At 36.1% G+C, this 102,569-nt stretch overlaps 1 protein-coding gene across 1 annotated transcript; it reads right to left on the bottom strand.

The window, feature by feature from the left end:
* Positions 1-41,481: 41,481 nt before the first annotated feature.
* Positions 41,482-101,277, bottom strand: LOC121411197 (heat shock cognate 71 kDa protein-like). Its single transcript, XM_041603770.1, has 9 exons — positions 101,090-101,277; positions 100,270-100,486; positions 88,574-88,779; positions 86,690-86,848; positions 82,337-82,614; positions 73,615-73,889; positions 60,002-60,249; positions 55,522-55,684; positions 41,482-42,668 (listed from the first exon to the last, which is right to left on the bottom strand). The coding sequence occupies exons 2-9, from the start codon at positions 100,472-100,474 to the stop codon at positions 42,607-42,609; spliced, it is 1,596 nt and encodes a 531-aa protein (XP_041459704.1). The 5' UTR covers positions 100,475-100,486; positions 101,090-101,277; the 3' UTR covers positions 41,482-42,606.
* Between the last annotated feature and the right edge of the window lie 1,292 nt (positions 101,278-102,569).

Genomic DNA, 102,569 nt, shown 5'->3' with positions numbered 1-102,569 from the left:
TATGTGATCATTGGTGTTACAGATGGGGGAACCTGGGGGCCATGGGCCACCAAGAGCTTCACAAACAAAAAGAAAAATAGAGAAAGAAAATTCTATCAAATATTAGATTTGTGGATTAAAAGGTTTTAAAAAAATGCCCCGCCCGCCATGTCTGGCCGTAATCCTTTTTCCCCGTCTCATGCCACTGAATGTGATCGTGTAAAAATCCTTATGTCCTCAGATATTTTTCCCTTTCTATAACATACCCTATACTACACAGCGCTTCTATTTTCTAACCCCTGGGGGCACCGCGCATGCAACGGGATAGAAACTGAGTGATATACATCGGGAGTGAATATGAACGATGATATATACCGTGGGCAACAATGTTCTTACTAGCAGTCTGATATTATGTGCAGTACTGTGTCGAGAATTCACAGCCCGGGGTCCATAGAGGAAACGAGGGACTATGATTTCTACTCTTCAACATATACTCGATGCATGCTTTTCTGTAAGATGAATTAGCATGTACGCGGTGCTTGTATTAATGTAGAACACATTCTATGCACGGTTTTACTGTGTGATACATGAGCGAATACCCATGCCATAGGTGACGAACCCCACCCAATTATGTCTGTCTTCATCTCAATATTGCTATCACGCGTTTTCAGGGTTTGGTAAAATCTATACGTTTGAAAGAACGAAATGCGATGCTTTGAGTCGATTTAACATCGCAGTCAAGCCAGCGAAGCCGACTCCAGACGACAAAATGCAATGTGTTGTCTTGAATGGCATATCATTCGTGGTATTACTGCGACATCACGGTGCTGTCAATAAGATGCGAAATACATTAGTATCCGGGATTCCTATATGAACGTCCGTGTTTAAGTAAGGAGGATACTGTCATTCCGACATAGCTACTAATTTAATACCTCCATCGCATTCACAATAATTATTCAATCCCTTCTAAATCCGATCGACGATTTCAAGTAAATCTGATGGTACCATTGCTCGATAGTGCAGTAATCTTACATTATCCAAAATAGAGACAATCACTGAGCACTTTAACGGTTGTGATCTTGTTTAACCCTATAATATGAAAGGAGATGTAAATACAAGTAGAGAATGTTTGATTAGGAGTCGTGTTTTTCATGATGACATCTTGAAACTGAAAATCCACCACATTCCATGTTTATAATATTATTCAAATGGATATATAAACATATCTATTATGCTTTATGAATCGAGGGAAGTACAAAGGATAAAAAGAGTGAATAAAGGTCGAATTAAAGTCAAAACTGACATACCCTCAACTGATTAGACCATATTGGATACGGAAGCCATCAACGGAAAGATAATTGTATCTTGTTATAAGAAGATTAACAATCCAGAATGACAGATGTGTAAAAGTGTATGGGAAGGAGTGATACACACTGGGAATTAAAGAAATACGGATTTGCAAATGGAAAAGGAATCCTATGAACACAGAATATTTACTAATAAACATGAAAACCATTGCTTTGTATTTTAAATGACTTTTCCCTTAAAAACACCGAACAGTTCGTAAGTACCTATTATAGGACCGGTTTAATCTTAAATAAACTTACTTGCTATATATTTTTCAACATACAGATACCAATATTTGATCTTGGCCGGCTAATTTTGTCTTTATTTTCAGATATCATATATATCTGACAGTTGTTCTTGTTTGGTATCGAACCATGCACCTATTTTTTCATTCTCATCTTTAACACTCATTCTGCAATTAAAATTTGATACCAACTTACATACGGAACATAAAGATCTCACAGGTAATTGTTAATTTTACCAATTTCTTTCAAATCAAATAAGGGATCAAATAGAAAAACTATTATTGGTGTAATTGTAAATGATTAAATCCACTATGTAAAACAGGTGTATACTTTAATTAAGTTATGTGTAAAAAGTTACCACATATCTGAGGAAATGACAACAATATTGTCTCTATAAGGCAAGACATGTATTTTACGGAGAAACTCGAACGCAGAAAATCATATTGAATTATGATGTCATGTTTACCCTGTACAACAAATAGTTGGTAAACTGTTGTCTAAAGAAAGAAAACTTTCCAATTTAAGGCGTACCTGACTTTAATGGAAGTAACTTTGAATTCCCCCCTCTAATACCTCAAAGATAACTTCGTAATCCAAGCAAATCTGGTAAAATCATCTACTTTGGATTTCTCGAAGTCTGATTATACGGAGCGAGCCAGTTTTAACGTGGACACAGTGTGCATGGCTATGATCAAAAGCAATGGTAGATTTGATGAACTTTGAACTATCAATGTTGGGAAGGGCATTGGTATTGATTTGTGTTCCATGGCGCCTTTGCCTCTTGAAGGATCCCCGAGACAAGCACCTTAATAACATCACAAGACGTATCGGGGATGTGGGATGAGGCAATGGTCTAGTAAGCCTACAGAATGTCAACATCATTTTATTCTATCAGTCTCTTCGTTACACTGTCAAGAAAATTAATCAGTGCAGAGGTGGAATCAAGACGGAGGTATTGTCTATATGAAATCATTTTCTTTGTTTAGTACGCATATCGCCCCAAAAGAAGATACATTAGGCGAAAACTGAAAAAGTTAGTTACACATTAACAATTCACAAATCTTTCTGCATGCACAAGAACACGAATGAGATGGATCACATGCTACATAAGCCATTCCATCAGGGTCAAAATTACCATATGTTAACCCAACAAGCCATTTTATAGACGATAGTTTACCAAATATTAGATAAATATGGAACATAAACGTTTTAGGGTAAAATTAAACAAAATTTCAAATAGTTTACAATGATGTGTTCATTATTTCCCGTAGAACGAAGTATACCTGATAACATTTACTCCCAGTCCCTTTCAACAACAACTGAGTAAAGTTTAGTGTAGCTCGTAAAGGGTATAGATACACTGCAAAAGCTCCGGTGTTGATTTAACACCAGCCCGGAATCTATATAATGTCCACACCAGATAAGTATTGAAACAACACCTCTTTTGAATCAAACCGATGCTGTTTTGATAATTGGTGTTGTATAAACACCTACTTGGTGTTAGACCAAAACGAAACTGATGTTGTTTAACATTTCTCTTTTGTGGACATATATAGATTCCGGGCTGGTGTCAAATCAACACCAGAATTTTAGCAGTGTATATTCCTCAGCGTATATGCAGGAACAAAAATAGTGGTATAGATAAAATCATAATTAACTGGGTAGGTGTTGCAGTATTTTTGTTTGACTTTTTATTTCTAGAAATTCCCGCTGAAAGAAAGCATTAGAATTTTGGGCCAACGAAAATACTGCCTACAATTGAGCAACTAGTCAATCCGATAATAACTATCCAGCATTAAACATCACATATTAAGAGCGCTTAGGCCAGTTAAATATAAGTTACCAATATAGTGACTTTGCTATCCAATGGTGACCACTATAGTAGCAACTCTCAACAGCCAATCAGAATCAAGGATTTCATGGAAGTCACCATTAGATGGCAAAGTTACCGTAATAGTAACTTCATAATGCAACAGGTCCCTGATCTTCCTCCCGAGTTCAAACGAAACCCCAAGGTGCACAGCACTGTTAGAACATTTATCCTTAAAATAAAAGTTCCTGCAGCAGAGTCTCGAGAACACCTGTAATCTTACCGAATTGCGTAATCTTACAGGAAATTGGTATTTGGTGTATGGAATCTAACAAATTTCCCTGAATAAAACACCCTTTCCCCTTTCTAAACAGACCTGTTCTATTAAATTGCTAAAAAAAATCCTGTTTCATGAATTCACAGAATGATTCTATGATTGCTTCTGCAAAATATTCTGTTTCTTTTCTGTAAAATCACGATTTTTTTTAACAGTGTGACACCAATTTTTTCTTCGATTTCAAAACAAATATATACTTCTGTTAGTGATTAAAAAATATTATTGAGAGCAAGCATTACATCAAATTTTATGTGAGTATACATTCCTTTAATACATAATTTCGTCTACTATTTACTGACTTGCAATGTAATCTAATGAAATTAACAACCAATTCAGTTGTATTCGTATAATTACAACAACCTCATCACAATATTTTACCCAAATTTTAGTACTTGCCCATACTTTTGACCAGGACCCAAAACAAACTTTATCATGACCGTGTCAAGATATCAAAGTACACTTATCTAACATGACTAATGTGAATATATAATTTTGCATCAATAATGATATCATACCCAACTTTAAAATCTGTGTATGATATTTCAAAATATGTTACAGCTGGCTTTAAAGCGTTTGTATGTGTGTTGCAAGTATAGTATTATTGAATCTTTGATATACATGTACATGATATACGCTCATCTCTGATGAGACATATCGTAATATTATTATATGGGTAAACTGACACAATCAGACATCATATCGAGTAGTTATATGTGTAGCCTATAAAATACTAGTTTGCATAGTGATGCTGGCATAATGCCATTGATATATGATTATACTTTTCTACAGCAAATTAACAGACAATATACCACAGGAGTATTAGTAATGTATTCTAGAATAATAATTGATTATTATAACGTATATGAAATGAAATAATGAACATAACTAAAAAATATTAATGCTAAAAGCAACCGACTTCCACAAATAAAAAAATTATCAAAACTATATTAAGAGTGAAGAATTCATGCCAGGCACTTGTGTGCATTTTCTCTTTTTACTCATTTTTAACGTTTTTCCTGCTAACTACGAGTTTGTAAAATGATGGAGCGAGGTTGCTTTCATTTTGTTTGTAATCAAATATAATTTAAAGGAGGGGTTGTTCTTTTGCCAGATGTGTGAATGTTTTGTGAAATGCAATGCTCTAGCTGTTTGAAGGCGAAAGTATCCTTTCATGATGAATAAAGTCCAATTTTCTTCCGATCATCCCAGTGTAATATACGATTTTCTTTCAGGACAAAAGAAAAATTCTACTTTTTTCATTCAAAGTATTCCTTCATTTATGTATATTCAAATGATTTCTAGAAAACCGGACTTTTAAGTACATTCAAGAAAGCTGTTTCATTTGATCTTCTACCAGACTTTTTCATAGTATATATTTTTGTATAACATTGTTTGAACAAAATGTTATGAGCATCTATTCAATTTAGTTGAATTTTGGTTCAGTCTCTAGCCTTTATATTTTTTTTCCAAATTCTTTCGCCATTTCCTATTAATACGTAGTCACATTCTTACTTCACGGCAATAGATAGATTGGTTGTTAATGGTTCAGAGCTCCGCAAAAAAACGAAAGACACTTGCAGTGAGGAAAAGATCATGGTATAAACATTCTATAAGCAAGACTTTTCAACGCTACAAAACTTGGATTAAACGATGTTTGGTATTGTTCTGTACATGATTATTATGTGCTTATACGTCATTGTTGTGCTCTCAAGGTTAATATTGAATCATAACTTCGTATATACTTCTAATGATAGTTATATTAGTATAAATACTTTACTAGCAGTCATATTCAGAGCTTCATCACATCGTAGAATAATGACGCGACCATTTTGTATTCATTGGCTAAAATTGTCTTCCCGAAATTCTCATCATTGTTCTGCTTTTGTTCAGTGGATAGTATCCGAACAAATCATGATACAAATGGGGCCTAAATTTGTTTCTTCGGCCACTCCCCATTCAACATTGCTATAAAGTTAGTACATATAAAGGACGTTGAAAACTGAGATATACTTCGTGCGAACGCGTTTACCAATTTAAGTATTGAGATGGATCAACCACAAGAATACCAGCAACTTATAGTTGAATTGCTCACATTTGCCATTCCATTTCAGTATCTTGTTCGTGCATGTAGAATACAGAAATCCCTTAAGACGGATTGCTATTCTATCGAATATGGAAGTAACATTGTGAACGGAAGTTATACTGTTTCGTCAATAGAAGTAACATGTTATCTAATGTACACGAAGTCTACTCCTATTGCATACACAAACTTGTTCATTTTGGAAGTCAGTGATAACACATTGGTGTAAAAAAATCGGATAATTTCATCAGTTGAAAGGATAAGGTACTAACGAATAGAACTCACGACACATTGGTGATAAACAATTGTAATTTAAGTTGAAGTGCTACGATACGTCTTCTTGCTCTCGTGCACTTTTACGATTTCGACTTCCACATCGTTCACGATGTCCGTTAGTCCAGTGGTAAGACTGGCAGTCTTGACTGCAATACATCATTAATCGGCAGCGCGCACACATCTTCAGTTTTTGACCTGTGGATTCTTCGGAGAGAGCACAGTTTGGCGAAGAACACCATAGCACCATCTTTATTTGCGAGCATCGATAAAGAAATGTCGCTTTCTCCGGTTTTGAATGAGACCCGTGTTGGCTCGGAGCTGCAGCAGCAAACCCACTAGATCCAGCGTAACCTTTGCTTCCATGCCGAAGATACTCACTGAGACGAGCGATGAGTTCAGCGATTTGGAAGCCCGATTTTGTGACAAGGTCGTGTCTAAGCATGAAGTGCCAAAGGTTGGCAGCCTCGCGCATGACCTGGTGATCACGAAGTAGTGTCCGTGCCATAGTGCCACCGTGCTCACAGGCGAGGTCAAGGATCCGAAGACAAGCTTCACCAACCATGACCTGACGCGTCCGCCTGAGAAGTGAAACGATGATGCCGAAGATTCCCATTTGGCAACAATATTCCATCACGTCTCGATTGTGGACCATCATCAAGCTGTTGTATAAAACACTAAGAGTGCATATGGCCACACCCATCACGCTGTCCTTACTTACAAGGGCATCACCATCGCTATTTAAATCACGACTGTACGTTCCTGAAGTAGTCGTCGAGGAGTCACTACATGTACTCAGAGAACGGCGAAGGGATCGGCAACATGCTAACAGGATTCCATGATAAGGTATAAGCAACTCGCGGAAGTAACCCGCAAGATGATGAAGAGCGGGTGCATACAGACATGACACCCACAGCAATCGTATAACGTTATAAAGTTTAACATCCAGGTGCACACGTCCGACACCCGTAATTGTGCTGCATAGATAATCAATGCATTCGAATAGCAATTCTTCAGCTAATCTCTGTACCAATTGACAGTAGATAGGTTTTTCGCGTGAGCTGAGAACGTCTAAGGCGTCCAAGAGCAAGCAAAGTTGTGATTGGTCCTCTGCCCCACGAGATCCACTAAGGTGCCGTGCGAAATTTTTGGCATGCGCGTCCAAGTCCCCATTTAAGAGCGCTGTAACAACTTTTTCCGTCGGTGCTCTCTTATGTGGTGGTTGATACGAAAACGAATTTCTGGCTCGCGCCCCATGTCGGCTTCGGGCACCTGAAGATGGGCTGCTACTGCTGCTACTTCCAGCGGCTTGGGCCGCCGTCGTCGATCGGCTCGAGTCCATATTGGTATGAGGTCTGGCATATCGGAACCAGGGGCGTTGTACTAGGGAGAGAGTAGTTGCATCTTCACCCTGTAGGTAGAGATGCATTGCGAGGTTAGCCCATTATAAACTTAAACGACGTATGAAAGAGATGAGCCCTTCGGATCTTGTCACAGTGAGATATCAAGTGTGTGTACCGCTAAAAAAGTGAAAGGAGAAATGTTGTTTACTTTTGATAAACCGACATTGCAGCTTTCGTAATTATACGAATCAGATGTCAAAAATGTTAGTTGTTGGAAATATTATTGCATGCTTAGATGAGAATTATTGGTAGGTTTAATTTGGATAACTCCTTCATATGCCATATTGCTCAAAAGGTGAACGGAGTGAACGAGCCTACGCAGTAAAGTGCCAGACGGTGAAGCAATTTCTACTCCATATTTACATTCCATGCGGCGAGACTATTTAGCTGTCACATGCTATCTGATCACCATTAACATAGCCGACTATTTTTTCTCCACACTATGGTATTCCACCAGTAACAAGCCAACAAGGCTGCATCACCCGTCCACGAATGCTATATGCACCCTTCCTAATCAATTTGTTGTCGCTATTACTCCAACAGATACGGACACACGATTGAGATGTTGATTGGAGTTTGGAACACTCTTGATCGGTTGCATTCTAATGAAGCCAATAACCTTCTACACTTTCCATTTGTAATTAGCATAGCAGGCAAGGATGGATTATTCCAAATTTTAGCGAGAGCATGAATTTCCAGAACATAGACACCTTTTCCCCTCACAGTCTCCTTCCTCGATGAAAAATCAACACTGAATTCAAATCAGCGATGTTGCACAATCCTCAGCCCTTCAATTATTTCACCAAGAACAATCACAGAACCTGCAAGAACAATTAATATGATGTCGAGTCTGACGACTGTCGGTGAACTTTTTACCGTTGGAGCAGTTTTAACTTTCTCCCGATGGCTGGTGTCGAATGGAATGAACGTATGTCACATGAGTAATGAAGTCCTGCATGTGAAAAAAATCAAAATAAAGAGTGATCACTTTATCACGCATGGGTTATTATTTGGCAAGAAATTGATATGACAGTTATGAGACTACCCGATGTCAAGAACCCATGACCGTTTACTCTTGTTATGGCATCCGATGGACTACCATTCCAATTTGATTACATCTATACAATTCTATCATCCCTCTGTCACCATATTGTAATAGACGATATTTTTATACTATGGTGAAACAGGCTAAGGGTGAACCTTACAATATAATAAGCATAATCATAAATAATTTTGGGTATTTTTTTAATCTCGGTAATGTGCTACAAATATGATTTTTAAGGCTGATTTTATTAAAAAGTATAGTGGTAATAAACATTAAAATACGATGGATTGCTGGCTTTACTGGCATTGTCATGCTTGTCTTCGGAGGGGTTCAACACTAAGGAAAACATGAACACTAATACATTATACTGAACTGCTCAGCATTGTGATTTGGTTGGTTATTTCTAACTATCCCAACAATGCAAATTAAAAAAGAAAATCTAATCGGAGTACAGATCAGAACAACTAAAAGAAGTATTAGACTATTGACATTCATCAGCCAATAAATTAAAATCATGTCACTAATAACATTTTAAAGTGGAACAGCAGAGAAACGAGAACGAGCTCACATTTTTTCAATAAATATTATGAATATGAAAAAAAAACATTCAAAATACATTCTCGTGATATATACTCGACTGTCAGTTATGTGAAGACATTATTATATATACTTATGAACATCATAATGTTTTGTATTAAAGTATATTGTGCATTGGTATCGACATTCTGTGGCATTTCTTAAATGGTTGTATACAGTTTATAGAACCAAACAAAGGCTGTTTTAAGTCTATCTACAAAGGCTACATAGGCCTACATACCTCTTGTCTTTTGAGGCATCTCTTTAAATGCACATCACACATGTCTGTGGAAAAAAAGGCAGGGACTTAGCACTCAAATGCATTCCCTCCCCCTAAGCACTTACAGCCGATGTACGTCATTTTGAGCAAGCAAATTGTGCATTTGGGATATCTCGGAAAATCCCTTATCGGGGGTCAATTTCTGACTACATCGTTTTATTTGATGCGGAGAGACTGATGACATCCTGGAGATACAATATTTCCCCAACAGTGAGCCCGGAGCTCATCGTTATGTCGATTCCAATATATCGTAGTTTGGCGCCATACATTGGGATGTTAACTCGCGGGGAAATGACGCCATGAATGGTTTGGTGTACAGCAGTCAGAGAGGGAGAGAGAGAGAGGGGGGGGGGGCGATAAGGCGATGAGGAATGGAAGAGGGGCAATATTGACATCTTAAAATAGAAATGCAGGGTATAAATGCAATACTGGTCGTTTATAATTTATGTTTTAGGGAAATCTGAGGGCAATGACAAAAGAAAGAGATCGGACAAAAATAAGTTAATGCTACCAACATGATGTAGATTAAACTGGCAATGCGAACCTGAATACCAGAGAAAGTGATTGAGACACATGAGTATACTTTTGAGAAAGGTTTAAACACAATAGTTTGATTTTTTGATACAGTTACACAGCTACGATAATTAATATACGCCAATATCACATGGTCGAGTATAGCTTGACTAGGAACCAATTCATCAGGATTTATCGATGTATAATGTGTTTTTTTAATCAAGGGTGACATTTCTTGGTCCTCGAAATACGGATATATTTTTGAGCCGTATTTCGACTGCTAAACAGACATTGCGGTTGTAAACCATTTACATCGACATAAAAAAAATCACGTTCAGATAAAATTTCATTAGAAGATAATGAAAAGTATCTGTTTAAATCAAAATTGTCTACATGTTCCAGGGTACTTTTTGTTTCAATGATTGAAAATGGATATTGATGATGAATAATTAAGAATTGTTTGTTTGCCCATTTACCATTTAAGGGACACTTTAATGATCATACAAACCTACCTATGGCAAGTTTAGAATTAAAATATATTCAGTTCTTCGATTTTCCTAATCAATGTAATATACTAGTAATATAATTCAAGGCATCAATTTAGAGTTAACAGCCCACCAGGAAGACACATGTAATAGAGTTTGCGGGTCAATACCGTATCAATGCATATCAAATTCAGGGGATAGAAAATAGTAGATAGATAGATAGAAATATGTAGGATCACATTGATAACGATCAAAAGCACTGCTAAATTTGTTAACTTCATGATATTCGTAACTTTGCTGTATCCCCTCACAAATTCCGATGCAATATTATTCTAAAGTACTTGTAAATCACCAGATTTAGTACTACTACTGTTGTTTTTCAGGAAGATAGTGTGGTAAAGGAGGGAGAGATGCAACTAAGAACGATTCATAATTACACATTACCAAGCTTTCAAAAATGGGAAATATGGCATATAAACATTGATTTGTAACTCGTTCGAGTGGGAATCTCTCCAAACCTGCCCATCCTATATTGCCATGCTTTACGCATGCGCTCTCATGTAGGAATACGGTCGTAATGGGGTTATGCGTGCATTGCTAATGTACCCAACTGAGCGTGAATATCACATGGGGTAGTCTCGTGCGATTGAGAACATATTGGCTGTCATGTATTAGAAATATCTTCGGCTGGGGTACATGCCATGTTGCCAATGACATCATGTAGATGTAAGTGTATCCATGGCATTGTAAACGGACGGTGCAACTTCCAGAGGGCGAACCTTTTTGGCCCCTTCGTGCATCGTGCTCAGAGGCAATGTCAGACGATTACGACACGAGACGTGTTTTCCGAAAGAGTATTCGGTCTCAGAATGAAGCAGTCTGCAGAATTATGACTTAGTGAATTCAGTAGGCCTAGCCTATACATACATTGCTAAAGTTCTATAGGCATGTACTGATTTTCAATGATGCAACAATCATACACTTTCGCCGGCATTGTGGCACCTGGAGTTATATGCTTCAAAGACAAAAAGGAACATAACTGCTAAAGAGAAATGCATATGCTAAGTAAGATCATAAAGTTAGGGAATTTATGGTGAAATTGATCCAACGAATTCTCTGCTAAAACCAAAAAAATCAGTCACCTTGTTCTACATGACATGCTTTCAAAGAATATTAGAAATGACACCAATTGGAACAAATTATAGGCCTATTATCAGGGGTGGTGGAAATAATCAAAAGCCTGCCGGCATGGATGTGTAGTCTATATACACCCATGCATAGGATGTTGGATCGCAGCCCCCACAGTACACGATGATACATTCATATCTTCTATAGATTTCAATGATACAAACATCCGAACAATTAAAGATGTCCGTAATCTTTGTTCGCTTATAATCAATTTTTGCATCTTTCTGCCTCTATGATTTAAATATAATACCATTGATTAGGACAGTTTTTTTATTGAACGTAAAGTGTCACTCTTTTGATTAGCCTTTGCAATACAGAATATTTTCTCTCGGATAAAGCTCATCAATAGCATAAATACATTAGCTCTAGAAACTTTTGACAGTATGCAGATCCCGCAACTGCGTTGGCAATTACGCTCAAACAATAAACATTTAGGAACACACATAGTTTAACGATCATCTGAACAACCAATAATTAGTGACTAAGTGAGCAGTGGTTTAGAAGCTGAGGCATAATTACTGTTTTAATTACCCATGCAAAGCCTCTTGCTCTCAAAATATATCACGTTTTGCAGAGTATTCAGCTAAAAATGATTTGAAAATCTCGTTATAAACACGACATCACGTATAGCTGAGCACCACATTGCTGTACAAAAAAGATTGACATAAATTTGTGACGTATTTTTCGACCTACTTTTCAATCCTGACACATGAAAGTATTATATCTTTGCAAGCTTTATATAGAGACACAGGAGAATGTATCAGGTTGGTTAAACACTACTTCCAGATGTTTATAAAATAATACATGTGTCGAAGAAAACAACTAAATCATAATCTTGGAACCATCTGTCTGCTTCAACCCACGGCCGTTAATTTGGTGGTGTGGCGTTCGCCTGCATGTTATCCATGCTATGTGAGAAGGTTATAAATTGATGCAGAGTTTCGAGGTTCAAGCCCTAGTCACATCTTTTGGATGGCGACGTTAAAGGTAGGTTCCAGACGTACATAATCATATCTGATTGATACACGTCTGACAAAAATCAATCACTCACAACACACACACACACAATGATGCTGAGCCTCGGAACAATAATTGAAATTAAAACCATCTTCGTTGATGGCACTGATACTCAAAGGCGAATTCATGAAACCAAGGTGAAAACCTTTTTTCAAGAAAGAGCAAAACAGAAGAGCGAGTGAGCAAAATCTTTGATATTTTAACATGAAACACCAATTTTGTGATAGATTTTAATAAAATATTTTCTTTTCTTTTATTTCATTTGCTCTTCTTTTTTTTTTTGGGGGGGGGGGGTCGTAGAACATTGGAAGGAGGGACATGGGCTCAAGCCCTCCGTATGTACCTTATAGTACATAAGACCCCTCGACACCCTGGATCAGTAAATACCAAATCGGGGAATGAGTCTATCGTTTTAGATTTTATAAAGTTTTATTTTCGTTTACTTTTTTATTCTTATTTTTTGGCTTTTCAAGCTTTCAAAATTATGTCTACCTATTATACCGCCATGGTGGAATTTTATGCCAAAGAGAACAATTTGTTAAACACAGTGGCTCCACTCCCTAGCTTGTATGGGCTTGATTGGTCTAGGAGGTTTAGGAAAATTACTCCATGAAATGAAACGTTATATGATATTCAATAGCTTTGCTCATAAAAATAGTTGTATATTGAAGAAAGGTAAATACGAACAACTGGATTGATGCCTAGTCCTTCTTTGAGTACTGGACAGTTAGGCAACATATTCATTTTCAACGAAGATGGCATACTCCAAAATAATATTACAAAGATCTGTTTATGGTATATAATGTCAAGTCCTTGTAAATTGCGAATCTTTAAACAACCCCCTATGCCCTGCCTGTCCTGTTGATTAGCCTCTTACACTGATCCTTACTGCCAAGTCATCTGACACCTAATGCATATTGCATAACCTATCATGGTGCTTCACCTTGAGTGAAGAGGTTTGTGATCATCGATGACATCAATAATGCAAGGTGTTAGCTGGTGGCTAGTGGCATCCATTAAGGGGATAGTAAAGCAATGGACATAAGTGGCATCACAAGTACATGCGACTTTATTCAACTAATGAACAGACCAGTGGGGGCCTAGTACCAAGGTTGTCACTTCTTCATGCTGAAGAAATTATTGCGGTTCACCGTCTCCCTGGAAATAATGGAATGTGGACAGTAATGTTTGATGTAAGGATCCATTTCTTATTGAATGACTCATACGATAATGAGTTCACCATTCAAAGCTGAAGACATTTTCAATTTACCGTGACGTATTTTGAAAGATAACCATGTCAGAGGTGACTGTGCTACGTTGTTGGTATAAAAGAACTTTGAACATCTATGCAGTTTACAGTACATCGCCATCTTTAAAAGTGAATGTAATAAATAAGATAAAGGAAGAGGGATTAAAATATAAGAAAGGAAGGAGAGCACAGAAACGAGATGTACATGCATAGATCGTGGAATTATAATGCCCCTAATTTCACCAAGATAGAAATGACCAGGTAAATTGCTATATACCCCGATCAAAATACTAGTACCTTAGTGCTTCCCTTGCATCTTGTATATTATTATAACATTAATTTTGATTGAGTTCATTCATGCACCTATCGATCGTACATGTCATGTATCAAGAGTGTTACCTGTCATGTAGGCTGTATCAACATATCGTAAAAGTCGCATGTTCACAAAGCAGTTTGACTTGCCGTTCCATTGCACATTGTGATTACGGAGTTTAATTGACTGTCGACTATCAGTCTTGGTGGGAATATATGACGTCATCAAGGAGATGATCCCTTTAGTAAGAGTCGTATAACTTTAACACAAGATATCTTCCTTCTAACATTGGTTTCCATATTAGCACATAACCTTCAACATGTTCGATGTATTGGTGGGTAGAGGGAGAAAAATTTAACTGTTATGTTACTTCACGATTCATTATCTAAACGAAAACAATTCTTACACCTGTACATAAAAAACGTGTTCCATTTTGTATTTGTGAAAATATAAATCTTATAAAAGAGTCATATTGTACTCGTTTGTTGTTGATTATCTCTGAGAATTCTTGGACTATACACTGCAAAAACTCCGGTGTTGATTTAACACCAGCCCGGAATCTATATATGTCCACACCAGAGAAGTATTGAAACAAAACCAGTTTGGAATCAAACCGTGCTGTTTTAATCCTAATTGGTGTAGTATAAACACCTATTTGGTGTTAGACCAAAACGAAACTGGTGTTGTTTAACACTCCTCTGGTGTGGACATGAATAGATTTCGGGCTGGTGTTGAATCAACACCAGAGTTTTTGTAGTGTATTATCTACCACTATGATAAAAAAGGGGTCTTTTACGGGTGACTCATCATGCAGGGCCCCGTCTTACAAAAGAGTTACAATCGATCCGATCAATCACAACTATGGACGGCCAGTACCGTCAACATCTAAAAATGCAAACTTGTTCAAAATATTTTCTACATTCATACATTTATCGTTCTCTTGAAGATTCAGTGTTATTCTCTTTGTTTTAAGGAGATTCTGCGAATTCCCCGTAGAAAAAATTACGACACTGATGGATTTTCATAGAGTTACGATTGATCGGATTAATCACAACTCTTTGTAAGACGGGCCACCAGGTATAACACATCCCCTTCTCTCATGATGATTGGGTAAAAGATAACCAATCATGAAATAGCATCCTACGTCATTATTTAGATCAATGTAAAAGCTTGAAATAAAACGGAGAGCAAAAAAAAAACACCAATGAAAAATCAACATAATAAGCCTAATTTAACATGGTAAAGATTTTGTTCCTCCGCATACTATAAGAGTAGCAGTGGAAGGGGGTGGGGTGGATGCACTTTCCAGGAAAGTGAGTAAACGTTCACGAAAATGTCCATAAAATTATGTCATTGTTTTTAAGCATGTCCAGCTATCACTTTCACCCCTTCTTTAAAAATCGTTACGCTATTCCTGTATAATGTTAATAAATAGAATGGGTGATAATTTAAAAAAAAAAACAACCGTAATTCTACAGCAGACCCCCCCCCCCTCGCCAATTTTAGTGTCAATACTGCAGAAACTGAAAATGATGTCTGTGAAATGCTAGCGATTCAATAGTTGGATATTCAGGCAATATAATGCATCGGCACTGTCGGTATATAGCAATGGAGGGTTAAAAGTGTATATCTCTGTACCGTCCAATTCCCTCCGCAAATTGGCAATTTCGTTATATTACCTCCTAAATGGATGCAATCCAGTCACGTACGATACGACCTCTTTCTAAAACCACACTCGATATCTTTTACAAATATCAAAGCAAGCACTCTCTCTAAACCTGGTCTGATTTTGTTTAGCGTAATGCTTTTTCTGATCGAAACGTCTAAACTTTCGTGAATTTCCACGTTTGACTTTATTAAAATTGAAGACGATTATTATGATGTACACATGGGGAAGGATTTGCTATCGCACAATTATATTGAGAATGTTTTTAACAGAATCATATATTCGCAGGTTTAAAATCAACCCCCCCCCCCCTCTTTACACTCGTAATGGAAAGATGTGTGTATACGATTTCTGTAGGGGATGGGACTAATATGAAATACGAAAATCTAAAAAATAACTTCCAGTTTTCTGAAAATTATTGATATATTCTTTTATCTACATCCACTCCTCTCCCCGTGTCGAAAGAAAAGGCCAATTTCGCGCTCATTTTACTCTAAACAAAACCAACTCTCCGCACATACATAATCTTCCAAGCGTGTCACCTTAATGTTCACAATTTAGCAATCTGTCGACAATCTGAACGCTCAATCGATTGAAATGAGGGTTCATATTTTGACTAATGTACATATTGGAAATGAACATGCAGTGTGTGGCTGGTAATTACACACAGCTCCGATGGAAAGTGCATTAGAAATGTGTTTACAGGTGCATAGACTGGTGTTTTCAATCCATTGAGTTGCTTATGAGCCGTGTCTGTTTTATTATGTGCATTAATATTGCATGGTTAGGTGTGGCGGTACAATAAACCCAGCCCGTATTCTAAATTTCGGTTAAACTAAAAACCACGGTCCGATGGTGATAACATGACAAAGCATCTAAAAATGACAAATACAAAATGCTAGCAGTATGAACATCATTTTTTATTCTTTCAACGCTTTTAACAATTTTTACCCAGACTTAGACCATGGTTTAAGTTAAAATGAAAGTAAGAATACGAGCCACAATGGTTTTAGTTTTCTGTCATATTCTTAAGGTCATTAATACGCCAAATTCTTCAAGCAAGGAAAAAAGAGAAAAGCTCGCAACACATGCATGGATCTTACTCATCTCGCTGTATGATCCAAGGGAAATTTGCGGAAATTAAGACTGCTGTTAATCAAAGTTACAAAATGTATAAGTGGCCTATTTTTTAAAACAATGTCAATAAATAACCTAAATGATTTCATTATATATTTTAATTTTGGGTGAAAACTGATTTTTAGAATGAAGGTTGATTGAATGATTTAAATAACCGTTTGCAGTTGCTGAGTCTAATAATAATAATATGATTTCATGATTTTATTGCTTTTTATGTCATATTCATCATACATAAATAAAGTTTATTATGTGAAGGATCTTCTGTCATTCAAATTATTTTCTTACAATAAAGGCAATCTTAATTGCTACTTCCTATATTCAGGTTCAGTCTGAATACTCTTCTGACCACATTACAAGCACTAGAAGCCTATTATCGTCAATATAAGTAATCATAATACATACACCACAACTCATAAAGATTTTTCATCATTTTTTTTTATTGTATTATATTTTATTATACTTTTTACATTATGTTATCTTATCCATATTTTATTATTTTGTTCTTATATCACATTTTTGAATATTTTTAACGTTACATAAATCTATTATTGATTTCTATGTCCTGTTCTATGGTAATTCACATTTTACTTTTCCGATTGTTTAATTTATGTTTTTATCTTGATGTTACTTTATATTTGGGATCCAAACTTGTACGGGTTTTTCAAACCTTTTTTTGTATCCCTTGACACGTTTTACTTTGTATGTTTTACTTGTCTAAATAAATACAAATACAAATACAAATTATTAAGCCTAATATTATCATTGGCCTACCATCACTTCCATCATTGATATTGTTATCATTATTTTCATTGTTAAAACTTTATCTTTTGGCCTAATAAAATGTGTGTTGATACGGATCGGTTCTCAAAGTTGAAAGAATAAGAATGATAATTTAAAAAATCAGGTTTATTTTGGCATGTGCAAAATGGAATATTTTTATAAAACATAATTAAATAGAAGGCATTTTTAAAATATAAATTTGCATCACAAAATCATTTTGAATTCTGTTTCATGAAATGATGTTTTCCTCAGTTAAGGACACTATTTTCTGCATGTTCTGTGTTTGAACTAATCTACAAGATAATAATGATATCATAAGAGTCTCTAGATAATCGTTTCGAAGTTAGAGAAAATGGAATATCTCTTTCCCTTCATTTTCCATTTATTCTTTGATCTTAGTGAAAAGGGTCACACTCCTAAATGCCCATGTAGATTGTACATCAGTAGGTATACATGACAATAAATGAGAACAAGATTTCGAATGTCTAACGTTACCATTTTAATGAGCATCCCCATCACCATCACTGTCAACCCCGTAACTTGCATCGCCTCTCATGCATATCGGGACCTTAAAACAATACCAGCCGATGAAATGTAAACAATTTAGTGACAAATATAGATCCACTGTCAAAGTCTGGCCGAGGGTCAGAGTAACTATGGCATGACGTCACTCTGACGTCATAATGGATTGGGGAATTGAGTATGGGGAAACTGATGGAATGAAAAACAAAAGCTACAGATTGTTGATAGAAAAGAAAACGAGCAGGTTTCATTAATATATCCTTGCATTTGCATCGTAATTTTCATTCTAGCTCCCTCCCCTTTTTACAGTAATTAATCTTAGACAAATAGAAATTGATTACTCTTTACAGTGCAAACATCAGAAATCATCTAATGATTGTTTACGTGCTTCTAAAACTGCTCTGTATCATGCACCCCCAAAACAAAAAAGAATAAATACAAAAATAAATCAAAAAATAAAAAGCAAGTCAGTGTGGTTCCATGACATTTGCCCCTGCGACAATTACTCCACTGTAAATTCCAAACGCTAATGGAATGGCCAACTTCATCCCTGCATGGATTCAATATACCCCATCCCAAACCCTAAACCTAAACATAACAGTTCGGGTTGCAATAGGATTTTATGTCATGTCATGTCATACCGAGGTTTTACCTGACTGATAAGAAAGCACGAATGCCTGTGAGCAAGCAACCAGGGGACCGACGGCTTAAGGTCCTCTCCGAGGGACCTGGTAATGAGGATAAAATTTATCCTCATTACCAGGTCCCTCGGAGAGGATCTTCCTCATTACCAGGTCCCTCGGAGAGGACCTTAAGCCGTCGGTCCCCTGGTTGCTTGCTCACAGGCATTCGTGCTTTCTTATCAGTCAGGTAAAACCTCGGTATGACATGACATGACATAAAATCCTATTGCAACCCGAACCCTATATCTTAGACGAAATAAAGCCAGGAACAATCATTGTCGCATGAGCAAATGTCGTGTCACCCTCAGGGTTAGCCTTGTTACAACCGATAATGTCGCAGCAACGCATAATGTCGCAATCTGCGACATTATGCCAAGAGCGTCCGACGCATAATGTCGCAGTCAACGTATAATGTCGTAGTTTTTCTAACGCATAATGTCACATGTCGCAACGCATAATGTCACATCGGTATTTTCTTCAGGACTCGAGCTACAGATAAGATATAAAACATGCTTTGACTTAGTATTTTGAGACACGAAAAAGAGAATGAAATTATTTTGAAATCAGGATTACTCTTTGTATGGATATTTGTCGCTTTATTACCATTTCGTCTACTGCCTTTTCCCCACTATCGCATGGTCTAATATCATTTCGTCTACCATTAGTTAGTCAACTATCAACATAGTCCAATAACCATTTCGTCTAATTACCATCTCGTCTAATAGCCAGTTGGTCTAATAGCCGTTGTGTTTATTATCATTTAGTCTAACTATATTTTTTTTCAGTTGGTCCAATATCCATTTTGTCCAATATCATTACGTCTATTACCTTTTGGTCTAATAGCCAATTGGTGTAATAACCACTTGGTGTACTCTCATTTTCGTCCAGGGGGTAATTGTCCGGGGGAAATTGATACCAATTTATGGATTGGTATCAGTCTTTAGATGATTGCGTGTTTTATGTAACATGGGTCCATGTCCAAGTCTGTCGTTGAGCTCCGAGTCATTGTAGAAAAAGTATCCATCTTGCTCGTGTCTCTACACCCCTCCCCCTTATTTTCTGTTTGGATTCTTTGTGTCGATCTTTTTTTTCCATTAACCTGCAAACAGAAATTATTCATCATAACAAAGCAAATACGGTGACGCCTACAACCATGTCTCTAAGAGTGGCGAGCTAACATCAGCACGGACCAAACGCCTGGAAGCAAAAATCATAAACATACATATCTATGGGAGCAGGGGGAATTAAACTGCTATATTGGGCGGCACTGGCAGCATAATCGCAGGCACTTCTCTCGTATGTACATACTTGCACATACATTAGCTCGATGTATATGTGGGAATATGTAGTGCAGATCGTAGTATCATCTAGGGCTTATGATACAAGGGATACACTCACGCCTGCGCGTAGATTTGAGTACAGGAAATTTTTATTGATACATGTAGGCCTGCACCGTTCGCCACTTAGCCAGATTTTGATATTACAAAGAATAATGCACTTTGCATCAAGTTTCCCCAAAATTATGTTTGTAGGGAGGTATATAGAAATGAAGCATGTGACTTTATAATTATGAATAAGCCGTCTGAACATACATACCTTGTATTGTATATATCAGCTGCGTTTGTTTCCTCTTGAACTATATTTGAAAAATACACGATGAGTTTATTGCCCGTTTATTGATGAAACACCGATGAGATAAAGCTGCAGACAATCTACGGTAGATTGTGAAGTAGTTGGATAAAGACGATTGGGCGGATAGCACTCACACAGATGGAGACGATTTCACACAAGCCCTGAATAGTGTAATCCGAAATGGTTGCCCGTGCCCGTGAAAGTGTGCCTCAGGCTCTGGGTGGAAACAAGAACGCAGTGTTAATCGTCCAACCTTGTGTTGCTCTCAAGAATTCTTTCCCGGTGGATGCAGATGGGGGAGAAATCAAGTTATTCCATTGTTCGGGGATAATTTTCCAAGAAGCTTTCCACTCGGGACGTACGATGAGCCGAAATTCTGGCGATCACCTCCGATACGATACCAACGAGGTTTCCCATCCCTTTCCCTATCACATTCCGGGCGTTTTACTCCGCTGAGCGATCGATCGTCGTGGCTGAACGCGGTAACGCTACACTGAATTGGTGGCATGAACGCTATGGAATGCTTGACATTTTACACACATGCATGGGTGAATCGAATCTGCTCGGGGGATTCGTGGTTTAAAGTGGATGGGGTTCTCGCCGAGATCAAAAGATCGAGTACAATGGAAAGGGATGGGGGAACAATATCTCTTTTCTCTGAATGTGAAACACATTGCTTATTTTTTTTATTCGGAAACTTTTCTAATATATAAAATCTCATCTTGTTTAAATATACGAATGAATCACCCTGTCTGAATATAGAATGTTACACTTGAGTGCAGGCGCGCCGGAACACTTTCAGTTTTTTTTTGGGGGGGCAAAATCCCGAAGGGGGCACAATATTTTTGACAGCGTGAGATACCGAAGCGATCGAGCGGGAGAGGCTATGGGATCCCCCCCCCCCCACGGTAAGGATTTTGTGTAAAATGGAGTATAAAAGTTGCGTTTCTAAGTGCATTCAAAAATAAATTTCTTGAGAATTAAACAGTCTTGGAGTTCTTTTTGCTCCTTCTGTTTCCTCCCTTCTGACCCAGCCTGGTGTTTCTTCATGACCAGGGTCGCAGTTCCAGCAAATTGCGAGCCTTATTGCAAACGAAATTGTTTCAAACCAGTGTAATATAGGCCTTTTAAAGACTTTAACATGTTTAAGATGACAAACATGACCGTACGCAGCCGGGGGCCGCCGATCGAGAGGGCAAAATTCACCAAAGTGTGCACGAAATCCTTCAATTTCATTCTAGAAAATGCAAAAGCTCTCCCATCACAAATCCCCTCGCTCTTACGTTTCTTCGAAAATTTAGGTCTTGCAGCCCCACCCACTCCCGGGATGTTGTTTTTTTATTTTTGCAAACGTCCATGAATAACAAAAGCTGGGATGAACCAGAGAACATAGCTGCCATCTCGATCTGATTAGTAACAGGTAATGGGAAGAAGTTTTGGAATCTAAAATACATAAGTGCTATATATGAGCTGAAATAGTATCAGACAAAACGCCTTCCAATCATGCCAATGAAAAGGAATAGAGGAAATACGGGGCTGTGAAAATATCTTAAGATTTTTTTTATAGTATAGAGCACTACTGTAACGCTTATTTTTTCTTTTATATTCTTTACATTTTTATTCATATCTCGGATAATATATTCCGGTCAAGAAGACACTTTCACAGATGATTTTATTTTTTTCATGTCTAAACATTATCTCTAAGTTGCTTTCGAGTGGGATTCACCATTTTTACAAATTATAAATTATAATCCTCTACACATGATTATTCTGAGTGTAATTTTCTGATAACATGTCTATATTGAGTTGAAATGACCTTGGTATTTTCTTTAGGGTACTGAATTGTTATCATTATTTGTTTGGTGTCACCTGTGCCTGGGAGGCGAAAAGTGAACTGAATCACTATGATCCACAGGTCTCTCTTCCCGATATAACTGATGGGGGGATGCAGGTGGACCTCGACACCGGGGTTTCCCCCTACTCTTATACGAATAGTGCAGTGGGTTCTTAACGTGCCAAGGTGGTGACTCTCCTCTACACGGGGCCTCCATTTAACGTCCTATCCGAGGGACGGAGTGTTTTCCATTGTAACATAGCCTGCATCTATGAAACATGGGAGAGACGTTTACACACAACACTCACAACGCACTGACTTCAGTCATCCGCCAAGGGTGGACTCGAACCTACGATCTTTGGTTCGACTTCGACGGGCAGACGCGTTACCGACTGAGCCAACACCGCTCTCTTGTTATCACTGTATTAACTCAATTTATATTTAGTTGAAAATGAAATAATTGAAACAAGTTTCTCGAGATGTTATGGTTTCTGGGCTTGACAGCTATGACATAGATTCCATATCTTACTCGAGTAACTAGTGTTCACGCGCGTTAGTTATATCGGGTCCGGTCTGAGCGTTTCTGGGCGACCGCGCGTTTGTTAGACGACACAGCCAGCATCATAGAATTATAAACCTAATCATTGGTGGACCACTATCAATTTGCCATTCGCTTTTAGTCTGAAATGTATTCATTAAAAGGTTAAACGTTATCACACTGTAATAAGATGGAAAAGGGGCTTATCAAAGCTATGTTTCACAGAGGAACTGTTCGTCAAAAGACGCGAGGCTTACTATGATAATGTATTTGTAATTTTTTCATTTTTGACAATGGAAATGACAATTTTCAGGCAGAAAAGTGCCTTCATTTACTTTTGTCCTAAAATAATTATCAATTTATATCTTTCAGGGGTGCACGTTGGGAGGGGGGGCAAAATCTCCTTTTGCCCCCCCAAACAAATTTTATTTGGGGGGGGCAAGTGCCCCCCCTGCCCCCCGCTTCCGGCGCCCTTGCTTGAGTGAGCACTGTCCATTTTTGTAAAGCTCGCAGAAATCTGTTTGCGCAGAAATGCTCGTTTTCACGCTGTGTCAAGGGGAAAGGGCGAAATCAAACTTACCGTGCGAAACATTTTTCAGACATTTCCCTTATACTTTTAGTCAATAGAAATAAAATGGTTACATTCAAGCATTTTGTAACAATTTTGCCACCCAAATTGAAATTTCAACACTTAGTAAGCACAACATTTACCCTTTTTGTGCCAGCTGGATCTCAGGACATAACCAAATCTGAACAAAAGTTTATATCAGACATCTCCAGCATTTTTTGACTAAGTTTTTATTATTTAAAGTGGGTTTACATTTTATTTTTCATTTAATACTTGTTTCTATGGTGGCTCTGAAGGGACATCGCATATAGACCAAATCGCGAATATTCACGACGAAATTCACGACATCGTGAATTTCGTCGTCAATTTCGTCGTCAATTTGAATATTCACGACGAAATTCACGACATCGTGAATTTCGTCGCCAATTTCGTCGCGAAATATTCACCACGAAATTCACGAAGTCGCCAATTTCAATATTGACGACGAAATTCGCGACATCGTGAATTTCGTCGCCAATTATTCACGACGTCGTGAATTTCGTCGCCAATTTCGTCGTGAATTTGTTTTGCTTGCCTGGGCGGTATGCGGGTTGAAACCAATTCGCCGGCTGCTAATTCCTCCACTCACAACAGGGTCTACATTCAATTTTGTCTAATTCAATTCTGTCCATTAACTTTTCACCTAACCATGGTCCAATAACCATTTGCTCATCACTTCGTCCTATCACCAGTTCGTCTTTGACCATTTCGTCTCATTACAAGTTGGTCTAATATCAATTTTATTTTCCTTAATTTCGCCCAGTTAACACTTAGTTAAATTAGACCAAATGGCATATGGAATAAATGGCAATTGGACCAACTTGGTTATTAGACGAAATGGCAGTTAGACCATGTGGATAGTGGACGAACTGATGGTAGACCAAATGATAGCAGACGAGTTGGCATTAGACCACGTGAAAATCATTTAAACGAAAGAACGATATCCACTGCTATCCATATGCATAGGCGGATCCAGTGGGAGGGGGCCGAGGGGCCCGCCCCCTCCCCCCCTATTTGCGGGCAAAAAAGAAAGAAAGAAAGAAACAAAGGAGGGAAAAGAGAATAGAAAAAAGGAAGAGGAGACGAGTGAATAAAATAAGATGAGGTAAGACATGGAAATAAAAAGAATCTCTCATGTCACTATATAAAATTTTCGCTCGCTTCGCGCTCACATTGCCTGTTAGGTGATTTTCATATTTTGTTCAATGTGGAGTTTGAATATTAAGTTTGGAAGTCAATATACAAAACATATTTCATGTCGAAAATCAAACTTTCATTATTTTGCATGATTTACAAATTGGTTTTTAAAAAGTGCTCTGTAAATATGACAGTTTTATGGTCTAAATATTAACATTTTCCGTTCGCGCTGCGCGCTCGCAAATTTAGATATATAAGGTACCTGTATTATTTTCGTGTATTCCATAAAGTTTTCGAAATATCCCTTTTCAGGTCTGATTGTCAAAACGTATCAGCCAGCGCTGCATGCTCGCATTTTAATTCTATGTCTCTATATTGATTATACAATCCCCTTTTCATGACAATGTATACAAAGATTTAGGCTCGCAATTTGCGCTCGCATTAATTGTTAAAAATATATTAACTGATGAACCCTATCTATAATTACAAAAGTGCTTGAAATGTCCAGTTTTCAGGCCATAATACCATCAGACTTCGCGCCCTCGTTAGGCATTAATGAATAAGATATTAATTTAATAATTGAATTGTCCCTTTTGTTTCATCTCACGCTTACCAAGAGGAATAGGAAGACATTCATCATTTTCATATGACATGTCCTACATGTCTTAGGATGTACCGGTCCTATGTCAAAACTCAAAGTAATTATAATGAAAAAAAATCAGTTCTGTGCGATTCATATCCACCTTACAATTTTCTTACAATGAAAGTGCTTGAAATATAGAGCTGAAATTGACTCTTTTTTAAGATCGGAATATTAATTGATTTAAGCTCGCGCTTCGCGCTCGCTTTGATTTTCATGATAAAAGATGTATTTAGAATAACTTTATTGCTTTATGCTTGTTTATTTGCTTGTTTGTTTATGATCAGTCATAATGTTATCTTTATATGTTGGGGACAAGCCTTTTATAGGCCCCAGGCCTTTGTTTGTCCCTCCAATTTTTAATATTCTGTTAATATTCCGTACTTTGTTTATCCTTTTGTTTTTGTACCAAGCAAGTCTATGTATTGTATTATTCATTGTTCTTTGAATCACTTTGTGCAATTTTGATGTAATTTTTATTGAATTGTGGAAATAAAATGAATTGAATTGAATTGAGAATGCCTAGATTCTAGATCTAAATATGAAACATGCGCGCGCATGTTTATTCAGATATTCAACTTGTTCTCTATTTAAATCATTATCCAGTTTCAGATCACAATACAAACAATTTTCTGCTCGCGCTTTGTACTCGCATCATTAATGTAGGAATTACTCATTCTTTTCAAAATTTACAAAACATGAATAGAGTGTCCGTATTTAGCCCGGGGGGGGGGAGGCCACTTACATTGGCGAGTGGATACCATGCGCGACCAAAAAACACGTAAAAAGGATGTCTTTTTCACGATAGGGCACGTTACGTACGTAACGTGATAAGGGTGTCAAAAACATCCAAAAAAATGAAACAAGGGTATCTATTTCGCTAGGAAAATTACGTGTTTAGGGTCGAATTTGCGGGGATGATAAAACAAAATTAAAATGTTTTATAAAGGATGTCCTTTTTGCCCCCAAACTTCGTGTTTAGAGTCCGATTTGCGCGAGGTGTAGAATGTGGGGTCGTACTAAACCAAATAAGGCAAAGCCGACGACCGAAGGACCCGTAACAATAGCATTCCTGTACTTGTTTAGGGGTTCATTTCAGGGAATATTTGCCAATTAAGAGTATAGTTTGGTTTCCAATACTTGTTCAGGGTAGGGTTTCACACGCCAATACTTGTCAAGGGGTGCATTTTCAGAATATGGAAATTACGTGTTTAGGGTGCTTTTCGAGACCCCATGGTCGCGCATGGTATCCACTCATGAATGGAAGTGGCCCCCCGGGGTATTTAGGTCTAAATCTCGATTTTTTTTTCCGCTCGCGCTTCGCGCTCGCATCAATTGTTTAGTTACATAGCTATCCTGTTTACGATTAAAAAAAATTATTAAAAATTTCAATTCTTTATGTAGAAATGTCAAAAGTTTTCAGCTCGCGCTTCGCGCTCACATCAATTGTTTATTATAAACCTATTCTGTTAAGTTACAAAAAGTCCTTAGAATTTTAATTCTTTTAGGTAAAAAATGTAAAAAAGTTCAGCTCGTGCATCGCGCTCGCATTATTTGATTTTTTAAATATATAACGTCTTCATGACTAACTGCATGCAGTGTTTAACAGGTACCTTTTCCACCAGTTCATTTCTGCTTGGGCTTCGTGTTCGTAGTAAATATTTACTTGCATACATAGGAGAACAAACATTGCCAAGAATGTTAAAATTTTAGGAAAAATACATAAGATTTCCCCCAAAAAAATAGCTCGCGCTTCGCGCTCACATTATAGAAATAAGGATTATGATATTATATATTTATGTTGATTTATAAGAATAAAGCTAAGAAGACTACCTCTTCACAGAAACCAAAAATCATCTTCGAGCGGCCGATCGGGGAAAATATGGCTGAAAAATGATTCCGCCCCCCCCCCCCCTTGGCGAAGGTTGTTTTGTGTTCAACAAGTCTATTACTATAACACTGTAGTCACAAACACTATACACACATGACTGCTCTCTCTGCTGGTCAAAGAACAAGTGCTTTATTCATACATATGAAACATGTGGTACCACGCAGGGTCCAGGGTATTATATAACTCTCGACACGGTGGTGAGCGGTAACCATGGGAACAGAATAGATAGGGTAGGGGATGGAATGTGCTGACCCAGGGAAAAGTCTGCTACTGGGAAATGATATGACATGAAATGAATGGAATGATTGTATGCCAATGCATGGAGGCCTATACAAACACAATAGGCTGGATCCGCCCCTGGAACACCTATAGGCAATGCTAGCGCGAGCGAATTAAAATTTGATAGAGTAAAATGAAAGATTCTTTTCATTTCCATGTCTTCCCCTCATCTTATTTTTTCACTCGTCTTCCCCCTCTTTTTTTCTCCTCTCTTTTCCCTTTTTTTTTCTTTATTTCTTTCTTCCCTTTTTCATGCTTTTTTGCTCCGCCAATGGGGGGGGGGGGGGGCCCTCGGCTCCCTCCCCCTGGATCCGCCTATGCATATGAATAGCAGTGGACATCGTTCTGTCGTTTCAATGGTTTATTTTCAATTGGTCTAATGCCAACTCGTATGCTATCATTTGGTCTACCATCAGTTCGTCCACTATCCACATGGTCTAACTGCCATTTCGTCTAATAACCAAGTTGGTCCAATTGCAATTTATTCCATATGCCATTTGGTCTTATTGAACTAAGTGTTAACTGGGCGAAATTAAGAAAAATAAAATTGACATTAGACCAACTAGTTATGAGACGAAATGGTCATAGACGAACTGGTGATAAGACGAAGTGATGACTGGACCAAATGGTTATTGGACCATGGTTGTTAGGCGAAAAGTTAATGGACAGAATTGCATTATACTAAATGAATGTAGACCCTGTTGTGAGTGGAGGAATTAGCAGCATGCAGGCGAATTGGTTTCAACCCGCATACCGCCCAGGCAAGCAAAACTAATTCGCGACGAAATTCACGATGTCGCGAATTTCGTCGTGAATTTCGTCGTCAATATTGAAATTGGCAACGTCGTGAATTTCGTCGCCAATTTCGTCGTGAATATTCAAATGGACGACGAAATTGGCGACGTCGTGAATATTCGCGATTTGGTCTATATGCGATGTCCCTTCAGGGCCACCATATGTTTCTCCACACTTTCCCCAAGCTTGACAATGATTAACAAAATGAAAATCAAGCCTAAGCCACTTCATATAAATCAAAGCTCAGTGTAAAGCAAATATCATCACGATGGCCTCGGTGTGTGGGGGAGTGGGGTGGGGCGCAATGCACTCTTCAAAGTGTTTTGGACAAGGAAACCATTTTAAAAAAGGTAAAAGATATCTTCAAATCAATTTTACTAGATAAATACCATGTGTTCTTCATGATTAAGGTCTACTTTTATTCGCAAAAGTATTTTAAAGCTCTGCGCAAATCATTTTTCACTAACTTTTCAAAAGTAAGTGGTGCTCACTCAAGCGGAAATATTTTTCGACGGTTATATCGTCATTTGCTTAAAGGGACCTGTGCCAATGTTAAAACGTGGTAAAATCTTCAGGATATTACAAACATAAAATTTTACAGGATTTTTTTCTAAGTGTAAACTTTTTTTTGATACGCACTGTATATATCAATTAATGTATGAGTTCTCACAGAGTTTTTTTTTAACTTGCCAAGTCTTCCGTAATTCAAATACATCTGTTAGCCGTCCTTCACAATTATAGCCTTACTTTTCAAGTTACTATGACCTATAACTACTCACATCCTAACAATATAAACCAGTGGTAAACTATGAACGAACATCTTTTATTTTTTGATGAGTGTAATACAAAGCGTCAATGTTTCTTTATGTGCAATACTCAATTTTTTATGATGATAATGTGAATAATAAAAGGATAGTTAAATATGATATTAATTGATAGTAATTATATAAATGATAATAATCAAATCTTAGATTAATTATGATAATGAATCAAATAGTAAATGGTTATAAAATGATTGTATTACAGTGATGATTGATTTGGCAATAACGTATGTATGTATTTACCTCAGGCATGTGATTTTTTTTTCACGTATTGGATTGTGTTTCTAATTCCCGCTTTGCATTTTGTTGTAATTTTTATGAATATTTTTGTATTTGTCTGAAAATCTGTAATTCGGCCTTTGGGCCGCGAATAATTTTTTTTGTTCAAATAAACCATTTCTATTCTATTCTATTGTTTATATATATATATATATATATATATATATATATATAATATATATATACATATACATATACATTTATATGACTCATGAGAAAAAGACATGTCTCACCAATATATTAATGCAAGCGTGATGCGCGAGCTGAAATTTTAACTGACCTGAAAATGGGAAAAGGGTGCCTGTTAAGGACTGTTTGTAGTAACTCATGAGGATGATACATATCTCACCACGCAGATAATGCGAGTGCCGAGAGCGAGCTGAAATTTCTTTCTAATTTGAATTGAAAGCTTGATATTCTAAGCATTTTGGGTACCAATGATTAAGATGGGTATCTACATGAATAATAGATGCAAGCGAGAAGCGCGCGAGCTGAAAATTTTGATATTTCAGTCTGAAAATATTGACAGTTTGCAGTCAGTCGACCAGCCCCCAGAAGTAGCTTCTTTTATCAAAGTGATATTCATAATATGACTAGAGGTTTTTTTTTCATTGTTAATGAGCTTGGTGCGGGCCAAAACACCTCTATTTATTAGGCCATTACTGCTCTAAATATTGACCAAATATCATGTTTTTCGTATCTTTATAAAGAAGAAAGATCATTATTTCAGGTCATGTGTTTTGATGTTTAAACAGATTTTTATAATATAGGGGGAACTGTTGATCTAAAACATGAAACATTTTTTTTCATGTAACCAAAGTTGCTGTTTTTACACTTAATTTCTGTTTGAGCCCAAATGACTTTTAGCTTATGATCAAGCTGAAGATCTAAGCTTAAATATGATGTAATTTTTATAAGAGGTGTTTCAGATGGGTCAGCAGCCAGCTTTTCATAGGCCAAGTACATTTAGCAGCTCAAAACACGAATACTGCGCTGTGATTGGTCATATAGAGACCACATACCCCAGCAAATGCCAATGTTCCCCACATTGGGCCTCTGCAAGATCACACTCGCCATATGCTTATCTCTTCAAATTACACGTGCCTGTTGTTTTCTGCCAATTAGAATTCTAGATTTTATGCTAATCAGAAATCTCGCATCTTGATGGAAAAAAAGCTGGCTGCTGTTCCATCTAAAAGATGCCACATATCAAGAGTGGCATTGTAAGAAAGTATAGAGTTTGAGCTTTCTGATGATATGAATAATGTTTATGCCCAATTAAAACACAAAATTTTGCACAATGTGCAAGAGAAACAGTAAAAAGAAAATTTCGTTTGAGGCATCTTTTTAAGGTTGAAATTTACTTATTTATCAAAATATTTTATTCTTAAGATATAACCAATATAAAAGAGTGCAAATGTTTACTCTTTCCTGTGGTACAAAAGTAATAAATTTTGCTCAAGGAGCAAATGGTTAAATTCTTTGAGAAAGAATGACACACAATTCACGAGGTTTTGCAGAGATGTGAGAGATGTGAATTCACCTACTAGAGAGGATTTGGATAATTCTTGCAAATTTGCTCATTAACATAGGGACTTGCAGACTGACTTTAATTCAATAAAGAACAAGATGTATTTCCATAAAAGATTATTGCAAATCGAAGCTGGAGTTCTTTTGAGGTTGAGAACTGAGAACGGGACATTCTATTCACCTACTTAATCATGAAAAGTATGGGTTTTTGAAAAAAAAAAATGATGCGAGCGGAAGCGCAAGATGAAAATTTTCATATTCCAATTTGAAAAGTGGACAATTTGAGCACGATGTCATATAAAAAACGGGTTGCTGGCCGATTTCTGTGTAACATTACAGTCTTATTTTATTTGTGCTCATCCGGAATTATTGGGAGGGGGAACGATATGTTTGCCCCCAATATTTTCATAGGTGGGACGATCGCCCCCCCTGTTGCACCCACAAATGTAATAACGCCCACAAATGTAATAACGCCCACAAATGTAATAACACTTTACCCACAAATGTAATAACGCCCACAAATGTAATAACACTTTACCCACAAATGTAATAATTTCACCCACAAATGTAATAATGCACTTTACCCACAAATGTAACAATTTTTGATCGCCCACAAATGTAATAATGACTTTACCCACAAATGTAATAAATTTAAAGGGATTTTTGGCAAATCCGTTCTGAACTAAAATCGTATAGTAATGCGTTCATATAGCACAAAAGTGCAAAGTCTCTTTTCCTGACCCGGTTAATTAACAAATTATGATATAAATCCAAAGTCTTTATTCCAGACCCGGTTGTTTCAAAAATAATAATATGAGCCCAAAGTCTTTATTCCAGACCCGGTTGTTTCAAAAATTATAATATAAGTACAAAGTCTTTATTCCAGACCCAGTTGTTTAAAAATAATCATATGAGCCTAAAGTCTTTATTCCAGACCCGATTGTTTAAAAAATGATAATATAAGTCCAAAGTCTTTTCTCCAGACCCGGTTGTTTAAAAAATTATAATATAAATCCAAAGTCTTTTTCCAGACCCTGTTGTTTCAAAAATTATAATATAAGTCCAAAGTCTTTATTCCAGACCCGGTTGTTTAAAAAATAATAATATAAGTCCAAAGTCTTTATTCCAGACCCGATTGTTTAAAAAATTATAATATAAATCCAAACTCTTTTTCCAGACCCGGTTGTTTCAAAAATTATAATATAAATCCAAAGTCTTTATTCCAGACCCGGTTGTTTCAAAAATAATATGAGCTCAAAGTCTTTATTCCAGACCCAGTTGTTTCAAAAATTATAATATAAGTACAAAGTCTTTATTCCAGACCCGTTTTTTAAAAAATAATCATATGAGCCTAAAGTCTTTATTCCAGACCCGATTGTTTAAAAAATGATAATATAAGTCCAAAGTCTTTTCACCAGACCCGGTTGTTTCAAAAATTATAATATAAATCCAAAGTCTTTTTCCAGACCCTGTTGTTTCAAAAATTATAATATAAATCCAAAGTCTTTATTCCAGACCCGGTTGTTTAAAAAATAATAATATAAGTCCAAAGTCTTTATTCCAGACCCGATTGTTTCAAATATTATGATATAAGTCCGAACTAAGATACGATAATGATGTTCCGGTGGAATAAAAATGAGAATCGAGCCTAGTCTTCTCTCCAGACCCAGTTAATTAAAACTGGTGGAATCAAAGTCTTTGTTGTTGTTTTAAATTATACTGAACGTATTGTGAATATACGTGCTATGAGTAAATTGAGAATCAAGCATAGTCTTTTCTCCAGACCCGGTTATTTAAAACTAAAAACTAAAACCCTATAGTAATGCCTTCATATAGCACAAAAGTCCAAAGTCTTTTTCCAGACGCAGTAGTTTCAAAAATTATAATGTAAGTCCAAAGTCTTTTTTTCCAGACCCAGTTATTTCAAAAATTATAATATAAGTCCAAACTAAGATACCATAATGATATTCCAGTGGAAAAAAAGAAAATCGAGCTTAGCCTTTTCTCCAAACCCTGTTATTCAAAAATTGTAAATAACAATACAACAACAACAAAAAAAACCGTATAAAGACCCCATAATCTTATTAATGCTGGATAACATGGACATATAGCGTAGTCTTTCAGCCAGACCCAGTCATTTGTTTTTCAAAATAAGGCTAAGTGTAAAAATATAAATAACTCCAAATCTAATACCAAGCAATCCTTGAACCTAAGAACATGTTTTTAAAAAGAGGTTTAGAATGTTGTCTTTATTCCAGACCTAATCATTACAAAAATTACGAAAAAAAAATCTTCTAACATAAGACCCTATCATATTCTCTTGGAATAACATGAGTTGTAAAACGTACTCTTTCCTCCAGACCAGGTTATCTAAGAAATGAATTTAAAAAGAAAATCAAATCTAAAACCAGTTTTCAAAAGTTACACCCAGTAAAAAATATGTCTGTACCCCACACCCAGATTCTTTTGTACAATAATACTAAGACCCCTACAAAACACTGTAATTATGCATTTGCAAAGAAAACGTCCATTTTCCAGACTTGGTTATTATTTAAAAATAAAATTGTCTAAAACAAATACCCAATAATCTAACTACTGTGGAATAACATGGAGATCGATTGTAGACTTTCCTCCAGACACAATTATTTCAAGAATAAAAAAAAACAATAAAACCCAACCCCCAACAACGAATCTAAGAACCAACAATCCTCCAAATTAAGACCAAGTATAAAAGCACATGTTTAGAGCGTTGTCTCTATTCCAGACCCAGTCATTCAGAAAATAATTCAAACAATCTTAAAAACATAAGACTTTGTCATATTCTTATTCCTGTTGAATAACATTATCATTATGCTTAGACCTTCGTCTAGACCCAGCTATTTATAAGATAAACAAATATTGAAAAAAAATCAAAGCTAAGACCAATCTTTAAAATTAAACCCAGTTAAATGCTTGGGTTTAGAGAGTTGTCTTTACCCCACATCCAGTTCTCTTGAATAAGCAAAAGATTAATCTAAAAACTTAGACACCAGCATCTCCCAAACTATAAAACCCTGTGATAAGGCATACCGTAAGTTGGTAAACAACTTGTTTGATGGAAGTGAAATAAATAAAATTGAATTGAATTGAATACCACAAAAACGTCAAATTAATAAAAGGCGTAAATATTCAGATCTGAATGGTACGCGCCTTAAAAACCCAAAATAACAACAACAACAACAACGTTATTCTACATCAATGATATTGTGGCGTCTTTGTTAATATTGTTTGTCTGTTTTTATCGTTTCTAATAATTTCCTATTTTGAAATAACTGCATGGGTCTAGAGCAAAGACTACACCATATTTAAAGACTGGGCGTTGTGGCGTGCGCCTGTAATCCAAGCTATGTGGGGAAGTTACAAATTGATGCAGAGGTTCGAGGTTCGAGCCCTGGTCACGTCTTTCGGATGGCGACGTTAAAGGTCGGTCCCAGACGTAAATAATCATATCTGATTGAGACACGTCTGACAAAACTCAAACACACACACACGTTTGCCCCCTGGAAAGATTAAACCTCAAGATGTTGATGGACCTGAATCCACCGACGGGACAGCCTAACTCCGTAACTCTGGTACGGGTGTGGGAGGGGGCTCTTCTTTCTTTGCCTGTCTCTCTTTCAGTCATTTCAATCAGTTTTTTTTCCTATCTTATCACTTCTTGATCACATAAATCCTCTCTCTCTCTCTCTCTTTACTTAACGGGTCAATATAACCCCAGAAAATATATCTTAGGCCACTGAGATTATTGGAATTGTAACTAATGAAAAAAATGCTGAATATATTACAAATGGTGCTTGGTACACTGAAAATTTAAAGTACCGAAGAACTTGTTAAAACGTTATCCCCTCTTGCTAGAATGATTTTCTTTTATATAACATCTCATAGATCGTCGATCAACAACCTTATCGTTTACGGGAAGTAATCCCCATATTGTGTGCTGATATCTTATTCCTCAGTTTTTTGTTTTATATGTATTTAAAGGTTTTGTGTTTTTTTTTCATAAAAAAAGGAATGAATATACAAGAAATAATATTAATAAACAAGTGGAATGCCTCTGACCGTCTCACCTGCATCACGCGATTCAACATAGCAGCAGTGCTGACTTTGAAAACTACTATAACTCGCACAAGATGTTAAGTGATACTTGGTTACTCTTATTTCCACGTTTTATGAACTAGACCAATACACTTACAGAGATAGGATGGTAATTCAACAAATACCCCCAATGTGGCCAAAATTCATTGACCTCACATGACCTTTGACCTTGATCATGTGACCTGAAACTTGCACAGGATATTCAGTGATACTTTATTACTCTTATGTCCAAGTTTCAAAAGTCAGATCAATAAACTTGCAAAGTTATAATGGTAATTCAACAGATACCCCCATTATGGCCAAAGTTCATTGACCTTTGACCTTGGTCATGTGACCTAAAATGCACACAGGATGTTCAGTGATACTTGATTACTCTTATGTCCAAGTTTTATGAACTAGACCAACATACATTCAAAGTTATGATGGTAATTCAACCAAAAAAAAAACCAATTCGGCCAAAGTTCATTGACCCTAAATGACCTTTGACCTTGACCATGTGACCTGAAACTTGCCCAGGATGTTTAGTGATACTTGATTACTATTATGTCCAAGTTTCATGAATCAGATCCAAAACCTTTTTAAGTTTTGATTGTAATTCATCAGATACCCCCAAATCGGCCAAAGTTCATTGACCCTAAATGACCCTTGACCTTGGTCATGTGACGTAAAACTCATGCAGGATGTTTGGTGATACTTGATTAACCTTATGTCCAAGTTTAAGGAACTAGGTCTATATATTTCCTAAGTTATGATGATATCTCAGGTTAAGATTTTGATGTTGATTCCCCCAACATGGTCTAAGTTCATTGACCCTAAATGACCTTTGACCTTGGTCATGTGACATGAAACTCTAATAGGATGTTGAGTAATACTTGATTAACCTTATGGCCAAGTTTCATGAACTAGGTTTTTATACTTTCTAAGTTATGATGTCATTTCAAAAACTTAACCTTAGGTTAAGATTTGATGTTGACGCCGCCGCCGCCGCCGTCGGACAAGCGGCGCCTATAGTCTCACTCTGCTATGCAGGTGAGACAAAAAGAAGTAATAAAAATAATACTAAATAAAATTGTTACCCTACTTCTCATACAGTGGGTGGCAAAAATAGTCAATCATGACTTATTGCCAAATAAAAACATGGAATGGAATGGTTATCCCCTCTTGTTAGAATGTTTTTCTTTTATATAATATATCATAGATCGTCAATCAACAACTTTATCGTTTTCGGGAAGTAATCCCCCTATTGTTTACTGATATCTTATTTCTCAGGGGTTTTTTTTCATATGTATTTTAATGTTTTGTTATTTAGGTTTTTTCATAGAAAAAAGGAAGGAATATACAAGAAATTATATTTTTTTAAAGGACAAGTCCACCCCAACAAAAACTTGATTTGAATAAAAAGAGAAAAATTCAACAAGCATAACACTGAAAATTTCATCAAAATCGGATGTAAAATAAGAAAGTTATGGCATTTTAATGTTTCGCTTCATTTCACAAAACAGTTATATGCACATCTCGGTCGGTATGAAATGAGGAACTGATGACATCACTCACTCACTATTTCTTTTGTATTTTCTTAAATGAAATATGAAATATTTTTATTTTCTCGTCATTGTCATGTGAAATGAAGTTTCATTCCTCCCTGCAACACGTGGAAATTTATTATTTTAACATTTTGTGCTTTAGGCAAGGAGGTCCTAATCGTCGTCAAATTCGTAAAAATTGAAATAATGTATAATTCAAACAATGAAAACCAAAAAGAAATAGTGAGTGAGGGACATCATCGACTCTCTCATTTGGATGTAGCTGGCTCATTCATATAACTATTTTGTTAAAAATAAGCAAAACTTTGAAATGTCATAACTTTCTTATTTTACATCCGATTTTGATGAAATTTTCAGCATTGTGCTTGTCTGATTTTTCTCTATTGATTCAAATCAACATTTTTCTGAAGAGGACTTGACCTTTAATGGTTGCAGGGTCTTTGTTTTGTTGTTGTTGTTGTGTTTTTAATGACTTTTATAACTAGGTCTGACAGAAAGACTACGCTACATTTCCATGTTATTCAACGTAAATAGGATCGTAGGTCTTTGTTTTTTTATAATTATTATAATTTTGAAATAAATGGGTCTGGAAAAAGACTTTGGACTTATATTATAATTTTTTTATTAACCGGGTCTGAAAAAAAAGATTTTGCATATTTGTGCTATATAAACACATTACTATAAAGTTTCAGCTTTTAGTTACCGGGTCTGGAGCAAACACTATGCTTGATTTTCAATTTACCATTAGCTGGAGAAAAGACTAAGCTCGATTCTCATTTTTATTCCACTGGAATATCATTAATGTATCTCATTTGGGACTAAAATTGTAATTTTTGAAATAACTGGGTCTGGAAAAAAGACTTTGGATTTATATCATGATTTTTTTAAACAACCGGGTCTGGAAAAAAGATTTTTGATTCATGTCATGATTTTTGAAACGACAGGGTCTGGAAAAAGACTTTGGACTTATATTATCATTTTTGAAACAATCGGGTCTGGAATAAAGACTTTGGACTTATATCATAATTTTTTAAACAACAGGGTCTGGAAAAAGACTTTGGATTTATATTATAATTTTTGAAACAACCGGGTCTGGAGAAAAGACTTTGGACTTATATTATCATTTTTGAAACAATCGGGTCTGGAATAAAGACTTTTGGATCATATGATTATTTTTTAAACAACCGGGTCTGGAATAAAGACTTTTGATTTATATTATAATTTTTGAAACAACAGGGTCTGGAAAAAGACTTTTGATTTATATTATAATTTTTTAAACAACCGGGTCTGGAGAAAAGACTTTGGACTTATATCATCATTTTTGAAACAATCGGGTCTGGAATAAAGACTTTTGGATCATATGATTATTTTTTAAACAACCGGGTCTGGAATAAAGACTTTTGATTTATATCATAATTTTTGAAACAACAGGGTCTGAAAAAAGACTTTGGATTTATATTATAATTTTTGAAACAACAGGGTCTGGAATAAAGACTTTAGGCTCATATTATTATTTTTTAAACAACCGGGTCTGGAATAAAGACTTTGGGCTCATATTATTATTTTCGAAACAACCGGGTCTGGAATAAAGACTTTGGATTTATATTATAATTTTTTTTGAAACAACCGGGTCTGGAATAAAGACTTTGGACTTATATTATTATTTTCTAAACAACCGGGTCTGGAATAAAGACTTTTGATTTATATTATAATTTTTGAAACAACAGGGTCTGGAAAAAGACTTTTGATTTATATTATAATTTTTTAAACAACCGGGTCTGGAATAAAGACTTTGGGCTCATATCATTATTTTCGAAACAACCGGGTCTGGAATAAAGACTTTGGACTTATATTATAATTTGTTAATTAACCGGGTCAGGAAATGAGACTTTGCACTTTTGTGCTAAATGAACGCATTACTATACGATTTTAGCTTAGAACGGATTTGCCAAAAATCCCTTCAAATTTATTACATTTGTGGGTAAAGTCATTATTACATTTGTGGGCGATCAAAAATTATTACATTTGTGGGTAAGGTGCATTATTACATTTGTGGGTGAAATTATTACATTTGTGGGTAAAGTGTTATTACATTTGTGGGCGTTATTACATTTGTGGGTAAAGTGTTATTACATTTGTGGGCGTTATTACATTTGTGGGCGATTATTACATTTGTGGGTGTAACACCCCCCCCCCCCAGGATCGACGCCTCTGCGTAGAATATTGGCTCAGTGACTCTGAACACTAAATTGCGCAATTTAATATAAATCCAGATGGACTATAGTAGGGACCGATCTGATTTAAGATTTGGTTGTAGTCCTAAGATTCGATTTTTAATTTCAAATAATTCAAAATTAAATCATTTGAGATTGAAAAATATTTTTAGGATTAAAAGTAAATCCCAAATGTGATTGGTCCGTCACTACTGTTCCATTTGAATATATTTTAAATCCCTGCGTATTAGAATATACATTGATCACACGTTTATGAAATACGAATGAGCAAACACACGGACACTGTATACGGCTAAAATGATTTAATAAACAATATTGAATATATTTCTATCAATATATCGATTATGCATAGACATTATCAAAAGCATAAACACAGATCCCAGACACCAACTTTGTATTAAATGGGTAACGATAGGCCCATATATATATATATATATATATATATATATATACATATATATATATATATCAACACAAGAAATACCCGGATAAGTCTCCTCTGCATGATGAAATTCAATAGGTCAATTTCCGATTGGTCTACACCAGAGAGATATATTACTACATTCGTAATTCCGAAGCTTCGTTATTCCGAAGGTTCGAATATTCCGAAGGTTCGTATTTCCGAAGGTTCGTATTTCCAAAGGTTCGTAATTCCGAAGGTTCGTTAGTCCGAAAACGAAGTGAGGTTCGTAATTCCGAAGGTTCGTTAATCCGAAAACGAAAGAGGTTCGTAATTCCGAAGATTCGTTAGTCCGAAAACGAAATGATTAACGAACCTTATTTCGTTTTCGGACTAACGAACCTTCGGAACAACGAACCTTATTTCGTTTTCAGATTAACGAACCTTCGGAACAACGTACCTTATTTCGTTTTCGGATTATCGAACCTTCGGAATAACGCCACAAATGTTCGGATTAACGAACCCTTTTACGTTTTCGGATTGTATAGGCAATTTACGTGTTTCGGAATTACGCACCTTCGGAATTACGAAGTGTAGCTATGGTCTACACCCCCTTCGTGTGTTTTTTTTTCTCATTCCACATCTAATCCAAGTTCACCGACAACAAATTCGTCTACTGACCATCTATCGTTTAATCTAATAAAAACTTTTTCTTACACCACTTTATCTACATAGGCTTATGGTTCGATGAACTTTTATGAACCATAATACATGTATATTCAATTGACAAAGTAAAATAATAATCGCAAACGAAGTGGATATACAAGTAAAACTGGGCTTTGGAGCAAATGAGAATTAGACGAAGTGGTCATAACATAAGACCAACTACAGACGAAACAGGTTGCCAATGTGGTATTATGCTATTATAATTATATGAATAGTAGATCTACTACTAGTAGACCAAGTGAATACAATCCATCAACAACAACAACAACAACAAACAAACAATTATCACTATTTATCCCAAGTGTTGAATATAATAATAATAATAATGATAATTAACAACATTTATATAGCGCTTATCACAAAGAATGTCTCTAAGCGCTTAATACATTTTAATACATTTTCTTTATTTCATCAACCCTTTTTCATAATGAAATCTATTAATCCTAGGCGATCAATGACCAAGGATGTGGATACCTCATAGGGTGCATGGTCTCATGTCCCTCTTATCCTTTTTAAATTGGCCTTGCCTTAGAAAATTTTGGTCCCCCTTTTCAATCTTCTTCTATTTGTGCTATAATAATGTACCCTATAGAGCAAAGTAGCTTTGACCTGAAAATATTGATATTTTTAGGCCTGGATTTATCACTATTTATCACTATTTATCCCAAGTGTTGAATATAATAATAATAATAATAATTAACAACATTTATATAGCGCTTGTCACAAAGAATGTCTCTAAGCGCTTAATACATTTTAATACATTTTCTTTATTTCATCAACCCTTTTTCATAATGAAATCTATTAATCCTAGGCGATCAATGACCAAGGATGTGGATACCCCATTGGGTGCATGGTCTCATGTCCCTCTCATCCTTTTTAAATTGGCCTTGCCTTAGAAAATTTTGGTCCCCCTTTTCAATCTTCTTCTATTTGTGCTATAATAATGTACCCTATAGAGCAAAGTAGCTTTGACCTGAAAATATTGATATTTTTAGGCCTGGATTTTGAAGTAAGTTTCACATTAGAATATCTACATTTACAATACTTCACACCTAGTTCCGTGGTATAAAAACTTTAAAGAAATGACTGGGGGCACGATCCCCCCCCCCAACGCTTCGCGCGATATTTCCGAAACGCGAAAGGATAGCGCCGCTATTTTTTATACTCTGTGTACCCAAATCTATGGGAGATGAAATTCATAAAAGGGTGGTTACTTTTGGTTTTAGTAAGTCTGCTTCATAGATTTAGGGTTTGATTTAGTGGTCTGTAATAATTCCCATTGAAAGATAAAAAACGTAGAGAAATATATAATAAATTCTAAAAACAAAGAAATACATATGGAAAAAATTGGCTTTCGCAAGTTTTCTTTGTGGAAACCTTTAAATTAGATTACAAAGCCGACATCTTGCAAAAAGTAGAATATTTGAAGTGAAATTGGGTATATGTCAATAATGTTTTTCACGAATAATTCTGCATATTTTAAACATCATGAATAATTATCATTTTCAGATTTTTTAATGTTTTTTAGTATGTGCGTGCGCGTTCGCAAGAACGGCGGCCGAGATCTGAAGGGGGGCATCACGCCCCCCCGTCCTCAATATATCTTAAATAGCCCAGTTCTTTTAGGGTTAAGGGATTTCCAAGGACCCCCTTGGGATTACCTAAGGAATGACATTTGACCTGTATTCAGAGACCTGAAATTTCACTCAAGTAACGGCTGATACTTTGATACTCCCGGCATACAAGCTTAATTGAAAACAGATGAGATGAATAACTTTTTTTAAATTACTGAAAAAATACTTGCAGGAATTAAACACGAATGACCTCGAATGACCTTTAACCTTGACTTGGTAATCTGTAATTCATTTTTATCACTGGGATGACCCGTGATAGCTGAATGATTCCACTGTTTAGATAAACCATAGTTTTTTCTACATCAGATAAGGGTTATTATTTATCTGATGCTACAGGATGAACGTATCCTTACAAACTCTTATATTGACGCCAAAATTTGCAGAAAATCACGAAAATTACATATAATAATCTCCAATAAACATAATGAGATATTGTTTGAAGGCAAGATAGTTAGAACACCAACACTCCACAGATATATTATGTTTATCCATCTGAATAGGCCTATATTTTGATTTTAAATAAAAACATTTTCGATAGACCCAGCCCAAGTCGATCTGAGTTTGGGGCTCAATCACTTTCAGAATACCTTTTTTAAACGTAATTACATTTTACAAGCAATGTTTACAGTACATGCGTAATTATATAATTTGGGACTGGCTGTTGGTGCTTTAAAACGTATACATCCTATCTCAAACATGATTAAATCCTATGCCGTATCTAAGGCATAGAACTTACAAAATAATTTTATTTACTATTAGTTAACATAATACCATGTTAATGAATTGAATTTTGAAAAATAATAAAACCCCAACAACACTATTATTTTCGTAGAATAAATTGGGATCGAACAAAACAAAGTGAACGTACTCAAGACTTACAAATGAAGTAAGCCTATAAATGTGTTTTCTTCCATTTTCATTGGTCAGCAACCTTGTCCTCTATTTGCTCATCCTCTGTGTAACTCTTCAGGACGTAGTTAAGCCCAGAGAGAATTTCGGGTCTAGATGCTGGACCTCTCTATCTTACAATTTGATCTTCTCCAATTCTGCAACCATCCTCTCAATGTCTTCATTTGAAAGCGCACCTAAGGAATCGACATGATAACGAAGACTTTGAGTCATAAAGCCCTTGCAAATGTTCTCATTCATAATATGGTAGAATTAATGTTTACAAATAATATAATTTATCCTCCTCCTAGCCATTTTTCCCCTTCCCTGATGCGAATTTGCCAAATCCAACCTTTTTTTGAAAATAAAAAATTAATTGACAGAATAATTTAAAAGCCGAACCCCAAACATTAAATCTGTAAAAAAAAATTAATCGTTCAAACAAAGAAATGATCTAAACAAGTGGAGAGGCTCTTTAGCAGTCCCGCCTGCAGTACACAATGCATGGTAACAGCAATGACTTTCAACTTAATGTAATATATATATATATAAAGGTTTGGAAATCTGACTTTGATCGATAATCCTTCCCCGGTTTTAGTAGATATCAATGTTTAATTAATATCAATAGAGCATTTCATTCCCTTTAAAATGACACCCTCTATGATATGATTATGGTTCATATGGAGGTGCAGTGTCTTGAAATGTGGGACAAGGTCAAAATTCAAAAGTTGCAAAATGACACAATATTGAAAGTCACTGTTCTTTTTTCCGTGGTGATGAGTATGTTTCTCAGCGGTTTCTTTTGATTTTGATCGATAATTTCACATCGGTTTTAGTAAATATCAATGTGTAATTAACATCAATGAACAGATCATTTAATTTTCTTTTAAATGATACCCTACATGATGTGATTATCTTTCACCTTGAAATGTGGGGCAAGGTCAAAATTCAAAAGTTGCAAAATAACACAATACTGAATGGCACTGTTTTTGTCTCACCTGCATAGCAGAGTGAGACTATAGGCGCCGCTTTTCCGACGGCGGCGGCGGCGGCGGCGGAGTCAACATCAAATCTTAACCTAAGGTTAAGTTTTTGAAATGACATCATAACTTAGAAAGTATATGGACCTAGTTGATGAAACTTGGCCAAACTATTACTGAATATCCTGCATGAGTTTTATGTCACATGACCAAGGTCAAAGGTCATTTAGGGTCAATGAACTTTGGCCGAATTGGGGGTAACTGTTGAATTCCCATCATAACTTTGAAAGTTATGGATCTGATTCATGAAACATGGACATAATAGTAATCAAGCATCACTGAACATTTTGTGCAAGTTTCAGGTCTCATGATTAAGGTCAAAGGTCATTTAGGGTCAATGAACTTTGGCCGAATTGGGTGTATCTGTTGAATTACCATCATAACTTTGAAAGTTTATGGATCTGATTCATGAATCTTGGGCATAAGAATAATCAAGTATCACTGAACATCCTGTGCGAGTTTCAAGTCACATGATCAAGGTCAAAGGTCATGTAAGGCCAATGAACTTTGGCCATGTTGGGTTTTTTTGTTGAACAACCATCATATCTGTGTAAGTTTATTGGTCTAGTTCATAAAAAGTGAACATAAGAGTAACCATATATCACTGAACATCTTGTGCGAGTTAGAGTAGTTTTCAAAGTCAGCACTGCTGCCGCGTGATGCAGGTGAGACGGCCAGAGGCATTCCACTTGTTTTCAGTGATTATTTTCATGCACCTTAACATTAACATTAACATGGAATCAAACACACCTCTGCACAAGCAAACACATAATTAAAAAAAAACAAGCATGGGTATTTCAAACCACGACTCCAACCATGTTATCTCACAGAAACATCGCTACAGAAGCAGGGGCTTGATTTGAATGGATTTTCATCTGTATTGACACAGACAGAAGAATCATGTTCTGTATTGACCCTTCATGACTATTTGTGCTCGTTTTGCAGCTTTTCAGTTCAGACCTCATCCAACACTTTTGAATCCTGCTCTTTTCATGATGACATGATCTTAACAAGCATGGTATAATTTTAAAGAGAATTGAACGATCTATTGAATGATATCAAATATGCATTGTGTAAAACTGAGAGTTGGGAGAAATTAATGGCCAAATTCAGATTTCCAAACTTTTTTGAGGGATTAATATCTTAAAGTTTCACGTATTGGCTTCAGTAAGGTAACAAAATAATGCTGATAATAATTCTTTGATTGCCATCAGCATATTTTATATTTTGTGAAAGAAATGGATGGAGAGAACAATGGTAGGAGTAGTTTAAAGCAAGGTTCCCCAAAACTTTCTGTTGTTTGGAAAAATTGGTATTACCGAAAAAATGTCACTGCCGAGAATCGAACCCGGGCCCCTAGTTTATAACGCGCGCCGGTGCCTTAACCACTAGACCACAAAGACGGGTTAGTGGCAAGGGCGACCAATATTCCATTGACCGTCAGATAAACATATTTTCGATACTATACACTCTAAAAAATGAAGTGCTAATTCAGCTCTTAAAGAGCGTGTATATATAGTGACTGCACTTCGGAGTGCTGATTTTTCTCGTTCAAATTTGAACTAGACAAATCAGCACTCCGAAGTGCAGTCACTATACACGCTCTTTAAGAGCTGAATTAGCACTTCATTTTTTAGAGTGTACCAATTATAATTTTCTTTGTCGGGTCATGGACCTCCATTGTCGGGTGTAAGTGGGTATCGAATAATGACAAGCCGCCATGCCTCAGCGGGATCAAAGCTATTGCTGATATGTACACTACACGTATGGAAGAAAGGAATGCATCTGCACTATCCCTTCCCAGGATGAGAACTGACAGATATCGGAATTCCCATCCCTTATTTCATTCAAACTTTAAACAGTCAGTGAATTTACTGTGTGCAATTTATTCAGTTATACTGTTACTCCTGCTAGCTTATTGGATGCATGTATGGTTAATCTAAGACTATATTTGTATGCATTAATTAATTTTTCTCTCATTTGATGTGCAATATTCCTTTGTGATGTTTTCTTTTTCCCTCCTCTCTCTCACTTTTTCCCCTCTATTTTTCCTTGTTCCCTTGATCTCTCCCCCTTTCTTTCTCTTTTCTACAACTTCTCGTTTCTGATTTCATCACACTGTTATCTGCTACATGTATATAAAACTTCAGATACATGTAGCTCTATTTACATATGTACTTGTCAGTTTGCTCATCCTGGGGATGATTTTTGTTTTTGTTTTTTTTATTTAAATGTTTGCCCAAATGTATTTAAAATGTGATTTTTTAAAACAGGTATCTCTCACATGTATTATATAAGTTTTTAAAACAGGTATCTCTCACATGTATTATATAAGTTTTATGTACCTGTTGTGCAATATTCCCTAACTGGATGTTATGTATTTTTTTCTTCTCTTGTCTCTCTCTCTCAGTGGCGTAGCTAGGATTTTTTTCCTAAGGGGGACTGGGGGTCCTTGCTTTTTCAGGAAGGGGCAGTATTTTTCTGTGTGTGTGTGTGTATGTATCACAAGGGCGGATCCGATTTTCGCCAATAGGGAATGGGGCCTGAAATTATCTTCACCTTTATTTTCCATGATCAGTCAATTCTTAGCTTCATTCTTATAAAACAACATGAATATAAAGTAATCTCATTTTCCTTATGTAAAAAGTGCGAGCGTGAAGCGCGAGCATTTTTTTTTTTACTTTTATGTATTTTGTCCTGAAAATTTAACATTCTGGGCAATGTTTGTGATCATGAACAAGATGTATGTAACTACATAATTACTGCGAACGCAAAGCGCGAGCAGAAATGTTTAATAAATGTTCTAACATGATCGAAAAGGGACCTCTTAAGAACTGTTCATAGTTACCCACGAATACGGTACATATTTCAATTTCGGGAAAGCGAAGCGCGAGCTAAAAATTCTTGACATTGCTATTATATTATACCTAAAAAATTGCCATTCTAAGTCTACTGTTTGCAATTGTAAATGGGATAGGAATGTAACTTAACAATTGATGCGAGCGCGAAGCGCAAGCGGAAGAAAAATTAGATTTTAGACCTAAAGGCGGGACTATTCATATTGTCATGAATAGGATATGGCTAATTTGGTATCATTAATAAAGCGAGCGTGAAGCACGAGCAGACAATTATTGATATTCTGGAACTGGATAATTTAAGCACATTTTAAATAAAGAACATGAAGGCTATCTCAATAAACATGCGTGCGCATGTTTTCGATTTAGACCTAGAATCTGGGCATTCTGAACACATTTTTTTAATCATGAAGATTAATAATGCAAGCGCGAGCTGAAAACATTTGATATTCCGATCTGAAAAAGGTTCATTTAAATAATACTTCAAGCACTGTGTAGGAAAATTGTGAAGTGGATATGGATCACACTTAATGAATGATGCAAGCGCGAAACGCGAGCTGATATTTTTTGTTATTATTATAAGGACGGAAACATTCTAAGGACATTTTGTCATCATATGACGATGACTATCTTCCTATTATTCCCAAGCTTGTTGATATTCCATTTTGAAAACACCCAATTTAGTTATTAGGAATTCAGGATAATGTTAATTTCTTATTTGTTTATATAATATGCGTAATGGCAGAGTGGCATTGTTATTTAAAAGGCTTGAAAACTGGAAATTTTAAACATTTTGTAATTATGAATTACAATGGTTAATACATTTTTAACAATTAATGCGAGCGCAAATCGCGAGCTGAATTTTTAACTTAAAAGATGATGAAAGGGGGAGCTTGCTTGGTAATAGAATTGATATAGAGTACTCACCAATCAAAATTCGAGCGCGCAGCGCTGACTTATAGACCTACGTTTGACAATCGTATCTGAAAGTTGATGTTTTGAGCACTTAAATTTTTAAATGAAAAAATAATGCTTAAAGCTCGATGTCCGAGCTGAAAAAAGTTTTGTATATTGACTTCAAAACTTGATTTTTTATTACCTTTTTTAATCCTTTTCCCCTTAATATTTGGCTCCGGCATTTTTTTTTTGCATATCCTTTTTTTTAAAGATTTTTTTTTGCTCCGGCATTTTTTTTCAGCGGGGGGGGGGGCACCTGGTGGGCATGTGCCCCTTTTCCTTCTTTCCTTTATTTTGCTACAACCCCTTCTCTATTCTCACCTTTTCACATGCTTACTCTTGCCATGCTTGCTCCACTTTCTTGCTCCTCACCTCCTTTTTTTCAAATATATATAAATTAAATCTGTCTCATTACATGCATCTGCTCATTCTATTTCATGTTAAACTATTATTTCATTTTAAACACAATATATATATTTTTCTTCTTTAATGGTCACTGCATGTTATGTAGTTATTTCTCTGTTACAGTATGCATTTTTATTGTAAACTAACACTGTTAGTCTTCGGACTTTTGATGAGTATTGTTCAATAAAACCGACTTGAAATTTGAATATACAAATGAGAGAAATTATACGCGTACAACAGCTTTCGCAACTCTTTTCTTTAAATATTTTGTGAAAGAAATGCGGATGAAGAGAGCAATGGTAGGCGTAGCTTAAATCAAGGTTCTCCAGAGCTATCTGCTATTAGTCCAGTCAATATAGGTTTTGACCCACCACTAATTGCAACACGAGATATTCCACTGCAATGCTTTCAAGGAAGGTCCCCTAAACAACATACTAAAAGTCCCAAGAAATCCAAGCAGTGGAAATTTATGAAATTTGCATATTATGCAAATTAGCCATAAAAAGTTAGATAAAATAAAGAAAACAGCCCAAAGATTACAAATTGACTGTCCAAAACAATTCAATTTGAGCGAAAATTCATGATAAATAACTGTATTCAATGTGTTTTGTCAAAAGGGCAAAAAAAATCAACTTCATTTGCATAATATGCAAATAAGCATCCTTATATGGAAAAATGTCAAGTTATTGTGATTTTTCCCTCATTAACTGCTTGAAATTTTTTATTAATATTGAAATTTACATGCTGCTATCACTAAGGACGTTGAATACATTTGTATTCAGCTTAGTGTCTGTAGTGTAATTTGCATATTATGCAAATAAAAGTATCTAACATGTTATGAATATTCAAGGAAACACACTGGTGATACAAAAATTGCAAGTAGATTATCTATTGAAATTGGAATATGGCAATATGGCAATACCTTACAGGAAGGTTTCCTAAACACCATATTAAAAGTCCTTAAATATACAAGCATATAGGAAAATCACAAAATTTGCATTTTGTGCAAATTTGCCATGATAAATTACAAATAAGGAAAATAATCTAAATATTGGAAATCAAGTGCAGAAAACAATGCGAATTGAACTGAAGCACATGATAAGTTTTACAAATCTATATATTTTTAAATAATAAATCGTAAATAATACCTCATTTGCATATATATGAGCATTATCGTATGCAAAAAAAATCAAGAAATTTTTATTTTTCTCACAAAAACAGTTATGAAAACATTTCATTCTAGATCAATATGATGTGATCACTAAGAATGGCAAATACATTAATTATCAGCTTAATATCTGAATTTTAATTTACATATTCTGCAAATAAGCATCCGACATGTTATAAATATTCAAGGAAACACATTCGTGATACTTTCCTCGAAAATTCCATATAGATTAACCATAATGACCTTCCCTACATTTCTTGTTTGGTTGATATTGACTTTTGTCAGTTACCCCACTCTATTGTATAATGATGAGTCCATTCTACATGGATCCCACTGCTTGAATGCTTTATTATTTCCATCCAAGTCTTGCTCTCTTCTTGACTTTGTAGAGACTTTGCGTTTCTTGCCAGTATAGTCCACGCTAGCAAGCTCCTGGATTGCCAAAGATCAGCACAAGATGTCACACCCGTACAATTAAAAACCCAATAGTTTCGAATACTGTATTTGGTCCTTGTAGCACATTATTTTATAAACTTGGGGTCCTTGTATTCAAAACTCTGAACGAAAAATCTCCACCCTACATATCAGAGCTCTTATCTCAGCATAGACCAACACGCAGTCTCAGATCCGCAGATCAAGCATTGCTGAGGGAATCTCTCAGCCACACAACCTTTGGTGACAGAGCCTTCTACATCTCTGGGCCATAGCTGCGGAATAGCCTTCCCCAATTTATCAGGAGAGTAGAGACCCAATCAACTTTTGAGTCTTACCTGAAGACTTTAAAGTTTATGGTGGTGATTATGAGTACTTGCTGGGATCACAAGATCTCTGGGCATGCTTAATAAGAGTAACAATGGGCATTTGCCTATACGAGCGACATGCATGAAAGCCATTTTAGGCATCTTTCTCAGATACAGGAGTCGTGATTAGACGTTCTTGCTGAATCCAGTTGTTGCTTCATGAAGAAGCATCCATTTTCTGTTCTTTCCTCTTTGATAAATCTCCTATGGCAACCATCTCCAAATATTAAAGCTATAGTTTCTAAGTAAGTTGTATGCAAATAACAATATTGATTTTCTGATATTTATGGCAAACATAAATTCCTCAGTGAGACAATGATGATAATGACTATTGCCTTTCCAACAAGAGAACACAACATAATAGAACACCCTTAACATAACCATCAAATACCATCCAACATTGATTAGACAGTGTGTACCACTTCCAGGATGTATTTGCCACATAGGTGTCACTCATGGGTATACTGTGAGGTTATCCAGAGGAGTAAACCTTTTAGTAACTATGGTAATATGACTAAGGATGTTCTTCTGGAGGAATGCTGACTTTAATAGTGTCATGCAGATGTACTTTGGACAATCATACAACTCTCTGTACTGAAATCCGACAAGTCGAGCATAGGAGACTGAATGCCAATCAAGAGGACTTTAACAAGAACAAACCGTCAACTATGTCTTCTTCCGACACAAGTTGCCTCAATGAGACAATGGACATAAGTTGTTTCGGAAGATGTCAAGAGTTTTAGGCTAGGAAGGCTTGCACATTTTACGTACGTAGAGCTCCAATAGCATTTGTAAGGTAAAGCTCAGAATTGCTACAATGCATTAAAGAGGACCATACGAGGGTTTGTAGATAAGCCTATAATACATAATTTGTTGACCGGATTGAAAATAAGAGTCCAGGCTACGACAATATTCATCCAAAAGTTCTTAAAAAATCAGGCTATGCAATTGTTAAACCTTTGTGCAATATTATCAATCTTGCCATTGAGAAGGGCGTCTTTCCTGACTCGTTAAAGATTGCCAAGGTGATACCTATTTTTAAAAAAGGAAACAGATTACTTTTAACTAATTATCGTCCAATATCAGTTTTATCAGTTTTTAGCAAAATATTTGAAAAAATAATTTACAATAATTTGATATCTTTTATTGATCAAAATGACATTTTATATCGTCGACAATATGGTTTTAGGCAAGGTTATAGTACTTTCCATGCACTTATTGATTTTACTGAAAAAATTGCTCAATCTTTTGAAAGGAAGAAATTTTTAACTGGTATATTTTTAGACCTTTCTAAGGCATTTGATTGTATTGATCACGGTATTTTAATAAAAAAATTGTATTTTTACGGTATAAGGGGTATTACTTTAGAATTAATTACAGATTACCTAAATAATCGAAAGCAGTTTGTAAATATTGATAATTTTAATTCTTCTTCCTTAGACATTTTACTTGGTGTTCCTCAAGGATCAGTACTAGGACCCTTATTGTTTCTTTTATATGTAAATGACTTGCCAAATGTTAGCAATATTTTATCATTCATCTTATTTGCTGACGATACAAGCCTTTTTCTTGCCAGTAATGACCCTTCAAACGTAGGTTTTTTAATCAATTCTGAACTAAGAAAAGTACATTCCTGGTTTCTTGCCAATAGATTATTGATAAATCTTGAAAAAACTAACTATATAATTTTTAAAACAAAAAACAGGAAAATTAACGAAGACTTGATTAAATTGCATATTAATAACAAAAAAATAAATAAGGTAACTTCATTAAAATTTCTTGGAGTTAAGATTGATAATAACCTTACGTGGAAAGATCATATTAATGAAATATCATATAAAATGTCATGTGCTGTTGGTGTTATGAGTAGACTAAAGTTCACATTGCCACCTTTTATTCTCACTAATTTATATAATACAATGATCTTGCCTTATATAACCTATTGCAATATAATATGGGGAAGCACCGCATCTTATTTATTACAAAAAATATTTTTAATACAAAAACGTGCAATAAGAATAATCACCAATTCAACATTTCTTGCCCATACAGACCCATTGTTTCGAAAGCTTACAATTTTGAACATATATGATTTACATCGCTATTTTGTTGCTTGTTTTATGTATTCTTATTCTAAAAGAACTTTACCTGATATTTTTAATAATTTTTTCACCCTTAATAGTAGTATAAATATGTATTCAACAAGAAATATTAATGACTTTTATCTGCCAAATTATACATATCATTTTTCTAGAACTGTTATTGGATACAAAGGACCTGTCATCTGGAATGATTTGCCATCTGAAATTAAAACTTGCCCCTCATTATTGACTTTTAAACGGAAATATAAATCATATCTTGCCAATTCACCGTCAGTTTTTATATAAAAGGGAGCCTTGTGTTTTTTTTCTTTGTTTGTTTTTAATGTTTTTTTTTTCTCTTTTGCCTGTTTATGTTGATGTTATAACTATTTAATCGCTATTAATTTGTTTTATTTTAACCAACGCGCGGAACCAAGGGGGATTGGCCTCGATAGGTCTTTGGCCTTTGCCAATCCCCCACATCCACCGCATCTTGGTCTTACTTTTTTTCTATTTTGTAATTATATTGATTTGTTTATGTATTGTTTTTTATTGTTCATATAATATTGTATGCTGTATATTTTTCTTTTAATGGATGTGAATAAATTGAATTGAATTGAAATGAATTAAAAAAAATGATCCATGCTGTAACAATTAGCATGTTGGGACCCCTTAATATCAATTACATGTACAGGAAGGCAAAGATTTTTATTCTTAGTATTCACCACTGATGATGATGACGCTGATCTACAAGTCATGGGACGCTATCCTGACCCAGATATGACCAGATGTTAAGTCAAGCAGGTGCAGCCCGACTACTGAAGAAATTGTTTTAAAAAAAACCTGCATGAAGCTACTAGGCCAGACGGAATCTCTGATACATGAGACTACTCATCAGATCTTACCTGACATAAGTTTGTTTTTCCTGGCCTCCCTTTATCATGTTTATACAGTGAAATTTCAAGAAAGTCTAAGTCGTTCCCATCCATATAAGAAAGGGTTGTCAACTCTCACAAACTACACACCAAATCAAATATTGTGCTTTGTTCTTGCCAATCCCATCATCTTGACAGACTAACAACGCAGCTTCGGAAGCGAAGAACATATTTCCAGTATTTTTCCTTGAATATTAATATTAGGATATGATTGCTTGATAGCAGCATATCAATTTGAAAAACTGAAATGTTTTCACGGCAGTCAATGTGATGAAAATCAAAATTTTTTGACATTTTTCATATAAGGATACTTATTTGCATAATATGCCAATGAGGCAGATTTGCTAGCTTTTTTAAATAAACTTATTTATTCATCATGAACTTTTGTTCGAAACTACTTGCTGTGGACATTTAATTTGTAATTTTTGTATTGATTTCCTCATTTTCTATTTTCTTAAATGGCTAATTTGCATAATATGCAAATTGATTTTCAGGCATTAAGATGAATTCTCATGCTTAGTAATATCGTAGAATATTAATGACAACATTAACATGATTAATGGAATGTTTTCAAGCAGTCTATATGAGAAAAATCACAATATCTTGACATTTTTCCCATATATGGATGCTTATTTGTATAATATGCAGATGAGGTAGAAATTTTTGAACTTTTGATTAAAAACATTGAATTCAGTTATTTATCATGAATTTCCATTCAAATTAAATTGTTTTGGACATTTAATTTGTAATTTTTGGATTATTTTCCTTCTTTTTCTAATTTCAAATCGCTAATTTGCATAATATGCAGATTTCATAAATTTACACTGCTTGGATTTCTTGGGATTTTTAGTATGTTGTTTAGGGGACTTTCCTGGAAAGCATTTCAGTGGAATATCTCGTGTTGCAATTAGTGGTGGGTTACCCCCCTATTCTGGCTAGATTGACTGGACTATATTATAGAGAGAGAGAGAGTTTATGACTGGTCATTTTGAAAAGCCATTGTTTTTACATCCTGCTACGGTGAGGGATATCTTAAACATTGTCCTATATAACTTGATATATTAAGAAAAGGAACGTTGTATGATAACGTTCATCCCAAAGTCTTGAATAAATGTATTCATATAGTCTTGACTTCTCTTTGTAATATCATTAATTTGGTATAAGAATGATTTGTTTTTGTTTTATTTGTGGAATCAGGTCATTTGGCAAAGATAGTTATATCAGTAACTGTTTCGATAAGCTTTTTGTAAATCCTTACTTACGGGGAACCCAACGTTGCAATTATATGTGTGTTACACCATACACACGATCCATCATTTCTTTCTTGTGTCAATTAATTATTGCGGAATTAAAAGTATAGTTAGCTGACTGATCACGGAGCTATAATAGCTTCATGTTCTGATTATGTACGAGCAGCGCAGAAGAATTCCGGAACCAACTTGGCCAAACGGACGATGCGGACGGCCAAGCACGGTGGCATCCTGATGATCCTGATGATAGGAAAATTTGTCAAGTTGGATCCGTGGCAATCTTATAGGTTTAACTTTGCACCATTAAAAGTGCAGACCAGGGGCCCGTCTTACAAAGAGTTGCGACTGAGAGGTCTTGACTGCAATTAAAACGAGGTGAGTTCGAGTCCCAAGCAAGGTAGGCAACACTTAAATGGATGGTCTAGGCTGGAGATAATTAATAAATAGAGCAAATTTCACTGAGAAAAATGCTGAAAATTTCATTGAAATCAGATAACAAATAACGAAGTTATTGAATTCTAAAGATTTGCGTTATTCCGGTGAAACAATTCTATGCATGATTTCATGAATACTCATTAGATGGGCCGATGATGTCATATCCCCCCTAACTTGTTCTTTTGTATTTTATTATATGAAATTATGTTTATTCAAAAATTTTCTACCAAGAACTAAAACAATTGGATTGACAACGCATTAAGTGCATTATTGCCGCAATTTATTTCATCATAAAGGAGACACATCATTAACACATGTATGAAAAATGAAACACTTGTGATTTCATGTAACACCATAAGAAAATGAAAGTGGGGATATGACATCATCAGCCCACCTAATGAATATTCATGACGATGTGCATATAACTGTTTTCACAAATATGTATAAACTTTAGAATTCAATAACTATGTTTTTTATTATCCGATTTTGATGAAATTTTACTCTATTTATTTAGATATAAATATTTTCAGCCCGGAGCATCCCTTTGAAAATCTTTTAAAAAAATGTGAAGTGAACAATCCGGAAGTCTCGACAATCTTTTGTTATTCATGGTGGGGGGGGGGTAAATATGGAATTCTTCCCTTAATTTTCACCTTTCAGAGAGCCAGAAGGGTACAAAGTTGCACTTTAAAGATGCGCCCAGTGTGAATCAGGTTTGCACCTTTAAACAAGTTAAAGGTGCGAAGTTGAACCTATTTTCCTTACTGTGTAGTCATAATGCTTGTAGAATGTAAACTTCAATTAATATATGGATTCATTTTCTTGGGCAAATATATACATGTCAGACAAGGTGCTGGCAAGTTTTCAGATCGTCAAGATCGATTTCAGTACAATAAAATATAAAAAACACATTTAAACATGCTGGTAAAGGGTTTACTTGAGAATAGTGAAAAAAGAAAGAATCCTGAAGAAAAAAAAAAATTCGTGTATTTGCAAGTCCAAGACAAAATAATACGACAACTGTGAGACTTCAATTCTCTCATATGGCAAATTACATGGCCTGCTTTGCCTAGAATCCCCCATCCCCCTTAACTAACTGAGAGGGCCCTACGAACGATACATACTGGTATCAATGTCAATGGTGATTTCCTCATCCCGGCCGGTAGATTTGTCTGTAGCTGATACATTAAAGATACCATCGGCGTCGACACAAAATGTGACCTCAATCTGGGGGACACCCCTGGGTGCTGATTTCCATCCTGAGAGTTCAAATTTTCCAAGGAGGTTCTGAAAATAAGAGATACATTTTTCTTCATTAATGTATTTTTGAATCATTCTAAACAGGCTTAAAGATCAGAATTCACCGTCTTTCATTCATAGAATAATTTTTCTTCCATGCCAGATATATATATATATATATATATATATATATAAAGGGTAGACAAGTTTATACATAAATAGTAACATTATACACTGCAAAAACTCCGGTGTTGATTTAACACCAGCCTGGAATATATATATGTCCACACCAGAGAATTTTTTCTTGTTCCTAAATGTATTTTTTAAGCATTCTAAACAGGCTTAAAGATCAGAATTCACCGTCTTTCATTCATAGAATAATTTAATTTTTCTTCCATGCCAGATATAATATAATACATAAATAGTAACATTATACACTGCGAAACTCTGGTGTTGATTTATAACCAGCCTGGAATCTATATATGTCCACACCAGAGAATTTTTATACCTGTACATAAAAAAAACGTGTTCCATTTTGTATTTGTGAAAATACAAATCTTATAAAAGAGTCATATTGTACTCGTTTGTTGTTGATTATCTCTGAGAATTCTTGGACTATACACTGCAAAAACTCCGGTGTTGATTTAACACCAGCCCGGAATCTAATATGTCCACACCAGAGAAGTATTGAAACAACACCAGTTTAGAATCAAACCGATTCTGTTTTAATACTAATTGGTGTTGGGATGGTGTTAAACTTAAATCAACACCAGAGTTTTTGCAGTGTAGATATTTAAAAAAAGATAATGATTTAGGATAATATATAGCGCACATATTCGCGTTGTTAGGTGCTCAGGGCGATCATTATGTTACCCCGGCTAAGCTAGCTAATCTATTCCGGTGCGCACATGTCAGCTTTTTGAGGAGTTACTGTCTGCCTGTACTCGTCTCCCTCTCCAGGGTCGAGTGTGGGTGAATTTCTTGCTGACGGAAAACACGTCATGCCTGGGAATCGAACTCTATCGAAAACACGTCATGCCTGGGAATCGAACTCTATCGAGAGACGAGAGTCTTAACCATCAGACCAGACGCATCTCGACGGTTGGTCGATTTAATGATTTGCATCGTCATTGAATTGAATTAAAGCGCATTGTAAATTTGATTGAAATGAGATAATCTTGTTTATTTAAAAAAAATCACCAACCGTGACAAATGTATATGAAAATTATGTTATACAGTGCGTATCAAAAAAAGTTTACTCTTTGAAAAAGCCATGCATGGGAATTGAAAAATATACAACATGTGGGTAATTTCTTCACATATAATCTTGGGTTTGGCTCTCATCTATCCATTGAAAGTAAAAGTTTTGACAGAATGTTACACTTGAGTTAGCACTGTCCATTTCTGTAAAGCTCGCAGAAATCTGTTTGCGCAGAAATGCTCGTTTTCATGCTGTGTCAAGGGGAAAGGACGAAATCAAACTTACACTACAAAAGATTTATCATACATTTCCCGTGCACTTTTAGTCAATTGGAATAAAACGGATAAATTCAAGCATTTTGTGACAATTTTGCCACCCAAATTGAAATTTCAACACTTAAAGGACAAGTCCACCCCAACAAAAACTTGATTTGAATAAAAAGAGAAAAAATCAACTAACATAACACTGAAAATTTCATCAAAATCGGATGTAAAACAGTTATATGCACATCTCGGTCGGTATGCAAATCAGGGAAGTGATGACATCACTCACTCACTATTTCTTTTGTATTTTATTATATGAAATATGAAATATTTTTATTTTTTCGTCATTGTCATGTGAAATGAGGTTGCATTCCTCCCTGAACACGTGAAGTTCCACTATTTTAATATTTTGTGCTTCAGATAAGGAGGTCCTAATCATCAAATTTGTAAAAATTGAAATGTTGTATAATTCAAACAATAAAAAAACAAAAGAAATAGTGAGTGAGTGACATCATCGACTCTCTCGTTTGGATGTAACTGGCTCGTTCATATAACTATTTTGTTAAAAATAAGCGAAACTTTGAAATGTCATAACTTTCTTATTTCACATCCGATTTTGATTAAATTTTCAGCATTGTGCTTGTCTGATTTTTCTCTATTGATTCAAATCAACATTTTTCTGAGGGGGACTTGACCTTTAATAAGCACAACCTTTACCCTATCTGGATCTGAGGACATAACTGAATCTGAACAAAAGTTAATATCAGACATCTCCAGCATTTTTTCACTAGGTTTTTATCATTAAAAGTTGGTTTACATTTCATTCTTCATTTAATACTTGTTTCCCCACACTTTTCCCAAGCTTAGCAATGATTAACAAAATGAAAATCAAGCTTAAGTCATTCCATGCAAATCAGAGCTCAGTGTAAAGCAAATATCGTCACGATTGCCTCGGTGTGTGGGGGAGTGGGGTGGGGCGAAATGCACTCTTCGAAGTGTTTTGGGCAAGGAAACAAGTCAAACAATGTAGAAGATATCTTCAAATCAATTTTACTAGCTAAATTCCATGTGTTCTTCATGATTAAGGTCTACTTTTATTCGCATAACTATTTCAAATTTCTGCGCAAATCATTTTTCACTAACTTTTCAAAAGTAAGTGGTGCTCAATCAAGCGGAAATATTTTTCCACAGTTATATCGTCATTTGCTTTAATGGTACAGGACCAATGTTAAAATGTGGAACAATCTTCAGGATATTACAAATGTATAATTTTACAGGATTTATTCAAAGTGTAAACTTTTTTTGATACGCACTGTAGAATAATAAAAGCAATTAATTCATTTATTTAGTTATTTCCCCCTTTCAAGGACAAGTCCACCCCAACAAAAACTTGATTTGAATAAAAAGAGAAAAATTTAACAAGCATAACACTGAAAATTTCATCAAAATCGGATGTAAAATAAGAAAGTTATGGCATTTTAAAGTTTCGCTTATTGCCAGTTACATCCAAATGAGGGAACTGATGACATCACTCACTCACTATTTCTTTTGTATTTTATTATATGAAATATTTTTATTTTCTCGTCATTGTCATGTGAAATGAAGTTTCATTCCTCCCTGAACACATGGAATTAAATTAGTTTAACATTTTGTGTTTCAGGCAAGGAGGTCCTAATCGTCAAATTCGTAAAAATTGAAATATTTTATAATTCAAACAATAAAAACAAAAGAAATAGTGAGTGAGTGACATCATCGACTCTCTCATTTAGATGAAACTGGCTCGTTCATGTAACTATTTTGTTGAAAATAAGCAAAACTTTGAAATGTCATAACTTTCTTATTTTACATCCGATTTCGATGAAATTTTCAGCATTGTGCTTGTCTGATTTTTCTCTATTGATTCAGATCAACATTTTTCTGAGGTGGACTTGACCTTTAAGGATATTCACAGCATATAATGATTAAGAATATTCCAGAATTTTTCAGTAAACCTATGTTAGGCATGCCTACACATATTTAAAGCCTGAGTAGTTTTCTTATTTCTGAATAGAGATTGCTACACAATAGACTCCTAGTTCAGTGAAAAGAACACTAGAATTAGCTATGTTGTTTACATTGTTAATTTTACTGAGGTAATTCAAGAGTCTTCTAAAATTAGACTGCTCTAGAAATTGGCAGAATGTTCTCTTTGTAAACAATACTAGAAGCTTCGAGAATAGTGGAAATTTTTTATACAGTTTCTTCAAGGTCATCATTACATCAGATCAGAACTCAGAGCTTCACTCCAGACTAGATAAGCGAAATCTTCGTAAATTCCCCGGGGGGGGGGGCCACTTCCATTCACGAGTGGATACCATGCGCGACCATGGGGTCTCGAAAAGCACCCTAAACACGTAATTTCCATATTCTGAAAATGCTCCCCTGAACAAGTATTGGCGTGTGAAGCCCAACCCTTAACAAGTTTTGGAAACAAAACGATACTCTTGGCAAATGTTCCCTGAAATGAACCCCTAAACAAGTACAGGAATGTTCTATTGTTACGGGTCCTTCGGTCGTCGGCTTTACCTTATTTGGTTTAGTACAACCCCACCTTCTACACCTCGCGCAAATCGGACTCTAAACACGAAGTGTTGGGGCAAAAAGGACATCCTTTATAAAACATTTTAATTTTGTTTTATCCCCGCAAATTCGACCCTAAACACGTAATTTTCCTAGCGAAATAGATACCCTTTTTTCATTATTTTAGTGTTTTTGACACCCTTATCACGTTACGTACGTAACGTGCCCTATCGTGAAAAAGACATCCTTTTTACGTGTTTTTTTGGTCGCGCATGGTATCCACTCGTCAATGTAAGTGGCCCCCCCCCCCCGGGGTAAATTCCCAATGTGGCAGCAACTTACATCTTCCTTGGTCAATGCAAGCTCTCCTTCAAAGACTTGTATGATAACACCTGGTTGATTGTCAGTAAAAGTCGTGAAGATTTGTTGCTGTTTGGTCGGAATTGTTGTGTTTCTCTTTATGAGACAAGTCATGACACCACCGGCTGTCTCAAGGCTGAAGGTTAAAGGAGCTACATCAAGGATCAGCAGATCTTCGACTTGTACGGGTAGCATGGGTTGGTCTTCAGATAGAACAGCAGCTTGTAATGCTTATGTAAAATAAAATGTATATGAGTTAAAAATATTTTTATGAACCATCAAACTGCCCCGGGATTTTCGTCTGCGCGCATATATAATCTATGCTGCCATCATTGCAAGATATAAATTCATAAGAATTACTTCTTAAATTATATCATCTAATCATATCGTTTACTCTCATGCATTAGCAAATTTTGTGTCGTATATAATATCATATGGTACCATTTTGTAGATTTACATTATTAATCATTTCATCATAATGGATCATCAAAACATTAAACAAAGTCACTTCACATATTGTTCAGGTCAATGGGTTGTCAGGACTATTCATTAGCATAAAGGCCATCCAAAGATCGTGACTCGTGCACACGGGCTCGTCAACAGGCGCGCCGGAACACTTTCAGTTTTGGGGGGCAAAATCCCGAAGGGGGCACAATATTTTGACAGTGTGAGATACCGAAGCGATCGAGCGGGAGAGGGGGTGACACCCCCACGGTAAGGACTTTGTGTAAAAATGGAGTATAAAAGTTGCGTTTTTAAGAGCATTCAAAATAAATTTCTTGAGAATTTAACCACTAGACTACAGAGACGGGTTAGCGGTTCGGGCGAGCCTGATCCAATTGACCGTCAGATAGACAGATTTTCGACACCATACCAATTATAATTATTATAATTTCCTTTGTCGGGTGAAGTTGGGTTTTGAACAATGACAAGCCGCCATGCCTCAGCTGGATCAAAGCTATTGCTTTGATACAAAGCTAGTGCTTTGATACAGTACACGTATGGGGGGAAAGTATAAAAATATGTGTGAAGCTATGCATGTACAGCAGCTTTGGCAACTCATTTATTTTAAATATTGTGTAAAGAAATGGATGAAGAGAACAATGGTAGGCGTAGCTTAAATCAAGATTCCCCAGAGCTATCTACCCTTTGGAAAAATTGGTGATGCCGAAAAAATGTCTCTGCCGGGAATCGAACCCGGGCCCCCAGCTTTGAACGCCGGTGCCTTAACCACTAGACCACATGACGGGTTAGCGGTTAGGGCGAGCCTGATCCAATTGACCGCAGATAGACAGATTTTCGACACCATACCAATTATAATTTCCTTTGTGAAGTTGGGTTTTAACAATGACAAGCCGCCATGCCTCAGCTGGATCAAAGCTAGTGCTTTGATACAGTACACGGATATATACTATATCATAGATCGTTGATCAACAACCTTATCGTTTTCGGGAAGTAATCCCCTATAGGTTACTGATAGCTTATTTCTCAGTTTTTTCATATGTATTAAAAGTTCTGTTATTTGTGTTTTTTCATGACGAATGTACCCCACCTCAATCCATATATTAACTTTGTTAAAATATATATCTTTTGGAGACCCCAAAGTGGCAAAACTGCATTCCCCGCGGCATTCCCGATACTTTACAAAACCAGTTTGACTTGTATTATCGACTTCGAAAAGACAGATGTATTAGACATCAGTTAACATGTTTCCTGAAGATAGTTTGTTTTTTGTTTATTTAAGCCTAAGTCCACGGGAGCCCTCCGAATTTACTCCATCCCCTCTCTGTATTTCGACACTAAATAAAAACAATATCGTGTTTAAAAGCCAACGGCAAGGCAAATTGCGTTTTTGGTATAATAAAGCGACTTTTATATCTATATTTCATATTATCATTAATATTATTATTATCATTATTATTATTATTGCTCTGCAGTTTGTAATAATGCTCTAGCACAGTAAAGGCTATAACCCAACAGGAGCATGCCTAGGATACCCTTTTCCCTTTTGGTTTTATGTATTCAAAAATAGTTTATTGTCTTTAGAACTCTTAAAAGATTACTTTTGTTTGTATTGATATCTTGGAATAGATTGAGGAGAAAATACTCTACATTTGACATGTAGAAGAGCTGTACATTGAAAAAAGAAGCCACACGTAAGCTCTATAATACTCAAACCCCGTTATTGCTTCCACTCTATGTTAAATTTAAATATTTTCAGAACCCATTCGGAAGAAAGATACATTTTCTACTACACACAGTAAAGCCTCTTTACTTTCTCCTCTTGAAAAAATAACACAGGCGTTGTTTTATATCGCATAAAATAAGTTCGTGTACATGACGGTGGCCTGTCGAAGTTGCCCAACCCTTTATTTTGTTTTGACAATATATATTTAGAATATCGTCTAAATGAAGCCCTCATCTGGAAAAGGGCACTTATTAAAGGCAGCATCTACATTATATAGAGGAGGCCCTGGTACTTGAAAGCGGGGGCTGAAGCACCCGCAAGATTTTCCGGAAGGGGGGGGTGCTGCGTGTATTATTCTCGATAGATAGCACCCCCTGGAATTCCGGCAGATGTGGCAAAAAAGAAACGTTACCCAAAAATCTTCATTTTGTAGTGCAACCCTTTTTGTTTATTTGCCTGTAAAATTTATTGATGTAAATTTGAAAATAAAAAAAGGTTCAATGTAAAATTTTGGTCCCAAGAAATCAAACAAGCTTCAGCCCCCTCTTCCCAGTGCCAAGGCCTCCTCTATATAATGTAGATGCTGCCTTTAATAAGTGCCCTTTTCCAGATGAGGGCTTCATTTAGACGATATTCTAAATATATATTGTCAAAACAAAATAAACGGTTTTGGCAACTTCGACAGGCCACCGTCACGTACACGAACTTATTTTATGAGATATAAAACAATGCCTTCTATGTTTTTTTTTTCAAGAGGAGAACGCAAAGAGGCTTTACTGTGTGTAGTAGAAATGTATCTTTCTTCCGATTGGGATCTCAAAATATTTAAATTCAACATAGAGTGGAATCAATAAAGGGCCGTGTGGCTGTTCTTCAATTTACCACAGCTCCTCTACATGTCAGTTGAAGAGTATTTTCTCCTCAATCTATTCCAAGATATATCAATACAAACAAAAGTACAGAGTTCTAAAGACAATACACTATTTTTTAATACATAAAACCAAAAAGGGAAAGGGTATCCTAGGCATGCTCCTGTTGGGTTATAGGCTTTACTGTGCTAGAGCACCGTGCTATTACAAACGGCAGAACAATGATAATAATAGTAATGATAATAATAATATTAATAATAATTATAATAATATCAATAATGATGAATGTAAATATAAAAATATAGATATAAAAGTTGCTTTATTATACCAAAAAACGCAATTTGCCTTGCTGATGGCTTTAAAACATGATATTTTTTAATTTAAAGTCGAAATACGGAGAGGGGATGGGGTAAATTCGGAGGGCTCCCATGGGCTTAAATAAACCAAAAAAAAAACCTTTTTTCAGGAATCATGTTGTCTAATGTCCCATACATCTGTGTTTTCCAAGTTAATAATACAAGTCAAACTGGTTTTGTAAGGTAGCGGGAATGCCGGGGAGATGCAGTTTTGCCACTTTGGGGTCTCCAAAAGATATATATTTTAACAAAGTTAAAATATGGATTGAGGTGGGGTACATTCGTCATGATTCATGTGCCAAAGCTTCATTAAAGCAGTAACCTGCAAAGCAATGTCTCCTGTAAATTTTCCAAGAGAAACAAATAAAACAAAATTGATAGTGTTTTACCGATACCGAAATGCATTTTGCCCGTATGTATCATAGATTACGGTGTGGCAGACACACCAACAAAAGCGATACGAGAAGCCGATGGAAGGTATTGTGTTGAGATTGTGTTATCTCGAATGACATACCATTGATCGCTTTATTGTCCGATTCGTGAGTGTGACTGTGACATAGAGGTTGTTTTGGTCTCGTTTTAGCGCAATATCACGTCATACATTTGACATATTTGCCCTCTTTCTAAGCAAATTAAGACACTAATACTGTCATGAATCATATCGATGTTTTCGCTAATATATTCTCTTTCATGTAGAATGTTGACATTTTGTATTAATTGCTGTTATTTATAAAACAGTTCAGGATTCTTGAAAAAATACTCTTTTTAAATTATAATTTGCATAATTTATGTAAATTAGGTAATAATAAACAAGGATATCCCAATTATTTTATGACAATTTTCTTCCCTGTCTTACCCTAAGTCTTTATTTCCACTTTTAAGGCAGTTCTGGTGAAATATATATTCCGAATTACTTGTTTATACTATATCGACAAAATATGCAAATTTTTGCAAATTACTTGCTTATTTGCATAGATACAGCGTGTCTCTTTGGATGAATCTTTTTCTTTTGACTCAAGGAACATTTGTGCCAAGTGGGACATTTGTACTAAAAAATGCAGCGTTCAACCTCGTAACAAGTCTACTATCTATGCAGCAGCAGTAATCGCAAACGCGTAACACAACTCACAAGCGATGTGTATTTCTTGCGACGGCACATGTTGCAAAACTTCATCAAAAAGGTTTTATCTCCCGATTTCTTTGACATACAAACAATATTCTCACTTAATTGTCACCTGCTTGCTGATTAGGTGAGAATGAAGTGAGAATATTATTTGTAGGCCTAGAATCTATGTCAACATCAGTGAAATCGGGAGATAAAACCTTCATGATGAATCTTTGAGAAGGTTACCTTTTCTTGATAATTAGGTCAATCCAATGACCTACCTACCCAGTTTCATTAAAACATCCTTTATAATTAATCCTGTATTTTAACAGATTCAGCTACCTGCCACTCAATGCTCCAAGGCCAAGCTGTGCCAGTGCTCTGTTGCACACAGTTCAGTGCATGGTTAGTATTTTGACGTAAGACATAATATTTATATTGAATGATTGATGCCGCAGTAAATCTAAATTCCAACATGTGATGAAGTTGTTTGGTTGAGTCTGATAATCAACTCAGTGCTAAGTTCTAAAACCCAAAATTAAAAATTTCTTAATAGATTTGCTATTAACCCTTTTATTTAAGGGCAAATTTGATCAGATTTTCTTCGGAACATTGGTAACACTGGCATTTTCTTTCTTTGCTACACACATTCAACAAAATTAATGTCTCTAAAATTCATTTACAAATATAAATGAACTATATTTAGTATTATGTTCGCCAATTCATTTATTAAAACTTTATTTCTGTGTGATTAACAAAATACTAATGTAGTGTGATCGTAATAAACAAGCATTGGTAAAATGATTTTACAGACTGTCTCACTCATTTTATCACCCCCCCCCCTTCTCTCACTTCTTTTCGACATCCTGCCATACTTATGATTGAGCAACCTTTAATTTAAAAAGTACAAACAACCGCAGTCTAATGTACATTGTAAGGTACATGTGCAATGTACTTACATATTTATTTCTGACCCAATACATGTAATCATAAAATTTCTATATCAAAATAATTGCCCCTTGACTGCTTACTGAATACACCGTGTTCTAATACATTTTTCCATTTTATAGTTAGATTTGGATTTCACTCTGTAATGATTATTGAAGTTCTTCCTCCAGTTCAACCCAAGATGCTTAACTTAATTGAACCTCCTCTCTATATTGAAAGAGAAGTCTGCTATGAATCAGTTGTCTAAATATATTTCATCAATAAACTGCTTGGCTTTCAGTGTGAATAGGCAGTCTAGCTGTACATACAAGATTGTCACCCCTTCCCCCTCCCCCCACACACTTTGATAAAGAAAAATGACTCCTACCCCTGCGCTGCCACGGGTAATTGCTGCTAGTATTCAAAATTTAAGGAACGAAAAAGCTGTTTTGGAGCACATTGCAGCTTAAGTAGGATGCTTATGACAGCATTAACTACATATTTCTCAAAATTTCCGGGGGAGCAAGGGAGGGGACGAATGCACTCCCACCCCCACCCCACCCGTGCCTTTTGGTGCCGCTACTGGAGCCCGTTGCAGAAAGAGTTGCGTTTAAACGCAAGTCAAAAAATCAATCGCAAGCCAAAAATGCGCGCTGTTGATTGGTTGAAAATCAAGTTGTGCATGATTTTTGGAGTTGCGATTGATTGCAACTCTTTCTGCAACGGGCCCCAGGTCTGGGGCGGAGCCCCCGGAATCTCGTGAGACTTTTACAAATTACACTTTGGCACTTATTTTTAACAAATCGCGGGTACATGCACATCACACATCTTCAGTGCAGTTGCAGATATTAAACGAAATATTTTGAGGCAGCACAATAGCAAATGTGGAAAAATTTGTAAAATCGCCAGCGAGCCAGAGAAAAAAAATGGCCCTTTAAAATGATTTCGGAATTAAATTCTAATTATGTGATAGTAGCTTTGGAAATTTAGCCAAAGTAAACATTAAGATGCTTTTACGGTAAATCCAGCCAGCGTAAGGCTTTTCTTACATGTTAAGACATATTATAGGGAAATATAACTAGCCCTTGGCTAAGGATTTTTTTGGGAGGGGGGGGAGTCCTGATTGCGACCATTGTTGCATAAAATTTAGCAAGCTTATAATAGATGCCCCCCCCCCCTACCCCACTCCGGGTTCGGACTTCGGAGGGACCGCATGCGTGTTCCCACAATGTAAAGGGGTACTTTTTCGCGGGACAAGTCTGGCCCGCGAATTATAAAAAGGGGGTTTACTTGACTTTCCACCCGGAGATTTCTTTTAAAAGAGGTTGCCCCTCCTCTCTCTCTCTCTTTGGAATCCTTAAAAACTTAAAAAGGGGGTTTCAAAACATCTTGAATATCATAGAAAAATTGGTTAAATCCCGGGATCAAATTCCTGAAATTCCAGCTAGTTTTGAATGTTTGTCCTCCATTATGACATCAGGGAACCTCTATTGTAATGACAGGTTACCTGAGATGAAGTGGGGGGGGGTTGGTTGTCTGTCCTGAGAAAGGGGGTCGGAATGAGAACTCACCTGAGATAGGGGGTATATTGAGCAGTGTTCCGAATTTAGGGGGGTCTCCAAGGCAGGAAAAAAACCTGCGAAAGGGGGGGGGGGTCAGAAATTTTAGCAGACACGAGATAGGGGAGTGTGCTTTCAAAGGGAGGGAACGAGCATCCACCTTTCGCCCTGTTCTTTATATTTTTCAATCCTTGGCAGGCCGGTCGTGTTTTGAAGTTTTTCTCTTTTTTCCTGTAGTAGAGCGGAACAATAATATTGTGCAAATTATGACTAAAGCATGAAACTTTCACAAGTATTAGTATATGCCGTAAGATTTATTTTAAAGATGGGAGGTAAATTTAGAAATGCCATTTTCGGCCGTTGTCATGGCAATGGATTAATTTCTAAAAAAATAACTTACATTCACATGTAAATGGTCAATAAACATGATATAGATGACCAAAATGATAATTTTCAGGCTTCCAATTGAATACATATGAAATTTAGAAATATTCAAGATCACCAAGATAGATCCAATTGGTCCGTTGCCATGGCAACTGCCTGTTTTCCCCCAGAAAAATAAAGATTTTGATTAAAAAAGTTGTAGAATATGATTTATTTTTAATTTTCCCTAATTCTACAGTGTTAAACAAAGATATTTTTGTTGCTAAATGTATAAATTACATCTCAAGCCATTGCCATGGCAACCAAATAACATATGGTTTGCAAAAATAACATGGTTGACAAGAAAATGGACAGGTGGAAAGTACAATCGGAAATAACTATCTGTATACTTAAGTTTTGACCCCCTCATTTGAACATGAAATACATAAAATGTTCTGCAGGAATTCTTTATAAAGATAAAAAGATTATGTTGCCTTGCTGATGCTTGAATTAAACTATTAAAAAAGTGTTGCAAGGGCCCGTTGCCATGGCAACACCTTACTTCCCTCTAGAAAGGTAAAAAATATTGATAACAATGTAGAATACATGTATGATCATCATTCCATCTGCAATAATTTTAAGATATTAATTGAGATATGTTTGTGACTAAATATATAAATATAACATCATACGCCATTGCCAAGGCAACCAAAAACAACATGAATGACAAGGTTATGGAAAGGTGAAAAATAGAATGAAAATCAACTTAATGTACATGCATAAGGTCTGACATACTCAATTAATTTAAGGGAAATAATGCGCATTAAGTGTTCTGCATGAACTAATTAGAATGATACAGATTGATGTTGTCTTGGTAATACTTGAATTCAACGATAAATATCAATGTTGCAAATGGCCTGATGCCATTGCAACGGATCATTTAGTACCAGTTTTGATGAAAAAAGGGAACGTAGAATCTGATTTTTCTTGCAAAACCCCTAATAGTAGTGTGCTAAATATGCTTACCATAGATATGTTTGATGCAAAATATATAAATAGCATCTAAAGATATTGCCATGGCAGCCAAATAATATCTAATTAAAATAAATAATTATTTGGATGACAATATTATGGACAGGTGGAAGATACAATTACAAATAATTCAGTGTGCGAAAGGACTGGCCAGTCATTTAATTTTGAACAAAAAAAATCACTAAGTATTCTGCATGAGTTAATTTGAATAATAAATTGATGTTGCCTTGGTAATATTTGACTTTGATTATAAATATTAGCATTTCAAATGTCCCTTTGCCATGTATGCAACACTGTTTGTTTTTATAGTTTAATTCCCATCTTTGAAATAAATCTTACGGCATACACTAATACTTGTGAAAGTTTCATGCTTTAGTCAAATTTTGTACAATTGTTGTGATTTTTTTAGCTTATCCGCTCTACTACTGTCCCTTTTCTTCGTAATTCTGCTTTTCCAAATGTTCTTTTGGTTCTTACTTCATTTCCCGTTTCTTTTTGCCTCTTTCTCCCAATTGCCTGCCATCCTTCCCCGTGCCATCGAGTCATATCTTTTGATTTTATATCCCTCTCTTGCTAATCATGCTAATGTATTTTTTTATTAGGTGGTCTGTCTTTGACAGATCACCTCTTAATTTCGTCAGAATTTTTTTATTATTATTTATTTATTTTTACGGATTTTCTTGTCGCCAAGTTATCTCAAAATGTACTTGGTCAATTTCATTGAATTTCATGTCATCTATAGGATCTGTCATGGACACGTCAAAATAAGCTTTTCAAGGTCATCAGGTCATGATGACGTCATCTAGGCGCCATTTTGTAAAATCACATTATTAATCATATCTCCATTATCAATTATCAAAAATCAATCAAATTAACATCACATCAACTTCAGGTCAAGGGTCATCAGATCATGTCATCAAAGGTCACCTGGAGGTCACGACGCGCGCGTACGCGCGCGTCAAAATTTCAAAATGCTCAAAATTATTTTTTGACCGAACGAGAGTACGTTTCAGGTCATTTTAAGCATTTCAAAAATTTGCGCGCGCGCACGTATGTGCGCGCGTTTTCCTCGCGTAACACCTTAACACAGTGCAAAAACACCGTTTTTTTTACATCATTGCATTGATAATAAAATTCTGAACAATTCGATACCTTGATCAATCTTCTACGACCATTAATAACGAAATTAACACCCGTTAAAGTTTGCAGCACGTGTGCGCGCGAGCTCTCACTATAGGCCATATATGGGCAAAAACATGCCAATTGAAAATTTACTGTAGCTCTTTAAATAGTCCGTTGACCCCCAATTTTTTTTTTCATATATCGATAGAGTATGAGTTGTAAATTTGATTTCATGTCACCATTGTCCCTAAATTATATCGTGACGTCATCAAAATGGCGCCTAAACTAAAAATTTTATTTTTTCAAAAATGACGTCATCAAATTTATGCAAATTTGGTTATAACTTCTTCGCCCAGATTTCGATATGATGTAGTTTAGAATATACTCTTTCTCCAATGTTAACATAAATTTTCGTTTTGAGAAACGCATCATTGCGTAAGACAGCGATGAAAAGAGGCATGTCATTTTTCCTCATTTTGCGTGTAATCTCTATGGGACATGACTTTTTCTCAAAACTAGATTCGACATTCCTCTATTTCGTGAGCCATATCTCCATTTTTTCTTGTCGGTTTTCCCTGAGCTTTTAGTATGTTGTAGCTGAGATTCTGTGCTATCGCAAGGTGTGCCCTTCATTTTTTGATCAGATGCAGGGATCATGCCCGTATTTCACTTCCAAAATTGGACTTGTAATTCTCAAAATTGCTTACGTGTATTCTCTATGGGGAATATCGTGGCTTTGACTGCTTTCTAAAGGGCGCGGGTTCGAGTCCTGGGGTGAACAAGATGATTTTTTTTTCATTTTTTTTTCTTTTTGCCACTTCTTACATGATCCTTTATGATATTTAAAAGGTATAAAAGTTAAAATTTAGCAAGATAAAACAAATTATAATTGTTTTTTTCATATCACATGTGTTTTGCGTGTAATCTCTATGGGACATGACTTTTTCTCAAAACTAGATTCGACATTCCTCTATTTCGTGAGCCATATCTCCATTGTTTCTTGTCAGTTTTCCCTGAGCTTTTAGTATGTTGTAGCCGGGATTCTAAGCTTTCGAAAATGTGCTCTTCCTTTTTGATCAGATGCCGGGATCATGCCCGTATTTCACTTGCAAAATTGGACTTGTAATTCTCAAAATTGCTTACGTGTATTCTCTATGGGGAATATCGTGGCTTTGACTGCTTTCTAAAGGGCGCGGGTTCGAGTCCTGGGGTGAACAAGATGATTTTTTTTCCATTTTTTTTTCTTTTTGCCACTTCTTACATGATCCTTTATGATATTTAAAAGGTATAAAAGTTAAAATTTAGCAAGATAAAACAGATTATAATTGCTTTTTTCATATCACATGTGTTTTGCGTGTAATCTCTATGGGACATGACTTTTTCTCAAAACTAGATTCGACATTCCTCTATTTCGTGAGCCATATCTCCATTGTTTCTTGTCAGTTTTCCCTGAGCTTTTAGTATGTTGTAGCCGAGATTCTAAGCTTTCGAAAATCTCTTCTTCATTTTTTGATCAGATGCCGGGATCATGCTCGTATTCCGCTTGCAAAATTGGAATTCTCAAAATTGCTTACGTGTATTCTCTATGGGGAATATCGTGGCTCAATGGATAACGCATTTGAATCGCTTTCACAGGGGCGCAGGTTCGAGTCCTGGGGTAAACAAGATTTTTTTTTTCTTTTTTTTTCTTTTTACCACCTCGTACATGATCCTTCGTGATAATTTAATGGTATAAAATTTAAAATTTCGCAAGATAAAACAGATTATAATAACTTTGTTTCATATCACATGTATTGTCATACATGAAAGAGACCCTTTTAACAGTGCTTTATCATCTCCCGTCTTTCACAAGTATTCCATCCATAATGAATATTCCGTCGTCATCATGAAGATCATATTAATCTGCATGAATATATGTCTATCTGTCTATCTACCTACTCTGTATATGTATCTGTCTATCTATCTCTCTGTCTAATATAACATATTTATCTGTTTAGATATGTATATCTATCTATCGTTCTATATATCCATCAATCTATCTGCCTGTCTCTATCTATCTTTCCATTTGTATGTCTGTCTGGCTATCTATCTATATCAATCTATTTGTCTCTATCTATCTATTTATCTATCTATATGTCTGTCTGTCTATCTATGTTTTATTAATATAACCACCTATCATTTATCTCTCAATCGATCACTTGATCCATCCATCGCTCCATCCATCACTCCAGTCTCCATCCATCTATATATATAATCATCTATCTTGTATGTATCTGTTTGAAGATGCATGTCTGACGATTGTCATCACCACATCAATAACCACATTTAGCAATGGTCAAAACTTATTCTTAGGATGTCTACGATCAAGATTATCAATGATATCTATATGATTTATTTCATACATCAGCCGACACTGAATGACAAATCATGACAGACCACCTAATTCGTCCTCATGACGAATTAAATTCTAGTATTCCAATTATTTTTCATTGGTCACCTCAAGGTACATTCATTCAATACAGTTGAACAATACTAATGATACATTATAATAAAATTACATAACAGTTACGTATCATGTCTCGCCACGTGCGCTCGTGAACACTACTTTTGTTATTTCGAATAGCTGTAATTTTTTTCTATTTTGTACGATCTAGTTAACAAATCAACACAATCAGAGACTGTTGGTTTACATGATTTACATCTACTAAGATAAACTGATTTCTTTGCAATAACTAAAACATGATTAAAAAGAAGACATTTTCTTGATAAAATACCGAGTATTACACTTTTTCCGTTAATAATGAAAAATGAAATATAGTGAGTTCTTTTCCTAGCTGATTCAAAAATAACTGTGTAAATTGACAATTCCAAAATTAATGTTCGTTCGTTTGAATTTTTGCATTACAGAAATAAAATAAAGGTGAAGTGATGACTTTCATTTTATACAACTTATCGTTCAAGTTTAAAATATCGTTCGATACTTTTAACTGAAATTCTCTGTAATTTACATGAATAGTGTTGATAGACTAGATGAACGCGAGCCAATACCAATTCTTTATCTGAAACATATTTTGAAGTCTAAACGTACTTACTAGACACTCATATCTTTCTGCTACTAATAGATCATAAAATGTTTTTTTCATTTTGTTTAGCTGTACCAATTCAACAGAAAGAATAATATTTGATATAGCTGCATTCTTAAATGAGTCCATGTATGATATTTTAGAACACTCCTTGTAATCTAAAGTAGTCGTTGGCATCTAAATCAAATGACCTTTGCATTTCATCCAATTGTCTTAAAATACGTGCTAATGTATTCGTATTTCAGGATAGTTTGTACTTCCTCACATGTTCTTCTTTCCTTCCTTTTCCCGCTTTCCTTCCATTTTCCCTATATTATTTCTTTCCCTTTCTTTTCCCTTTCCTTTTTCCTTTCCTTTTTTTTTCCTTTTCCTTCCTCTTTTTCTCTCTCTCTCCCTTTTCTCCTTTTCTCGTTTCCCGTTTCGTGTTATGTCATTGCAATAGGTACCTTTGAGCCCATATAACCAGATAATTTTGTAAATGGCATTCATTTCACACATTTTTTTTATTATCAACTATTTGGAGCCAATAGTTCCCATTTGTTTTGTTTTTTGCCATTTTTAACTTGATTTTAAACTTGATAAACTTTTAAAAACCGATTGCAGGAATTGGTTTCAATCATTTATTAAAGTCCACCGTTTGCCTAAAATTTCTCACGCTATCACAACATTATCGTCGTGTCGGTGCGAGAACGCCCTTATGGGAATTTTCACGGTAACTGACGTTAAATGGCAGGATTTTACACACTTTTCATTGTGCCGTGTATCGTCAGTTACTGTGGAAATGCCTTTAAGCAAACACCCGTGTGCAAAAGTGTGTGCTGATTAGGGCATTTTTCGCACATACGCAAAAATGGTATTAGGGGTGTTCTTGCACAGACACGACGATCTAATGTGATTTTTTATCAAATTCAGCATCTAGTTGCCTGTTTGATATTATTTGATCACAACTAACCATAATACCTAAATACATTATCTACTGATAAAGACCTACCTGCACCAAAGGCGACAGCCTCATCTGGGTTCATGCTCGTGTTCAATTTCTTGTTAAAGAAATCAGACACCAGTTCTTGGAATTTGGGGATCCTGGTGGAGGCACCAACCAAGAAAACATTATGGATTTCATTTTTCCCCAAACCAGCGTCATGGAGAGCCTTTTCCACAGGGTCTAAGGCTGACCTCATATCCACTTTATTCAAATCCTCAAATCTGGAACGTGTAATGGATGTCCGGATGTCAATGCCCTCCATGAGTGAATCAAGCTCAATGCTTCAAAGAAAGGGAACAAAAATAAACTTTTTAATCTTAATCAGCGTTTCAAGACACACCCACAGAGAAAATCAATTTATTATTTTTTTTTAATTTGATGAAAAATGGGGGGGGATGCGTTGAGGAATAAAAAATTTGAAATTTTCTAGAAACATAATTTATGCAACGAGTTTATTTATGAGAATATAATACATTATAATTATGTTGGTATCTAATACCCCTTTTCCACTAGGGCCAGGACAGCGTCAGGACAAGGCGCGGAATGTAATAATTGCAATCCGCGACCCTTCCGCAACCTGTCCGGACATTCCTGGGAGTGTCCGCACGCTGTCCTAAACCCTTCCTGGTGTTCGGAAAATCAAAATTTGTCCGCATCCAAATTTTGGTCTTGACCAAAATTTGGACGCGGATATTGAATTCCTGACACCTTCGGGACCTGTCCTGACGATGTCCTGATGATGTCCCGCCCTTCCTAAACCCTTCCGCTTCTTCCGGAAACCATCCGCAATCAGGTCAGCTTCAGGAAGCAAAGGAGAAGCCATGCGGAATGTTTCAGGAACGTGCGGATTGGAATAAGAAGGCAAGCGGACAGTTTCAGGAACGTGCGGACAGGAATAAGAAGGTAGGCGGACTGTTTCAGGAACGTGCGGACAGGAATAGGAAGGCAAGCGGGACATATCAGGAATGTGTGGATCCAATACAAATATGTATGGAACGGGTACCCAAGTAGCAAAGACAAAATACAAAACAAGAACATTACAAAAAAAGTAACGACGAAAGGGGTCAAAGGGCCTAATTAGTATATCACTAATCAAACCTGAAAACTTAATATTTCAAGCATCACGCGAGTGCGAAGCGCGAGCTAATTTTTTTTTTGTGGGGGGGGTGGGCTACAAACTTGAAGGAGGAATATTTCAAGCATTTTCTACGGATCCAGAAAGTAGACATTTCAAATCATCCGAACAGATTTCTTCTATACTGAAACAAAAAACGTTTCAAGCAACGTTTAATTGTGAACTAGATTATTTTAATGACTTGAGCACTTGACACTTTACGAATGGCAAAAATATCTTTTAAAAATTAATAGTGCAGGTATACATTTTTAACTGAAATTCAAGTTTATATTCCTACTGCATTTTAAGCACTTTATTTGATCGTGAATGAGATGTCAATAATAATAAAGCAATAATGATAGCTAGTATATATATCGCTTTTCTCTGAACGGCTCAAAGCGTTTTACAACATATTATTACCCAAGTCATTGGATTTTTCATTTCAATCCCGCATGAAAAGTGCAAAATTTCCACTCCTTAATAAGCATTCCTTGTATTCATCGCAGCATAAAAATGGCGCAGACAGATTCAAAGATACAATAACTTTCGCATCCTGCCGGGTACCCATTTAGCACCTGGGTCGAGAGTGGCAAAATGTGGATTACGCCTTGCCAAAGGACGCTATATGGATTCGAACACATGATCCTCTGTTTATAAGGCCAAAGTCCGAACCACTACATCACGGCTCTTTCACAAAAACGAATAGGCCATCGTGAAAAAAAAAACTCTTGCACAGGACAGGTTTCTGATAAACATAAAACATGAGCGCGAAGCGCGAGCTTATTTCTTTCTATTTTGTCCGGAAAAGTTAATATTTTTAGCAATGTTTGTGATCCTAAAGAAGATGCGTATGGAACTAATAATTACTTCAAGCGCGAAGCGCGAGCAAAAATATTTTTGTATACGCTCTGGCCTAATCGAAAAAAATGCAGTTACCAATGAAGAAGAAATATATTTCAACAATGAAATACTGCAAGCGCAAACTGAATATTTTTTGACATTCCGACCTAAATACTGGACATTCGAAGCACTTCTTTAATAATGAACAGAAAAGGTATATGACTCTACCTGATGCAAGCGCGAAGCGTGAGCGGAAACAAAATTGAGACTTATACCTAAAAACGGGACATCTCATGTTTTGTAAATCAGGAAAAGGATAGATAATTAGATATCTTCCTATATATCAATAATGCGAGCGCAATAATCTCAATAAACATGTGTGTGCTTGAATAGATTTATACCTAGAATCTGGACATTTGAATTCATATTCAATGTACGAAATACCTTATGAATAGAATTTTTATGATACAAAAAAGAGCAATTAGAGTAATTACAGAAAGTCATCTTGATATTCCGATCTGAAAAAAAAGCTTAAGCGATATTTCGAGCACTGTGTAGGAAAAATTTGAAGTGGATAGGGATCGCGCTACATAAATGATGCAGTGCGAAGCCTAAGGTGATATTTTTTTTATTAAATTATTATTATTATTATTATTATTTTCTTCGCTCTTCCCTTCTTTTTCTTTTTCATTTCTTTTTTTTTCTTTTTTTTTGTTCCCTCCAAAAAAGCGTGTGTGTGGGGGGAGGGGGGTAGGGGAATTTGACATTGTGTCCCCCCCCCCCCTCTTCCAAAAAGTGTGAGGGGACGCGTCACATGTCCCCGTGGGATTTCAAACCATGGATGCAATTTGAATTAAAAGAAAATCATACGTAGTCTTTGTATTTTTTTTTCTGAGCATTCGCAGGTTGCTCGAAAGTTATTCTGATTGTCCTAGTCCTTGAATTTACCACTCGTGACGTTGTCCTAAATGTGTCCGGTTCTGTCCTGATACGATCCGCATGCTGTCCGCGCCAAACGCCGAAAAATCTTTTCAGATAATCCTGTTCTAGGACAGTCCCAGGAATGTCCTAGGACAATACACAGACAGTCCTGTTCGTGTCCTAAGACAAAATCATTGCATAATCTTTTACGGAATTTGGTTGCGGACAGCAAACGGAAATGACAAAAGTTGCTTCCGCAACCCTTCCTGGTCTTATCCGCGCCCTAGTGGAAAACTGCCTTAATGGAGACCAGGGTCCAGTCTAACAAAACTCAAATCTTGTTTAATAGCGGTGCAGGCGGAGCCCCCCCCCCCCCCCCCGGGGAGGGGGGGGCACTAACATTGACGAGCGGAAACCATGAGCGACCAAAAACACGTAAAAATTATGTCTTTTCAATGTAATAAGGGTGTAAAAAACACTAAAATAATTAAAAATTATCTTTACTCTGATTTTTACTAGGAAAGCTACGTGTTTAGAGTCAAATTTGCGAGGGTGTAAAAAATTAAGACTAAAATGTTATATAAAGGTTTATAAGAGTCCGATTTGCGCGAGGTGTGGGAGCTAGGTTGGGCCTATATACCCAATGGTGTAGCTAAAGGCGGTTTTCCACTAGGGCGCGGACAAGACCAGGAAGGGTTCCAGAAGCAACTTTTGTCATTTCGGCATGCTGTCCGCAACCAAATTCCATAAAAGATTGTGCAAATGATCTTGTCCTAGGACACAACCAGGACTGTCTGCGTATTGTCGTAGGACATTCCTGGGACTGTCCTAGGACAAGATTGTCTAAATATATTTGTCGGCGTTCGGTGCGGACAGCATGCAGATCGTATTAGAACAGAACCGGAGGCATTTGGGACGTCACGAGTGGTAAATTCAAGGACTAGGACAATCGGCAACTTGAGAATACTCCATGAAAATTATCGTTATTTTTTTAATGAATTTAGGGTTGTTATTTGGGTTTTCTTCGACTACAAAGACTATATACGATTTTCTTTTATTTCAAATCAAATTACATACATTGATGGACATCCCAGGGAGACAGGGGCGACGCGTCCCCTTACTTTTTGGAAGGGGGGCATTTGATATCAAATGCCCCCCTTCCCAATATTTGGAACAAGCAAAAAAGAAAAAAAAAATGGAAAGAGATGGAAAAGAACCAGAAAGAACCAGAAGGGAAAAGAGAAGAGAAAATAAAGAGGAAAAACAAGAGGAGAAAGACGAGTGAATTAAATAAAATGGAGGGGGGGGGGAGGGGTCATGTCACTATGTTAAATTTTCGCTCACGCTTTTTGCTCGCATTTCCTAATCTATGAGATACATAACTTGTTCAATAGACTTATATTGAGCTTAAAATATCAATTTTCGAAGTAAATATACAAAACATTTCTCGGACATTAAGTTTTCAATTTGTTTAAATTACAAATAGATTTTATAGTTTTCTGTAAAATAACTATATTTTATGGTCTAAATATGAACATTTTCCGCTCGCGCTGCGCTATCATTATTTGATTTGTCAAATAACTATTCTCTTTGTGTATTCCAAAATTTTTTGAAAAATATCCCTTTTTTAGGATGTTCTGATTGTGAATAGTATCAGCTAAAGCTGCTCGCTTGCATTTTGATTGGGGAGTTATGTATTCCTGTGTCACTGGTAACAAATTATTTTAAATTCCTCTTTCATGACAGTTTATCAATATTTTCGGCTCGCAATTTGCGCTCGCATTATTTTTGTTATAAACATATCAACCCATGCATCCTATTCATGATTACAAAATGTCCAGTTATCTGACCTTAATACAAATTTCGCGCCCTCATCGGGCTTATTAGATTAATAAGTAATATAATAATATTTTCATGATTTCCAAATAATCATTGTCCGTTTTTTTTTTTTCAGAATGGAATATCGACAAGTTTCATCTCTCGCTTAGGAAGATAGTTATCGTAGTTATATGAAGACAAAAAATGTCCTTAAAATGTCCCGGTCGCAACTCAAAATATATGTAATGATAAAAATATAAACTTGAGCTTCGCACTCGCATCATTTATTCAGCGCGATCCATATGCAATTCATAACTGCGCTTAAATTATTTTTTTAGATCGGAAAATCAAATATCTTTAGCTCGCTCATCACGTTCTTATTATTGATATTATAATAAAGAATGTAATTAGAATGTCCAGATTGCAGGTCTGGATCTAAATACACGCACGCATGTTTATTTCGATACAAATCTTGTGCCAGTTTCAGATCAGATTACCAAATATTATTATTAATGTAGGAATATCATCCATCTATCCAATTATCCATCCTTTTCCTGATTTACAAAACGTGAGATGTCGAATTTCGTTTTGGCTCGCGCTTCGCGCTCACATCAAGTGTATAGTCATACCCCTATCCCGTTCATGCTTTTAAAAGGTGCTTAGAATGCCCAGTAGTTAGGCCGGAATGTAAAAGTAAAAAAAATGTTCAGCTCGCGCTTCGCGCTCGCATTAGTTGATAGTTGAAATATTATTGAATTATTCCGGCTCAGCTACATTTCATATTCAATTCTTTAAAGAAATATCATTTGTTTATAATCTCTGTTTCTTACTTTATTCATGTAAGCTTATGAATTACTGACTTTATCCCCACAGAATCATATTGTGGTTACAACTATCCACTATTACTGTTATTTCATGTATAAAATTATTCTAATCTTCTCCTTTCTTAATTTCCAACATATAACATTTATTTTATTACTTTTATATGTCATTTTGTTATAGCAATTGTTATTGTATATACATTGTATTTTACCTTGTACAGAATTTCGCAATTCAGCCTTTGGCTGCGATGAAGTTTTCTGAATAAACCATTTCAATTTCAATCAATTCCAATAAAAAAAGGAAAGTGTGTTAGAGGTGTAATGTAGTATTCACTTTTTGAAAGCAGATTATGTGCATTTTTTTTTATACATAACAATAAATTATCTCGGATCTTGATTTTTTCAACTAAGGTAATTTCTTGGTCACATTTGCTCTACGGCTGCCGTACGGCGAGTCGATAACAGCCGTTTTATTCATTTTTATTCAAACCACCTATATGTAGCTGGTACAAAAATGTTAAAACGGCTGTTTTCGACTCGCCGTACGGACGCCGTAGAGCAAATGTGACCATGGTATAACTTTAAAAAGACTACATATGTTCATAGCAAAGTCGGGGCTCTCTTTATAACATTACTTTCTTATAATTTTTCTACGAATTAATACATATACAAAAGAGGAAGAAAAGAAAAAGTTAGGATGCAAATTGCATTCGACAAGCACATGCGGATCAAGGGGTGAGAAGAAAAATAAGTGAAATGGAAAGGGAAACTTTAAAAATGATATGGTGGAAAAGAAAAAGGGGGTGCCGTGCTGATACGGCCCTCCTCTCCCTGCTGCTGGCTTACCCCTCCCAGTATTAAAGAGATATACAAACAGCAAAAAAGAAATAGAAATAAACAAAGAAGATGAATGAAATAAGGTGAAATAGAATCAAGGAGGAAAAAACGCGATAATGTGTAAGATTAAAAATATCAGTTTTAATTTTTGGACGAAAATGTGAATCCAGTGTCTAATCGCCTTTGCCTCCTCTTGTACCAACTGAAATAGTCTGTAAATGAAAATGTAAATGGGCAATTTCAGGAGGCCAAATGCGATCGCTACGCCTTATTGGCTGCGTAAAAATTGGAAAAATGGAATACCCAAAGAAGGGGGGGAAAAGGAAGAAGAGTGAAGAAATGGACAGTCCTGCAGACGGGGAGACTATCAGCGTTTCAGCTTGTAAAAAATAGGTCAATTTGTAAAAAAATAACGCTGTTCATTTTCTTACGAGAAATACTTAGGTCTTTCGTCTTTTCTTTTTCGTCCTTGATGTTTGAAAGAACTTCGCGCTTCGCGCTCATATTCTATGTTTATGAGAAACATGCTCTATGCACAAATTTTTTTCAGGACGGCCTATTTTTTTGTAAAGAGTCGTGGTGTAGTGGTTCTGACTATCGCCTCGATTCTCACCGCGGTCTAAATCGTCCTTTGGCAAGACGTATTTCATACCTTGCAACTCTCCACCCAGGTGCTAAATGGGCACCCGGTTGGAAGCGAAAGTTATTGTATGCTTGAATTTGCCGGCGCCATTTTGAGATTTTTGGGATGAATGCAAGGAATGCTTCCCAGCGTGTGGAAATTGTGCACTTTTCATACGGGCTTGACATTAATCCTGGGGTAAATCGTTTTGCCCCTGCTGTAAATCGTTTTGAGCCGTTCTGGGAAAAGCGATATTTATAAACTTGCTCTCATTTATTATTATCATTTCTTATTAATGACGCCTCATTCATGATCAAACAAAGTGCTTAAAATGTAATAGGAATATAAACTTGAATTTCAGTTTGAAATCTACACCTGTATTATTAAATTGTTTTGATATTTTTCCTATTTGTAAAGTCGAGCGCTGCCTATACGGTCCTTTTTTCAGACGAGTACATTAAACTAATCTAGTTCATAATCAAACGTTGCATGAAACATCTGTTTATGTTCACTAAATAATCTGCTCGCATCATTTCCAGCTTAACTATTGCAAGAAATATAAGTCCAAACCAATAAAAACAGAAAAAAAAAGAAATATAAGTCCACTTTTCAGATCAGTAGAAAATGCTTGAAATATTCCTCCTTCTAGTCTGTAACCCCACCCCCCACCAAAAAAAATAAAATAAAATAAACTCGTGCTTCGCGCTCGTGTTTAAAACACTGCTTGAAATATTAGGTTCTCCGGTTTGTTTGACCCCGTACTTCTTTACTTTTTGTAATTTCTTGTCTTGCATTATCCCGTTGCCCCATCTAGTGCACTGACCACAAAATGGCTTTTGCTACTTGTGTACTCGTTCCATACATATTAGCATTGGATCCACACATTCCTGAATCACTCCGCTTGCCTTCCTATTCCAGTCCGAACGTTCCTGAAACAGTCCGCTTGCCTTCTTATTGCTGTCCGCACTTTCCTAAAACTGTCCGCTTGCCTTCTTTTTCCAATCCGCATGTTCCTGAAACATTCCACATGGCTTCTTCTTTCCTTCTTGAAGCTGACCTGATTGCGGATGGTTTCCAGAAGACGCGGAAGGGTTTAGGAAGGACAGGACATCATCAGGACATCGTCAGGACAGGGTCCCGAAGGTGTAAGGAATTCAATATCCGCGTCCAAACTTTGGTCTCGACCAAAATTTGGATGCGGACAAATTTTGATTTCCCGAACACCAGGAAGGGAGGACAGCGTGCAGACATTCCCAGGAATGTCCGGACATGTTGCGGAAGGGTCGCGGATTGTTATTATTACATTCCGCGCCTTGTCCTGACGTTGTCCTGGCCCTAGTGGAAAAGAGGTATAAAGGTAAAACCGACGACCGACGTCCGTGACATAACTAAAATATCGCTGTACTTGTTTAGGGGTTAAATTCAGGGAATACTTGCCAAGGGTATCGTTTTGTTTCAAAAACTTGTTAAGGGTAGGGTTTCACACGCCAATACTTTTTAAGGGGTGCATTTTCAGAATATGGAAAATACTTCTTTAGGGTGTTTTTCGAGACACCATGGTCGTGAATGGTATCCATCCGTCAAAGGAAGTGCCCCAAATCACGTGCCTTTCCATTATAGGGCGCGAAGGTCCTATCATGATTCGCATGCGTGTGCAAAATCTTGGACCTCGGTCCGTGGTGAAATTGACGGTTGGTTATCAAACCATTTTTTATTAATGTACTTTGACACTAAAAAGCCTAGGGAAAAACATACGTTGCCTGATCAGAATCACAGAGTGTCCTCTTGGCCGTTTCACAAGCGGTTTTCAGTCTACTCACTGCCCTCTTGTCCGAGGAAATATCCTTCTTGTACTCTCTAACGAACATCTCGATGAAATGATCCACCACATTGTTATCAAAGTCTCTCCCGCCTAACTGAGTGTTGCCTCTGGTTGCCTTGACTTCAATGATGCCACATTCAACTGTCATTACTGACGCGTCGAACGTTCCACCACCAAGGTCAAGGATCACGTTATTTCGCTCGGCTTCTTCCTGGCAAAAGAGAGTTATCAAGAGCTTTCAGAACAATCCTTATTCGATAAGAAATCTAGTAAATGTGACCTATTGCAGTGTTGTAGGCAAGTCATTTGCTTGCAAGTCATTTTGTCCCAATTTTCAAGTCTCAAGTTATTTGTTGCAAGTGTACAAGTCAGATCCCAAATCATTCGATCATTTAGCAAGTCGAATCGCAAGTAATGAAAATAGCGATCAGTCGTTCTGATGAGTGAGTTTTAAACAATTATTCATGCATCCTTTATCATCCAGGGGCCGATTGCACGAAAGGGTCTTTCCAATGCACCGTCTTTCGTGTCGCCCATCTTTTATGATACGCTATAAGCGGGGTGTTTCTGAAATTTATGATAAAGAATAAGATTTGTTAGCTTGCTTTTAAATCAAATTTTATACAATTTCATAATATATTATATCATTTTATAAACAAATATTCTGTTAATTTTAAAGGACGAATGAAACATGTTTGGAGATGATTTATTTAAAATGCGTATCACATGGCGCATCATAAAAGATGGGCGACACGAAAGACGGTCCTTGCAAAGACCCTTTCGTGCAATCGGCCCCAGTTAGTTGGTTAAGGTGGTTAATTAATGCATATTAGCGCTTTATTGGAGGTGTCAAGCATCAAAGGAAAGCCGTGACGACCCTGCTATTACGCCTCCCTCGATAAACACGTACATGCACTCTCACTCATGCGATTTTTTTTCACAAATTTTGACACGGGTCTAAAGGTGTCGTTATGTAATAAAGGTTTTTTTCGCCGACAAGATTATTTTCACTTTATTATACTACGAGCCTAGTTACCAGGAGGGCGTTGACAGTAAAAGGTGGACAACATTACTTTGCTCGTACTCAAAAAGGGCCTTGAAGTATTCTTCGATCGGCTATTTTTTGTCAGGTTTTTCCTAAACCTTACACCCGAAAATATGCCCCAAATATTTTCATGATATGATTAAAAAGGATACCGTTTATATACCCTATTTTGTGGATGTGTAAGGGTGTGTGAGGGTGTTTTTTTCGTGGGGGGGGCAATTTCGAAATCTTTATCACCGTAAGCGCATAAACCACCCGGACGTGAAAATATCATTGTAACGTGCGTTTGTTTGTGTGTATGGGGTAGTGCACCTTGTAGTGACAGTGACCCCCCCCCCGGAAAGATAATCTCTGCACATATTCATTTTCACCATCGAGCGAATTAACAACAATGATTAGTGAATTTAAAACATTTATTAGGGGCGTACTGAAAGTGGGAGGGGGCATAGGGGAAAATGGCACTTCCTCTCATTCTGAAAAGGGCACTGTATAAGACAGGGAAAACAGCAAACATGTATGTATATATATATATATATATATATATATATATATATATATATATATATATATATATATATATATATATGTATATATACACATGTATACGCTACTCCAATATCAGAACACATAAGTGTTCAAATTTCATGAAAGGTATATAACATGTTGAATCAGGGCAGTGGAACGTATTTTTGTTTCGGGAGCACAGGCGGGTATCCAGGAGCGATTGAGAGGTCGCCCCCCCCCCCAAAAAAAAAGGGGGAAGGAGAGGAGAAAAGGAACAGCGAAGGGAGGAAAGGTAGCTTCGTGGGTTTTCCTTTTTATTTTTTTCTAAAAAGAATTAGTACCTTAACGAAACTACTTCTCTATCATTGTAATATATATAATATATGACAACGCGTCTTCAGATGCGTCTTTTACAGTGGGCTTCCTCCATCTCCAGCGCATTGATTTCTTTGAAAGGTGAGTTCACTATCCGTATGCTCATGAACAGACGTGTTTTTCACGACTGTTTCAGAAACGGATTTGAATTCTCTTTTTTTTGGTCACAGCATGCACTCTAAAAACAAATCAGTCAAAAATGACTGGTTAATAGGGTCAGCTGGGAGCAACTGTTATTCTAGTCATATTTGACTACTTTCTAGTCATATTTTACTAGAAAAGAGTTATTTCCGACTAGAATATATGTCAGAAATGTGAATATCAGTGATTGCCATATCAGTTGCTCCCAGCTGACTACTGGTCTAGTCAATTTGACTGATTTGTTTTAAGAGTGTGGGCACTGACGAAGAGTGTGACTTATATACATATATATATATATATATATATATATATACTTCACTATCATAGTATTTCTATCAAATTCTGTGAAATTTCCGTGCACATTCATCTCCTGTCTTGTTTTCCGCCCTCTGTATGACATTTCGAATGACACTAAGTTTCTTAATGATTAAAAATTAAGCTCTTCAGGCTACGTCAAATAAATTATACATCATCCTTTATTATATATATATATATATATATATATATATATATATGTAAAGGTTGATGGAAGGAATATCTTCCTTTCATACTCGGCAAATTCCATTCTTCTCCTTTGTTTTGTGAGATGAAGATATGCACTGTCGCTAAATCATTTGTAATCAATTCTGATCTTTCCAAGGTAAGCATTCAATGTAACTTATAGAATATTCTTCTCCCGGGACCCTTTACTTTTCCGAAAAAAAAATGATAAAACGATCTAGCTTACGTGCTTCGCGTGGGGGTAATTGTTATTTTGATTTCCTCTATTGTATCCCTTTTTGTGAGTTCACGATCACTTTTGAAAACAACGTTAAAAATCCCAATAAAATCAACTGAATTGGAGCTGATATAGGTACTACAGACAAAAGAAACGACTTCCTTATATTATAATTTGATGAAACATCGAAAGTTTCGCGCTTCGCACGGAGGGGGAAACTCCCTGCACCCACCCCCTAGCGAGCACGCTTCGCGCACTCTGTAAGTGTGGGTGTTGGCACGCTTCGCGAGCATTTACCGCCCCCTCCAAAATAAAATCCTGGCTACGCGATTACAGGAGCAAGCCCACCCCATCATAAATATATATTATATATATGTATATATATATATATATATTTATATATATATATATATATATATATTATATATATATATATATATATATATATATATATATATATATATATATATATATATATATATATATATATATATATGTATATCCAAGAAAAGATGATTGCAAATCGAAGCAGGAGTTCTTTTGAGGCTTGAAAGTGAAAAGGGACATTGGCATTCACCTATTTAATCATTAAAAGTATAGGTTTTTGCTACAGAAATGATGCGAGCGCGGAGCGCGAGCTGAAAATTTTTATATTCCAATCAGAAAAGCGGGCATTTTGAGCACGATTTTAAATAAAGAACGAGTTGTGTATCTCATTCTCGCTTGCTGAACATGATACGTATGCCCCCCCAATATTTTCATTGGTGGGCGATCGCCCCCCCCCCCCGCCCCCAGGATGGACGCCTCTGATACCGCGTAAGGGCACTAAAATATGCCAAATGCCCTGTCTGGCAGGTTCACCGCCCCTGCAGAAAGGGAAGGACGTAATTGCACTCAATTACTTTAACAGAATGAACATTAATTTTGAACAAAGAAGAAAAGAAAAGGGGTATTATCAGAACAATGGTATATTCAAATGGAGCACCAATCACATGTGAAAAGGGGCACACTGCAGAAGAGGAATTTTATTATGAAAACAAAAATAAATAAAGAGGCAATAATCGAATTATAGAAGGGATTATTCATCAAAGATGCACTTGCAGAAGGGAAAGCGAAAGCTACACACTCAATGAAAACAGGCATCATGAAAAGAGCGGTTTTGATTTTAAGTAAGGTAATTTATATGACATGAGAATGAGCACTATAAGAAAGCAAAGAAACGCTGGTTAACATAGAAAACGGGTTCTTATAACATGTATAAGATGAAAAGAGCACTTAAAAGTGCACTTTTTTCTTAGGTAAAAAGGGACACTTTTTAATGCTTCTAAAAGTGAGGGACAGCGTACTCCCTGCCCCCCCCCCCCCCTCCGGAGCGCCGCCCATTTTTTTTTCATGGAGATCAAAGCGCTCTGATTAATATTTAATATCTGAATAATAATCACTATTACTTCAAAGTCTGCGCACAGACCAGTGATTGCCATGTTTAAAAGCTACACCCTGTACCTTAGTGTCCAGAACACAGGCAATACAAGCCTGAGCTGCAGTAGGTTCATTGATGATACGCAAGACGTTAAGGCCAGCAATCACACCAGCATTCTTGGTTGCCTGTCTTTGTAAGTTATTGAAGTACGCTGGTACTGTTATAACAGCATCAGTTACTTTCTGCAGATCAAATGAAAGAATGGTAAGATAATTAAAACAAATAAATCTCTAATTAAGAAACAATTGCGAGTTGAGTAAAAATAGGGTGAAAGTGGTCAGAGATCGTTGAGTTTTAACTCTGCGACGTACGGATGAGTCAAGAACCTTTTAAAGATGCTTTCATTATTGTCGTTATTGTTTTTAATCTTTGTGTCTCAAAAGCCATGAAGGCCTGTTTAAAGGTCGAAAGCTCGGTTATTATTGCATAATTATGATTATACCAAATTTGACGGTCATGTTGGGGTCCTACTGGACTAAAACATGCAACAAAAACATAACTAAATGAACATAACATTGTGATATTTCAATTTTCAAATACAGATGTAAATATAAGGAAAAAGTCATCTGAGCTCAATTCAAAATTAGGTTATAACGGAAAGTTAAAATTGCAACAATGTTTGCATGTTACCTTAATGAGGAGCGGAAGAATTTGGATGTGGATGATGGGGGATGACGTGGTGTTTAGTGTAGTTTAGTGAATGAATGCGGTGAGTACTAGGTTTTTTGAAGAGGTGGTGAAGGTTTATTCTGAAAATATTGATAGATGACAAAAGACTCATGTCACAGTTCTCGAAAATACTGTGGAAGCATAATTGTTAAAGTGTTTCTGACTCTTGTCTTTCAATCCAGCAATTGAATTCATTACATCATTATTTATTAACATTGTTTATGATTATTGTTATTATTACTATTATTGCTGTTGTTTTTATTATTATTATTACACTCCAAAAAACCAAGAGCTAATTTAGCACTGGAAGAGCGTGTATAGTGACTGCACTTCGGAGTGCTAGTTCAAATTTGAACAAGAAAAATCAGCACTCCGAAAAGCCGTCACTACACGCTCATAAAAGGTCAAGTCCACCTCAGGAAAATGTTGATTTTAATCAATAGAGAAAATCAGACAAGCACAATGCTGAAAATTTCATCAAAATCGGATGTAAAATAAGAAAGTTATGAAATTTTTAAGTTTCGCTTATTTTCAACAAAATAGTTGTATGACGAGCCAGTTACATCCAAATGGGAGAGTCGATGACGTCACTCACTCACTATTTCTTTTGTTTTTTATTGTTTGAATTATACAATATTTCAATTTTTACGAATTTGATGATTAGGACCTCATTGCCTGAAGCACAAAATGTTAAAATAATCGAATTCCACGTGTTCAGGGAGGAATGAAACTTCATTTCACATGACAGTGACGAGAAAATAAAAATATTTTATATTTCATATAATAAAATACAAAAGAAATTGTGAGTGAGTGATGTCATCAACTCTCTCATTTGGATGTAACTGGCTCGTTCATACAACTATTTTGTTGAAAATAAGCGAAACTTTAAAATGCCATAACTTTCTTATTTTACATCCGATTTTGATGAAATTTTCAGTGTTATGCTTGTTGATTTTTTCTCTTTTTATTCAAATCAAGTTTTTGTTGGGGTGGACTTGTCCTTTAAGAGTAATATAAAGTAGCTCTTCGTAGCTCATCGTTTTTTTAGGGTGTATTATTGTTGTTGTTATCATCATTATCATTATTATTGTTGTTGTTATTATTATTATTGTTATTATCATTATTATTATTATCTTTATCATTTTATTATTAAATTATTATTATCAACATAAACATGATTATTACTATCATCATTATCATTATCTCTTTTGAAAGAGTCACAGTTACTAAGAACTTACCTTTCCTAGATATGACTCTGCAGTCTTTTTCATCTTCGTTAAAACCAGGGCACTAATCTCCTCGGGGAAGAAGGTCTTCTTTTCATTCATGAACTCAACTTCAATTTTTGGTCTGTTTTCAAAGTTGATAACTTTGAAGGGCCAAGTTTTCACGAGACGCTGTACATATGAATCATCAAATCGTCGACCAATGATTCGCTTAATATCTGTATAGGCATGAAGAAATTATGTATTAAAAAAAAGTACTGAAGAATTCAATGTGGCGCTAACTGATTATTTATGACTTTGTTATTGGTGCAGTCTTGATATGCAAATCGGTCTGGAAATGAATGGGGGTTTAGTGGGAACGTACCCATTTTGTACATGCAGGCGATCGTCGGTTAAAAAACCTGCACTGTAAAAACTGCGGTGTTAAAACTGACACCAACTGGTGTTAATAGAGGACCACACCCTGGGGTGCTAAAATTACACCCTAGAGATTAAACATAACACCAAAGAGTGTAAATGTAACAACAAAAGGTGTTGTAATAACACCTTTAGGTGTAAAACTAACACCACCAATTTAACACCGGTGTAAAATAACTGGGGCCCGTTGCACAAAACTTTTTTACCTGAGAAATCTCAGGTTGTTTTTACCAGTTTTTGCCCTGTGTTAAAGTCAATGGCAGAAATCAGACTAACTTTAGTTTTCATTTTTTTACCAGAGTTTTCTCAGGTAAAAAGTTTTATGCAACAGGCCCCTGGTGTGGTCCTGCATGTACACCAATTAACACCGCAGTTTTTACTGTGTGGCTGGTCATTTTTTCTCACATGGATCTTCCCCCTTTCAAGCGTCCTTTTCAGACTCAAAGCAAGAAATAATCGAAACATGGAGTTACACAACGTAGTGTTCACTGCTTTTTAGCTTTTACAATACTCTTCTTTCGATACTCAGATTATGGTGTCAAAATAAGCTTTATTGTGGTTCTCTTCGGAATGTCATGCGTTTATATATTATACAGAAAAGTTTTTTTCCTATATATAACGCATTAGATTTTTTTTCTTCACAATATTATTATGTGGAAACTTCAAAAGATGCTAAAAAATGATGAAACCCACAGCTTTGGAACTCTGGCGTATATACAGATTCTGGATATTAAAGGGATGGTCCGGGCTGAAAATATTTATATGTTATATATGAGTAAAATTCACAAAGCAAAATGCTGAAAATTTCATCAAAATCGGATAACAAATAACAAAGTTATTGAATTTCAAATATTGTGTGAAAACAGTTATATGCACATCGTCATTAATATTCATTAGGTGAAATTGATGTCACATACCCACTTGCTTTTTTTTTCTTATGTTATTATATGAAATCATTAATGTTTCATTTTTCATACATGTGTAAATGATGTGTGTCCATTATGATTAAAAAAAAGGTGCGGCAATAGATAGCTAATGCACACAATCAGCTGTCAATCCAATTATACTAGTTCTTGGTAGAAAATTTTTGAATAAAGGTAATTTCATATAATAAAATACAAAAAGAACAAGTGGAGATAATCATCAACCCACCTAATGAATATTCTTAAAGACATGCTTAGTTCTGTTTCACCGGAATAATGCAAATCTTTAAAATTCAATAACTTTGTTATTTATTATCGACTTTGAAGAATTTTTCAGCATTTTGCTTTGTGAATTTTATTTATTTAGATGTAAATTTCTCAAGCCTGGACCATCCCTTTCAGTCAAATTCTATCACAAGACATAGGCGGCGGAAGCGGGGGGGACGTGTCCCCCCTAAATTTTAGGTTGATGACCTTTTTTTTTTTTTTGCTTGTCAACTTTTTTCCTGCGTCCCCCCTAAATTCACGTGGACTCCCCCTGAAACGTGTGTTTTCCCCCCTAAAATTGAGGTTGATGACCTTTTTTTTTTTGCTTGTCAAAAAATTTTTGGTTAGCAACTCATATAATTTAGGTTGATAACCTATTTTGGGGACGCTTTTCAAATTTTTTTACCTCTGTCCATCCCAAAATTTCAGGTGGACACCCCCTTAATTTTTTGGCTTCCGCCGCCAATTTCACAAGATCGGATTTTCCTTTTGAAAGATCATACTGTGCCCCCTCAATATTTGGGATGCTCGTTACGCAACTGCTCTGAAAATTGGCACTCCTTTTCCATCCCGCTTATTGACGCAGCCTTCTGCTTCGAGATTGTGTAACACTTTTGCTTGACATGGCAATAAGACTAATCAAAATAACTATGGTTCTGAAATCAAAACCCCGTTCGCATTGTACATTATTGTGTATGACAGAGGCAAATGAAGCCCGGTTTTCGAAGCAGGCTTATTTGAATTTTACTATAGGAAAACTGCTCGGCTGGCAATTAGAGATGAAAATGCACACAACTTGCATCGTTGTGCATTACACCTCAAAAGCTTCGGATGGGTCTTTAAGTAGTTCCAGTCTCTTTTCAAATCCAAACTAATTATTTCTTCAACTATGGCAACCATATTAAGGTTGCCGATTCGAGTTTTGGCATCGGGGGGGGGGACACTCAGTATATTATGCCTTGTGGGTATGTGCCGCGAAGGGGACCCCCATTTTCACACTCAAATTTCCGTTCCAAAGCATTTTTGTCTTATTGAGAAAAAAGAAGAAAGAATTCCGCTCCTTAGCTTCGCATACTTTGCGTTATGTACTTCCAGCCGTATTGATCTGCTATAATGAGCCGCAATTTTGGTGAAAAGCGGCCGCAGAGCGCTGTCCGACCATCGCATCTGCGTTAGCGCACCCGGCGCCCGAGCCCCTGGGCCCGAGCCGCGCCTCCGGGAGCTGCATGCACGTATGCCCGTTCAATATGGATGAATACGCACTCACACACATGCGACCCGTTCCAAGGACCCCAGTTTTCACAAACCTTTTGTAGTTCCGAGGACCCTCCTTTTTACAATAAGCCCGCTCTAAGGCCCCCGTTTTTTGTCTCGCCCGCGGCACACCCCCACTACTTTTTTGGTCGAGTGCCCCCCCCCCCCGAAACCTATTTGTAAAGTGATAACGTACGTGGTCTTTAATGGCAGTACATTGTAAGTTATTTTATTATTGATCACTTTGATAGTTAATCGTATGCATTCATCTACCAATGACCACTAAATAAAATGTGTGGGGCCCTGGCCCTATTACATTACCATCTGATAATATTTGCCTTGTATTTGTGTATTAATATTTATGAGTTTATGCACTTGTGTACACCTTTCATCGATGATGCAGTATAAAAAAATTGCATGCCGTGTGAACGTGGTAAAAAGTACCCTTTCTCTGAAAATATCAGTTTTGGGCCTGATCATTTTATTCGGACACTATCAGTGGCGTAACGGGCGGGGGCGAGGGGCAAGCTCCTCCTGGCGGATTTCAACGGGAAAATAAAAAAAAACGAAAAAAAAGAGGGAGAGAGAAAGGGAAAAGGAGAGGAAAGGGGAAACGGAAAGGAGGAAAAGGAAAGGAAACAGTTAAAAGAAAGCGATGATTTTTTTAATGGAAAAGGAAAAAAGGCGGATACGAAAGAAGAACATCTGACAATTAAAGAACAAATCATTCCGAAATAGGCTTATGTAATGCAATAGCATGATGGGAAATAAATTAAAAGATGATAAAATGGCAAACAGTAGCGGAAACGAAGGTAGAATGGAATAAGTCAAAAGCTAAATTAGAAACAAAAAAGGGACAAGGAAAAAATAATAACACAACCGGGCTGCCGAGGATTGAAAATAATGAGCGGAAAAAAAGATGGACTGCATGCAACATTGTGCACAATTTTATGCAGTATGGGGCTCTTCATCTATAACCATAATAACGCCCCCGTTTAATCACGTTCAATCACTAGCGTACAGGCGGGGGGGGGGGGTTTGGTTCGACACCCAAGAGGAAATAAAAGAAATTATAGGAGACAACGTATAATGAAATGAATGGAAACAATGAAATGTGTTATTTGCTGAACGTAATGAATGGAAAAACCTATTACATAATTAGAATTTAATTTCAATCGGCAATTTTTTTCCAGCTCGCTTTGCACGCTGGCGACTTTTAACAAATTCAACAAACAAATCAATATAATGACAAATAGAAAGAGTAGAACCAACATGCAGTTTCCCACATTGCTATGTTTCACCCCCTCAAATTTATTGGGTTTATTACGCAACTGGGTTGAATAAATGTGTTGTGTAAAAGCCATATTCTGTGTATACCCGCGATTGATTAATATTGCGGCAATCTGCGAGGTTTAAATGGCTTTGATATCAAAAGTTCTACAAACAAGACCAAAACAAAAAAGAGGAAAGAAAAGAAAAGGAAAAATGTAGGATATCATTATATTTACTGAATGTAATTTCAAAAATATCTCAAAGTTATATTATCATGAAAAGGTGATTTTTTTTCTCGCTTCTCTTGCCCGGGACTTATATTAAGCAGTGAGCTTTTTAGCACATGTGTCATACTGCGCCCCTCGTTTTTTTTTTTTTTACTCTTCACGCTACTGCCGCAAAGAATCCTGTTCAAAGTGGCGTACAGACCTAGGCGGCGGAAGCGGGGGGACAGGTCCCCCTTAAATTTGAGGTGGGGGGGTCCCCCATAAATTTTTAGTTGATAACCTTCTTTTTTTTTTGCTTGTGTCCATCACAAAATTTCAGGTGGACCCCCCTTAAACTTTTTGGCTTCCGCCGCCAATGCGTACAGACCACAAAAAATGAATGGAAAGAGAGAATCTATCACAAAATTTGATTTTTGTATTAAAAAGGTCAAAATCTTTGCTCGCTCGCTTCACTCGCTTGTAACTTTTGTTTTCAGATAAATTCTGCCCGATACGCAATATTATTCGCCTCATTGCACTTTTACGCCTGTTCATATCATTATGACCGGGAAATTTCTGGCTCTTGCACCCCCCGGCCACCGACCCCTGTTGCGCCGCTGGACACTATTGCCCTATTTCACTCACCGTCTCATTCAGAATGTGTGCATTGACAACTTATGCAAATTTAATCATATTCGGCGACCAATCAAAAGGCAATACTCCTGGAATCCAGTAAAGCCTCAATCTAGAATTCGGGTGATTGATCAAATCTCAAGCAACCAACAGATTGATTTGATAAGAATGAATTGGGTCATTAAAGGGATGGTCCGGGCAGAAAATATTAATATCTAGATAAATAGATAAATAAATAAAATTCACAGAGCAAAATGCTGAAAATTTCACCCAAAACGGATAACAAATAAGTTATTGATTTTTAAATTTTAATTAGCAATATTTTGTTAAAACAATTAAATGCATATCGTCATGAACATTCATTAGGTGTCACATCCCAACTTTTCTTTTTTCTTATGTTATTACATAAAATCATAATTGTTTCATTTTTTTTTATACATGTGTAAATGATGTGTCTGCATTGTCTCCATTATAATGAAATATAAGTTGCGGCAATAAATAACTAATGCACTTAATCAGTTGTCAATCCAATTGTTTTAGTTATTATTGATAGAATTTTTTAGTAAAACCTTATTTAATATGATAAAATACAAAAGAACTAGTGGGGATATGACATCACCAGCCCATCTAATGAATATTCATGAAGACATGCCCAGAACTGCATGTTTAACCAGAATGATAGTAGACTTGTTAACTGCAAAAAAAGGGGTGAACGCTGCATTTTTTAGTACAAATGTCCCACTTGGCACAAATGTTCCTTGAGTCAAAAGAAAAAGATTCATCCAAAGAGACACGCTGTATCTATGCAAATAAGCAAGTAATTTGCATAAATTTGCATATTATATCGATATGTAAAAACAAGTAATTCAGAATATATATATCACCAGAACTGCCCTTAAATTGGAAATAAAGACTTAGGGTAAGACAGAGAAGAAAATTGTCATAAAATAATTGGGATATCCTTATTTATTATTACCTAATTTACATAAATTGTGCAAATTATAATTTAAAACAGAGTATTTTTTTAAGAATCCTGAACTGTTTTATAAATAACAGCAAATAATATAAAATATCAACATTCTACATGAAAGAGAATATATTAGTAAAAACATCGATATGCTTCATGACAGTATTGGTGTCTTAATTTGCTTAGAAAGAGGGCAAATATGTCAAAATGTATGACGTGATATTGCGCTAAAACGAGACCAAAACAACCTCTATGTCACAGTCACACTCACGAATCGGACAATAAAGCGATCAATGGTATGTCATTCGAGATAACACAATCTCAACACAATAGCTTCCATCGGCTTCTCGTATCGCTTTTGTTGGTGTGTCTGCCACACCGTAATCTATGATACATACGGGCAAAATGCATTTCGGTATCGGTAAAACACTATTAATTTTGTGTTATTTGTTTCTATTTTGTTTCTCTTGGAAAATTTACAGGAGACATTGCTTTGCAGGTTACTGCTTAAATGAAGCTCTGGCACATGAATCATGACGAATGTACCCCACCTCAATCCATATTTTAACTTTGTTAAAATATATGTCTTTTGGAGACCCCGAAGTGGCAAAGCTGCATTCCCCCGCTGCATTCCTGCTACTTTACAAAACCAGTTTGACTTGTATTATCGACTTGGAAAAGACAGATGTATGAGACATCAGTTAACATGTACCTGAAGATGTTTTTTTGTTTGTTTATTTAAGCCTACGTCCACGGGAGCCCTCCGAATTTACTCCATCCCCTCTCTGTATTTCGACACTAAATAAAAAAAATATCGTGTTTAAAAGACACCGGCAAGGCAAATTGCGTTTTTGGTATAATAAAGCAACTTTTATATCTATATTTCATATTAATCTATATTAATATTATTATTAATGTTATTATTATTATCATTATTATTAGTGTTCTGCAGTTTGTAAAAATTCTCTAGCACAGTAAAAGCTATAACCCAACAGGAGCATGCCTGGGATACCCTTTTCCCTTTTGGTTTTATGTATTCAAAAATAGTTTATTGTCTTTAGAACTCTTAAAAGATTACTTTTGTTTGTATTGATATCTTGGAATAGATTGAGGAGAAAATACTCTACAATTGACATGTAGAGCTGTAGTACATTGAAAAAAGAAGCAACACGTAAGCTCTATAATACTCAAACCCCGTTATTGCTTCCACTCTATATATGTTAAATTTAAATATTTTCAGAGCCCTTTCGGAAGAAAGATACATTTCTACTACACACAGTAAAGCCTCTTTACTTTCTCCTCTTGAAAAAAAAACATAGAAGGCATTGTTTTATATCCCATAAGATAAGTTCGTGTACATGACGGTGGCCTGTCGACGTTGCCCAACCCTTTATTTTGTTTTTACAATATATATCTACAATATCGTCTAAATGAAGCCCTCATCTGGAAAAGGGCACTTATTAAAGGCAGCATCTACATTATATAGAGGAGGCCCTGGTACTTGGAAGCGGGGGCTGGGGGGGGGGGTGCTGCGTGTATTATTCTCGATAGATAGCACCCCCTGGAATTCCGGCAGATGTGACAAAAAAAAGAAACGTTACCCCCAAAAAACTTCATTTTGTAGTGCAATCCTTTTTGTGTATTTGCCTGTAAAATTTATTGATGTAAATTTGATGTAAATTTGCAAAAAAGGTTCAATGTTAAATTTTGGTCCCAAGAAGTTAAACAAGCTTCAACCCCCTCTTCCCAGTGCCAAGGCCTCCTCTATATAATGTGGATACTGCCTTTAATAAGTGCCCTTTTCCAGATGAGGGCTTCATTTAGATGATATTCTAAATATATATTGTCAAAACAAAATAAACGGTTTTGGCAACTTCGACAGGCCACTGTTACGTACACAAACTTATTTTATGAGATACATGTATAAAACAATGCCTTCTATGTTTTTTTTTTCAAGAGGAGAACGCAAAGAGGCTTTACTGTGTGTAGTAGAAATGTATCTTTCTTCCGATTGGGCTCTCAAAATATTTAAATTCAACATAGAGTGGAATCAATAAAGGGCCGTGTGGCTGTTCTTCAATTTACCACAGATCCTCTACATGTCAGTTGAAGAGTATTTTCTCCTCAATCTATTCCAAGGTATCAATACAAACAAAATATTCTTTTAAGAGTTCTAACGACAATACACCATTTTTTAATACATAAAACCAAAAAGGGAAAGGGTATCCTAGGCATGCGCCTGTTGGGTAGCCTTTACTGTGCTAGAGCACTATTACAAACGGCAGAACAATAATAATAATAATAATATAATAATAATAATATTAATAATAATTATAATAATATCAATAATGATGAATGTAAATCTAAAAATATAGATATAAAAGTTGCTTTATTATACCAAAAATGCAATTTGCCTTGCCGGTGTCTTTTAAACACGATATTTTTTTTATTTAGTGTCGAAATACAGAGAGGGGATGGAGTAAATTCGGAGGGCTCCCGTGGACGTAGGCTTAAATAAACAAAAAAAAAAAACATCTTCAGGAATCATGTTGTCTGATGTCCCATACATCTGTGTTTTCCAAGTTGATAATACAAGTCAAACTGGTTTTGTAAAGTAGCGGGAATGCCGGGGAGATGCAGTTTTGCCACTTTGGGGTCTCCAAAAGATATATATTTTAAAAAAGTTAAATATATGGATTGAGGTAGGGTTCATTCGTCATGATTCATGTGCCAGAGCTTCATTAAAGCAGTAACCTGCAAATCAATGTCTCCTGTAAATTTTCCCAGAGAAACTAAATAGAAACAAATAACACAAAATTAATAGTGTTTTACCGATACCGAAATGCATTTTGCCCGTATGTATCACAGATTACGGTGTGGCAGACACACCAACAAAAGCGATACGAGAGGCCGATGGAAGCTATTGTTTTGAGATTGTGTTATCTCGAATGACATACCATTGATCACTTTATTGTCCGATTCGTGAGTGTGACTGTGACGTAGAGGTTGTTTTGGTCTCGTTTTAGCGCAATATCACGTCATACATTTTGACATATTTGCCCTCTTTCTAAGCAAATTAAGACACCAATACTGTCATGAAGCATATCGATGTTTTTACTAATATATTCTCTTTCATGTAGAATGTTGACATTTTGTATTATTTGTTGTTATTTATAAGACAGTTCAGGATTCTTGAAAAAATGCTATGTTTTAAATTATAATTTGCATAATTTATGTAAATTAGGTAATAATAACAAGGATATCCCAATTGTTTTATGACAATTTTCTTCTCTGTCTTACCCTAAGTCTTTATTTCCAGTTTTAGGGCAGTTCTGGTGTAATATATATTCTGAATTACTTGTTTATACTATATCGACATAATATGCAAATTTATGCAAATTACTTGCTTATTTGCATAGATACAGCGTGTCTCTTTGGATGAATCTTTTTCCTTTGACTCAAGGAACATTTGTGCCAAGTGGGACATTTGTACTAAAAAATGCAGCGTTCAACAAGTCTACTATCATGGCACATCCTTTTCTTATAGAGCCTGGGAATCCAACCTAAGCTGGTGGGGGGGGGCACTTCCATTCACGAGTGGATACCATGCGCGACCATGGGGTCTCGAAAAGCACCCTAAACACGTAATTTCCATATTCTGAAATTGCACCCCTTAACAAGTACTGGCATGCATGTGAAACCCTACCCTTAACAAGTATTGGAAACAAAACGATACTCTTGGTAAATATTCCCTGAAATGAACCCCTAAACAAGTACAGGAATATTTTATTGTTCCGGGTCCTTCGGTCGTCGGCTTAACCTTATTTGGTTTAGTACGACCCCAGCTTCTACACCTCGTGCAAATCGGACTCTAAACACGAAGTGGTGGGGCAAAAAGGATATCCTTTATAAAACATTTTGATTTTGTTTTATCATCCCCGCAAATTCGACCCTAAACACGTAATTTTCCTAGCGAAATAGATACCCTTTTTCATTATTTTTGTGTTTTTGACACCCTTATCACGTTACGTACGTAACGTGCCCTATCGTGAAATGGACATCCTTTTTACGTGTTTTTTTTTGTCGCGCATGGTATCCACTCGTCAATGTAAGTGCCCCCCCCCCCCGGGTCGTAAACAAATGTGATGGAAAGCAGAAATGATGGTGTAAGCATGGGGTGAGAGTTTGAAAGAAATCTCTTTTTTTAAATCCAAACAATTATGTGGCTGCCATAATCATGGCTGTCTATTCGAGATTCCCATTTGGGAATCGAACATGTTCGAATTTCGTGCAGCGTATACACTCTAAAAATACTTGGTAAAAATACTCCATATGGGGGTAATTATTGTATCGAACCAACATTGGGCGCTATATACGCAGCTATATACGGCATTTCTGAATTAGTATCCTCTGATGTGAACAGGCGAGGTGGTCCTATGCAACCTTCGAAAACGTGCCGAATAGTATACTTCTATGTGAACTCATGCAGCCTAAAAATATAAAATTTTCAGGGAGGGTCATTCTTATTCGGACAACATTGCTCCATTTCACTCCCGGGGAGGCACTCGACCAAAAAAGTAGTGGGTGTGTGCCGCGGGCGAGACAAAAAAACGGGGGCCTTGGAGCGGGCTTATTGTAAAAAGGAGGGTCCTTGGAACGGGTCGCATAGTGCGTATTCATCCATATGGAACGGGCATACGTGCATGCAGCTACAGCCCGGCGGCTCGGGCGCCGGGTGCGCAGATGCGATGGTCGGACAGCGCACTGCGGCCGCTCTCCACCAAAATTTCGGCTCATTAAAGCAGATCAATACGGCTGGAACGGCGTATCGGAAAATATGCGAAGCTTTGAAGCGGACTTCTTTTTTTCTCTATAAGAAAAGAATGCTATGCTTTGGAGCGGCTTTCTTTGTTCTTTTTCTCAAAAAGACAAAAATGCTATAGCCTTGGAACGGAAATTTGAGTGTAAAAATGGGGGGGTGGGGGTCCCCTCCGCGGTACATACCCACTATGCATTAAATACTGAGTGCCCCCCGGGCTTTCACTCTCCGATTTCACCTCTGGTGAGGTTTTTTTTTGCATTTACAACTATTCATTATTGCAAATTTTCATTCTTATGTACATGTATCAAGTTCGTATTCTTTCGGTGTTACTTTTGTTCTTGGTAATTGCTGTATTTTTTTCTTTCATTACTTTATTTTCTCGATTTGAAAGTAAGCAGAACAAAAATTTTAAACTCAGTTGATTCATATTCAGTCTTGTAGGCCTATACAAACATCCATCTTTCAATTGCCTTGACTTACTGCAAATTTACTCACTCGCTATGCCAGCTGACACATTGACAAGAATCATTCCTTTCACCAAAATACTGTATATTTTTTATAAGCCTATATAGAGTGTTTATCAAGTCACAGCAAAGGAACGATATTACGCCATAACACGAAAGGCATTTAGTGTAATCACGATAGGAATACGCATGTTATCTTTTGAGAAATACATAGCCCATTAATTATTTCATTCTTGGATGACCCCAAAACCTAACTAAGAGATCAATTACATAAACCCGGTTCTTGAAGTTTACGTTGTAACCCTACGGGTTGACAAAACATTTTTTTTTAGATTTTCTTATTTGCTTTAATAATTTTGATGTTTGTGTAAAAAAAAACTCTGAAAACTCAAGGAGTAAACCTTTATTCATATGAGGGCCGGGGTGAAATGGTGTAATACTTTAAGAGCAAAATGAAAACAAAAACAAACATAATGAACGCACCAAAGATTGTGTTGGTTGGATTCATGTCTGCCTGGTTCTTTGCTGCATCTCCAACCAAGCACTCAGTTTCAGTAAATGCAACATAGCTTGGAGTTGTTCTGTTTCCTTCGTCGTTGGCAATGATTTCAACCTTCCCATTCTGGAATACTCCAACACACGAGTAAGATGTCCCAAGATCGATTCCAATTGCCGGTGCATTAGCCATATTGCTTTATACCTGTAAACAATGTAATTACAAGATCATCATACCTTCAAAGAATTATCAACAGTCTGATAAGCCCTAAATTGAATACAACTATCTAATAATTCATGGAGGGTCGATCATATCAGTAAAGGCCATTCCTATGTAATAAACTTCCAAAACATCCGCAAGTTTTCATTGCCACGTTAAAGACAATTGCCAAAACCAGCTGGTTACTCACTCGAGCGTTTATCCATTTATTTCATTTTCTTTACTGCACTATACATGCTATTCATGAACGTCTTCGGATATCGGCGTATTACAAAAAGTACGTAATATTTCCAAAAACACAGCCTTGTTTCCAATTTACAGTACTAACGAACTTTTTTTTCAAAACCATGATCACGAAGATGTTTGCGAAGATGTATATGCTCACAATTAAGACATAATTTATAAAACATTTGAAATGTATTTTATGCGTAAACAAAGTCAATAAAATTAACACTACGGAAGCTTTTCCCATTCGACCCCCCCCCGGACTCTTCAGGACCCAAACATGAAATAACTATGATGAATTTTAAGAAATAGATTTTAACAAATGAATATCAAACAGAATCCAAGTGAAAGACAAGATCCTACCAATTGATATAACGTGGAGAGAATTGGGTCCTTGACGTCGGCGACCAAGCAGCAGACAATACTCCTGAAATCCTTAGAGCCTCTATTTAATAGCAAATCTGTCTGGAATTCGGATTCTCTAGCAACCAAAAATAAAAGTGGATAGAGATCATTGATCTGTGTGTGCACAGTTCAGTGCATGATAGAAGGAAAAGAACAACATAACAGATCAGTGAGCTTTAAAAGCACTTTTCACTGATATTTCATGTCTGAAAAGTCACAAAAAGCTCAGTTTTGAGAACTCCTCAATCTTCTACTTAAGTTACGCACGACAAATCCTTTTGTTAAAGGACAATCCAACTTTGGTCATTAATGTTGTGTTGGAAAGGAGAAAAATAAATAAAATTGGGGCCATGTTTAGGGATTTTCCAGCATGATAAAACCATATCCCATGTTTAGGGATTTCTTCCAAAAAAAAACTACCCTCCATCGGCACATCCGCGTATGCCTGATTTCGTGGGTACAGCACGCCATGAAGGTTTGTTGCTACGAATGCATTGAAATTCCAGTTGCCAAATTGATGCATGGAAATTTGTGTCGATGCAAATTCCCCCCCCCCCTTCCTTCTTTTGGGTATTTTTTTTCCGTAGTCCATAATTGAGACAAGTTTTCCCCCCTTCCACCAAGATCTTCTTCATTTTTTGCTCGTATAGCAAGTCAAGTTTTTTTGGGGGGAAAAACTGCCACCCCACCCCCGGTCCTGATTATATAATGGCATCGCTAATGGTAATTTTGGCCACGTTCGCTAATTTAGTTATATCATAAATATCAGTACGTAAAGCTTTACGTAATAAGAACAGTGTTACTGTCGACATTCAATCTTAAACCTTATGTCCAAGTATCATGAACTAGCTATATAGGTCCATATACTTTTTAATTTATGCTGCCATTTCAAAAACTTAACCTTCAACAACAAAACAAACATTTAAAATTAAAGCCCTCTTCCAGCCTAAGATCCTGTAATAAAGAATGCATTTAACACATACTCTTTCTTCCAGGCAAAGAAATTTATAATTAAAAACAAAATCTTCAAAACTAAGGGCCCGGGGAGCATTTTCATGAAAGGAGTTGTCAGACGTTTTATCCGACACTTACCATGGTAGCACTGCTTATGAGCCAATCAACATCAAATTAAGTTGTCAGATCTGACAATTTGTCGGACATTACTAATGTTGATGAAATGCTCCCCCAATCATCTTATTCATGTTGAACAGGCAAAAGAACATGATTGAGTCTTAGTAAAATGAAGATTTCATTTGTTTTAATTTTGAAAATGACAAGGTCTGGAATAAAGAAACTCTCTAAACCTGTACAGGTTCTTAGTTTCAAAGATTGTGGGGTTATATTGTATTGTCTTGTTATTTTCAATAATTTGGTCTGAAAGAAAGACTGCACCATATTTCCACGCTATTCAATGTTGATAAGATTGCAGGGTCTTTTT

This window comes from Lytechinus variegatus, chromosome 3 (genome assembly GCF_018143015.1).
Source record: "Lytechinus variegatus isolate NC3 chromosome 3, Lvar_3.0, whole genome shotgun sequence".
NCBI classification, from domain to species: Eukaryota; Metazoa; Echinodermata; class Echinoidea; order Temnopleuroida; family Toxopneustidae; genus Lytechinus; species Lytechinus variegatus.
This window is presented reverse-complemented; position numbering and strand designations above follow the sequence as displayed.

Coding starts and splice junctions, on each gene's coding strand:
- LOC121411197 (XM_041603770.1), bottom strand. CDS start 100,474: ATGGCTAATGCACCGGCAATTGGAATCGATCTTGGGACATCTTACTCG. Junction 86,849..88,573: donor CAGAGTCATATCTAGGAAAG/GTAAGTTCTTAG, acceptor TTTGATCTGCAG/AAAGTAACTGATGCTGTTAT. Junction 42,669..55,521: donor CACCATTGACATTGATACCA/GTATGTATCGTT, acceptor TCGATTCCTTAG/GTGCGCTTTCAAATGAAGAC.